Source organism: Dermacentor albipictus, chromosome 1 (assembly GCF_038994185.2).
Source record: "Dermacentor albipictus isolate Rhodes 1998 colony chromosome 1, USDA_Dalb.pri_finalv2, whole genome shotgun sequence".
Taxonomy (NCBI): Eukaryota; Metazoa; Arthropoda; class Arachnida; order Ixodida; family Ixodidae; genus Dermacentor; species Dermacentor albipictus.
In genome coordinates, this window is record NC_091821.1 from 8,114,953 (window position 1) to 8,224,917 (window position 109,965).

Below are 109,965 nucleotides of genomic sequence, written 5' to 3' on the forward strand. Positions count from 1 at the left end.
CTCCAATACTATTCACAGCGTGTTTACAGGGGGTATTCAGAGACCTGGATTGGGAAGAATTGGGGATCAGAGTTAATGGAAAATACCTTAGTAACTTGCGATTCGGTGATAATATAGCCTTGCTTAGTAATTCAGGGGACCAATTGCAATGAATGCTCACTGACCTTGAGAGGCAAAGCAGAAGGGTGGGTCTAAAAATTAATCTGCAGAAAACTAATGTTTAACAATCATGGAAAAGAACAGCAGTTTACTATAGGCAGCGAGGCACTGGAAGTGGTACGGGAATACACCTACTTAGGACAGGTAGTGATCGCGGATCCGGATCATGAGACTGAAATAATCAGAAGAATAAGAATGGGCTGGGGTGCGTTTGGCAGGCATTCTCAGATCATGAACAGCAGGTTGCCATTACCCTCAAGAGAAAGGTGCATAACAGCTCTGTCTTACCAGTGCTCACGTACGGGGCAGAAACCTGGAGGCTTACGAAAAAGGTTCTACTTAAATTGATGGACGACGCAACGAGCTATGGAAAGAAGAATGATAGGTGTAAAGTTAAGGGATAAGAAAAGAGCAGAGTGGGTGAGGGAACAAACGCGAGTTAATGACATCTTAGTTGAAATCAAGAAAAAGAAATGGGCATGGGCAGGACATGTAAGGAGGAGAGACGATAACCGATGGTCATTAAAGGTTGCAAACTGGATTCCAAGGGAAGGGAAGCGTAGCAGGGGGCGGTAGAAGGTTAGGTGGGTGGATGAGATTAAGAAGTTTGCAGGGACAACACGGCCAGAATTAATTCATGACCGGGGTAGTTGGAGAAGTATGAGGGAGGCCTTTGCCCTGCAGTGGGTGTAACCAGGCTGATGATGATGACGACGACGGCGACGACGACTTTGATAACGGGCGTCATGTCTCTCGACATAGGCAATCATCTCCCTATCTTCTGTTTTTTTTTCATGCCCTCATAAATTCAAGCGTAATGCGCCTGAATGACCTTATCACCTGATTGACGCATCTGCGCTAACACAATTTCGCTGTCCCGTCACTGAAATTAATTGGGAAACTGAACTCCTAGAAAGGGATTCATGTTTTGATAAGCTGGCTGCTTGCTCCAATAAGGCATTCCCACAGCGAAACGTCACTTTACGATATAAGAAAATAAGAAAGCCATGGATAAACTCGGCGCTCTTAAAGAAAATCAAAAACAAAAATAAAACGTACCGTACCTTTCTTAGAACGCGAAATGTTGACAAATGGGCTAATTTTAAGAAATATCGCCACCAAGTAAATTCATAACGTGAAAAAGCGAAAGAACAACACTATGAAAAGTTATTCACGCGTATTTATACCAATACAAGGAAAATTTTGCAGGAAGTTAGAAATCTGGCTGGAAAGAAAGGGAACTCTGAAAGTCTCTGTATCGCGAAATTAAAAAAGAAATATAAACTAATCAAATTTAGGTTCGGACACACGAACACTCAGTACAAAGTAAAAAGAAGCAAAATGTTCTAAAAAATGCCATAAACGATAAAAATTGAAACGCATATACTCGTTCAGTACTTTGAGGCAGGGTTACAAGAAACGAAAAATTTCAGTCGAGCACATAATGACTATTTTACAATAACTGGAGGAAATGGCGACACCAGTTCCTACGTAAGCTACCGATATGACTGTTGCGTCAGCGTTGGAATAAAGGTCCGTACAAAATATTTGTCTAAACTTGATCCTTCTGATTTGAAACACGCTACTCCTCGATACCTTTATTCGCCTTCTAGGAAGTAATTTCTTGCTGGTAATTTCCTCTATGTCTGTGATAAACTTATGTTGATCTCTCAGCGCTATACCCTGCAAATCTTTAGTCGAACTTTCTACAGAAAGGATGAAAATGCGAACAAAATGTAAGCATATGTTGAACAAAGTGCGTTTCGGTTTCTAAATAATTTCAAATTTGTTTCTGGTTAACATGCCCAACACCATCACGATTCCCATATTACAGTGAAATTTCCGCAATAAAAGCGATCAATATTGAACATTGTAACTTAACCTCCGCAATTGAGTGTGGATATGAAGAGGATGCAGATCATTTTATAGAGCCAATAAAGCTGCTTTCGCTACGAAGCATGTGGCTACACTGAAGAAAATGATGTAAGATGCGTCACTCTCGCACTGGTTCATCTTTAAGAGTGCATTTATCACCTTCTATGGAACCTTAGTAATGTTGAGGGACAGACAAGCACGATCACCCTTCTAACCACAGCAGCAACGCATGGCTGACACTGTTCTGGGTGATCATATTTAAGTTTCCCAGAATTTTTAAAAGTCACCTGTTACCGGTAGGATATTTCTTGCCGTTCAACTGGGTTATTCGCAGAGGAGGACATTATACTAGCGCGATAAATGGAGACACGTATTCAACTAATATACAAAAATCCCTAATTATTTCCTAAGTAATTACTTTATGGCACAAATAGCAATTTACGAATTGTAGTCGGTGAGATTGCAATGCATATATATTTGAAATGAACCTCCAGGATGACGCCAGTTTTGAGATATCATTTCCCAAAGTGTGGGACGAAATGCATCGGCGTTCCAGTTAATGTTGAGCTTCAATGAATACGAGAACATTTTGTTCAAAAAGTAAGTTTAACAACAGTGCATTTTAGGGCGACTTTGATGCCACACATCTCCAAACTTGTGTCATACTGCTTATTCATACCAAGTGGATACGCCTTGCAAACTCGCCTGCTACAATCCGTAAATTCCCATACGTGCCATAAAGTAATTAATTAAGATGTGACTTAGTAAGTTTCTGATTAGTTGAATACATCATTCGATTTCTCGTGCAAGTGATGTCGCCCTCCCTGCATAATCCAGCTCAGTGAGTAGAATGATGTTATCTGCACCAGGCAATTTTCTAAAAATTCTGGAAAACTTGAAAATGACCACTCCTATAGCATATACGCATATGTGTAGCGGATAGAAGGAGCGGTTCTTCGCAACCGAAATTCTTTCCATCTGCAATGTCCGTCACTTCTAACATTTTCCAGTGGTGTCGCTTAGGTGCGCGTGCATTATTGGTCTGTTTCCTGGCTGAAGGAGCACGCGAACGTAGAAATTACGTGCTTCACTGTTAGGTAAGGCGAAAGTGTTTTTGGAAGGACGTTCCTTAAACGTGCGCGTCAGCATTAGTGGGCGATTAGTATCGCTACCTCGGTTCCTGGCGAGTGACGCCACCGGTGACTGAGTGCCCCCGCGTCCTTCCCGTACACCGTAAGTTACAGGTTTGGCTGGACGTGGTTCACAATACCACTCCAAAGAGGTGGAACGTCGTTAGGTGCGATGCAGTGGAGGTAAACAACGGAAGCACGCCACTCGCCAGGAAATGGGTTCTCGAAGCAGTTTTCGAATAATTGATTATGTGCGTAATAGAGCTTATTCCGTCAATGGTGGCTGCCGTGAAGGGGACGGGCACTTCTGGCTTTGCAATTATGAAGTACTTTACAAGCTAGAGATACTCTCAAAAAGTACTAGCTAATTTAGATGCCGAACATATACCGTCGGAGTATACATGATCAGCCAACGACACACCACAGTTACGGGAAAAAACATAATGAATTGAGCCGATTTCAAAAAAGTATATTGTTCGTAAGTAAGAGCTGTTTGTCAGCCCCTCGACAAACAATAGTGCTTCGAGCGGATAGTCACGCGGCAAATTTGGCGTGTATTCGCAGGCTTATTTCAAGCTCAGAGAAACACTCTTATGTAGCACGTGTTGAGCAACAAAAAGCTGTATCAAGAGTTTGTCATGTTGCTTTACAATGTTCTCACGAACACTTTTCGTGTAACCTAGTATCTGAAAATTTGAGTAAATAATTAACGCTAATTATGTAATTAGCCGGGATGAAGAATAATCATCTGAGTATCTCCAAGCGACGACAAACAACGTTACCTTGGTTCTGTCCAGCTACGTGGCATTTGCGTATTTTTAAAATTTGGATAAATTTACGTTGGACACCCTGTATATTTCACATGCGAAAGGTGCGCACTTTGATTAAGCAGTTACAGAGCTCGTGCAACGGGCCATGCCTTGTATGTGAGTGGCGTGGTCAGCCATTTTTTTTTTTTTGCTCCGCGTCATAATAATTCTTGTATTACCGGTGTTCAGCCCTCCAATGTGACCCTCCACGGTGGCTCACTGTCTGTGATTTATATTTCTTAGTGCGACGTCGCAATTCGATTCTCACTCGCAGAGTCCACAATCCGCGCTTATTGAACCCCACGTAACAAGTGCTATAACCTTGTGTGAATAATTTTGAAGTGTAGTGGCGGTGGTCATGCCAGAGATTAGGCATATGTTGCTCTAACATCGGAAGATTTTATAACCGCTAGTCTTTTGTGGTGGATGATTGCGCTCGCTGAATAACAGTGAAAAGCTCCAACAAAGTGGCACGTTGGTGATGAGCTTCTTGTGAAAAAGGTGCATGACGTAGAAAGTGTCCAGAGCGGGGTTTTAGATGACCGTATTCATGGTTTAGCTTGTTTTTTTTGTAATTCTAATCAACGGTATGGTAAGTTCATTGCTGCAATGCGGACTGTGGATTTGCTAATTGCAACAAATTTTATTAGAGATGCACGTGAGGTCAGGTGTGGTGCATGGTTGGGCAACATGCGTGGTCGGACAGTTCGGTGTGTTGATAGTTTCGGGATAGTTCGTGTTTTCCAAAAGCGGCGAGCCGAAATAGGATTTTCTAAACGTCATGTGAAGTGAGTAGTATTCAAGGCACTGCTGGATATAAGTCTGATCGTCAGGGTGTCTTGTTCTAGCACTCGTTCACTTATTCGGTTATGCAACCACGGGGATCCACCCGTCTCCGTGCCTCATCAAAATAAGCTTTTCTCTCTCCCCCCGCCCCCCTCTCTCTATTCCACGAAAGTCTTAGGTTTTTATATTTAGGAGCCGGTTACTAGCATACTTTCTATCTTGATAAGTGATCGTAATAGTCACAATCTCGTGACGGACTGTAACCTTTTTTTTTTACGCACTTGTGATAGCTGAAAAATAAATGTCATTGCTTCCTGAAAAAAAAAATCGCTGTCGTTTTGAAAGAGCAAAGCAATGGGCTAATCAATCAATTAGCCTAAAATCTTCATCCCGTAGTTTAAACACTACGGAAGTTTCGCAGGAATATGCAATAGGCGGAGTGTATTACTCCAGATGCATTTGCGGCATTCGCGTGTTCATGTAACGACGGTAAGAGCCACTCAGGCACATCGCATTGAGCGCAGATATTGGCAGAATTCCCCATTCAGCCTTAGGTTATGTTACACTGCTGCGTAGTGACGGATTTTTTGTGGAGTGGTGACTGCCGCATCTGCCACAGAACGTGTGCCGTGGCCGAGTTTTTGCTTCAGTGCTACGAAAGTTTGTTCTTGATTTTTGCTTTATCTGTCGCAAGCGACAAGTATTCGAACACCGTTTTCAGTTTCGGTTAGAGGGCATGTTTGAGCTAGGATATAGGAACATAGGCAAGTTGCGCTTCCATATTCTTATTTCTTCCTTGGCGGAAGTTCGCTTTCAGTTTTATATTTAGTGCCCTCTTGCTTTCTTTGTTTAGTTCTTCTGTAGGGAAGCAATTTTAGAGCGGCGCCTAATTTGCACCGCCTGACGTGACTTCCTCGCATCACTGTCGCGGAAATCGCCTGAGCTAAAATATATACGGAAATGAAAGCACATACCAACAGAACCCATATATTACGACGACTGTCCATGTTCAATTCAATTCAATTCAGTCTTTATTTTTCTCTTGGACAGAGAAGGAGACAGGACTAAAATCTCGTAAGCTTGACAGAGGTACTGCACCCTTTATCAACTTGGCAATACAGTACACAGGCAGAGATTTTCTATTTTCCAAATAAACACTGAAACAAAATAACAAAACACTTTGTAAAAAGCAGCGCAATGCATTGCAGCACAAACATAGGTATTAGAAAAACAAATAACTGGTTATTGGGAAACGAAAAATAATAATAACAGGTATAGGTTTAAACTGAGTGCAGCATTACGTAATCTTGCTAAGAAAAAATCGCTTAATAACATCACTTGAATGCTGAAAGGGGTCAAACAATTCTTTGTTTAATTTATTTAATAATACTGGAACAGTATAAGAAAGAGACTGCTCGGTATAATATGCCCTAGGCGTCGGCACTAACCAAATTTCTTTATGTCTAGTCTGCAGGATATGCGTGTTTTTCTCAAGTTTTGCCAGATAACTAATATAATGTTCACCACTGTGTGAAGAGCGTTTATAGATCATTAAAAGTCTATAATTGTATAAACTATAGATTGGCAGGATTTCATATTTTAAAAACAAGTCACGTGTGGGGGAACAATAAGGAACACCAGCAATGCATCTTACAGCTCTTTTTTTTGAAGAAGGTGAAGCTTGGATAAATTTGTGACACCCGTAGTGCCCCAAACGGTACAACAATATTGCAAAAGAGAAAGAACTAATGAGGTGTATAGCAATAGCCTAACTTTCACAGGAAGAATACCGCGCAGCCGCAAAATGCCACCGACAGCTGAAGGCACTTTTGATCTGATATAGTCAACATGATCATTCCAAGTCAAATGCTTTGAAAATATAACGCCAAGGATTTTAACACAATCTACAATTTCAACAATATCAGAGCTTAAGAACACGTTCAACGGCCAAGAAATTATCTTTCCTTTTGGAAAGTACAATATTATTTTTGTCTTTTTAGAATTAATCTTCAAACAATTTGATTTTGCCCACGTATTTAATGCACTCAGTGTTTTGATTGCTTTCTCTTCAAAGTCATTTTCTGATCTCCCGGTTATGAACACCGAAGTGTCATCAGCGTAGGATACAATCTTTCCATCAGTTACACATTCCACAATATCATTTATATAGATTAAAAATGAGAGCGGTCCCAATATGCTTCCTAGGGGGACTCCTGCATAAATATGTTGTATTGAAGAGAACAAATTTTTAAGGTCAACATATTGTGTTCTGTTCGACAAATACGATTTCATAAGATCGTGAGCTTTTCCTCGGACACCATAGCTTGCCAGTTAATGTAGTAAAATTCTGTGGTTTATCAAGTCAAAAGCCTTAGTAAAATCTATATATATGCCTGCACCTATTGCCTTATTTTGAAACATATCTATAATGATTTCTTTTTGAGTCAGTAATGCTGTTTCAGTGGATCGATTCTTTCGAAACCCGTGCTGAAAGTCAAGGAGCAAGTTATGTTTTTCAAAGAAAGACAGTGCCCTACCATGCATTAATTTTTTATTCCCTTCGAGAACACTGGCAGTATAGAAATTGGACGATAGTTACGAATCAAATTGTTGTCGCCGCTTTTAAAAACCGGTATTACTCGAGCTATTTGCAGTGCCTTTGGAAATACAGTGGTAGATAATATGAGATTGTAAATGTGAGTAACAGCGGGGCATAATAAGTGAAGAACATGTTTAATGGGCGCTGTTTGGAGACCAGTTGCATCTACTGACTTGCTATTTTTAATATTACTTATGCACGAGAAAACTTCTGTGCAGTTCGTGGGCGCAACGAAGAGGGATGATGGACAGCTGCTTCCCTTCATGAATTCAATGTAATTTTGGCTGCACTCTACCTGACTCTGAGATTCCTGTAAAATAAAGAAATTGTTGAAAGCGTCAGCTAAACAGGTCCCATAAATTCGTTTTCCTTCATGCTGAAAGTTTTCGGAAGTATGACGGGTATTTTGTTGCAATAAACAATTCAGTTTTCGCCAGATTATATCCGATCGCTGTTTTTCAGGGCTCCAAAATACATTTGTGAAATAGGCGTCTCGAGCCATTCTTAGATTTGATGTTACATTATTTCTGTACTTTTTGAATTGCCGAAGCAACTCTTCATCTTTTGATTGTACAAACTGTGCGTACAACAGGTTCTTATGCTTGATCATTTGGAGCAAGTCGGACGTCATCCAGGGTTTCCGTGCTTTTGATGACGTGGCTGTCTTTCTTAGTGGAAAATGTGCATCATATATAGCCTTGAATGTAGTGATGAAGTTAAGGTAAGTGGTATCACTACTATCTTCCTCGAAAACGTCGTTCCAGGTCTGTTGGCTAATCGAAGCAAGAAAGGATTCAAGATTTTTTTTCGTTATAGATTGTGTATAAATTATTTGCCTTTTGTAATTAACATGTTCAGCCTTATCAGCTATCATGACGATTCCAAGATGATCACTAATGTCGGTATAAACTGCGTCTGCAGTTACTAAATTACTGTCAACATTTGTAATGAATACATCTAATAAAGATTCACTTTCTAAATTCACTCGTGTCGGCTTTGTTATTACGCTAAAAAACCATTAGCAGCAATTAAATACTGGAGTTCTTTTGGGGATTGACTCAATGAAAGCATATTTATGTTAATATCGCCACCTAGAACCATATCTATGGACTGATCAGATGCGTAGCTAAAATCTTTTCAAGAAATTCAAAGAAGTGAATAATGGCACCAGATGGTGGCCTGTAAATGACACAAAAAAGTTTGTAAGGACTTCGTAGAGTGAGCACTTCGTAATCAGCAGCTATCGTCGTGTATTCTACAACTATTTCGCACGATAATGTTTCTCTAAGCAGAAGCGCGACGCCGCCTCCCCTTTTATCTTCGCGGTTTTGATAGAAGCACTGATAGCCAGGGCGGTGAAATACAATAGATGCTGATGTGTACCAGGTTTCAGTTAACATGATCGCTGTAAGTTACACTCCGATACTATTGAGTAGAACAGCTAATTCATCTTCTTCTCTAATGCGATTAGTAATAAAGCAATGTAGTGACACACCGTATTGCTAAGGGCACCGGTATTTGCAATATGTGGTAGTCATTCTGAGATATTCATTGCTTCTGGTTAGTTATACCTGATCCATATACGAGGAGCTTGTTTGACACCTATGGACGCCAGGAAGAAAGTTTCACTAAACGCGACCTCCCGACCGCAGCCAGTTTTGTCCCACTGGCACTATAGAACTGTTGACAGCATATCTGACTTCGAAATAACTACGCGCGACTGGAGAGGCTTCCTTTTTTTTTTTCAGGCGTACACTTTTGTTTTCCTTGTCAGCTAGTAGGGCACGCGTCTCACTTTTTCTCACTTTTGTTAGTAAGCTGTTGCCATACGACGTGACTCACGTGCTAAACGCCTCAAAGTGTTGTTCTGCGCGATTGACGCTGGTAAGGGTGTAATGTGGGATTTCGAGGCGTGCGTCTATGGTGTAATGGCTGCATCATGCTCCTGTATAGAAGGAACCGGGTTCGAAATGAAACGTCGAAAGTGTTTTTTTAAAGAGAGTCGTGTGAAAGCGGTTAGATAGCAGCTAGTGAACCAAACTGGGGTTAGTAGGCTTATAATGCTATAGTAGCATTAAAAAAGATGTCCTTACCTCCTCGCTCGGGCTGCTTACATAGAGTACTACCTAGATTGTTCCTCACGGGAAAATAATTTCGACAAAGCAACACCTACAGGAAGACAGAACATAAAGCCGATAACAGTTTGGAACAATACTAATATTTATTTGTTCATTTTAACTACAGTTCCTGACGTTCAGTTCGTGAGTATCAATCCACAAGTACTCCGAACTGCATACATGAAGGATGATTTCGTGGCCACTTGCTCTCGTAAAAGGTTTTCCGGCTGTTGATTGCACAGGCGTAAAAGGACTGCACGAAATGATGCTGGTAATGTGTTTGAAATGTTCACTTACGTCGCTTTTGTGTACGTTTTGGAACGCAATGAACGAGCTCAGATGGGAGATTCGAAAAAGTAATGGTTCTCTCGTAGTCGCTATGCTAATGTGTTGGCTCGCGGGATAAACTTACCTCGCGGAGCATCCTCGAGGTATCATCTGCCCGGGAATGCCAATGCAGACCGACGATCCGCGCTGCCTCACGTCTACAGTATGCTGTATGCCTTCGTGCGTGGTGTAGGCGCACCCTACCCTCAGCGCGCTGGTGCTACAGACGGGCCAACCTCGTCTACCTTCCAGTGCACCGAAAACGACGCAAGCGCCGTTGACTACTGCGCCGCACCACCCCTGAACGGAAATTCATCGCATTTATCGTCTTCATACAACCTTGCCCCAGCCGACGCATCGACACAGACATCGACCTTCACGCATAAAACACGTCACCCACTCGCTCTCATCAGTGGGCTTGACAGCACTCCGACAATGTGGTTCACTGACGCCCGACGCCTTTTCGCATTACAGGGGCGCTATAACGTAAAACTATTCCAAACTTTTCTATTCCAATTCTGCTATCAGCCCTCCGTGATTGGTCAAAAACTTTTTTGGACCATTCCCCATTTCACCTGTCTGTCACGCGACGTTACAAAAACCGCAATACCTCCCCATCTGATATGATGTGTGCACACTCATTATGCATGATTTGACAGAAAAAAGAAAAACAGTTATTTCTGATTCGACCCCTTTTCGCCATTAGCCCTCGGCTATTGGTAAAAAGTTTTCGGGCTGCACCCACTTCACCTGCCTGTCACGCGACGTCACAAAACCGCACGAACTCACCGCGTCAAAGTGACGTGTACGCGATAAAGATGCATTAATATGCCGAACAAAACTGATTTTTTTTCGGAATAGCCGCAGGCTGCCCCGTTCCGAAAGGAATAAAAGATAGCTGCCGCCGATCGCTGAGACGCTGGCTACTCGCACCTGCCAGAAAGCATGGGTGTATTTGCGTATAAAAAAACTTCTTGCGTGACCGTGTAACGTTTTTAAGCACTTTCGACACGTTTACTACCTCATTCTGCCAACTCTTCTTTGCTGAGGGTCAATTTTAGCGTCATTCTTAAGCTTCCGTTGCATGCCGCCGCGATTTTCGACCAGCCACCACAAGCTAACTGAGGGAAAGCCGACCAATCGCAGAAGCCGGCACCACCCTCTTCATCGGGTTATCGGTTTTCAGTGCAGTGGCTCTGCCCTAGTGAATCCCTCTCCACTTGAGCGTTCTCCTCGCCTCTTGTCAGCCAATTAGATACAACAAGCCGCTCAGTGTAGGCAATGTTATTCGTTTTTCACGCAAACAAAAGGGACCTCCTATGAACGAGGAGAGCGTTTGATTGGTCTGTTCAGACAACCCTATGGGTGACCGCCCGGTGCTTGCGTCGGTGGTTACGGAAATTTGACGTCAGGAAATTGGAATAGAAACATATTGGAATAGTTTTACGTTATAGGGCCCCAGGTGACAACCAATTACGCTATTTATGCGCGTCGTTCCCGCTATGCCCCTTTGCTAGTGCTGCCAAGCCCAGGCTGCTGCATTACCATTGTTCGCGACTGCACGTCTGTCATCTTACAACTTCTTGCTCTCTCTGGCGACATAGAATCAAATCCCGGCCCTAACACCCGTTCCAGGGGCGCTATAACTTAAAGCTATTCCAAATTTTTCTATTCCAATTCTGCTATCAACCATCCACGATTGGTCAAAAACTTTTTTCGACCGCCCCCACTTCACCTGTCTGTCACGCGACGTCACGAAAACCGCGTTGCCTCCCCATCTGATATGATCTGTACACACTGATTATGCATGATTTGACCGAACGAAGAAATGCACTTATTTCTGATTCAACCCCTTTTCGCCATTAGCCCTCGGCTATTGGTAAAAAGTTTTCGGGCTGCACCCACTTCACCTGCCTGTCACGCGACGTCACAAAACCGCACAATCTCACCGCGTCAAAGTGACGTGAACGCGATAAAGATGCATTAAATGCCGAATCAAACTGAATTTTTTTCGGAATAGCCGCAGGCTGCCCCGTTCCGAAAGGAATAAAAGATGGCTGCCGCCGATCGCTGAGACGCTGGCTACTCGCACCTGCCGGAGAGCATGGGTGTATTTGCGTACAATAAAACTTCTTGCGTGGCCGTGTAACGTTTTCGAGCACTTTCGACACGTTTACCCCCTCATTCTGTCAACTCTTCTTTGCTGAGGTCCGTTTTAGCGTCATTCTTGAGCTTCCATTGCATGCCGCCGCGATTTTCGACCAGCCACCGCAAGCTAAGTAAGGGAAAGCCGACCAGTGGTAGACGCCGGTACCACCCTCTTCATCCGGTTATCGACTTTCAGTGCAGTGGTTCGGCCCCACGACCGGCTCGGCCCCATCGAATTCCTCTTCACTTGAGCGTTCTCCTCGCCTCTTGTCAGCCAATTAGATACGACAAGCCGCTCACTGTGGGCAATGTTATTCGTTTTTCAAGCAAACAAATGTGACCTCCTATTAACGAGAAGAGCGTTTGATTGGTCTGTTCAGACAACCCTGCGGGTGACCGCCCGGTGCTTGCGTTGGTGGTTACGCAAATTTGACCTCAGGAGATTGGAATAGAAACATATTGGAATAGTTTTACGTTATAGGGCCCCAGTTATACGCAGGCATCCTGTGGCATAATGACAGCATTAAAGGAAATAAACTCAGGTAAGGCATCTCTTCTAAGCGAAATGAAATCAATTCGAAATAAACTACAGCAGAACGATAACATTTTTGATGACATTAAAATGCGACTAACAAAAATTGAAGATGATGTTTCCTCCATAACTGCACTAAAAACCGAAGTTAATTGCATCAGGACAATGGTCCATACGAACACTAAAGCCATTTGCGACATTTCATCAAGACTAAATGATTCAGAAGATAGGGCTCGTCGTTCTAACCTTTTGTTTTTCGGGGTATCTGATACTGAGCGTGAAACGTTGCAAGAATCGGAGAAGACGATTGTGGAACTTTGTGCTTCTAACATTAACATCACGTTGGACCTCTTAGATATCGAACGCGCTCATAGAATTGGCAGATAGAAACAGACCCATAATTATCACATTAGCTTATTTTAAAGTAAAACAACATATGTTTCAAATGCTAAACAACTTAGAGGGTCCAACTACAGCATATCGGAAGACTACTCAGCTAACTCTCGGCATGGACGTAAACAACTAATTGAGTTCGCCAAGTCGCAACAGCAACCTTTCAAACTCCGGTACGATAAACTAATCGGGGATAACATAACTTACAAGTATGATAACACTACAAATGGAGTTATATCAGCTTCATAGCTACCATCACGCGCTATCGCAAAACCAGATAGCATCCCTGTATCATTCGTTTACACTAACGTTAGAAGCTTGTTGCCCAAACGGGAAGCACTCTGTAGCCTTATCGATTGTTCTTATTGTAAGCTTCTTGTAGTAACAGAAACGTGGCTGAATTCCTATGTCGATAACACAGAGCTTAATTCTTTCCTTCATGAATTTGACATTTTTAGGCGGGATCGTGTAGGCAAACGCGGATGAAGTGTTTTGATAGCTGCCCATCGCAGCCTTTGTTGTCCCATTGTCAATATCACTTCACCTCTAGAAATTTTATTTGTATTGTGCAGTTCTTCATACCTACAAACTATTATCGGTGTGTGCTATCCACCCCCCGACGCAGATGCTTCCTTCACTATTCACTTCCACGAGGCACTGCAAAACTGTAACGAAGTCATTTAATCATGCGCAACTACTCCTCTTAGGTGACTTTAACTTTCCGGATATAACATGGTCCGAACCAGCCACAACACTGTCTAAAAATAACCTTGAATGTACTTTTTTTAACACATGCCACCCCTTTGGTTTGACGCAGCTAGTATCTACCCCAACGCGAAAAAACGAACAGTGCTCTAACATACTCGACCTTATCTTAACATCCCATCCCGACAGTGTTTCTTCTGTAACACATCTACCAAAACTAAGTGATCACTCGGTACTGCATGCAGAATTTTCCTGGCAGCTACCTCAGTGCAAAAAATCAAAAAAAGAAAATAACACTCTACGATAAAGGTGAGTACATCAGCATCAACAAAGCACTAACCGAGTTTTACAACTGGTACATTATAGATTTCCCGAAGTGCACCGTAGACACCAACTGGACGCTTTTTAAAAATAAAATGATCGAACTCACTATGACTTACATACCAATTATCATTTTAACAGAGTGATCTTCATCCCCATTCTTCAACAACACATTAAAATGACTAAACAGTAAAAAGAAAAGATTGTTTCGTAAAGCCAAGCGTTTCAATACCGCTCCGGCCTGGGAAAAATATTACATCACTGAAAAGGAGTTTGATTCTTTGGCCGCAACAGCTAAACGAAACTTCTACTCAACTACACTCCCTAACATGCTGCAAAACAATCCCAAACAATTATGGAAACACATTAACCCAAATAACCGTAAACCATTATTATTATATGATAACGACAATAACCGTGTTCCAGACCATAAAGTATCTGAACTACTAAACTCTGTCTTCTCTTCCGTGTTCACTTCTGAACTTAACACTGACCTCCCAGACTGTCCTTACCTCAACAACCCAACGATGCCAAACATAACAATCGAAGCACATGGTATCACCAAGCTAATTGAATCCCTCAAATTGACATCCTCAGCCGGCATCGATGGAATCAATTCCAAAATGCTTAAGAACACTGCGCACATCTCTAGTGCATTTTTATGCCACATTTTCAGCAATCATTATTATCTGGAGTGGTGCCGTAAGACTGGAAAATAGGTAAGATAATTCCAGTGCCAAAAAAAGGATCATCGTCATCGTGTCACAATTACCATCCAATTTCCCTCATCAGGGTTTGTTCTAAACTAATGGAGCATATAATTTATTCTAATATTGTAAACTTCCTAACAACCGCTAATTTCTTCAATCCTAATCAACACGGTTTTCAGAAAGGCATGTCCTGCGAGACTCAACTAGCTCTATTCGTTAATGACATCAGCTCGCATCTTCATCAAAACATACCCATAGACACCCTCTTCCTAGATTTCCAAAAGGCTTTCGACAAGGTTTCTCATGAACGGCTCTTTCTAAAACTATCATGTCTTAATCTTAACCCTTGTGTTCTCCAATGGATACGCAACTTTCTGACTAACCGTCAACAGTTCGTTTACGCTAACTAATGCTCGTCTACCTTATCGCCCGTTATCTCCTGCATGCCACAAGGCACAGTCCTGGGGCCAGTGCTCTTCTTAATATACATTAACGACTTACCGATAGGTTGTTCTTCTAAAATTCGTTTATTTGCTGATGACTGTGTAATCCATCGTGCTATTACTAACGACGCTGAATCTCGCGCTCTCCAGTCCGACCTTAACGTCATCGAAATTTGGTGTAATAAGTGGCTAATTTCCCTCAACGTCAAAAAAACGTCGCTACTTACTTTCCATCGTCGTCAATCATTTATTTCAGCTAATCACATTATCGGCCGTTCGGAAGTATGTGCTGTGACTTCATATAAGTACCTAGGCATTAACTTGTCCAATAAGCTCAGTTATTCCTCGCACAGTTGCAACATTAGCAATGATGCCAATCGTGTACTATTCTACCTGCGCCGTAATCTACGTCTTGTTCCACCCTCAGTAAAACTACTCGCATATTTAACAATTATTCGACCCTAACTGGAATACGCATGCTCAGTGTGGGACCCACACCAATCTAACCTGGCAACAGCACTAGAATCCCTACAGAATCGTGCAGCAAGGTTCATTCATTCTGACTACTCTTACCACACTAGCGTTACTAAACTTAAATCATCTCTGAACCTTCCAACCCCCGAGCAGCGCCGCAAAACAGCAAGACTGTGCCTCTTTTACAAATTTTATCACTCACTACTTCATCAGACCGACATCACGCCTGCGCATCGCACTTCATCCCGTCATAGCCATTCAAAGGCTGTGTATCCCCCTCCAGCTCGCACCTCCGCTAATCTTAACTCTTTCTTCGTTCAAACAGCGAAAGACTGGAATCATCTACCTGCTGAAGCGGTGCACCACTCCAGTCATTGATCGCTCAAGGCATTCATCGAAAATATGGTCTAAATATGCCCACCCCTCATGTAAAACCCCAAATGGGGTATTTGAGGTACCAATAAATAAATAAATAAATAAATAAATAAATAAATAAATAAATAAATAAATAAATAACAGAAGATAGTATCTTTTCTTTGTCTCCTATCGTTCTTTCCGCTCAGCTTTTTCGTCATATAATGCCGTTCAGAAAATGCAAGCAACTAGCTCAATTTAAGGTTCTTCCAGAGCGCTTAAGAGCCGCGCTTCGAAACAAAGACAGCGATTTTCTTCTATTGCTGCTCGGTCTGAAACAATGAATGAGAGCAGCGGCTGTCTTCGAGTGGCTATAGATGCAAGAGCTACATGGCATGCTGCCCAGTCTCTTGACTCTCGCAGATGCTCTGGTGTTACAACTGATTTGTTCCTCAGTGTATGCATAGCGCCAGGGCATTCTAGATGAAAGTGCGGACATGTGTACATCCAAGTTAATTTATCATAGGCGAGATGCTGCCGCCTGACTTCTGTTATAGGCTTCAGGTTTCAGCCAGCGGTGACAGTCATCGCTGCAAAATCGGTCTTTTCAAGAGTGTTCTGATGTGGACCGCATCCCGCGTCTTTGTGGCACTGAACACACTTCGGGTACTTGTCCTACAATTAAAAAAAAATTAACTAGAACGTTAGCAGTCAACATGGCCGTACGAGAGTGTGAAATGTCAACTAACAATTCCGCATTTCTGGAAAATGTGCCTTATCGCCACAGAATGTGTCACCGCCATCTGAAATTATACGCCGGCGGCTCTTTTGACAAAGAAATGGAGCTGGTGCAACGGCTTACGTGATCCCGCTTCTCAGTGTATCAAGGGCTTCCAGACTTAACCGCATCGTGTCTTCTGCGGCATGTAAAAAGGTCGTCGTTGAATCAGCCATGCGTTAACAGAATTCCTATCAGCCTCAACCTGCTGCTCATTTTTCAGACAATAATGCTACGCTGCAACTACTAGTGCGCGGATTTCCCCTTAACGCCCGCATCCGGTGAACATTAGATGCTGTTTAAGAATTACAGAAGGTCACATTTAGCATCGATTTCCAGTGGGTACCTTCACATATCGGCGCGGCAGGCTTCGAGGTCACTGACAGTCTTGCGCTCAAGCGTTGCAGGCCAACGAAGAATGCTCCTCAGGACGCAAAGGGAGATCAAGCCATAATCCTCTAATCATCATCCTAATCCACTTCGGTGCGTTGTGGTCTTCACCACACCAACCTTGGGCGTTATAACGTAAAACTATTCCAAACTTTTCCATTCCATTTCTGCAATCAGCCCTCCGCGATCGGTCAAAAACTTTTTTGGACCACCCCCACTCCACCTGTTTGTCACGCGAAGTCAAGAAAACCGTGATAGCTCACCATCTAATATGCCGTGTGCACACTGATTACGCATGATTTAACCAAACAAAAGAAAACTAGTCATTTCTGATTCGACGCCTTTTAGCCATTAGCCCTGGTATATTGGTCAAACATTTTCGGGCTGCACCTACTTCACCTGCCTGTCACGCGACGTCACAAAACCGCAAAAACTCACCGCGTCAAAGTAACGTGTATGCGTTAAAGGTGCAGTATTGTGCCGAATAAAACTGAATTTTCTTCTGAATAGCCGCACGGTGCCCCGTTCCAAATGAAACAAAAGATGGCTGCCGCTGATCGCTCAGGCACTGGTTACTATTACCTGCCGGATAGCATGGGTTTATTTGCGTATAATAAAACTTTTTGCGTGACCGTATAACGTTTTCGAGCACTGTCGGCACGTTTACGACCTCATTCTGCCAACTCTTCTTTACTGAGAATCCGTTTTAGCGTCATTCTTAAGCTTCCGTTGCATGCCGCTGCGATTTTCGACCAGCTATCGCAAGCTAAGTAAGGGAAAGCGGACCAACCGCAGAAGCCGGCACCGTGCACGCTCTTCATCCAGTTATCGATATTCGGTGCAGTGGCTCGGCCCTATCGAATCCCTCTCCCATTCAGCGGGCTCCTCACCCCTTGGGAGCCAATTAGATAAGACAAGCCGCTCAGTATAGGCAATGTTATTCGTTTTTCAAGCAAACAAAAGTAGCCTGCTATGAACGAGGAGAGCGTTTGATTGGTCTGTTTAGCAACCCTGCGGGTGACCGCCCGATGCTTGCTTCTGCGGTAACGCAAATTTGACGTCAGGAGATTGGAATAAAAACTTTTTGGAATAGTTTTACGTTGTAGGGCCCCTTGTGTAATTAATGGACTTGAGTGCCCGACTATAGACATCATACACCAAAGTTTTCTCTCTCTTTCGCTCCCAATTCCCCTCCCCACGTGTAGGGTAGCAAACTAGAAGCAGTCTGGTTAACCTTCCTGCCTTTACTTCTTCGCTTCTATCTCTCTCTCTCTAACGGACAACAAAACTGAAGCCACGCTCCTTTATCGCATCCGCACAGGGCCAGCGCAAACCCCAGCGTGGCGGTTCACGACAGAACTTAGCACAACATCGTCATGTGTGCATTGTTAAGCTCCCAATGCCATGGATCCTTACTTGCTAGAGTGTCGTCAGTTTCACGCATATCTTAAAGTATTGACAGATCGACTGAAGCGCAAGTTTGCGTTACACTCCAGTGCAAGGGACATTTTATTCGCCCGAGGACATATGACATCTATGAGAGAGGTACTTAGGCTCCTAATAAAATTCCTCCTTCATACGGGGTAGGAGTGTGAATTGTGATCCGTGTGAGTCGACGTGGCATGAATAAGACGCATCGTGTTATGCTCCCTCTCATGTTTTGTGAATGTGGGTGTTGTTACCAGGCGGACTTCAGACTAGCGCATTTGATAGGTTGCGTTCGGGCGGAGCAGTTTCCCGCAACCTTTGCAAGGCGAGATCTGCCTGCAACAACCAACACTCCTCCTCCTCCTCCTCCTCCTCCTAAAGTTGTGCATCTACATATTTTCCTAGCCGCACTTTCGGTTCAAAGGCTCAGATGTGGCCTTGTCGCTCTTCGACTCCGCAATGCCTTTTTCGACGGGGAAACGCTTTCAAGAGGCGTGCAACAACAAAAGTGACACGCTTAGCTGCCTCCGTTCCTTGTCTACTTCACACACACAAAAAAAAAACACACACAGACATACACACACAAGTACAAACGCACGCACATCACGTAATAGCTTGAGAGGAAATTATCAGCAGCTCAAGCGTTAAGTCACGAAATGTTGCATTTCCCTTAACGCCGCTCCGTCGACCGGTAGGACAAACGGCACGGCACTTCGGAAACGTTCGTCACAAGTTTTGGGGCTGTGAGAACGGGTACTAGGGGCCGTGAAAAAGTAGGTGCAGCGTTATAGTCGCCAATATCTATTCCTATCCCGGTGTAGCTCAAGGTGCCTAGGATGATTCATATCAGCAAAGGTAGTTACATTCTTCTTTATTCAACCTGAGTGGTGTCCTGAAAAATATTAACCGAAGCTCCCTACAAAGTTTGTGCTTCCGATGATTACGCGAGCTTGAAGACGTATGCAAGCCTAAAGCGTCTGAACAGAAAGCGGTCACTACTTCTTGCGGCCGTATTCTTCCCTTACGGTTTCATACCGCCAATTTGTGGAGGTGCCCTTCAATTACCGTTTATGAATGCGCGCGTAGTAGTATTAAGGAGAACGGTAACGGTAGGAAGCTAGTAAACTGCAATGCACTTAGTGATTATCTCGTCGCCAATCGCAGCAAACTTCTAGGCGTTTGGTAATGGATATAAGAAAAGGTTCCCGTGTTTCAGTTTCACCAGTGGTTGTTCTGGTCATGGCAACGTTCTTATCCTGTGGAGTGCGACTGTCGTGTGGCCTCGCTACAAATGAAGATGGCGTCACCACGGGCACAGCAACCCCTAATCCGCAAAAAAATTTTATGGACCAACTGCGTGAGATGGTTGCCGACGCCTTTGACCGTTCATGGTCGGCTACTTCGCGGAGACTAGTGCAAGCTGAAGTGTCACCCACTTGCAGCGCTGGTCTCTTGAATATGGCGCGTGGCTTGAGGAACTTGGAGCCTTGGGCATTTCGTTGTGAGTATACCAAGCACTTTGTTTTGTTTGTTTCTTTTCATTTTATTTGTTTTCCGTCTTATTTTCTCTATCTTGTTTGAACCCCGCTTTACAAGAAAGCAACAAAATTGCAAAGCTACTGAACAATTTGTCCTCGCTCTGCTCCGCTTGCATTTGGGCCAATGTAGGAAATTATCAAAGCCCTAATGCACATTTCTTAGCAAACCTCACTTTTCAAACATTAAAAGTAGCGGACTCAGAGGGAGAAATGTCATTGGAGACCTTTTTCTCAGTACGCCGGTTGCTAAGAAAAGGCCTACACGTAATTAGCCCATGCTGCTCCGAATGGCTAATGCAACTGAATATATCAGAATCTAAAGTTATGTCTTTCGATAAGCCTGGTTGCTCAAGACAAACTCTTTATACCATAATTAACAGCTCAACTGAGCATGTTCCGCTTCTGCTAGCAAGTGTCTTAGTGTTTACTTAAACTGGAACTATCTGGATCTAAACTGGATTTACATTAACACCCACATTGCACAGGCCGTAGTTCCCGCTAAAAGCTCACTCGGCCTGCTCAAAACCACAATGAAACGTGCTCCTTCTTAGCTGTGCAAGCTGGATTATCTAACAGGAATTCTGCCAAAGTTCTAATACGCTGTAATTCATACCAGAGGAACTGAGGTCACTAAGCGCAAATCAACAAAATTAAGGACAGAAAGGGACAAGCTAAGCGCTCACCTTTTCCCTTGCTCCCCTTATATTTTGTCGATTTGCGCTAAGTGGCCATAGTTCCTATTGTCCGTAGTACAGTATGAACCGACTAGCCCAGCATCAAGTATTACTGAGTTCCAATATGCTTCCGGGATTTGCGACCCCGATCGAGTACATTTACCCAAGAACATTCAAGCCCTGCTAAACCGAGCTGCTCGATTTACCACTCCTGACAAGCCACGATACCCACGCTTACCAGCGCTAAAACGACGTGAACTAGAGGACATGTCGTACAGCAGCTGCCCCCACCAGCAGCTTGTCCCTTTTTCATAAGCTTTACTATAATTCTTCGGTTCATAAAGAAATCATTGAAAACTGATATACAGGGTGCTTCAGCGAACACTTTCAAAAATTTGTAAAGGTTGCCTGTGACAGATAGCACAATTCTAGATCATGAAGTGGTCTACTCGAAGCGGCTCACACTACTTACACGAAAAATTTAAATGGTAATCGGCTAGCTAACAAAAATACACTAATTAACTTTTTAAGTAATTGTCTTGTGGCCCACATTGAAATTTACAAATTCTATCCGTGGGGTTCGCAAGGTGGATTCACTTGCAACATATTAGGATGACACCAGTTTCGAGATATTAATTCCCAAAGTTTGCAGAGAAATGCATTGGCTTTCCAGTTACTTTTGTGCTTGAACGCATGAAGCGATGTTGTGATGAGAACGTAACTGAAACGCCGATGCATTTCTCCGCAAAGTTCGTGAATAATTACCTCGAAACTGGCGTCATCCTGAGAAATCGTTCCAAATGGATCCCCCTTGCGCACTCCAAGGCTAGAATTTGTAAATTGCAATATGGGCCGTAATACAATTACTGAGAAAGTTAATTACTGAATGTTTGTTAACTAGTCAATTACGCATTTCAATTTTTCGTGCAAGTAGCATCTGCCGCTTCTAGTAGACCGCCTCGTGAACTAGAATTGTGCTATCTGCCACAGGCAAGGTACCTTTAAGCTTTTTGAAAGTGTTTGCTGAAACACCCGGCCTATCCGCAATATTTTCTCGACGCGATTACACGCGCAAAGTAAAACTATTCATGCGTCGATCATGCCATTTCGCTAGCCTTTTATTCCAGGAAAGGAAGGATAGTCCATCCAATTGAAATAATGTGCCATAAGAAATATAGTCGTTGAAGCTGATACTGATCAATTCGATGCTGCTATGCATAGCGCTTGCAAACGGCTACTATTTGTTTTTTCTACATGGTTATCCCCAGGATAGTTGTCATTTCTATTGCTCGCCAACGCTTCAGCTGATTTTGATTCATAAGATTTATTGTTTATCGTTTTGACCTGGAAATAACCACTGGCCCTTTTCGAAATGTTACCGAGTACTTAAAGGGACTGACAACCAATTTTCATGGTACACACTTTTTTTATTGCAATGGAAAGTTTATACCAGCCAGAGCGCCTAATCATGAACTAGTAACGCCGAAAGCGCCATGGAACATTTTTTATCAGAAGTTTTCGATCTGCAGTGAGGGTGATGTCGTTCACTGGAAGCATGTTGAAAAATTTGATAGGTGAGCGCGATAGCGATTATAGGCTGGCATTAGAAGGAAACAGACAAGTACGGCCGTATAGGAGTGAGAAAGTGTTATTTTATTTATCGAGTCAATGTTCCTGCGATTCAACTTTTCCAATGTGTTAAAGTATTTCTGCGATATAGCTACGTGTTTTGCGGTTTTCGGTCCGACTGCTTTGGTATTTGACTGAAAATGAAACCAAGCCCATCGAAAACGAAACGACGCTTTTACACGTGATCCGCGGTTCCTGTTGCTGTATCCAAGCGTGCGCGTCTGATTTCCGATGTCTCCTCTCGAAGAGGTGAGCAAGACAAAGGATTTTAGCTCGCGCGCGTGCTCAGAATTTAGATCCTTATGAAGTAGCACCCGAACGTCATGCTTCGATGGACGAAAGTGGCAGCGGAAGCGACGAATCCGACTTGCACGATAGACCACCGTCCCCGCCACAAGCAGCGCGCCTGGAGAATGCCGATTGGTAAATGCTTACTCCCACTAGGCCGACCCGATACCAATTTCGGTCTGCCGACTGTCGGCGACAGCGTTTTTTCCTTCGTGTCGGCGCTCCTGTCACACTGTACGACGCCGACAATCTGCCGACGGTCGGCGGAGAGCATGGCATCGGTACAGTGTGACAGAGGCGCCGAAGCGAAAATCAAAAACGCGCCCACTTACGGCACAACTCGTCGGTGGCACCTTGTATTACAGGGAGATCGTAAAACTCTGGGTACTTGCAAACTCGTGCTACGCTCGCGCGCGAACAACAGCATGTGCACCGCAATGCATGTGGGAGGACGCGAGCCCCGCTCGTTAGCGTGGACTTTCTTTACTTCGTAATGCGCATAGAATACAGCGCAAGTGTATATTAATATACGAACTGCAATTTTGAGCAATAATTATACTGTACTTGATGACAGTCGACTTACGTGCAGTCATCTCTTGACTTCATTTCGAAGTATCAAGATCTCACAGGCAGGCCTCGCCACTTGCTGGTTTTTCTGACTTTTTTTGCCAATTCAAAATTATATTTCCTATTTAAATCCCGAACAGCGTGCTGGATTCTATCACTCTAAATCGTGGTCATATCATTTCCATCAACGTCTCACAACACATTCTGGCCAGTTGTCAGTGCCTTTAAGGAAGGTTTTATTTGTTTGTTTTCACTCATTTTATATAACTGCCCTTGATTAGCGCGTGTTCGTTTGCCTACATGTAGTTTAAATGTGCTTCATTTACGCCTCCACCCTTCCCCCCCCCCTCCAACACAATGACAACCTATGTAATAGTAGAGTGCACTTGATTGGGAGAGTGGGTCCAACGAATGCTTCGCGCTGAGGCATTTTGATTGAAAATCCAGATGGCGCTACCGTTGCCTTCTCCTCAACGCCACGGCCGCACCCGCTGGAGGCGCCGGCGGGCAGCGTCGGAGCCTGCCGAGCAGAAAAGCACGGCCGTTCTCAAACGCAGCGTTGCAGTAGTGTTCGAGCGTGACCGCAATCGGGTAGAGCACGTCTGTAGTTTGCTTCCATTTTTAAACCTTATGTGCGTGTTTTCACTGTGTCGTCAGAGCAGCAAATTCGGAGCTGATCTAGCGAATAAATGGCGTTCATGTACAAGACGAGGTACAGGAATAAATGAACTGTGTCGCTTAATTAGGTGTTAGCTCAAATGGGGAAATTGTCGTTTTCTGCCTTTCTCAATGCGATATATTGAATGCTAACAAAATTTCCCCGATGCCCTAATAACGGCAGCAATTTGACATTTAGGGAGAATGTGGGTCACGTACATTATTCGTTACGTGCAGCACATTTTCTTTTTGTAGGTTAATTGTGTGCTTTGAAAATATTTACAGAATAGACGCTTTTCCCTCTATATTTATGCGTCGTACGCCTGAGACGTAGTTGGTTTTCCAGGTCTCCTGGGTGAATAAAGCAAAACACATTGTTTATAGTTGCTTGAATTTGAAAGCATGTTGTCGATTGTCTATGTCTTCGGGCTCACGCAGGTTTCCATTGTCACATGCCTCCAATGTGAATGACGGTTCAACTGATAGCGGGGGCGTTCTCTTTAATGACCCGCCTTCATAGGTTGCGTATGAGGCCATTCTCTTTCGCGTGGGCTGCACCGATGTGGGCTGCTCGTAGAGATACTGCGGAAGATACGGCAAGAATGTAGGTAGCGCAGCAGACCGAAGCGCAGGCTTTCCACGCTGTGTAGATACTTCCTGTCCTTCAATGATATGCACATGATGCCTCAGTGTGTACTTTGCATCAAAGTGCGCCTCACAAATGAAGTCGCTGGCTTCCAAAGGACCGATAGGTGCGGTGAAGATTACGCTGGGACTGCGAAGAGCGAGAGTTTGGTCTGACCTTTCAATCTACTGTATACGGTTTTGCAGTCCACTACACAACAGTAGTTCTTTCGCCGAGGTGTGCTCATCCTCTCATTCTTCGAACACTCTAAATTAAATAAAGTAAATTATGAGCTTCTACGTGCGAAAGCCATTTTCGACTATGAGGCACGCCGTAGTGGAGGACTCCGGGAATTTTTACCACTTGGGGTTTTTAACGCACACCTAAATCTAAGTACCATGGTTGTTTTCGCATTTCATCCCTATCGAAATCCGGCCGCCGTGGCCGGGACTGGATCCTGCACTTCGAACACTCTGCCAAGTCGCCGAGTTACCAGACAAACTATATAGACATATGCGCGGGCCGTGTGCGCACGTATACAACCTGTAGACGGTATCCTTTGACGTAAGTGAAGAACTTCCGTCAAGGTAATTTTGTTGTATTCTTTATTTTTTCCCGCATATACTACGTACAAAAATGCAAGCACGACGGCGTGTCGAGCAGAATACGGCGCGTGGAGCAGACGACAGCTCGGCGCCGCCGTAACCGCCGCCGTTACGCGCGGTTTCGCCGGGCCACCGAGGCACCGGACTGCAGGCCGGAACTTCAGAAGGCAATGACAGGGCCGCCGCAAATTTCAGCGTTTCTTGCTTCCCTCTCGCCGCTTGCCGTGGCCTCCGTTGGACTCACTCCCCCATTCTAGTATACTCTAGTAATAACCTCGAATGGCGACCTTCGGCCGGTACCTTGAAATGAATGAATGAACGAATAAATTAAGGAAGCCTATCGCGGGCGACTAGGCACCCACACGCATGTCCCTTATGGTTCTTGTAGTCGTCTTTTCCATCTATGACGTTATGCTAGCACTTCACGGTGAAACCCAAAGAAAGGCGTCACGCTTCGCTGAGGTCATATGCGGTGGCTATATATGTATTAAGGTTGTCTATGAAAGAAGCCGGCACCTGGGTTGTGGTTAGGAGTGGAGAGTTAGAGATGGACAACAAAGATGCGAACAAGATATACGAAATCTTATAGTTGATAAAACTAAGTTGATTAAATCTTTGTTTTTATTTTTCCTCTATGTAATTGTTTTGTTTAAAATTATGCCACCTGTAAAAGAAAAACTAATGTCACTCATTTTTAATCATTCCATGGCATGGTGCACCTTTCAGCCTTAATTTGCGAGTATAAGCCCGTATTAACAGAAAATTTAGCTTGACCGATCTTTACCACTAGTTCCCAGTTTTTTTCTCTTGCCTCTCGTATTTATTTTTCAAGCAAAGAAATGCGCTATTCAGTGGAGCGTTGCTGAAAGGGGCAATGAATAAATGAACGAAGTTTAATTCAATAACAATATTTGGGGTTTTACGTGCCAAAACCACTTTCTGATTATGAGGCACGCCGTAGTGGAGGACTCCGGAAATTTTGACCACCTGGGGTTCTTTAACGTGCACCTAAATCTAAGCACACGGGTGTTTTCGCATTTCGCCCCCATCGAAATGCGGCCGCCGTGGCCGGGATTCGATCCCGCGACCTCGTGCTCAGCAGCTCAACACCATAGCCACTGAGCAACCACGGCGGGTTAGAAGTTTAATTCAGTTTCTGCTCATCTCTTGCGCTCTCCTGCACATAATCAGATGTTTCGATAGGGGCCAGTTCATATGGCGTGACTTGATGGCGTAAGTAGTGCTCCTCAGGTGAGACACACAGGGACACTGACACACGAACGCGAGCTCTGTACACGTTTCGTGCATACTGTCAGCGCCCCTCTTAGTGTCACTTGAGCCGTGCAACTAGCACCGTTGACTGCTCCAGAACAGGCAACGGGAACAGGTTGTCGAGGCATTGATTCATTCGTTTGCGCGCAGTGTTCGACGCGTCCGGCAAGTACCCCAATGGCATCTTACAAGCCACAAACTCTGATCCGGGAGCGTTCGACGAGTGCATCGAGACTGTGCTGCATGACCCGCTGTCGGGCCGCGAGACCCTACGTGCACAGTATTGCAACCTCCGGCTGCGGCTCGCAAGAGATCCCGAACTTTGGCGCGAGCTCGTTGCTTCCTTTCGAATCGGCCATCCAAGGGTAAGTCGCGCAGGCATCATGTATTTACGTCTCGTCGTCGCAGCACTGTCCTGCTTGGGCAGCGTGAGCTTATGCCGTCTGAATGGGACAATCTAGAGAGCAACAGTTATCCCGTACGCTTTTTTTTTCTGCTGCGCCCTTCGGTTATACTTTACTTGATCACGTTCCTTTAGCGGATCGTGCCATAATATTATTTTGGCATTCCCAAAATTCATTTTCCTCACTTACTGCTCTTGTAGACACATACTCAGAAAACGTTTCTCAAGTTCCTACTTGGCAGAATTCGGGCACCTCCTAATCTTAATAGCAATTGGTGCGATGATGACGCATACCGAGCGGCACTAACGAAAATAACTTTTGTGGATACGGGCGCTGGTATTGTGTGATGTGTCATCTGTAAATAAGCCGTGCGTTTACAGGGACAAATAAGCCGTGCGTTTAAAGGGACAACACGAAGCGGTTCGTGTAGTCCCTTTCTTGAAGTCTCGTGTTTTACTTGTGGTAACATTCCCCCCCCCCCCCCCAAAAAAAAATAATGTTGATTCTCCCGACGGGGTCCCAAATGATAGCGCTGGCATATACCAGCTCCAGCCGCATTAGTACAGAGAAGTATATAGGTTTATTTAGGATGCGGGTCAAACGAAGGTTAGGACGTGGATACTTGAGCTTGTAAATTACGGGCTTACCACACTGCCATTTGTGTTTTGGGTTCGTTTTATTTTAGCAGTGCATTCTGGGCTAGCAGCTTCTTTACTCGAAGGAAAAATCAATCGAATGTCTGATTTCATGGAAAGGTATCTGGATAGGGCCGCAAAACAAGGACAGAAGAAGAAACGAAAGCGAAGACAAGCGTCTGTCTTCGTTTCTTCTTGTGTCCCAGTTTTTGTGCGCTATCGAGATACCTTTCCATGATCACCGACCAACGAGCCCATATCGTCACTCTCGTCTAATTCCAAACTTGAGCTCGTATCCTCCATGCACTTCATTTTCATTTCTTTTCGTCGTTTCTCATTTTCTCGCATAAATCCGTGCCACCGTTATCGCTGAAACAGATCACTCGGTGAGGTGCAAGGCAAACAAAGGATAATGGAAAATGTGCTGCTGGGACGTTGAAAAAATTACGAGCCCAGCTTGAATGAGTTCCCCCTCAACCTACCCTCTACCAAATAAACCACGTACGAGGCTTCTGCATACGCCCGCGCCGGACCACGGTTGTACCGCTCGTATGTGGGCTGTAAGCCACCTATCGATGGATGGATGGATGTTATGAGCGTCCCCTTTGGAACGGGGCGGTGAGTTGCGCCACCAAGCTCTTGCTACTATACTGCCTAATATTCTACCTAGGTTAAACAATGAAAAAAGAAAAAAAACACTATGAACTACCACGCCCAAATTTTCTGATTTCTGAGAAAAAACCGATACGCACAGGATCCAAATCCTCAAAATGCCGCAAAGCAACTCTAACCACTGTTTCAAAAACAATCAATGCCGCGGAGACCAAAGGTATGACGCTCTCAACCACACGGTCACGCTCTCACTTTTCTACCAAACACGCACAGTAAAACCACTAATAGCTATTTCTCTTGCCACTTCCAAGCTACTACTTAAAGACTACAAACACTCAACGTCCCACTAGGCTGCACATGTTGGAACACGTGGCACGAAAGGACGGTCTAATCATCCTGCAAAACAAACGTACACGAAGCACACCTGCGAACCCGAAATACGAGAGACAAATAAAAAAAGGAAACAAACGGAAAAACCCTCAATTACTATTTAAATGCAAAAACACAGCAAATAAAAACAGAAGCAAGCTCAAAGCATGCAAAAAAACTTATGATTTCGTCGTCGCCACGGAGCCCCGAAAACACCCCGAAAAGCACGTCCATTCGCCACAAAATCCAAGCCAACTCTCAATCCAATCCAAACCAACCAAATCCAAATCGCGAACGTGAACTAGGCGCCATCGAGTGCGGTGCACCTGCGGCTACAGCTGACCTAGTTGGTATTCTATTCGATCGGTGGCGCTACTTTATCATTCGCTGGAGTGTCCTCTCTATACGTGCGCCCGGCAGAGTGTGCCCTGTATATTGGCCTCGAGCTCCACCACTGGAAAAGCTGGCGCCACCGTCGGCGTGACGTGCTAGGAGGGATCACGTGGACATAGCGGCCGCGTCGGCTGCTTCGGGCGCGCCGAAGCGAGCTGAAAACGAGTTTAAATTCCCTCGTACGCTGCGGTTTTCATTTAGTGGCGAAATTTTCCCGCTTCGAGTGTCTCCTTTACAACGCTTGAAAGCACTACAATAGGTAGTGGCTGCCTTTGAAGGCGCGCAACGTGGTAGGCTACTGCTCGGTGCCGCAAGGCCGGACGCACGTAACAGAGGCCGGTGTCAGCCTTATTCACACGTAGCCGCAGGACAAGAAGCTGCGTGAAGCTTGGCTCGCGAAACATAAAACCGGCAAACAGTCATCGGCTACAACTCGGGTATGCAGCAAGCACAGACGCGAGGAAGATTTCTGCTACGGCGCCCGGTCTGCGATGTTCTGAAAACGCGCACTGAGACGCTCGCCCCAGTCCGCTGCCCGACTAATGTCATGACGGTTTGGTCTATGAACTTGTCGATACTATAGATACTGGCAAGTTCAGTGGAGGGGAAAGGCAGCGGCAAGAAGCACATTTAAAGAAAGCATGGCATATGGTCATGTTTGTGTTATGAATTAATGCACTGGATTACAAAAAAGGAGCAGCGGGAAATTGCACGTTGAGAACGCCGATAAACATACAGTGCAACGCAACTCGAGAAATAGTATTGAAAGGTCAAAGAATTTAGAAGAAAAAAAAGATTGCATCGTCGCGACGGCACATCACAGTCCCCGTAGGCGTCGAAGTCTCTACAATGAAATTATTTTTGAACAGCTCTGATAGCGCCCACGCAACAATGGTGGCCTGTATACTGTCAAATGCTCATATTCTGCGGCCTGAAACTCATGGCACGGTGCGGAAACGCGCGCGCGGAGAAAGCGACACAGTGCGCGGACAAGCATGACGCGCAGTCGGTCGCTGCGAATCTGCGCGATCGCTGCATTGAGGCTTCATTCTATTACGCTCCATTTAGTTATACAAACACTATAAGAACATATTTCACATAGTTTGCTCTCAGCGTTTACCTACCTTTCACGCAAGAAGCCGGTTCGGGAGACTCCATCGCGCCGACCGCGCGCAGTGGCGTTCACTGTACGTATTCCGTAAAGAGATAGCGGCTGTAAACGATTGTGTGGTTTCAGTTTGCCCAAGATTATTATTTAGACAGTAAGAAACTTCTCTCGTTTCGAAAGTACTTACAGAAATGTCTGGGAGAGCTCCCGCGTGGTGTTTTCAGTAAGCGCTGACAGCAAAACCTATGAGGAGCGCGCCACGTGATCCCTCATACTACGCCAGCGAGGCGCTTCCGATAGAGGGCGACTCCGTAACTCCTCGCCGCCAATACCTGTATACATAGTACACGCTCCCTTCGGGAGCATATACCGTGTTTCCCTGCTAACGTTAACCAAGCTCCTTCAAGAAAAAAAAATTACCGACGATTACGTTACTTCCTAATGCGAAATTTGAGCGCAGCAAATAAGCTGTTTCACCTTTTCGATAGATTGAGGCAAAGAAATCGAGCAACACATGCATGCGCTATCACATATTTTTTTTTAATTTTTCACACGTAATCCTTTAACAAAGACTCCACTAACAGTTCTTGACAGTCATGAAGGAAGCTTTGTGGTCGGAGAAATCCGCTTCGGCGGTGCGAACGGCAGGGTCTTCTCGGCGGCGGCGATGAGCTTCTGCTTCAGCCTCGCTTACTGCTGGTTGCTCTCGACGGCGGCGATGAGCCTCCGCTTCGGCGGCGCGAACTGCAGAGTCTTCTCGGCGGCGGCGATGAGCTTCTGCTTCAGCCTCGCTTACTGCTGGTTGCTCTCGACGGCGGCGATGAGCCTCCGCTTCGGCGGCGCGAACGGCAGGGTCTTCTCGGCGGCGGCGCTTAGCCTCTGCTTCGGCGACGCGTACTCCTGGATCATCTCGACGGCGGCGACGGTAAGCTTCTGCTTCGGCGGCACGCACCTCTGGATTCTGACGGCGACGGCGCTGGGCCTCTGCTCTGGCAGCTCGTTTAGCAGCAGCAGCAGCAGCAGCAGCAGCAGACGGAGGACTTCCATCTGTCGTCTCGCTCATGGCTCAGAAAGAACTGGCAGATAATTTCGCAGTGGCGAACGGCAGCGGCAATTTCGGCTCGGGCGGTGCACATATACAGATCCGCCGCCACCGATCTGGCTCTCTGATTGCCACCGCACAGGGCGAACGGCAGCGGCAATTTCGGCTCGGGCGGTGCACATATACAGATCCGCCGCCACCGATCTGGCTCTCTGATTGCCACCGCACAGGGGTTGCATTGGAGGAGGATCGAAGAAAGGAATTAAGTTCGAGCCGGCGCTTTGACAACCGGAGACTCGCAGGAAGAGGGGGGAGGGGGGCGGCGTGTACACCCAGCGGCAAACGATGGGGGCAGAAGCGCGCGCAGCAAGCGGACAACACGATAAAGGGAAAAGGGAAGAGATAGCAGCGACTGACTGATGCCGCTGACGCCGATAGTGAGTCAACCCCAGCTGCGGAGTTGGTTTCAGGGACAACGCCGCCGATGCCGACACAAACAATATGATTCCCTCGCTTCCGCAGCGCTAAGAACCAGGTCTAGCCGTGGGAAGGTGGTCACGTATTCGTCGACGTGCCGGGGCCTACGTGAAATAACCGGCGCGTCGGCAACTGAAGAGCACCCTATCCGCCACACAAGAACAGGGGGGGGGGACCCTTTCCTCCTCTTTCTGCATGGCGGCGACGGTGTTCTATGCAGTCACGTTATCTTGACTCTCTAGCGGCGTCAGCGGCATCCAGCGGTATCAGTCGGTCGCTGCTAGCACTGGGGGGATGAAAGGGGGGCGGAGCTGGTTACGAGGCCGACGACAACGCCGACGACGACGCGAAACCCAGGAACGGACGCCAAAGAGCTGCGCTCTAAAAACGTGGTGATAGACAAAAGCACGGAGGAAGGAAACTCAGGAGAGGCCCTGATATGGCGGTTAGAGAGGGAGGTGTCAGCATCGGCTGGGCTGCGCCGCGTATGGCGGTGCGGCATTTTTTCATAACAACGACAGGTGGCGCGCTCGTCGTCTCCGAGACGCCTAGCGCGAGGTTGTGTTTGAGCAATCTCTCCGGCTCTAAGCGCGCGTCGTGAAGTTAGCTTCGCCTGCCCCGCTTTTGTTTGCTTGTCACAAGGTGTTCTGAGTAGCCTTCTTGACCTACGCTACTGCAAATGTTTGGTCGATATGCAGAGTAAGCTGGATGATCTCCTGGATGTGGGCCACCTAAATGAAGTTAACAAGATGGTAATGGTATGCGACGCCACGTCATAGTGAAATTGTGGGATCAAATAGCGACTCGCGCGTAACCTACTACGTTAGTGGGTATGTAGCCAGGAAAATGCTAATGAGAACAAAGTGCGAAGAGTGTTCTCTAGCTGTTGCTTCAAGCAAAAGACTCGCGCTTGCTTCCGGAAGAGTCGTGCCTTACCAACCACATGGATAGAGGTGGTACTTTACCCATCTCAGGCACTAAAAGTCTTGGTTGCTGCAATGGAAGATGCCTTCACGCATTGTTTCAGCTTTAACAAGTTGAAGGCTGACAGTATCATGTACCTTATTACTTGCCTGTCAATAAATAGGCTGGTTATGATTGGCTGTGCGCAACATAGCATAGAAATCACCAACCAAGTGATACGGTTTTTTTGTCATCACGAAGTTGCACTTCCTTGTTGCAGGAGAGAACGCATCGAAGCAAGGGAAGCGAGATAAAATGAAGTACCCCAAGCTGAGGCGCACAACATATAAAATGCATAACTGCAACCTTTATATCAGCAAGACCAACACAAAGCGCCTGTATATGTATATAGAAAAGGAACTGTTCACATCACATTGTATGCCCAGAAATATCTGCATATCTGAATAGAACTTCCCACTCGACAAATTATTATTGCTTGCACTGCACCTTGTTCACCGTTTCTGGGTATATACCTCCATTATATATTGGATTTGCGCTCCATTTCGTGTCATATTGTTTGTTTGAGAGCTAACAACTATGCATATACAGTCGTTTGCATTATTTTATTAACCATAAATATTCATTTTTTCTAGGGCATTCTTGGCATTATCTGAGCGGTACTACATACACGCACTTAGTTCTTTGCAGGTTTCTAATATTGGAAACCAAATTTCCCTTTGCGCTCTCATAATGCTCAGTTTTGACCATTGGTGCCTACAGTTCTACCTTTCATTGCAAAATTAAATAAACTTGCTATAATCCTGATTCACTCGAACAGCTCATTTCAAGTGCAGAGACGCGCTCCATCCAGGGGACTATTAGGACAAGCGCCTGTAACGCAAGGCACTAATAAAGTCACGCCAGACAGAACTGCATACGGCAACCCATAATAGTCCCTTATAATGTAAAAGCGGCACTGGCAAACCGCAAACGACCGCCTACTGCGGAAGCTTTCTCTGTTCGGTGCAATTATCAGTTTCGTAAGTGTTGCACTGAGCGTGAAGCTAAAGCACGGCGATAAAATGACAAAAATTTAGTAGTACGTTGGGCCAGCTGCAGGGATAAAGTCGCTTAGCCTTTAAAATGGTTTTCTGATACGCGTATTGCGCCCCAAGAAGCCAAGGAGCGAGAAAGCACTCCACAGCGGAACCAAATAACCGCAGCGGACCTTAGCCAGCGTACGGGAGGCATCTCGGAGCCGAAAGCAGCGCCGCCGCATCGTCCTGAATAAATGCTGCTTCTCGGGCGCTCCGATGCCTACACCTCCCCCTCTAGCCACCATAGCCCTGACGTCACTCTTTGTGAAGCGAAAGTGAAGTCGGCGTTGCTCATGGCCTTGCTCCGCCTATCGGGCCAGCTCTCCTGTCTTGTTTACATTTCTCGCGAAACCACGCCGCGCTGCGCGCAACCGTGCTGCTCGGACCCGCGCGCTCCGAAGCAATACTAAACAATCGTTAGCACGTTAGCATGATTCCGCCAAAGAGGGCGAAGTTTCCAGCGGATATTCCTTTGTCCGTTGCATTGTCCGCTGTACATTGCGTACAGCGTTGCATGCGCGTTCATTTCACGAACTTTAGTTCCTCCTGTCCCACCTGGCCACAGCAACATCCGGTAGAGCACGGTCCAGATAACGCAGCGCAATAAAACACGGAGACCAACGCAAACCTGCCCGCACGGCGCCTTTGCCACGGTACGAAACCTACGGAGCAACACGTGTGAGCGCATAGAACAATAACAAAGCCGCCATTGTGGCCCGAAAGGCGGGGCCACTACACTACAGCAAGGAAATAAAGAAACAGCAAAACAAAAGAGAACCTACTACGTCATTTCCTCCACACTTTTCTCTTAGCGCGCGGAGGGGGTAGGGCCTCTGCTCAGTTTCCTTCCTCAATGGACACAAGTAAAAATCCTAGTGTTCCCACGTCACTGGCCTGACGACGGAATACTGTAGGTTTTATAGCCGTATTTTGCACGGCACCTTTATTTCTCAATTGTTTTGTTATAACAGCTTGGATAATGTTATCTGCGCACCCTACATACACGGACAAAACTTCGCTGTAATGCCCTTGAATCTCTAACTAGCCACAGTGTCTCTGTGATGCTCTACAGGGGCACTCATTCACTGTAAACCGATCTCATTGGCGTTTTTATTAATGTTATTTCTTTACGGCTTTGTTCTCGTGAATATTGGTACGCGAGCGGTAGAGATGAGTAGGTGGCTAGGGTTGGACAATGTTCGGATTTTTCCAATAACAAATTGCTCATAGGGATGACAGATTCGTTGTTTGAGTGTAACGGTTATGCAGAAACCAATTTTGAGGCATTTTTCTACAATTCTCCAAAGAACCAACGAACATCTTTGCTACTGCATACCATGCAGAGCAACAACAACTACGTATTTTCCGCGAAAAACCCCGCCGAAATATAAGAAGACAGATTTCTTCACCATTTCAAAATGAACGACTGCAATAAAAGAAAAAAAAGCAAGTGGTTTTCATAAATTATTCGTGTTCCGTTATTACTATGGTGTCATTATTGCAGGTTGCGGATATATGGCTTATGAGATTTTATAAATACGTCGCGCAGATATATCTACACCAAATAAAGTGTAGCGGTGAGTCTTATACATGGACAACTGTCATGGAGAATATCCTATATTTAGTAATCAAGCTCGTGTGGCTTCAGCATATCTTCTACTTTGGCGACATACAGTGGACGATATGGCGTTCAGCACTGATATTTGTGACTGAAACGTTAGCCTCCCGGATTTTACGCCAAATTGCAGTAACAACGTGCAGCCTCAACACCGATAACCAGTTTCCCTCTATTGTGGACGACCTCGCACATTGATCAAAAGGCAGTTGCAGTATTTTGGCATTTTATCGTATTTCAAGCATTAACTAACGGGAACAATTGCGCTGCGTCTGCTGTTTGGCATACATTTATTTATGAAAAGACGTTATAAGCAAATAAAATTTAATTAACACGCTCCTTCCTCCTACGGCAAAAAGGGAGTACTTTTTATTAAATAAAGTTCACCGGTGACCGAACGTCACTGCGCAGTTATATGTTGCGTATGTGTCCAAGTTTCATGCAGAAACGGCATGAAACTTGCAAATACAAGCAAAATTCTGAAAGAAATTGTAGAAGCCTACGTGCTTTACGGAAAAGCGACCGAATTTGCCAGCGAAACGAAAGAATTTGCAAACTCGCATAACCACTTTATGTGCTTTGAATTATGTTTGGCTGCTCTGCAACAAAATCTACCTCGTTTTCCTTGCAGCTAGCCCAGTTCAAAGATTACTTCACGGACGAGAAACTGTCCAGTGTTCGTATTGGTATATGTGTGCTCAACACTTGCAACGAGACAGAACTTCAAGCGCTCGTCGACACAGGTAAATACGAAAAAACCGCGCTGCAACATGCGGAAACCATTTGCTTCTAGTAAAACATAGCAGCTTCCCTCTCTATATTCCCAAAGAAAAGTGATTCCGCAGAACCATTGTGTCAGTGGCCAAATCAAACGTGCCAAGATCGAGCTGCGCTGGTAGCGTTGCTCAAGCGATGTGGGATGCCACCTATAGCAGAATTGTCGGCACAGAAAACAACAGCATGAATGGAAGGCTGGTGGCGACTCCACCATGAAAAACCTAGAGATCTCGGTGACAGATCAGCTAATGGCAGTGACTAAACGAGGCTAGTTGATAACATTGAATATTTGAGAAAAAAATTACAATTTATCAGAAAGTAAATCATGCCTTGGATAGCGTTCTCTCATGCGCCACCTGCGTATCAAAGCATCTTGCATGCAGTATACATTGCCTTCGTCCTCGCTGAAGAGATGTCTCGCACTACGCGTCAGCTTGACTTGATGCTTGCACTTAGGCGCAGCTTGCGAGTGGTGTCGTTCATACACGTTAAAAAAATTCCATGACATTAAAGGTGTGACTTTTGTAGTGGACAAACATGAACATTGCATGAGGTTACGCGTTGCGTGGGAGGAAAGTAAACATAATTGTTCGCATCACCATTCATTGTTAATAACTTATTTACTCGCTTCACTGAAGCTTCATTTCACGTGCATTGGAACGTACGCATGGGATCTGCATAACTATTCATCGATGCCCCGCGAAGAAAGGACATCAGTCCGTGAAAAGAACGCACATTCTGACATGCCATGCAGTCAACACATTGCGGCTGTGGTTAGGCGCTTCATCGTTTTTACAGTAAAAGTGTCTTGTTCTGTCGAAACGTTGAAGAAGCTATGAAAGAGGAATCTTCTTCACGCCCTTAAGGTTCTTATGGGCTTTTTTGAGTATGAAGGGCCAACATTCTTTTTATAGCCTTTTTGTTCATCCTCTTCTTTTTTTTTACATTCTCTTTCTTCTAGCACTTCGCTGACTACGTTAAAACGTGCTGTTACAGTGCATCATCTTACGTTTACAACACTTATAAATTCTGAAGCAACTTCTTTATCAACCTATAAAGGAGAGCCGCAGTAGCGCGTCTCCGTTCTCCTTCTTTGCGCCGGATAAGAGCAAAAGGGAAGGCAGGGGAAATGAAAGGACTGTAAAACGTGACTATGCTTCAACCAAGGCTGCGATATAGAGCCTGTATACCATTGTGCTTCAAGCTTTAAAAAAAGATGTGCAATGTAATGCGGAGCAACCTAAGTACATATCATTCGCAGATAAGTGGAACAGGTGCCATTATTTTTTTTGTTCATCACATTCAATTATTTATTTCTATAAGTTATCTATACTCGCTAATTACTCTTCTAAGTGCCAAGTTGTCACATAAGAAGTAATAGAAAATAATAACAAACGTTGAATCCGGATCATTTCAGAGGCACAATTTGCGTCCTTATTTTTTTCTGACTGGAAAACTCCCAAAACAGGAAAGACACAACGCGACTACGCACCCATTCGCTTTATAATTCACCGCATGAAAACACATTGGACCAAACGTACCGCCGCACAAAACGCAAACGCATTTTGCAAAGTCACAGGTGCGCACGAATGGCCCCTCCATATACTTATACATGCAGAAAAACTCCCGTGTTATGTTACACACAAGGTAGATGCCGTCCTACAGAAAAGCTTCGACACTATTGTACGTTCTCGCGACGCCAGTACATGGTGCCCAAAACTATATGCTTCGAAATTTGATTGGAGTGCAGGCTGTGGTAAAAACTAAATATTGACGTTCTCGTCTGTTGAATATGGCAAAGAGAAATGTATTTAGTTTTCATCATCATTATCATCATCATTTATTAACCCTTATAGGCCCCTTTCGGGGTAATAAATAACGGGGCAGAAGAAACAGAAATGCAATCGAGATACATTCAATACAAGTCGATATAAATAATGTATGTTTGAAAGCCGGAATCAAGATTTAGGTGAATGTCTGTGGATTCAATCTAATCTCGTGAACGTATCGTCATGCGTACGCAGCGCTTTTTCGTAACCAATACGAAGAATATGCTAAATATACTAAATTACTACAGGGAACTAAAATAATGTAGATATACTAAACTAATATACTAAACTATAATATTGTTGCCGTACAACACTATACTATATGCTATACAAAGTGGAGTGGGGGAAGCTGGACAGTCAAGGGGAAATATCACAGAGCGATACAACCTACTCGGGAGGCACCTTCATTTCATTTTTAATTTTGTTTCATTATTTCCTTATGCAATCAAGATGAACTTGAGACTAAAGGCTAAAAGCCTCACATAGGTCAAACACCCTTGTAAACAGTTCATACAGCACTCAGATATACACAAAAATATTGCCAGTAATAGAAACGGTACGAAACAGTTTAACGGTTTCCATAGCACCTTATCTCGCGTGCAAACAAAAATGTGTATATACAATGTGGCATAGACAACCTGGCGCAACTGAAAATTGTTAATCTCGCGCAACAGAAAACGGGAGTCACTCAGCAAATGAAAAATATAATAAGACAGAACGAAAAATATATATATAGAGAGACTACTGAATACAATACACAAGAATCACCTAGCTTAAATACGCGTTTTAGCTTAATTACCCGTTCGTTTCGGCTGAGAAAATTCGGTTGTGGCGGCAGACAATACGCCACGCAATGCACTGATACATTGATTTGATAAAAAAAATATTGACTTAGTAACTAACTCAGGCGACGCGGTTGCAAGTACGCTCAAGACAACCGGCGAAGAGCGCCGTATGGTTGAGGTACTCTTCTGATAATGCATCACATTTCTATACTTGCAATCTTTGCGTACTCCTGTAACGGTTTTTTCCCTGTTTTCTCCGTTTTACACTCCTTTGCTTCGTTAATGTTTCGTTATATTGTTATAGACTTGTTCTGACAGTTTTCTCTTTCTTTTCGTAGCCCAGGTTTTGGGATAGACGGTCATGTATCTGTGACCAAACATTTCACCGCAGCAAGGTAATAAAGAATTAGTTTTAAAAGGTTGGGCTGACAGTCGATGCTCTTGAAGTTGATGTTGCATTTTTGTACTTGGGTTCCTTTACGCCGTTTTCGACCGTTAAAACTGTTGGAAACAGATAGAAAATTCAAATTCAAACTCAAATTCAAATTCAAATTCCTTATTTCTGCCTTGTACAAATACAGACAGTGGAGGCGCAGAAAAATCTGTCAGAAACAGCTTGACAAAGCCGCAGCCCCCTTTCGCTTGGCAGTGGCTTCACAGCAAGGCTTTTAAAACAAAGGTATTTGCAGCCTAAAAACACTTATACATAATGAACAAATACAAAAGAAAACATACCAAGGCGAGAAAAATACTTAGTCACGCGTGTGCGCTCTTGATGAGGGAATTAGGTTCCGGAAAAACCGCAAAAATACGCAAGATGCAGAGGTTCAGTCACGCGATTCGCAAATGATCGCTGCGGCTATTTGGTATCCGTGCGAGAAGGACATTCGTGACTGGCCATTTAAGAGGCATGTTGGCTGGTCTGTCACGCTCAAGCGTTAGCCACATTTTCCCACAATGTTCTGTTGGCATCGATGTGCTGATCAAATCGGCTTTGCGCGTGGCACGCAGTTTCACGTTCGGGCTCGTAAAACAAATCTGACTTGCTTACCAGTCGCCCTCTTTTGTATGAACGGCCCAGCGAACTCAAAAAGCAGCAGGGCGGAAACTTATCTACAATATTGGCATTGTAGACATAATTGGCTAAGTATCTCTTCTTTTTATTCTGGAAGTGTACAGTGCTCAGCGGTTGAAACGCGATACTCGGACCACATGGTGGTCGGTACGTTTTGCGGTATCGGTGAGCGCTGGATGATAGCTGGCACGCTGGGGTGCCAAATTCAGTCACAATGCGTCACAGAGGCCCCCCGCTTCTACTGTATATGTAGGGTGTTTTTTTTTTGTTGTTGTTAGCTGCACAAAATTTCTAAACAGTCTAAAAATTGCCTTTGGCAGTAAGCACAATTATAACACCGCACGGGCTGCTGAAAAGGTGGTATCGGCTCTTGGCGTGGTCTGGCCGCGACCGCAGTATAAGTGAGCGTAGCGGCCACAAGTGGCTGCTCGGGAGCAACCTGCAGTGAGTTGGGGACTTCCCCTTGAATGACGTTGCGCAGAGTGGATGGCAAAGGAATGGCAGGCACCTGCGTGAAAGGATTCCAGGGACAGCTGTCACGCTACTTCTTCGCGGACGAAGGCCTTGATCTGCGTGATCAGTGACGCTTTGTCGGAACGACGATCCATTTCGTCAGACAATTTGAAAATTAAAATCTCGAAACTGGTGCAGTCCTGAGAATTCGTTCCATGTGGATACGCCTTGCGAACTCGCCGTCTATAATTCGTAGAGGGAAATATGCGCCGTAAAGTAAATAATCTAAAAGGTAAATTCTGATTTCTCGTAGCACTAATGGCCGCCTCACTGAGTGATTTAAATAAAGGGTTAGAATTGCGCTATCTGCTACAGACAATCTTTTTAAAGATTTGGTGCAGCTAAAAAAACGTATATAATGCATTAGATCGGTGTGACAATCGCCGACCACGTGCACGAAAAGCGCCGGCTGCTATGCTCTCCAAATTCCGTGCTGAGATCGATGAACAGTGTACATGTGTGCACCTGAGATTTAACAGTGTACACAATACATAAAATAATCTCTTTTGTAGAACGTGCACATTTACTTTATGCAGAAAAGCACGAAACATTTATGAGGTCACTGACAGGCCCCAGTTTACAACAGTATAAAGTATGAGCTAAGAGAAAAGGAAGCCGAACGCATGTGCGATTCTTCTCTCAAGAGACTAATGAGGCTAAAACAACCATTAATTTCTTTGCGGACCGTGAGCTTCAGCTGACACAGTAGCACCTCACTAGACAATATTCCTGACATTTGAACTTTACCCAGACCCGAAGATACACCGCACAATATTATCTGTTCATCACCGGCAGACATAATCTACTCATGCACAGAGGTGAATCGTTCATCTTCCTAAATTATTCCCTGCAAGGCTAAATATTGCTTTGCAAGCTTGACCTTTAGTCACACTGCAGCAGGCTTTATCACCGGCTATGGCGCAGTTGCCACTTTGCTTTCAAAATTGAATATTGCCTAGAACGACAGAAAGCTGAGGTAGTTGGTAAGGATTCATTATGCAAAAAAGAAGTGAGGCGTGCAGACAGGACACAAGAGTAGAGAAGTGGACAACACGGCGTTCGTGTTGTCCACTTCTCTACTCTTGTGTCCTGTCTGCACGCCTCACTTCTTTTTTTTTTCATAATGAATATCGCTATCGTAAAATAGCGTTATTGCTTACGAAGACACTGCACCAATGTGTATTAAGTGATTGCAATGACAGCAGGAAAAAATATTCTCTAAGTATATGTGCGGCGACACGACAGACATATGATAAAATATGCGCGGCTTAGCATACAAAATTAATAAAAAAATTCACAATCAAAAGCATCGTAGAGCATGATATATCATTAAGTTGCAGGCGAGCCTTCAAAGCACTCGAAGGGACAGGCAAACAATTTTCATGGTACCACTTTATTTATTTATTTATTTCCAATACTGTGAGCCCTGCCGGGCTGTTACAGGGTGGGAATACAGAGCACAAAGTTCACGCAAAGAACGCAGTCAAGTTTTCTTCAAAAGAGTCAACCATATGATTGCTCGAAAACACACAAGGGGCCCTATAACGTAAAACTATTCCAATATGTTTCTATTCCAATTTCCTGACGTCAAATTTGCGTATCCACCGACGCAAGCACCGGGCGGTCACCCACAGGGTTGTCTGAACAGACCAACCAAACGCTCTCCTCGTTCATAGGAGGTCACTTTTGTTTGCTTGAAAAACGAATGAAACTGCCTACACTGAGCGGCTTGTCGTATCTAATTGGCTGACAAGAGGCGAGGAGAACGCTCAAATGGAGGGGGATTCACTGGGGCAGAGCCAGAGCACTGAAAATCGATAACCGGATGAAGAGGGTGGTGCCGGCGTCTGCGATTGGTCGGCTTTCCCTTACTTAGCTTGTGGTGGCTGCTCGAAAATCGCGGCGGCATGCAACGGAAGCTTAAGAATGACGCTAAAACTGAACCTCAGCAAAGAGGAGTTGGCAGAATGAGGTAGTAAACGTGCCGAAAGTGCTCGAAAACGTTACACGGCCACGCAAGAAGTTTTATTATACGCAAATACACCCATGCTCTCCGGCAGGTGCGAGTAGCCAGCGTCTCAGCGATCGGCGGCAGCCATCTTTTATTCCTTTCGGAACGGGGCAGCCTGCGGCTATTCCGAAAAAAATTCAGTTTGATTCGGCATTTAATGCATCTTTATCGCGTTCACGTCACTTTGACGCGGTGAAATTGTGCGGTTTTGTGACGTCGCGTGACAGGCAGGTGAAGTGGGTGCAGCGCGAAAACTTTTTACCAATAGCCGAGGGCTAATGGCGAAAAGGCATCGAATCAGAAATAACTGTTTTTGCTTTTTCCGTCAAATCACGCATAATCAGTGTGTACACATCATATCAGATGGGGAGGTATCACGGTTTTCGTGACGTTGCGTGACAGACAGGTGAAGGGGGGGTCGAAAAAAGTTTTTGACCAATCGTGGAGGGTTGATAGCAGAATTGGAATAGAAAAGTTTAGAATAGTTTTACGTTATAGCACCCAAGAATTCAAGCTATTCCACTCAACAATTGTCTTGACAATGAAAGAGTGCTTAAAGACACCAACTCTTGGCACATAAGCCATTATAGCGTACTTGTGGTTAGTTCGTGGTGAAACCCTTCCAGGAGGCTTCAAATACAAACTGGAATTTAGGTTCAGCTTATTGCTATAGAGTTGATATAAAAACTTAAGGCGTGTGATTTTCCTGAGCACAGCCAACGTAGTGAGACCAACCCTGACGAGCATGGAGGTTACCGAGTGAGTTTTGACGTAATCAGAAAAAATAAACCTAACCGCCATTCGCTGAATGCGCTCTAATTTGTTCTAACAATGGTAGTGTATGCCTTAAGTTTAATATCTGGTGCAGCATCTCTCAATTTACGCCGTCACAAACCAAGCTTGCGCTGGGCTGATCCACATATGTTTTCGACGTGTTCATTCCAGTTGAAGTTACTAGTGATTGTTACACCAAGATATTTCAGCTTTGTGGAATGCTTATATACATTATTATTTACAGCGTACGAAAACATCAATAAAGTTTTCTTATTCGTAACTGTCATGCAAACAGACTTATCAAAATTGATTTGCATCTGCCATTTTTCACACCAGTTATAATTTCGACATAAAGCATTATTTAGTCGTTCTTGATCAGAAACACTCTTAACGCGGCAAAACAAGAGGCAGTCATCGGCGAACAACCGCACTTCAATCATAGGATGTTAATCAGTTGCGATATCATTAGTACACAGTAGGAATAAAATTGGAGCTAAGACCGACCCCTGAGGTACACCTGATGACACAGGAAGGAAAGAGGAGCACTCGCCGTCTATTTCAACAAACTGTTGTCTGTTGTGTAAGTCAGCCTGAATCCACTTATTAATTTTTGAATTTACATTATACCCATAAAGCTTTTCAATTAGCTTGCTATGGCTAACCCTATGAAGTGCCTTTGATATATCCAGAGCGATAACATTAACTTGTTCGCGGCACTTAAGGGCTTCTGCAAAACTGTCTATTGTTTCAACTAATTGCATGACAGTTGACAGACACCTTCGAGAATCATGATGTTTGTTGTAAAAAATGTTATTGTTTTAACATATTCTACTAACTGTTTACTAATAATATGCTCCAAGATTTCGCAAGCCGTACAAGTTATGGATATCGGATGCTAGTTCCCAATGTCTAGCCTGTCTACAGCCTTATAAACAGGCACAATCCTCGCTAATAGCCATTGACTTAGGAATGCACCATTTATTGATGACAGAGAAAAGATTTTAACCAAGAAGCATGCAATCCATTCCCAGTATCGCTTTAAATACTCATTCGGTATTTTGTCAGGACCAGGACACTTTTTTACGTCCAATTTTAGCAACATATCGACTATACCTTCTTTAGAGATAGTCCTCGCATTCTAAATCTATTGCAGCACTCTCATTTATTCGGCTGAATACGGAACCAAAAAAAGTCTTGAATTCTTGGGCAATAATTTGGTGACTGTTGCACGCGGTATCATTTACAACTATTCCATCGATTGTAGGCTTTGATTGGGCAACGTATCGCCAAAATTTTTGAGGTGATGTTTTACGGTAATTAGTGTTGCAGCGAAAAAACACGTTTTAGACGCTCTTAATTTCTTGCAAACTTGAGTGCTAAGGGCCGATATTTTCTCGGGATTTTTCGGTTTTTGTTGCCGCGCACGACGTAGCTGACGCTTTAAATGTATTAACTCACGAGAAACCTATGGATTGCTTTTATGTAAACACTTAGCTCTTTTTGGCACAAACACAGATAATGACCTGTTCACCACCTATACCTCCATAATTCGTCTACATCATTTTCTTTCGGCATACCGTCTAAAGCCAATTCTAAATTATCTAAGACGGCTGTATCATCGGCTCGGTTAAAATTATAGACATGTGCTATCCGGTTTTTATTTAAACATTTTATATTTTTTTTAGAGTGGCTATGACCATTTTATGGTCCAAGATTCCTTCCCCCACTTCAATATTATATTCAAAGGTACTCTCTGATAAGAATAAGAGGTCTAACATGACGCTGGGATTTCCTTGAATTCGTGTAGGTTTCTCGACCACTTGAACTAAGCTATGTTTCACCATGATTTCCAGCATAAGTTCCGCATGTGGCCTCTCAAGTGTCCCAAGGATTCTTGCATCCCAATGTACTCCCGGCAAATTGAAATCACCCAACAAAATAATTTTACTTCGATCTGTAGTTATTGTTGTTAAATGCTGATCAATGTTCTCAAAGAACTCGATAAGGCTTCCCGGGGGTCTATAAATTACACCGATCACCAACGCAAAATGGTGCAAAAACAGCTTACACCACAGGCTTTCATGTGCATAAATTGACAGCAGAACTTCATATCCAAGTGATTTTTTAACTAACAGTGCAACGCCTCCGCCTCTCGACGCCCTATCTGTCCGCAGCACGTTATATGCACCGTGAAAAACTTCATCGTCCGCGATACCCTCATGCAGCTACGTTTCAGTTATTGCTAATATATGTGGATCATGTAATAGCGACACGCATTCAAGTTCGTCAACCTTTTTCACAATGTTGCAAGCATTTCCGTTTATCAGCCTGAGCTCATGCTCCTTTCCTTGTCATTCTTGGCCACGGGGGCATTACTGCGCATCCTCACCCTACAGTTAGACTGGGCGTCCAATGTATAGGAAATGTCGTTAATGAAAAGCTTGTCATGAACAAGCCTTACCTTAGATACTTCATTTTTGTCAGGTTTAGCCGATTGCCAGATCAACTTTCTTTCTTGAAGCGTTTCATACGAGTAGTCGTCAGCTATACTTATCTTCGTGCCTTTCAGTTTCTTGCAGTTTTTGAAGAAAGCTATTTTTTTTCATTGTAGTCGTACAAGCGTAAAATAACGGGTCCATCATGGTCATCTCCTCTTTTACCAAGTCTGTGAATTCTTTCGACAGACGTCGGTTGGACACCAAGCAGTGTGAAAAATATGTTCCTGATGACCCTATCTTCCAAGTCTTCTCGCGTCTCGTTAACACTTTCCTTTGCACCAAACACAATCAGATTGTTACGCCGCTTTTTTTTTTTCTGCAACGTAAAGCTTACCGGTCAGTGTGTTAGATACTATACTGGTAACGCGGTAAACATCGTGGAACCTTTCTAATCAAACCAAAATAGATCCGCACTTGCGATTGTGTCTCTAGAGTGGGCTCTGGAGCGACATAGGGCAGAAATTCGGGAACCATCGCTGCGCAACCTGCGCATGCATTATGCAGGCTTCTCCACACAGCGACCTCGTCCGTCTCAAATAGACTACAATGCGCAGTATATAGCCCAGACTCTATGCTAGCTACGTGCAGCTCATGTCTGACCTCAGGCGTACTGTGGCTTTTGTCGTTGGTTTAAAGCAGGAGAAGCGCAGGCATGCGCTATTCAGGGTGTCCCTTCAATGCACTGGTGCAACCATGCTAGAACAGGCAACGCTGAGTAGAGGCAATATATTCGCGATGCAACCATGGCGGTCCAGCAAAAGTACCGCAAGAAAAACGGAATGTAAGCCTACCCCTCCCCCCTCCCCCCCCCCAAACTTTAATTCTAAATCAACGAAAAAAAGAACTCTATGAACTGGTAATACATTACCGGTATATAAGACGGGGTACGAGTATTTGCCCCGGTTTTCTGAAGAAAAAAAACTTCGACATATACTTCGGTTCTTACAATATAGTGTGATTGACATTGGCTGCGAAACAAAAGTCGCCTGTGCGTTCTGTCGTCGAACGAAATTGTGATCAACCTGAGCAAGTGGACGTTAAATTTCTCGTCCATGAGAACATTGAAACGACGCGCATCTACTGTTGCAGCGCATACCGCCTGTTATTGCAGATCGCCGTTGGTGCTGTCAAACATATACTTCTTTTTTTACTCTCAATTCACAGTGCAGAGCAATGTAATCTCCCCTCTCTTACTTTCCGAAACAAACATTCGTCATGTACATCTGTTTCTTTTTCTTGCATGTATGTCATCACGCGGATTTCTCAGTGAAGCCTGCGGGTATGAAGGTCGAGGTCAACAACTGCGTCACCAGTATACCGGTACCGTTGAGCAACGGACAAAAAGGAATTATGTAAGTTTCAAGGCACCAAATTCTTTCCGTTCTTTTTTGGTGGTAAGGGCAGGCATGGATTGCTTGAAGAGGATTGCTTGTCAAGGAAGGGGCTTTCTGTGGATAGCGCACTATAGTCCCTATACACTAAATATTTTCAGAAGAGGGTATCACTTGCTCAACAGCGTATATACATTTTATTAATTACCTTAGCGCGAATGCTACAACGCGCTTATTTCCGTGGTGATGCAGAATTATAGTCCATCACCGCTAAGACGATGCCTATTTTTAGAATAGGGCAACATACCTGCCTTAACTGCGGTAGACTGAATTGGTGTTCATTGTGTTCCACGTCATTCTGTGCTGTGATAGCTCGCAGTGATCGTAACCGGCTGTGATTGTATGTCTCTCTCTCTCTCATCATTCAATTTCGCTTTCGACCTCCCCTTTCCTTACTCTTCAGTCTAGAGTAGCAATTAAACCGAACTTTATATTCTGCTTAGCATCCATGGCCTTATCCTTCCTTTGGTATATATATATATATATATATATATATATATATATATATATATATATATATATATATATATATATATATATATATATATATATATATATATATATATATATATATATATATATATATATATATATATATATATAAGTCCTTCAGTCTCTAGCAAAAGCATCAAATTCCGGCTGAAGACGAGTACCTTGCCGTTACAAATATAATTTCCCCACAAACGGTCCATGCCCACGCTGGGTCAGGACCCTTTCCAAAATTGTTATGGAAGGTCTATAGACAGTCTATAGACATTTGCTTGCGAAGTCTATAGACTGTCTATAGACTTTCTTTAAACTAGCTATAGACTTATGACCATACACTCTTTAGCTTAGTCTATAAAAAGTCTGGGTATATAGACTTTCTATAGATTAATGAAAACACGTTTGCACACAAATGTCTGCAGAATGTATATAGAGAAAAGTGTATAGGCTTATATAGTTCTACTTTTGTAGACTGAAGTCTATAGAATGTCTATAGATAATTGTCTATAGACTGTCTATAGACATTTCTTTAGACTGCTGTATAGACAGTCTATAGACTTATGGCCATACACTTTTTATAGACGTCTATAAAATGTCTGAGTCTATGGACACGCTATAGACTGTCTATAGATTAATGAAAATTTACGTTTGTCGACAAATGTCTGCAGAAGGTCTGTAGACAAAAGTGTGCAGGGTTATACAGTTCTACTTTTGATGACTGAAATCTATGGAATGTCTACAGACAAATATCTACATATAGTCGAAAGACATTTGCTTATAGACATTTTATAGACGTCAGTCTACAAAAATAGAAATCTATACAGCAGTTCTACTTTTGTAGACTGAAATCTATAAAACTTTTATACGCTATCTAAAGAAATTTGTCTAAAGACATTCCATAGACTTCAGTATACAAAAATAGAACTGTATAGAGCAGTTCTACTTTTGTAGATTGAAATCTGTAAAATGTCTATAAGCAAATGTCTATAGACTATCTATAGACATTTTTATATAGACATTCTATAGGCTTCAGTCTACAAAAGTAGAACTGTATATTCCCATACACTTTTTTCTAGACATTCTGCAGACATTTGTATACAAACATGAATTTTCATTAATGTATAGAGAGTTTATAGAGTGTCTATAGACTCACACATTATTTAGACTAGTCTACAAAAAGCGTAAGGTCATAAATCCATAAACTTTCTGTAGACAATTCCTGCAGATCAGTCTATACTTAATCCATACACTTTAGCCTTACACTATTTGACGATTATTTCAATGCAGGGTGTCCGAGATAACATAAAATCAGTAAAGCTGTTCAACAAAGGATAATGTAAAAAAGAGGGTGCAGTAGGATCCGAATTTAAGACTTATGGTGTTCAGCCATCAGAGATCTGACCTGTAGGTCTTTTTATAACAGTATATCTTGCACCGAGTTCTTTTTAAATCTTGTATTTTCATTGCCCAGGTTGGCTAAAATAGCCGGGATCAACACTCTATATACTAGCTATATAAACCATACATTTTGCCGAATACGCTTCGATTATCTATAAGCACTCGCTGCTGGAGTTGTTAATGAGCAGTCTATTGGAAATAGCTATAAATATGTACTGCATCCAGCATGCATATGGGATCATACCCAGGGAACTGCACATAGAAAATCATGCATGTGAATGGAAGCAGTCGAAAAATCTAAAATGAATGTAGCTGTGAATCTTTATGCATGACTGCATTAGTATTTGTGCACGAGCACATTTAAGAAATATTACACTTGTAAGAATGGGCTGGGGTGCGTTTGGTAGGCATTCTCAGATCATGAACAGCAGGTTGCCATTATCCCTCAAGAGAAAAGTGTATAATAGCTGTGTCTTACCAGTGCTCACCTACGGGGCAGAAACCTGGAGGCTTAGGAAAAGGGTTCTACTCAAATTGAGGACGACGCAACGAGCTATGGAAAGAAGAATGATAGGTGTAACGTTAAGGGATAAGAAAAGAGCAGATTGGGTGAGGGAACAAACGCGAGTTAATGACATCTTAGTTGAAATCAAGAAGAAGAAATGGGCATGGGCAGGACATGTAATGAGGAGGGAAGATAACCGATGGTCATTAAGGGTTACGGACTGGATTCCGAAGGAAGGGAAGCGCAGCAGGGGGCGGCAGAAAGTTAGGTGGGCGGATGAGATTAAGAAGTTTGCAGGGACGGCATGGCCACAATTAGTACATGACCGGGGTTGTTGGAGAAATATGGGAGAGGCCTTTGCCCTGCAGTGGGCGTAACCAGGCTGATGATGATGATGACACTTGTATGCAATGCATCCGCATGAACGCAATCTGCTAGCTATCTGCTATCTACAAGTTCGTTTACATTTCTGTCTACATATGGCGGCAAAAAATGTTTGAAGGTATATTATGTATGTTCAGGTGTTGCTTCTCATCTGCACCTATGCATTAATGTCGATAGCTTAATAATGCTCCTGAACCAGCTGCACTCTTATATTTTCCATAAACAGAAAAAAATTGAAGAATTCCACCAGTGCTGAAACATGCAATGCAAAAAAAAGAAAACAAATGCACCAGCATTGATATAACTCTTTTTATTGCGTGATATAATAATTTTCTTAAAATGCAGGTCTTACGCTGTGATCGAATGAGACTATTTACAGACTACTTCCCCTTGGCAAGCAAGACCACCAGGCCGGCCTTGACCTTCGTGTTGTATGTTCCAAAGATGCTGCAAATAAGTAGACGCAACCATTTGAGACGAAAATAACAATTGTGTATTCTGTGTATGTTCATTAAGCAGCTTCATATATTTACTCAAACCATTTAAGCAATACTCAATGCGGTTTAAGTATGAGTAATGGCTGCTTGTGAATGCAAATCAGTACTTTTATGCAATGTTTTATTTTATGTCATGATGAACAATTAAGCAGTCCCAACTGCTGCGGATGCTACAGCAACAGTATGCCGCTTTTAAGACAAGTTCATGCATGACACATCATTGTCATTATTCTAAATGATCTCTATATCAATTGCTGAACCAAGGTTACCGAGTTGGACTGTCTGTGCATTTTTCGGCTGGTAATTAAATATGCCCGCGCAGAGGGATATGTTCAGAGGAGAGACTAGAGTATTCACAGTACAATGCCAAATTTTGTAATTTATTTTACTTATTACACATTTAAATGTCTTTCTCATACTTTTAAATGAATGGGTCATTGGCCATAACTAACTGGATTCATTGTATTGATATGGTCACTTAGTTTGTTACAGATAATGAGGCCTGCGCATGCTACCAGGTTTGCAAGTTAGGTATACCACATGAGCACCCGAAATACCACGCGAGCACTTTGCGTCATGCCACGACAGATATGCCCCTCCTAGGAAACAAAACTGAAACTATAGTTCGAATGAATGCTATCACATTAAATTATTTAAAGTGCTCTCAAAGATGAAAAATTGAAGTAGTGTTTTGAGGTTCAGGACTTTTAGTTCACGCGAAAAAACAAAACAAATTAAGTAAGAAATGCCATGTCAGTATGCTTGACTTTCATTTTTTTTCTCAAAATGGGAAGTTTGCCTCAACTTTTTATGCGGTGAAACGTTTTAAAAATAAATTTAACAGAAAGATTCTCTGGAAACATTGTATGACATAACAAGACAGCATACCTATGTTGTCATATTAAAATTCCCGATCTTTTTCCAATCCTTCCCTGGCTTTTCTCACGAAAAAAATTCTCTGGCAATCTATGACGCCCGCAGCTTAAGTGCAATAAAAAATATTGTGGTTTAACGTTTTCCAAGTACTGCCAGTCCATAATATTTATATAAAACGAATAACACGTCAGTCACTTGACATGCAGTATTAAATTGAACTGAATTGAATCCCTTGTTTAAAAACGCTGACAAGGGCTTGGGCAAGCTTGTAATTGATGGCCACAGGAGCACAACACGGAAGACAAGGACACAGAGACACACACGTAAAGCAAATGCAACAATGTGAGGAAAAACTATTCAATGAGTTATTTTTACGATTCAATAGTCGTTTTCTATATAATTTGCTCTCATCACTTATGTCTGTAGTTAACTTGGTTTACCTCTGATTAAAGACTGCATGTCAATATGAATCAGTACCATTATGATGTTTCGTTATGTTATAGTATGATGAGTGGTTAGACAACCGTAATGGTCGCCGGTGCCAGCAACGGTACGTTTCGTTTCACGACAGGTTCATGTGACACACAGTGTACTTATAAAAATAAAGGAAATGCGAGAATCCCAAACGATTCCAAGAATAATAGTAGCTGAAACAAAGATACCCGGCTGGACTGTGCAGATTTTTCGGCTGTTAATGCAGTATGCCCGTGACGAACGAACATGCTCAGCATAGTGACTGCAGTTTTGAACCGTCACGTTAAGAATTGCAATTGATTTCCGCTCCGAACAGCCTCCAATGTCTCTTTTCTTATACAATGAGATAAATACATATGCCACACTTTCAGTATAATGTACATGAATGGGGGCGTATTGATAAGGTTACTTATCAGCTAAAACATTTTACGATCTCTTAGGTGTCTTGATAAGGGTAGAACAAGTGCAGTGTGCACTAAATTATTTGAATAATATGTGCGTTATCTACTAAGAAAAGACCACCAAATGGATAATCCGGCTCTTTCTTTTTTTGTACAACGCATGTAGTATACAGTCTGTCCAAGACGGCGTCACTAAATGCAACAGTAATGAAAACCGGAACACTTATTACGCACGACAAAGGGCTCCATACCATGCACGATTGGCACAATGTGAATCGGCTCCAGCAGCTGCCTAGTGATTACCAGCACGTAAACTGTATAACGTCGAAGCATCGAAAGGCACTTAACACTATTCAAATAGCCCTAAAGATAACATCTGCTGCTAAACTGTTCATAAAAGAGACAAAAAAAGTCTTCCAACTGTCGCCAAAGGCAACTTCAGTTTAAAACTTGTAAAGGTGCTTCCCCAAGCGACTCATTGTTCTCTATTTTTTTGGCTAAGTCGCGAAGCTGCGAGTGAGTGAGCTTATCGCAGGTTTCGTGCTTCAAAAGCTTTTGTAGTTGCATATATTTAGATTGAATGAATCTAGATATTTCTTCAAGTCTGAGGTTTTGCTTGCGGTAACTTCCCAAAACTATTTAGATTGGTTGCCAGGAACCTTAAAAATGCTGCTACCTTTAAACTATATGAACACGGCAGCGCACACACTGCTGATGCATGCCCTGGGAACACGGCCTTTCATCCGAGTACGCTAGCATTTGTTCAAGTATACGTCTCTGTGTGAAGATTCTTCGTGCTAACACAATTTCGAGATATATACGTAAAGCGTGTCACAGCAATTTCATCACACATGCGGTGCAGCATTCATCGCGGCCAGATCGAGCGCCATGAAATGTGATTTACAACACTGGCTGCTCAACACACACAATCCGTTTAGTGGCAGCTCAATATCAAGTTAAATCATGGTGTACTTTCTTTTTCACGCACATCAACTATGACGGTAAAATCAAGAAGCGTGAGTGATCGCTTACCGTAAAACATTCTGTATAGTAGAAGCGAGAACAAGAGCACCTTATCAAACCATCAAAACGACAAACTGATACTATAGCCGGTTCGCGCTACGAAATGCGCTTACCTAATCATGAGCTATTGACGGAAAACATCTTTGCTAAAAAAACCGTTCAGTGTAGTTGACGTGTGATGCCACGAAGAAGATACCCATACACAGACACCAACGTGCAGGCAGGCACCGCACACCGCTACAAGCGTTTACGTGCCTGGCGCACTCGTTGAGAATTCAAATTGACGCGGACAGATGGCGCTACGTTATTGCGCAGGCGCAGGAGCTCCGGGCGCCGCGGGCGTGCACGCTCCGAGGAGTCTGAGCGCCTTTTCCTTTTTCTCTTTCTCTCTCTCTCTCTCTCTGCGCGCCATGCGCGCGGACCGGGTCGCGTTTCTTTTCCATTTTTTCATTTTCATTTTCATGGATGAAGGAAATGCGCTGGCAAGTTGTATTAGAAACGGTGTGGGCTATCGTATGAAACTGGACCGCACACATGGATGAATGCCCTGTTTGTAAAAGCCGTTACAGGGCCCTTCAGGCGCTTGCATTATCGCCAGTGACGATGAGTCAGACAGTGCATTTGTAGCACATCTTCCAGCGTACCGCCAATTGTGATACCCGCACGTATGTTAGTGCAAATTTTCCGTTTTGATGATAGGTCAAAGCGATCAGTAAAGCAATGACGTACTCATATGCTTGGCCGCGCAGGCATACCGCCTGCGAAATACTGGGTGGGGTCAGAGAATTTGACATATTTTAAGTCAATGAGAAACTTTGATAAATTTATAGTGCAGAATATCAGTCAACGAAAAACCGCCTGATGTTAGTGAAGCAGCCGACATATGAAGACAATGTGAAAAATATCTGAGAATCCGACGGCACACAACACGCACACCACATGCGCGACATCGGTTCATCGCATACTCACAATATCTGCCTGTCAGCTACAAACATTACGAGTCTCTGTGCTGTTAGCTTGATACCTGTATGGAATTCACTTGTAGATAAAGTTGGCGTTCATACTATCTATTATCGCGATTGGATCGGGGTTTTGATTTCTTTATTCTAATGCCGCAAAAAGTCATGCTATGACAACTGTGAAGACTGTCTTGGGATTGCCGAGAGCGACTACGTAGATCATATCATGCGGTCAGCAATTGTGGAGGTATACACTATGTGTATACTAAAGTCTACAAATAGGCTCTACAGCAATCTCAGCAGTATACCACTTCAGTGGCTTATATCAAACGCAGCTCCGTATTATCCACCGGTACCTGCGCTTGGTTACAGCGTGCAGCCCAGATGAGCGAGTTTTGTCTATTGTAAATCTATAGACGGCATGTAAACCTGAAGCCATAAGAATTTTACAGTATCGGCTGTTTTCTACTTCATCTCACGCCTTACCACAATTGGTATACGGGCTGTTCGCACAAGTTAACATGATCTTTGATGACGCCCAGCCTAAGGGCTTCACCGACGATGATATAGGAAACCGTGGAAAATAATTCGAATTGCGAAGTATACGGGGTGTTTCACTTAATTTGAGCAAAACTTTAAAAGATGCAAATGCTACATAGCTGGGGAGAACCAAGGTAATGTTGTTTGCCGTCGCTTGGAGATACTCAGATTATTTTTTGCTTTCCCACTAACTATATAATTAGTGTTAATTAATTTCTCAATTATTATAATTAGGTGAAAATTCTTAGTGATAAAATTGTAGAGCAACATGAGAAACTCCCGATACAGCTTGCTGTTGCTCAACACGTGCTCCATAGAAGTGTTTTCCCGAGCGTGGAGAAGTCCACGATTACACGCAATGTGCATCGAGCGGCCGGTCGCGCAGCAACATATATATATATATATATATATATATATATATATATATATATATATATATATATATATATATATATATATATATATATATATATATATATATATATATATATATATATATATATATATACATATATATATATATATATATAATGTCTTTGTGTGTGTACGCGAATGTGTGCGTGTTTGTGAAGAACTACGTGGGCTAGGAATAGACTAGGAATATGCACCTTATCGACTATCGTCTATAGACAGTTTAAATATCAAGAATCCACAACAATAAATAGAGTACATCGACTTTTCTCTGTAGGTAGTCTATTGAGGGGAAGTAGACAAAAAAGAAACAAACACCTTATTGACTTTTTTCTATAGAACCTCTATAGACTGCGAGTGCACAAAAAGAAATAGAAACCTGATCGACTTTCGTCTATAGAGAGTCTATAGACAAATAATAGGCAAAAATAAATAGAGACTATCGACTTTCGTCTATATGTGTCTATAGAGGGGAAGTAGACAAAAAAGAAACAAACACCATATCGACTTTTTTCTATAGACCGTCTATAGATTGGGAATAGAGAAAAAGCAATAGAAACTTTATCGACTTTCGACTATAGAGGGTCTATAGGCTTTGTATCAACAAAAGTGCAAGTATACAGAAAGGAAAGGTGGGAGGAGGAGAAAAGAGATAAGGAGAAGGCAGGGAGGTTAACCAGAATAACGTCCGGTTTGCTACCCTACACCGGGGGAATGGGAAAGGGGATAACAAAGATAACAGGGAAAGAGAGGAGGGAAGGAACGAAGGAAATTGCGGTGAGTTCGCTGACGTGTGTGGGCTTACAGAAATTTCATTAATAGTCACAGATGGTCGCACAAGCCCGTCGTCCTTAAGTAGCACAAAAGTGCCTTCACCGCTTTATGGGCCGACGGGCGATGGGGGCGCTGTTCCAACAGCACCTGCACAGAAAGCGGCCGATTGTCCAGTTTTTGAAAGGCTTTGGCAAGTTCTTGTCTCTCAGGGGTGTATCGTGGACAGTGGCACAGCAGGTGGTCGATGTTTTCTTCGGTGCCACAGACCTCGCATGCTGCGCTGTCACTCATTCCAATTAATGCAGAGTATGCCTTTGTGAAGGCAACTCCTAGCCAAAGGCGACAGAGAAGCGTAGCTTCACGTCGAGGAAGTCTGAGTGGAGGTCGGAGCTGCAGGGAGGGGTTTAGTCGATGCAGTCGTGTAAGTCGCAAGTTTGGCGAATTCCACTCGGTCAGTGTGAGACTGCGTGCCAGGTGTCGAAGCTGCATTGCGGCGTCTGTCCTCGAAAGCGGAATTGGAACGCTGTGCTCGTCATGATGTGCTGTGCGAGCAGCGTTATCGGCGCAATCATTGCCACTGATTCCACAATGGCCAGGTACCCATTGAAAAACGACCTCGTGACCTTTTTGTTGGACATGATGGTAAAGTTTCGCGATGTCATATGTCAATTGGTCATGGCATCCGTGTCGGAGAACTGACTGCGTGCACTGTAATGCCGGTTTTGAATCACAGAACACAGCCCATTTTCTAGCTCTTTCACATTCGATGAATTCCAGTGCTCGACGCAGGGCCGTTAGTTCTGCCGCCGTTGAGGTCGTGACATGCGATGTCTTGAAGCGTAGTGTCATTCCTCGCGTTGGTATAACCACGGCACCACCAGAACTGCACGACGTAGTCGATCCATCGGTATAGATGTGCACATGGTTCCTGTACTTTTCATGCAAAAGAAGTAAGCTCAGCTGTTTTAGAGCAGGGGCCGGTAGATCTGTCTTCTTCTGTACTCCTGGAATCATTAGATGTACTTGTGGACGGCTCAAACACCACGCAGGAAACGCTGGCTTGGCCGCAGGTGCGTACCCTGAGGTAAACGACGCACGATGTGCACTGACAATGCCGCTAAATGTCGAGCAGGGCCTTGCAGCAGTGAGGCTTGCCAAGTGGTGGGAAGGGGTCCTAGCACAATGCCTGAGATACATACGCAGTGTCTCAACGGTAATGTGCGTCGTGATTGGGTAATCCTGCGCAAGGGCAATGGTTTCAGCCGTTGATGCACTGCGTGGTAAGCCAAGACATATCTTAAGGGCCTGGGCTTGAATACTCTGAATCATACGCAGGTTAGTCTTGCAGGTGTTGGATATTGCAGGCAGGCTGTATCGCAGGAATCCAACGAACAACGCCATGTACAGCTGTAACATAGCGTGTACAGATACTCCCCAACTTTTTCCTGCAAGGAACCTGAACAGGTGACAGATAGCAGTCAGCCGCTTTTTCACGTAATTCACGTGCGGAGTCCAAGATAGGTCTCTGTCAATTACGACTCCCAAGAACCTGTGACTTCTGCTGTATGGTATAATTTGCCCGTCAATAGATAAGCCGTAAGCAGACATTCGCTTCCTCGTGAATGCCACCATTGCGCACTTCCCACATGAAATTTCAAGTCCTTGTTCACGAAGGTAGCAAGATGTCATTGTGGCAGCCTTCTGAAGTCGAGCGCGAAGCTGAAGTCGTGTCACACCTGATGCCCAAATGCAGATGTCGTCCGCATAGATGGAAAGTCGTACGGTGCTTGGTAGGTTGTCAACTAATCCACAGAGGGTAAGGTTGAAAAGAGTCGGGCTAAGCACTCCGCCTTGAGGGACTCCTCGGCTACCGTAATGCTCGGATGTCGGGCCATTTTCTGTGTCGACATAGAATTGTCTTCTCTGTAAGTAGCTGCACACCCACATATACATCTTACCACCAAGTCCGACGGCTTCTAACGTGCTAAGGATGGCTTCATGGGTGACATTATCATATGCCCCTTTAACATCTAGAAACAAAGCAGCAGATAGTCGCTTACAGGCCTTTTGGTGTTGCACAAACGTTATCAAGTCAACAACGTTGTCTGTTGACGAACGGCCACGTCTGAATCCAGCCATTGCATCTGGGTAGATTTCATAGTACTCTAAGTACCATTCCAGACGTGTTAAAATCATTCTTTCCATTGTTTTTCCGACACAGCTGGCAAGTGCTATCGGACGGTATGAGGAAATGTCCAAAGGCGACTTGCCAGCTTTCAGAAGTGGAATGAGGCGAGTTGACTTCCATTCCTGCGGAACCGTACCCGTCTGCCAGGAGTCGTTGTACAGGAGCAAGAGTGCCTTCCGAGCTTGGTCTCCTAGCTTACACAGGGCACGGTATGTAATGCCGTCAGGTCCTGGCGCTGAAGAACGCCTGCACAAAGCCAGCGCAGCTTCTAGCTCTTCCATAGAAAAAGGGCATTCCATGCGGGGATCGCGTGAGAACGGTGGGTGGTCGAGCGTTCCCGTACCCGTTCCATCGGAATTTGCTTCGCCAGCAATCTTTCTGCAGAAAGATTCAGCGACGTCAATATCTCTACATTGTAGATGGAGTGCTAGAGATTTAAACGGGTGGCGCTGACCAAAGGTTGTGCGAAGGCCACGAACAGTCCTCCATATAAGCGACAAAGGTTTTCGCGGATCCAGGGACTCGCAAAAGGATACCCATTGCCGTGAAGCCAGCTTGTTCATGCGACGCTGTATTTTCTTTTGTGTTCGTCTAGCCAATCTCAAATCATAATTGGACTTCGTGCGTCTATATCTTCGCTCCGCGCGACGGCGAATTGCTCGAAGTTTCGCTAGTTCGATGTCGAAATCGGTGCGGGAAGAACTCTTCGAAAGCAAATGCGTGGTTGTTTGTATGGCATCCTTTATCGCGCCCTGTAGGTTATACGAGGTGCCGTCACGACAACAGTCTTCCATTATTATTTTGTATGTAGGCCAATCGGTGCACTGGATGGTTCCGGAGGACTTGGAGCTAGTGAAACCTTCAATCTTCAAATAGGTTGGGATGTGGTCACTACCCCGCGTTTCTAAATCCGAAAACCAGTGCACTTTTCTCGTAAGCGAACGTGAAACGAAGGTAAGGTCCAAACAGCTACTATACGCTGATCCACGCAGATAAGTAGGGCTTCCATCGTTTGATAGGCAAAGTTCGAGGTCATTGGCAAAGGACACCAACGTTCTGCCTCTAGAGTTCACTTTGGAGCTTCCCCATAGGTAATGGTGGGCGTTAAAGTCACCAGTGAGCACCCACGGCTGTGGAGTCGATGTCAAAATTCCCCGTAAGCGCTCACAATCTAGACGGCTTGTTGGAGATAAATAAGCTCCAAGAATTGTGAACGTGAGCTTTTTCTTCTTCACTGTTAAGCAAACGTATTGATTTGCTTCGTCAGGAGGCACTAGGTGATGTACATAAGTCAAGTCACGGCGTATAAACACAACGACCTTGCTGCACTCTCCGTGGGTAGAGGACATAAAGCACTCATACCCGGACAGTCTGATGGGAGCTGACAGGTGGGGCTCGCAAATCACGATAATGGGGAATTGGTGCGTAAATACAAACTGTCTGAAGTCGGACATGCGTGACCTAAGCCCTCTGGCGTTCCACTGAAATACAGATGCATTCTTGACCTCCTCTTGAAACGACGGTGATTCTCGGGCCGTGGTTTTACCCTAGAGCCGCAAGCACGGGACTCAAGGTGTCCAGCACCTGCAGTGCGTTCTGTGCCGACGGGGTTTTCATGTTGCGTAGTAGAATGCGCATGGCGTCCATAAGTGACTTTAGCATCACTACGACTTGGCGATCCTCAGGCGTCGTCGCATCCTCGGTTCGTGAGGTCATTGAGGGCGGCGCACTTTGATGTGACTCCGATGCAGGTTGTGCTCGTGGAAGTGTAGGCCACTCTTCAGGAGGTGAGAGTGTTGCCCCAGTCTTCGTTTTAGCACTGTCGGTCTTTGTGGAAGTTGGCGTTGATACGATAGCCGCTGTGCCGGAAGAGTGCGTATATCTCTCAGTAGACGTACCTCTTCGTGCTGCTCCACGGTGCCGATGTCGTCGTCGCCTGAGAGTAGCGGCAGCCTCTCTGTGTGTTGAATGGTCCCGTACCATACGTTTGAGTACTGCTCGCTCGTTCCTCACCCGCGGGCAATCATTGGATGAGGCCTCATGGGTACCATGGCAGTTAGGGCACTTCAACACAGTTGCGCGGCAGGCATCTGCTGAATGAGATTCGGCGCACCGTGGGCACACGAGGTTATTCCTACAGACACCTTTTACGTGTCCCATCTTGCAGCATTTGTAGCATTGCAGGGGCTTCGGTACGTATGGGCGGACTGGATGGCGGACGTGGCCGACTTTGACGTGTGAGGGAAGGCTGTCTCCCTCAAACCACAGCTTCAGGCAACGTGTGTTGCCAAGTCGTGTGATGTGCGTGATAAGAGTGCCTTCTGTACTTGGCTTTATTAATATATGTAAGTCGTCGGTTGGTATAGAAATATCGACATCATAAATGACGCCGACAGTGCCATTGCAGCCTGTAGGTACCATGGATCGCACTTGTACTTTGTCGATCTCCGTTACGTGCCGTAGGCTTTGCAGCGCACTACGGTGTAGCACATCGACTGCTAGGATATTCTTCCGTGCATTTATTCTCACGTCCTTTATCTAGTTTGGCGCGATTCCCTCAAGAAACGCAGAAAGGACTTGCCTGTTTAGAAGTCGAAGATTGGACACTGGGTCCACAGGCATGAAGAGCATGGCGTGCGGCCAGCGCTGAGGTGTTGTCTTCACGGTGGAGACACTTGGTGACGATGACCTCCGTAGCAGTCTTCTTTTTGTAGTTCGGCTCATGACAAGTGTGAAATCATCGTCCGACGAGTCGACGCTGTCCGAGTACAACTCGGTTGCCTCGCTGTCCGTGTCACTTGACGCATTTCCACGTTTCCTGGACGCGACACCACGTGATGGCTTGACTCCAGGAAGGTCTTCGAGGGCTTCTTCATCCATTGCCGCAACAAGGGAGCGGCAGCTCCCAGAGTTTCGAAAGAAACAAAGCGAGACAAAGGTACAAGCGTTCTATGATAGAAACACTTCGTCGTCGTCGTCAAAGGAAAGGTAGTTTATAAAAAGTGTATGGACTATCTATAGACAGCCTAAACTCATTTTTGTAAGGGTACTACATCGACCGTAAATGTGGTACACCGGGACAGTTCGGTGACGAATGCCTCCGAATACAGCTGCTCGGCAAAAAAAGAAAGATTGTCTGGGCTACTGACAGGTGCGAAATACCGATATTCAAGCCTAATGTAAATACTTCAAAAGCTAGTAGAACGCTGCTATTTGTCCAACTATATGCAAAATTCTTTACTATGCAAGTAACTTCGTCTCACCATGCCGCTGGACAAGCTACCGAATTTCACAAAAAGCAATGAAGCCTTTGTGCAGTCAAGCGATATTGTTTAATCTAAGGGTCCGTCCTCACTCAATTCCGTACTGACGCAATGGTTCCTCGGACACCCACAGTGGTTGCTCAATGGCCATGAAGTTCGGTATGGATATAAGCGCTGAATGCTTAAGCTCTGTCGTGCCGTGATTATTGAGCACGAAAAAAAAACCTCGGGGGTCAACAACAAATCAGGAGTCCCAAGTTGGGGGCCTCATGTGCTTTGGCTCGTCAAAGCCCATAATTTAATTTTCGTGGCTAATAACGGGTGCAGAGCGATAGCGAACATAAAATTAGAAATGGTAGCTTGGTCATGATCTCAAGGGCTGAATTAACGAATAAGTTCGTTCAAAGGGCGATTGAGAAAAATGCTCTTACGAACCTGTGAGCCACTTTAGGAAGATGGGTACGCGTATTTAATTGAAAAGGAAAACACAAATACTCAGCATAGTAAGCAGACAGATGTCAAACGGAAGGGCCCTAATCAAAGAAATTCGAGTTCACAATTGTTGTCACATTGTTTGCATTGCCTGTGCCTGTTGTTTGATTCCTTTCTGCCATTCTCCTTTGAATGGTTATTCTATATCGCTGGAACGTATATGCGGATGCGCGAAATTCTGAATGACCAAAAACAGTTCATGAAGACGTTGCTCTCCGTTTCCTTTCTTTTGTCGAATGGATCAGCTTCTCATTCTCAGTCAGTTTGAACAAAAAAGCAACCGTTCATGCTATATTTTTACGAAGGCTAATCTTTCTCTTCCTTTTTTTCCCACTAGCGCGATATTTTCACGTTATCCCTTTCTATGTTAAAGTAATGCTTTTGCAATCTGAGATGACGATAAAAGGGCACAGCGCATGGGACATGTACGCTCCATTTTCTGATTTCAAGCCCTGTTTAAGGAAGGCAACACCTGAACCTAATTATTTGGCAACAAGATGATGCTTGAAGCTCGGCTTTCTAAGTGCTCAAAGAACTGACGTACGTAGAAAGTGTCGTACACTACCAAAGTTCAAGGTGATATTACTTACGAGAACCCTAGAATGAAAGAACATGAAAGGAACGAATGAATGCATGCATATGTAAAGTGGGAAACGGAGATAAAGCAGTAACTGCCAAGCAAAATAAGGTTGGTGGCAAGTGAGTGCATAAACCTATTAAAAAATCGGAAAAGTCATTCTTTGCTACTAAACAAATAACTCCTTTTCGGCTGCTGTCAAGGTATGCACATGTAGCTTTGTCACCAACCCATACCCATCGCGAGTTCTCCATGACCTTTATTGGCTGGGACATTTGCTTCAGCGTGTTCCTGACAATACTGGGCTCCATTGTTGTGATGGGCACCACTGCTGACCTATACATCGCGCGCAAGGCACGAAGAAACGACAAAGTTGGTAAGTTTATCACTTTACAAGTTTTGAGAGAATTCCTAAATAGTGAGTATTTTGTGTCAAACTAAGCCAGAAAAGAATATTTGAAACATGGGGGCATCGAATAACTCGTCGAAAGCAGAAAAAAGAAAAGGGAACACTCATAGCACAAGCGCTACGGAACAGTTACCACCTTTAAAGAGCACGCAACGCTTGTTGGAACTAGGTTCTGCATTCGAGCTAGTTGGTGCGTTGACCATAATTGGTGACATAAACGAAGAGAACGCTCGATTGGGCTGTTGAAACATCACTCCCCTCTCCCCTTACCACCGTGCAGGGTAGCCAACCGGAACTACCTCTGCTTAACCTACCAGCCTTTATGTGAACTCTTTCTCTCTCTCTCTCTCTCTCTCTCTTTGTGGGCAACGGCCCTTGCTTGCGTCTGCGCTTGCGTAAATTGGATGTTAGAAGATTGGAATAAAGTCAAATGGAACAGCTTTGTATTATAGGGGCGCCCTTTGTTTTGTCGGAAAGGTGGCGTTCTTAGCTAATGCTGATCGAGAAATCAATGGAAAGTTTGACGACTAAGTAAATGTTTATAAAAGCGCAAGTACCGGCTGCGCTAAACGATAATAAATGCTTTACTCGAGGGGGGAAGACAAAATGTTCTCATCAGTACAGTAAAACCTTGTTTTAACAGTTATTGGGACAACAAGTGGACTTCGGGATAAGCAGCATTTCTGCAGAAGTGGTAGACCTCTTAACAGAGCCATAGTAACGCAAAACGAGAATCGCAGCAGCGCAGGAGCTCGTAGGACATATATTAAAATAAAGCAGCGTTCCATAGTGGCAACATGGCAGTGGTGACATTGTGCTGGAAGTAAATGTGAGCAACTACCTCGTCTGCCGCTTATCAATAGGTGATAGAGTAAGTTCTAATATGCTGCCGCCACGTAGCGGAGTGGCCTTCGCGGCGCTCTTATCCTCTCCAAGTTGGTACAAAGAAAAACAAAAAGGGTAATGGCGTATGCTGCATTTATCGGTCCCGCGTGGATGTTACACCTCGCATGTACGTTCAAATCGGAGCCCAACGGCACCGTACTTCGCGAAATTCTGCCTGAAATGCATGCACTACATTCTGGACCGCGAAAACTTTGGAATAAAACCATATTTCGATTAAAGCAGTTACATTGAAGCGAGGGTTTATCTTATGTATCTTAATTTTGGTACTGACATAGCCACAGCGCAAGTATATGCGATCGCATAAAGAGTCTTCTCTTCGCCATAGGCATTTTTACTACATGCCTCATCGCATTTTCTGCTGCGGCAAACACCGGCTTCATAATAAGGACCACAAAGAAGAACTCGGATGTCTATGGCCTCCGCTTTCTCCATGGCATGAGGTTACTCAGCTTGGTCTGGATCATGCTGGGGCACTCGTACGGCACCATTTCGGACACACTGTGTGAGTTATCGTAGCCTACTTATTATTTTGGCCTTGAAGCTTTCATGGGTACCCATAATGCGCTTAGTAGGAAGTTGGTGTTGTGGCGGTAAGTTGGACTAACCACTGAAACACGTTTTACAGTGCACAACAATATAATAAAACTATTTTTTTAGGTTTTTTGAGAGCTTCCGGGATTGTAAAACACTAAAAATTTGAATTTCAAGCTAATTTTCGAAAGCCAAAGCCCTGAACGAAACATTCTAACCGAGTTGTTACAGAGTGCTAGTTGAAAGGACTCTGCACTCACTTCGCACTGGGCTTTATCATCTGCATGTCTTGAGTAAATGAATTAGACGTAAAAGGCCAAGAATAGCTAGCCGACATGGCCTCGCTCTGTGTCTTTCCTTCTTGCCTTTCAACCATAGAGTTGTTCCTTATTTCCGTCAAGAGGGTCACGTGTTTAGCAAAACACTGCTCCTTTCTTGTCCTCCTGTTTTGACCGCAGCCGGCTTGGCCAACAACATAGGGTATTTCGAGAGATGGGAAAACATGATCGTGACCGGGGGCTACCTCAGCGTTGACACGTTCTTCTTTCTGAGGTGGGTGCGAAAAATTCGACAGAGACACTTATGATTACTTACGTGTGGGAATGCAACATCATTATAATCTCTTAATACGTTTTTTTTCTCGTGGGTTCCTTGTCCGCGCAATCTGTCGCTTGCATTCTAACTGCGCCTCGGCAAAGCCAAATCAAAAGGGGCCAAGCGTTACAGCGCGCTCACTTGCCCGCGATGAGTTCATAAATCGAACGACCGCTCAGTGGCATTCAATGGGACATTAATGCTTTTTTTTCTTTTTATACACTCATTTTATCACTCACATCACGGCGCCACTTCCTCCTCATTGGCTGGACTGTCACGTGCCCAATGACTCACGCACGTGGCACACCAAGGTAAATGCACCTGGTAGCGAAGCTTCCACAGGAGCCCATACGTTATAAACATGGCGGTTCATCCATGGTTCATGGGGCTTAGTGTCTCCTGTATGTGCAGGGAACACTTCCGGTGGAAGAAAAAATTATGTGACGTCATATCCGTTAAAAAGAGAAGTGACGCCATTTTGTTTTGGAAGGCGCGAAATTTGTTTTGTTGGCCTGCCTTAAGAGCTGTATTTTCAAATGCCCCGCCATTCGACTTGATGGGCGTTTCGAGCTTTCAGCGCGGAAAGCGATGTAGGAAAAGGCCAGCCGTACAGTTGCCGAAAGTGTACCCCTGCACAAAACATACTTTCTTTAAAGGCCGACGAAAGCTTTAGGTGTGGAGTGCTGATCCTATCGTCGGATGCCAAGCGCGTCGGCCACAGCACTCGCACGAAAACAACTAAACAATTATCTGACGGTCATAACTCACTACTGTTGACTGAACAGGCTAAGAAGAGATGAAGCTACCCGCGTCACCAAATTCAGACAAACTTCGACAAGCAAAAAAGAACAACTTGTGAGGGGGCACATTTGAACAGGTAAACTTTACGAGCGCGCCTTTCTGCACATTTCAAGAGCTGCATTGCATTGCGACTGATAGCGGAGTCAACACCTCCTGTAACGATAGGCGCTGAAAAGAAATGTATTTATTATTAATAATAAAATTAAATAACATTGTGTTTTCTTAACTCGTCACAAATATATAAAATTCACCAGGAAGTTCATTTTCGTGGAGTGAATATAACTGTGTCTCGCTTGAATTGAAAAAAAAAAAACACTTCTTTTTCTTTCCCAATGTTTGTTCCCTCCAAACATAGCCGAGCTTCAATCGCTGCTCCCATAACCACCCTTGCTTATGTCGGTGACATTTGTACTGAACCGCTTTTCGCCCGAAGCTTCGCGACCAATTTGGATCGGCCTTGGGCACACCTTTAGTCAACCAAAATCACGGAGCTGCCGTGGCGTTGGGGGCATGTGCGCGCGTCGAGACCCGGGCTCGATTCCTTCCAAGGCCGAAATGTACGAAATTTCTTTTAAAAGGCATTTTTCCCGTTTTTTAAAGGAATCTCGCATAGAAATTTAGCGTCAATCCGAGCAATTTTTGGCGTGTTTTAACTCTTCGCGTCGTCGGCCATTTTTGGTACCATCATTTGGTACCATCATCCGCCAACTACGACGGATTTTCGTGTAATGGGGCATATAATGCTCTCGCATAAAAATAGATTTGTTGGCCGAGCTTTTGTACCGCGTGCGGAAACCGCGTTACTCTCGTTGAATAAACGGCCAGCAGCGGAAGCAATGGACGGCAGTCTGGCACGATTGTCTCGGATGCTGTTGAAGGTTTTAAAGAGACGCTAAAGAGAATCCCTAGGCCGGTTTACACTGATGAAATATTATTTCAGTTTTCTCTAACGTCGCGTTGATGAGTTGATTATGAGAGAACAGTAAGACCAACGTAGAACAATGTTTTCTTTCATCTCGCTCTGAAACCAAACAATGTCACAGAGTTCAAAGTAGATTTTTTCTATTTGGATTGTTGTGGCTTATAAAAATCCTCCAAGTTCAGTCTGTGGATTATTTAGAACACAATGTAATCCATTTTTACCGATAAAAAATTTACTAGGTTCGTGCAGACGCCGTCAAAATACGTGACGTCAAGGCAAAGTGGTGCGGGAACCTAAAGGCGACGTTGTCACTTACAGTTTCTTCTCGCGTTGTTTCTGGCTTGCCAAGCCTATTCGCACAATGCGAGTAATGTTTTTGGTATTGTAGAAAAGGGTAGCTTACTAATACATATAAATAAATTGTCTGTTTCGCGTACCTCTAAGCATAAATTTTTGAGCATCGCACGCTTGACCCAATACCTTTCTCAGTATTCGGGGACTGTCTGACCTGCACCATAGACTAAGGTTATGCGCCACGTTGATTTGTAAACATAAGGACACGGCAGCGTCTCCTTTACGACGGTTGCCGTCTCCAACAGGTATTTTTAAGAGATGAACTGCAATTTATGACTTGCAATATGTTTCAGTGGTTTTCTGATGTGCTACACAATCGCCAAGCAAAAAGCAAGTGGATGGATAATATTTCTTCTGGCTACGATCCGCAGATTCATCAGGTAAACTGCGCAATATTTATTTTTCTATGTCACCCCAACGTGCTCAAAATACTGTTGCAACTAATCTACGGCAGCAGTTTGCGCGAGTAAGATGCTTTGTTAATGCCCCTGTCGAGCATCAATGTAGCGGAATCACCCGCCATTTCAGCCCGGTCCCTTAAAAAATTCTTAAAAATAGGTGCTGGGGTTTTACGTGCCGAAACCAGGATTAGATTATCAGGCTTGCTGTTGTGGTACACTGCTAAATAATTTTGACCTCCTTGGGTCCTTAATTATGCACCTAAATCTAAGTGCTCGAGCATTTTTCTCTCCCTTTTTTTTTGCATTTTCCCCCTCATCGATATGAGTATAGAGCAATATGGTCACTATACACTGACCTACTCTGTAAGAAGTTTACTGAACCCACCGCGGTAGCTCAGTGGCCATGGCGCATGCGCTAGCCGCGCTCAAGATTCTGTCCCGGCCGTGGTCGCCGGGATCAAACCGGGATTTTCTTACTCACTGCCATGCATTTACTGCCAAAAATGAAATCAAAACTATTGCTCCCTACGTAGCGTTGTTGTGCTAAACACCACCAAAGAAGCCGTTACTTCACTTAACTGGAAAAAACAAACCGCTGCTGTTGCGGCCGTTATAGAAAAAGACGTTTCTTAGAAACATATGTTGCCTTTTACGAGCAAAAAACAAAAAAGACAGCGCGTCTTCGACATTTTTTTTTTCTGGTTGGTGCACGCTTTGTGCTGATGAATTTCTTGTATCAGGATGGATAACTGGGCAAGCGAGTATATGGCAACGTATTTTGTTGGAGCCACGAAAGGCTTAGACGTGTACAAGTGCCCGTCTTCTTGCGCTGCAATGCAGTGCGCGGTCGAACGCGACAGGAGCGTCGACGTGTTACGCGGAGCTGCCAAAGTGCTTATGCCTACAAACCCAAATGAATTTCAGGTCAACGACACCGGTCTTCTTTATGATTATGTGCATGTACCTGCTGCCCACAATAACGTCTGGACCGGACGCAAAAACTTTCTTTGACAAGTTTTACTACGAAGTCAACAACCACTGGTGGGACTTGCTGCTTCAAATACGGAATTTCCGTGGGGAAATCACTTTCGTGAGTGCACTTGGTCCTTGCCCCACATTCCTTCATCTGCATAAACCACACTCCGTTGCGTTTCGTGCATGCTCAGACCGTAAAGACATAATTGGAATTTTGCCTTTCAAGACCGGTATCGCTCAAGTAAATGCGTAGGACAAAGACAATGCATTATGGAACAACTGAGGCTGACCTCAGCTCGCTTGTTATTTGGGCAAATTTAAGGTCATTTGTCATTGGAGAAGGGTAAATTGCAGAAGGGTAGAGTGGAGATATCAGATTCGGCATTGGACGACGCATGACAGACTGGGTAAGATGGAAGGCGAACAAAATATTAGCATCGCATTCGGCATTGACTGCCAGTGGGCAGATGATGGGTTGGGAAAGATAGATACGAGGTATTATAACGCTGCGGCGTTTCTTTCTTGAGGAGTTGTTGACATTTTTTTTATAACTGCAGAAGGAGCATTAGCACAATATAATGTAGGGAAATTTTTTTGACGTCCCCTGTGTGACGTTGCATGTTAATCAAAGTGGCCTAAAAGTTCCAATTTTTGCAACGTTCATATAAGCGGCAAACGAAGCTAAATTAGTTGGCACCTCTGCCGCTTATACAATATGAACTTAGCAGCCTCCAAATTACTAGCAAGTAAATTTGGTGCTCGTATGCTTATCGGTTTACCTAATAAAATGTACAGAGTAAAGTCATTAACGACTCTACTTCACGTATATTTGTGATGCACAAACTTCAAAAGGGTTCATATGAAGTTCATACAAAACCTCTCCAACAAATAAGGCCATTTGTTCATAGACTGCTTATTCTCATTATGTACACATGACAGAAACACGTATATGGGCGTTCCAGTAACTGTCCAAAAAATTTGCCGCGAGAGGCAGCTGGCTCTGCGAAATGGCTGACATGAATGGCGGGAGGATTCATGCGTCGTTGTTGCTGTCGTCAGCATATTTACAGTTTGTTGTGGCGGATATCACGGTTGTCTTGATCAAAGAGCATCTTGACTTTTGTACACAGGGTGTCTCAGCTATCAAACACCAAGATTTAAAAATATTCAAAATGTGACGTCGCTGGACAGAGCCAAGGTAATGTTGTTTGCCGTCCGCTTGGAGATACTCAGATTATTTCTTGCATTACGCCTATTTGGATAATTAGTCCTAAATTAGTAATAAACTTTTCAAACATTATAATTCGATGAACAGAATCAATGAGAAAATTGTAGAGCAACATGAAAAACTCCCGATACAGCTTTCTATTGTTCGATACGCACTACATAAGAGTGTTTGTCCGAGCGTGAAAGAAGCCCGCGAATACACGCAAAATTGCCGCGGGACTGGCCGCTGGAGGCACGTTGCGTGCGTTCGCGGGCTTCCATCCCGCTCGGAAAAACATTTTTACGTAGCACGTATTGAGCAACAGAAAGCTGAATTGGGAGTTTTTCATGTTGCTCTAGGATATTCTCATAGACACTTTTGATCTAATTATAATATTTGAGAATGTGATTAATTATTTAAAACTGTGTAAGTATGCAGAATGCAAAAACATTATCTGAGTATCTCCGAGCGACGGCAAACAACATTACCTTGGTTCTGTCCAGCTACATGGCATTAGCTTACTTTTAAACCTTGGTGCATGATAGTTGCGACACCCCGCAGGCCATTTCGGAAGCATGAACTAAATTTACATTAGTACAAAAAATTGGTACAACCCGCCGTGGTTGCTCAGTGGCTATGGTGTTAGGCTGCTGAGCACGAGGTCGCTGGATCGAATCCCGGCCATGGCGGCCGCATATCGATGGGGGCGAAATGCGAAAACACCCGTGTACTTAGATTTAGGTGCACGTTAAAGAACCCCAGGTGGTCAAAATTTCCGGAGTCCCCCACTACGGCGTGCCTCATAATCAGAAAGTGGTTGTGGCACGTAAAACCCCATATAATAAAAAAAATTAAAAAAAATTGGTGCGTTTGCTTTTTTAATGTTATAAAAAAGACACATTTTCTTAGAAATTACCTGCGAACCAAAAGTAGCTCAGTGGAAACATTTCAGCGATGGTTTCTACACAATGGCTCAGGAACGAAGGCTTTTTGGGGGTTCCATAGACAATTTATTACGCTATAAATTTTTTATGACACCCTGTACCAAGTAAACGAACTATAAAGGAACTCACGAGACTAATGTTCGATAGCTTTCTTTTTCATTCTTGCCATAAATACTGATTTTGGAAAAACACGTGCGGCACACGTGGCGGATAAGAACTTCCGTACAAGACGTGAAACAAACCTCAAGATAACAAAGCAATTAAAAATATCGCTCAGTGCATCAATATTCATTTGCGCACTTTTTCAATTTTTCAAACGGAAATCTAACCCCTGAAATCATAAAGAAAGCGTAACGACACCAATTTTATTCTTATAAAGGATTCGTTTACGGAACTCATCATATTTTGCTCGATACTTTGCAGTCTGTGATGCCACATATCTGGTACCTGTCTGCCGATTACCAACTTTTTCTTGTTTCCCTGGTGATCGTCCTGCTGTTAAAAAAGTGAGTACCGTTCGCTCTGAAAAAAAAAAAGAATTCGCAGAAAACATAATGCACACTACTATCTCGTGTTCTGAGTAGCATTTTCACTCTATCATTTGAAAGATCTGCACTCACTACGTTATAAATCTTAAGAGGTGACCGGGGCATTGGACCTCTCAGTGAGCGGAGCTAACTTAAGCAGCATGGGACGAAGGTGTCCGTTAGAAACGAGAATGCATTTCTAACGAATGTTTATTGGAAGTATTTGACGAAAAAAAAACTAATTGTTGAAAAAAGGCACAGGATACAGTAACTTACACATTTGATTCCTCGATTATACAAATACAATGCTATACAACTTCGTAGTACACAGTACCATGAAGGAAGGAAAAAGTGGAGAAGAAAAAGGCAGGGAGGTTAACCAGTTTAGCTTAACCGGTTCGCTATCCTACACATGGGAGCGGGATGGCGGGGATGAAAGGTTGGGAAAGGAGATAGAGAGAGAGAGTACATAGCACAGCCCACATATCGTCCGTTAGAGTCCATCACTTTTGCGTGGTACGTGATATCACTGTCACAGCCGCTTGTCCAATCGCGGCTCTTTCAAAAACCGAAGTAGTCCCTTTGTCGCCTTCAGCTGCGATGTCTTCTGTCGGCGGCATGTGAAAATCGTTTCGAGGGACAACGGTCTAGTCTCAAGGTGTGCTAGAACGGATGCCAGGGACTGTCACTGAACATTATATTCAGGACAGTCGCACAGAATGTGTTCCAGCGTCTCCTCGCAAAGACACGCATCGCAGAGAGCGTTGTCGGCCATTCCAATGCGAAATGAGTAAGATTTAATGAAAGCCACCCCTAGCCATAAGCGATAAAGCAGAGTCGCCTCTTTTCGGCGGTGTCCAGTTGGTACACAGTACCATGGTGTTGCTACTGCTTACCTGTTCACCATGAAGGGAATTTTTTTAAATAAAGTATTATTATTACAGCAGTTAAAATTGCGCCTGATATACTTCCTCTGAACGTCATTAGTAAACCCGTCGACATTATTTTTTGCAAGGCTGAAAATTTCGGGACGCCTGTAGAGGATAGTCTTCTGTTAACAAAGCTTGCCCTTTGTAAAAATATCACGAATTCCTATATAAGGCTCTCTGAAAGTGACATGAAGTCAATGAGGTGCTTACCCATGGACATCCAATTTGCTGCCTATTTTCTTGAGATAATTATCTGTCATTGATTGTGGACAGAGTGTTCAGAACCACACATACACACTAGAACTCGAAGTGTCAGCCCTTGACAGCAGAAAAGAAAGCACCTTTGAGCAAAGGCTAGACGATGGTAACAAAGGCAATAAGGGTGGAAAAAATGGGGCTGAGAGTGACCTTGAACAAATAGCGACAGTGAAGGGTGATGATGTATGGGTTTTCTTTTTGGCGCAAGGGCCAGGGATGTCACTGAAAGGTCACGACTCGGATCAAACGAGTGTTATCAAGGCGTCAAGGCATCTTACATATGTAACGTTTTAGTAGGAAGGAAGGAGAGAAAAAACCACAATAGCTCTGGAACGTTTTATTCGTTTTGCAAGTGTGTAACCATACACTATAGTACTTGCGTTAGTCACTGCTTCACGTAAACACGAGCCAGGTATCCTGAACGGACGCTATCTTTCTGGACCGATAGTTTCTGGAGCGAATCGAAAAAAAAAAGGACGCCAGTATGTATCGCAAAATCTCGGTGCCTGACCCTGTCAGTGTAATCTCTTGATCAAAACTTTCTCAACCCGGCATTGGGAAACGCCGCCACGCAAGCCGCTCCGTCGGCCGGCCTCCACATTTCCATTTCGCGCCAACGTCGCTTAAGCGATAATTGTTGCGGTCATTTGTTTCGTAGCCGCTGCGACTGTCTAAATGACCACCAAGCAGAATTCGAAGAAATTAAAGCTACGGGTGAGCACATATCATTTCTAAGAATGCGAAATAATCGTCGACTGTTGGGGCAGCTTTTTTCGCGCATCGGGTTTTTCGAAGACTTACGGAGCTCTAGTTGCATCGAGAGAAACTGAATACGCGTTAGTTGGAACATATTTGATGTATTTTTGAGTGCCACCAGGATGGAAGACATTTTTTTTAATGTTCAGGTTTTACGTCTCAAAACCGTTATCTGATTATAAGGCACGCCGTAGTAGGGGATTCCGGGAATATTGACAACCTGCGGTTCTTTAAGGTGCACGTAAAGCTAAGTACACAGTTGTTTTCGCATTTTGCCCCCATCAAAATGCGGCCGCCATGGCTGGGATTCGATCCTGCAACCTCGTGCTTAGCAGCCCAACCTATAGCCACTAAGCAATCACGGGGGGTTAGATGAAGCTTTTTCTACAATGAAGTAAAAGTACAGACGAAACCGCTTGTAACAACTGATTCATGCATGTCTAGTTTCGTTGGGGTTATGTTCACCCATGGTATTGTATTTTTCTAACCTCATACACTTATATTTGACGTGACATAATCACTTAAACTCAGTTGTTAGAAGCGCTATTATCTGTCCGTCTTCTTTCTTTGTCGAAGAACGTTTCATCTTGGCAGTGCTTGGAAACACATCAATCTAGTCGCACGCTTCTCTGCACAAAGATTGGCTATTGAAAACCCCTGAAATTGTGAGGGTGCTCCTTGGCTATAGATACATATAACAAATAAATTGATAGCCTGCATAGGGAAACATTGCGCCCTTTGAAAGCAAAGATAACGTTACAGCCGTTGCAAGGAAGTATAAAATGCTTTGGCTTTGCTTCTCCTGAATATAGTAGAACCTAAAGGTAGACTGCGACCTCCCAGACAAAACGGTGTTGCACGGGAGTTTTCAATGAATCCTTTTCGCCGACCATGAAGAATGGCAACTTCGGGCGTGCTCTGGGCAACATGGATGTAGGTACACAAAACTTAGAAGGAAGGTTTCGTTCAGGACTAAGTTCTCTTTTGAAATATAGGCTATGTAGAAAAAAAATATAAATAATTTAGCCAAGCGCTGAACCGAACTGAATAAAATTTATCTCGCCTGACGCACACTCGACGCGAGCCGTGCCACCGAAATGTCAATGCCATCCCCTGCTTTTTACTAACTCATAACCTTTTCCCCGCCACAAGGTACGCCACAAGTCGTTCTTTCTGAAATAAATCATTTTTGGTCATTCCACATGCACATGTTGCAGAGTTGATGCTCATTAGCACAGGTAAAGCATTGTGAACATTGCGCTGAGCGGTAAAAATGAAAAAAAAAGAAAGTTCATGAAAGGGAGAGGCAAGGCGCCTGTCCCATACCCAGGAATTTCAGACATTGTCCCAGTGGCCATCTGTCGAACTTCACCGCAATGGACCAGCGTCACTCTATGGGCAGCATTTAAAAAAGTGACATTTCAAGAATCCCACGCGAATATCCACAACTTTCAGATAGCACTGTCGAGAGGATACGCCCTTCTCGTATCAGGCGTATTTACGGCACTTATTCGTAACTTTTCTGCTGCGTATTGGAGCGTTTTAATTTTGACCAATGTCCTGCTGTCCTACCACCACGACTAATTGACGTAAATACACATATTAATCGGCTCGACCGCGCTAACTGAAAGTTACTGAAAATCGGGTTGACTTTCGAAATAAATTATTTTAAAAGATGCTCACTGAGTTACGCTGGTGCGATGGGGGAAGTTTGACAGATAGCTGAAGGGGCAATGTCCAAAATTCCTGGGAGTCACCGTGCCTCCTTTCTTTTCCTGTAAAAAAAAAACTGTCTTGCCACTCAGCGCAGGGTTCACAATTGATATTGATTGTTAAATGTATCTATAAATGTATCTGGCGTTTACTAACTACCAGTAATAGTATTTTACTATGCACTACTAATAATGTCAATGCTTTTAGCAGCTGTGGTAGTATTCGTGGAGTTAAATTTGTTAGCTGCTGTAGTAGTGGTATACTTTAGCAGTAGAAGCGGCTGGTAATGTTGCGATAATAAAATTGCGCCTATACGATGTGTGGCTCGTGAGCGTGTAGTACGTGAGAGAACACTGCACAATCCTCATGTAGACAGGATTAGTGTTTCAAACAAGCCCCTCCGTTCTCTTCTCTCGAATTGTGCCGTAATGACAGTCGCTCTCATTGCTGCCTCCCTACAGCCGCCGCAGATGTGCCATCGGAGCCTTCGTCCTCCTCTCACTTCTGGGCTGTTCACTGGCTACGTGGCAAGTGGCCGGCACACACATGAATCCGTTCATGGTGGCAATGACCGAGACCGTACCGTAAGGCTTCGCTCTCCGACTCGATCCTACCATTCAGATTATCTCACACAGACTGCTTACTCATTATAGCAGTGAAAGATTGGGCGAGTTGCTATAGCACACTTACATAGCACACACAAACACACACACACACACACACACACACACACACACACACACACACACACACACACGCACGCACGCACGCACGCGCGCGCGCACACGCGCACAACACACACACACACACCACACACACACACACACGCATACACAGACACACACGCACACGCACAGTGGCGTAGCCAGAAATGTCAACTAGTCGATGGTGGACTTCTCTGATCTCTGCGACGAGCTGCTCATGTGATCCACGGCGCAGTGCTGAGAGTACACTCTGCAGGGCTGCCTTGGAATCACAGAAGACTGACCATGCGTGGGATGGTTCCTCCTTAATGAAATGAAGAGCCGCACGCAGGGCTAGCAGTTCAGCAGCTGTCATTGATGATACATGTGACGCCTTTAGCTGTATCTTGACGGATCTTCTTGGTATCACCACAGCGGCAGCTGCGCTTGCACATGTGACTGAACCATCGATGTAAACGTGTACGCGGCCACTGTGCACCTCATGTAAAAGTTCTAATGTAGCCTGCTTAAGGGCGACGGCATGTCTTAAACGACGGCATGTTGGCTTTCTTCATGATTCCTGGGATGGTGAGGCGTATGTCAGGTCTGTGCAGGCACCATAAAGATGAGGATGGTCTTGCTGCAGGCATGTAGTTTGATGGCGATGAGGTACGATTGGCATCAATTATATGACTGAAAGTTGTGAGTGGCCTTTCTGCGGGTAGAGCGGCAAGATGGTGAGAAGGTAATCTGGCAACGTGCTGAATATGCACCCTGAGAGCGTCGGTTGCCAAGTACGTTGATATTGGATGATCTAGAGCTATGACAATCGTTGCCGCTGTAGGCGCGCACCTCGGAAGACCGAGACACGTCCTTAGGGCTTGAGCTTGTAGTCCCTGGAGTACATGCAGGTTTGTTTTGCAGCTGTTCCCAAGCACAGGGAGGCTGTATCTTGCGAAACCGAGGAACAAGGCGTTATAAAGCTGCAGCATTGACCGCACGGAAGTACCCCATGACTTTCCGCCGAGAAATTTGAGGAGACATATTATTGTCAATAGTCTCTTCTTCAGGTATGAAACATGCGGGCTCCATGATAGGTCGCGATCAATAATTACCCGTGCATTTGCTACTGCTTGCCGATTGACCTTTACAGTGTAACGCTTCATTTCCTTCCGGGTGAATGTAACAAGGCAGTATTTCTCTGAAGACAGCTCTAAGTTCTGTTTTCGCAAGTACAGTAATGTTAGTGTAGCTGCCTTTTGTAGCCGTGCTCGTACCTGCAGTCGTGTTACAGCAGACGCCCAAATGCAGATATCGTCGGCATATATTGATACCTGAACTGTGTTGGGCAAGCATCGGACTAGGCCAACGAGCACTAGGTTGAATAGCGTCGGGCTCAACACTCCGCCTTGCGGTACTCCACGGCACGTTTGGTGTTGAGTCGTGGTGCCATCCTCGGTCATCACGAATAAACGCCTGTCGGTCAAATAACTGCACAGCCACTGAAAAGTGCGGCCACCGATTCCGGCTTCAATCAGAGCATCTATATTGGCATATTGCGCTATATTATCATAGGCACCTTTTATGTCGAGGAATAATGCAGCAGTGAGTGGTTTCCGACGTTTTTGATGCTGAACAAACGTAACCTAATCGATGACATTATCTATGGATTATGCCGGAATGCCGGATAATGGCCACGCCGGAAGCCAGACATAGCATCTGGGTACACGTTGTAATTTTCCAGGTACCATTCCAGGTGCGTCAAACTAATTCTTTCCATTATTTTCCCTATGCAGCTGGCCAGAGCGATGGGGTGGTACGATGACAAGTTTAACGGGGATTTCCCAGGTTTGAGAAGTGGAACCAAGCGGCTGCATTTCCATTCACATGGAACCAAACTGTTGCGCCAAGACTCGTTGTAATGGTTTAGCAGCATGAGTCGTGCTTTCTGCCCAAGATTGGCAAGCGCCGCATAGGTAACTCCGTCCGGGCCAGGTGACGAGAGCGTCTGCAAGTCACCAGTGTCGCTTCAAGCTCCTCCAGCGAAAAAATTACATCCATGCGGGGATCCCGTGGCACAGGAGTGGCACATGGTGTAATTGCGCGTTGGAACTGCAAGCTGGAAAGTCTTGAGCAAAATTCTTCAGCAATGTCAATTTCGCTGCGACCTTGGTGCAAAGCGAGGGATTTGAAAGGAACACGCTGTTGTGGGGATACGTGAAGCGCACTCACGGTTCTCCATATCTGAGATAATCGCTGACGTGGATCCAACGTCTCACAGAAACGTTTCCATCTTTGAGATTGTAGTGCATCGATGCGACGTTGAATCTTCTTTTGCATCCGCCTTGCCTCTCGGAGATCGTGGATGGATTTAGCTCTCCTGTATCTTCTTTCAGCCCGCCAGCGAATCGCTCGTAGTCGCTGCAGTTCTCCTTCAAATTCTTCATATTTCGGGAAAGGCTGCAAACTACGCGTAGCCTCTGCATGGCTTTTTGAATTTCGTGTTCCAGACTTGAATGGTTCCCTTGCTGACATACTCCCTCCATGTGCGACCAAAACGCCGACCAGTCAATTCGCCGGAGGGTCATGGAGGAATTTCGATAGTCCCTTGATCTTCAGGTACGTCGGAATATGGTCACTTCCATGTGATTTGATGTCTGTAAACCATTGCACGTTTCTTTCAAGACGCCGAGAAACCAGGGTCAAGTCTAGGCAGCTGCTGTACGTAGGCCCGGGTAAATATGTCGAACTACCATCGTTGAGGCAGTGAAGGTCGTGCTGCATGGCAAAGGATGCTAGTCGCCTTCCCCTGGAGTCCATCTTCAAGCTCCCCCAAAGCGGATGGTGAGCTTAAAAATCTCCTGGCAGAATCGTAGGGCCGGGTGTCGCTGATAGCACGTCGTGCAGTCGTTTAGAGTCGAAGCCACTTCAAGGAGCAATGTACACAGCGACGAGTGTGAATGTAAGCTTATTCGTTTTCACGATTAAACAAACGTACTGGTTGTCGTCGTGAGGTGGGACTGGGTGCAAGACGTAAGTCAGATCACATCTAATAGATACAGTTACCTTGCTCACATCACCACAGGTAGAGGACATGAATGGATCATAGCCAGAAATGCGTATAACATTCTGCATGTTCGGTTTACAATTTACTAGTATGGGAAAACGGTTTTCGAATACAAAATGTCTAAAATCTGAAATTCTTGATTTGAGACCACGAGCATTCCACTGCAGTAAAGATGCTTTCTTGACTTCCTTGTGGAAGGGCAGCGAGGGGCGGGCCATGGTGCTATGCGATGCTTTCATGTACTGGAGTCAGCGTGTCCAATACTTGCAGTGCGCTACGAGCAGCCGGAGTGTCCATGTTCGTCAGTAGTAGACGTATGACATTCGTGAACGGTTTGAGCATGGCAATCACTTGTGAGTCCTTGTCTTGCATTTGGTAAACTGTAGTGACATTTGACTTTAAGTGGCGAGTCATTTGCTGTGGCTCTGGCGCGTTGCATGTCCTCGGCAGTGCCGGCCACGCCTCACTTGATGAAGCATTGCCACTTCTTTCATTGACATTCGTGCTGTTACTGGAGACAGATGGAACAGGAGGCGGCGTTGCCGGACGAGACGTTTTCCTGGAACCGGAAGAGGATTTCATAGACTTTCGTTTCCGGGAGCGATGTCGCCTTATCGCTTCAGAAGCATCTCTGTGTGACGATCCGTCTCTGGCCATTTTTCTCAAAATTTTCTGCTCTTTCTTTAGGCGTGGACAGTCTTTTGAGGATGCAGCATGCGATCCTTGACAATTTATGCACTTGAGCTCTGTTGCACGGCATGTGTCAGTGTCGTATTGTTCGGAACATCGTGGGCATATCGTTGTATTTCGCCAGATAGCACTCACATCTCCAATTCTTTGACACCTTCTGCACTGAAGTGGTTTGGGTACGAAAGGTCGTACCACATGCCGAAAGTGACCGAGCTTTACATGTGATGGTAGCCAGTCACCTTTAAACACGAGTCTTACACAGGTCGACTGGCCAAGGCGCCAAGCTTGTAGTAAGGCAACACCATCTGTCGCAGGTTTGATTAAAATTGGCAGGTCACTGTCGTTAATGGATGTGTCAACGTCAAAAACACCAGCCATGGTTTCGTTGTCTTGCGGAATGAAGTAGTGGACATTGATGTTGCCCAGGAGCTATACTGCCATCAAAGCATTGATTGCGCTTCGGTTGTGGACGTAAATAGCCAGGACGTTCTTTCGAGTATTAATTCTGATATCTTTGATTTCTCCTGGGACAAGAGCCTCCGGAGAAACGGAAATCGCTTGTCGATTAAGGCTATTGAGGGTGTCGGCAGGTGTGTCCGGCACAAAAAGAATTCTGTGCGCCGATGGCCTTCTCTGTGGAACGAAGGTAGACTTACTTGACGAAGACCATCCGCTGATATTTCTTCTCTTGGCCTTCCGGTGTACCACTCTTTCGAAGCCCTCGTCATCTGAGGCGATATCGCTTGAGCAGGAGTACAACACAGTGTCCTCGCTGTCAGCTTGACTCGGTGGGCGATTACTTTCCCTGGGCCGGTACCTGCCGAAGCAGTCGCGTCACGTGGGTAATCTGCCGACTCCACTTCCATTGCCGTGGCAATGGGAGTGGCGTCTCCCAATAAAACACAGGAAAAAGCTGAAAATACTGCAGTGCGAAGGAATACAGGTCTCTACGAGAACCACTTCGTCTTCTTCCCTTCGCATCAAAAGTTTATGAGAACTTTATACCCATAAATATTCGGAATCGAGATGCATGCGCTCCGTAGATTCTGCGGCCTCTGCGAGGTGCCGCGACTAGCCCGCTCGCCATCAAACCGCCCTCGAAACTTGGTGCTTGGTTGGGGCTCGTTGCGTTATGTGACGCCAGGTGCATCGGCGTTTCCACTAAATCCAGCCCGAGTTCGCAATGTTCGCGGTAAAATTTCTTTTTGAGCGTGAATGACATAAAATCCAGAATGATTTCCGGCGCCGGGAGTTGTTTTAGTCGGCGGTGCATGACAGCACGAAATAAATTTGGGGGGGAGGCACGGAAGCCCCATAAGCCCCCCCCCCCTCTGGCTACACCCCTGCACACACACACAAACACACACACACACACACACACGCACACACACACACACACACACACGCACACGCAGACAGACAGACAGACAGACAGACAGACAGACAGACAGACAGACAGACAGACAGACAGACAGACAGACAGACAGACAGACAGAGCGCTCTGTGTGCGTATGTCCCTCTTATTACAAGTATAATTACTAATATCGTACGTGCGGGATGCTGTGCTGAACTAGACTGAGCACGAATACTGCTCGGAGGTATTTGGCTGGCGGTAACATAAAGCCGATTGCCACTTCGCAGTAAATTGTTTGCGTTGAAGCTCCCAAACACACTTATGGGTTAACTATAGTAGATGCCAGGTCTTCCGTGGTATGGACCAGGTACCGCACTAAAGAAACTTAGGCCTTCTGTAATCTGGTTTTAGCCCGCTTTATAGATCATGACAGAACAAGTTATAACCAGTTACCCTTTACAATTTTTAGTTTCCAAGCATCTGCTATGACGCTTTGCTGCTTTACCTGATTTCAAGATGGAGATATGGCTCGGAGACGTACTTCAAAATGTTTTTTCTAATTTTTTCCATGCATGGATCCCTGAGGCCGGACAAGACAGACAATAAAATATACGTTTGTGATATTTTTCCGCGAAGCCAGCTCAGCTGTTACCGCACCATAGAGCTCCGCCGCATATCAGTACAGTCGCTCGTATAGAAGGCGTGGTAAATGCAATTCATGCAGCCGCCATTACTAAATTACTAAAGCAAATGGTGGCAGGCCTGATGGTTTCTGAACAGCAACGGCATTTAGACTGAGGTGGTCGGCAAGCAAGCCCGTATTCTTTAGGCGCTGAAGCCTTGCCTCCATACTCATAAATGCGCCTTAGCTTGAAATCGACGTTTGGCTTCTTGAAGATAACGCCTGCCAAGCACGGGTCCAAGATGCTCACTGCCTTTGTTTGGGAGCATTCACGTCATGCGTTATCTTGACTAAGCCATGCGCTAGCTTCAATTCCGGGTGTATATATCTGAATACGGGGCTTAAATTCTTATATTACGCCGAAGTCTTAAACAGTCAATATGATTAAACAAATGATGACTTGTACCTAAAATTCAGAGCACAAACACCTCATCTACAATATAGCTGGTCTCTGAAGCCGATAGAACCGTGAAGCCGTGAATTGAGCTTGAACTGCCAAAACGTTAATTATAACGGAGCTTTCTTCAACAGCGTCGCTATTAGCCTATAACCCCGAGCTCGCGGCCACGATTAAGATTATTAATATTTGATGTGAATATACATATATATATACTTAACAGGAAAGGGAAAGCGAAGGACAGGCTATCAACTGCCACCGGAAGGGACACAATGCTTGCCTACTCTTCAGACAGGAGGAGACAGAAATATCTAAATGTAAGTTGGGAAGGAAGGGAGCAAAGAAAGGGCAAGATGGAATATCTGAAATACACACAGTACTGGTCACACGTAGTAGAGCCGGCCACTGCAGGTCAAGGTACTAAACAATATTAAAATGGAAGAAATAGTGTCTGATGTCTTGTCAGCTGGAAACCCCGACACAAAGTATAGAAAAGCAAAGTGCATTTTGACAAACGTAATTTAGCTAAGTACGAAGATGTACGAGCACGCAGTTAACTGCCGGCACCATTTTTTGCGAACTGTCAAGTTGATAAACTCGCAGCTAACACAGGGGAAACGATTGTACCTGTACCCTCGGTGTCATTATTTTTTATCCGTTAACGGACTGCGCGAGCAGGCCCCAAGTAGCTCGCACGCAGGCAGGCGGGGCAAGAAGCATTGACCTTTACGTTGCTGACAAACGGGAGCACGACTTGGCTACGTGCTCGGGTCCATGCGCGGCCCGTTTCCATCCACGTGAGCAGCACAGCTGGGTGCGCGAAGCGTACGTCATGGTGCCGTCACACTTATCACGTCGATCCTTTTTCGCAGTGCGTGCGAAATGCCGGCGGATTACATCGTCGTCGGCCCAGTTGCTGCCCAACCGCGATCCACGCTTGGCTTCGCGAGCAGACACGAGCAAACACAGATACCATCGGCCGCATTCACGACCAGCGACTTGTTTTTGCTGCAACGGCTCAGATGCGGGACGACGAGCGGAAACTGGGAGGAAGTCTTGCAGTGTAGCGGTGGAAGTCACTGTATCGGCCACGGTCGCTTAACCCATTCTGAAAGGGTGGTTATCCAGCGCCCTTTTTGTTATGTCACCGCGTTATAGTTAACCTTCGAATGCTTCTTTTTTAATCCTTTGGGGCCACATAGGTTTAGTATTATTCTTTTCGTCCATCGCGAGCACTCTTATGTGTCGTAGAGATGATGGGTGATAAAATTTCACTTAAGAAACGTCCAGTTTTTTCTAAAAGGAACCCTGAGGTGCGGAAATGTGACAGCAGCATAAAACGTTCGAGCCATATAAAGCAGCTTGAAGTGTATAGTGCGCAATCGCTAAGCGTAAATGTTGTTTTTATATGTTCATCGGAAATTGTTTTGTTTTTCAGACATGATTTTCTGCTATTCATGTAGAGACGGGGGAAGGGGTCATGAGTTGAGCTATTCAGTAAGACTGCAAATTAAAACGTAACACTATGCTTTTCAATACCGGTAAGATAGAGGAGCTAGAGGATTGCAAATTTTTATGCGCCATTGTTTCTATCTTAAATACACATGTAAAAAATAAAGTGCAAGACTAATTGCACCTGTTGATAGCCATTGAAAACCCAGTTACATAACATAGTACCTTCTTGTTTAAATAACATGTTGTACAGTACGCTACCGTCTTCCAGGTAATCACTACATGCACCCTTGTATAAATAAGGTACCACAAGTTCTTCAATGAGCGCTTAAGAGAGCACAGAAATAAGTGTCCCATTGTATCAGGCAACGGTTTTCTTGCTTTCCATTCTAAAACGTGTCCATGTCGGCCATGTCGCCCACTTCTAGAAGATACCGCTATTACAGATAGGGGTAATCGCGAATGTATAAGACCAATAATGGATATGGAGCAGATCCTCTCAGCCACTGACCAATGCATCCGCAAACCGTCACTGTCATTGTCCGCGAGAAAGTTGGATTATTTGCGCATGGCATAAAAGCTGAACTGCATTTTCCATATGTCATTTAGATTTTCTTCTGTTTTCCTGTTGTATTGGTTCTAGTTTGTTTTCATAGCGTGATGAACGTAAGTGCATCCTAATGGTTGATATCATAGTGTGCACGTGGTTGCTAGGAGGTATAAGTATGACCGATCCCAGAACTAAAATTTTTGTTGTTGATAGTTAGCGCTTGTCTTCGTCTTCGTTTCTTCTTGTGTCTTTGTTTTGTTGCTCTATACAGATACCTTTCAATGATGACCCACCAACAAGCCTATATCGCTACCCTCATCGAAAACATTTTGGCCAATTTACCTGAGTGTTTCGTTTCATTTATGGCTTTCTTGCGCCTATTTATTCTGCCGTAGCCTTTCGTGTATTATGGGCGAGTGTAGGTAGCATTCTAGTCAACAGCACCCAATTATTTTTAATATGCACGGATGGTCTGTATATAATGTAGTTAGTGTTTATATACAGTACCTTCATTTTAGTATTCGAAGTTCGTCAATCCGTAATATTGCAATCATGGGCACATTGTCTGAATTAAAAGTCGTGTTTCAGGCTTGCCTGTAGCACTTTATGGACATTCTGTCGCACTCACTGCAACACTAAAGGGAAAAATACCTTGAGCTGAATAAGTACATTACCCTTCTGCAATACCAAAATGAAAGCGTTCTTACTTGGAGAGGATGCTTGGTAAGAAGAGAGAAAAAGAAATAAAAGGGCGGATAGCGACGTAGCCCTGAAATTCCCGCACCAGTGATGTCACGGACTTTTAGTCTACTATTGTTTTTGTTGTTGGCATAGATCGAATAAATCTTATTCTAAAGCAGCCAAAGACGGAGTTTCAACAACTTTTATTCAGCCACAACGGCCACAGAGTTTCAACAACTTTTACTAAGCCACAACGGCCAAAATACGCAAGTATAAATACTTTGAAATCCGTAATGTTCCACTAACGTATCGCCGCTGGTGTTTCGGCGCGCAATTAATTAAAGAAATGAAACGTTCACTTTTTTATTCACTTCAATATAACTAACCTATTACGGCTAAATGAAACGAAATAAAGGTTTGAAAGAATACCTTATCGGTCTACACTTATTGAGCATTTGTCCTTAGTGTCCTTTTAAGCTGTGGAAAAAAAGACCCTCTTTAAATTAGTAAAAAACATGCCAGGGCAAAAAATTATAGCGTTACGTCATAAGCGAAGGTGACCAAATAATAAAAAACCAGGAGATAAGCGGTCACTGATGTATTAGTACGTCTAGTATTATCTTATAGTTGCGTAAAAAAACGACACCTTCAACCAAGGTAAGCATCCTTCACAGGATATGAATTTTACCTTTTGTCCTCCAGTAGGAACTCATCATACCTTATTTAAGCGGCGAGATCTTTGTGGGGCTGCATTTATTACTTATAACTTCAAGTCTTGTAATGAAAAGAGTGAAGTTAAAGCCCCGTAGAAGATTTTTGATTGGAGGCTTGAGTGCGTGTCTCTTCGGGCGTTGAACTTGTCTTATCCTGGATATCTTTAATGTGAGTGTGGGCGACACTTTATAGCGCGCTAACGAACGCAGTGAAAGGCAGGGCTAGAGAAAGGCCTTTCTAATTAGCCTACCTTCCATGCGGCATTGCGCAAGGTAAGATCACGCTCGAGAAGTCGACCTCGGCCGAGAAAAAGAGAACGAAAGTAATTACTTGATAATATTGCCTATTAACGACGCCTTACATAGGCAGTTGCATTTGCTGTCGCTCCCGCCTGCAGCACAGAAACTGCAACGCGCTAACCTTGGTATCAAAGAGTTGGACAGGCTGCAGGATAAGGTGCAATGCAAGCCGTACGAGTAATACACGCTGCCTCGTGCAGCATTCTTACGCATATATGACCGTTGCCTGGAGCTGCTGTTTTGTAACCTGCAGGGCATATCGACATTGTACTATCGACTATACGTGTTGTTGTGCACTTTGTTTCTTGTTCCAGTTTTCAGCTATTTACACGAGATGATTGCGAGCGCTGTTTTGTCGTCGGATTAATGGGACGTACAGGTGTGCGTTTTTCATTAACTGCCTTGATATTTACTTTGCGTTGCAGAATGCTAGTGGATACCATGAACAACTATTATGTCCTGCCTTTCTACCACGCCGTCGCCTATTTTTCCGGATGCATCACATATTTTCTCATGAACGAGTACAAGGAGCGACCTATTTCGAAGGTAAGTTTATTGCTAACAAGGCATCCAGCACAATGGATTGACACGGTGTAAACAGATAGCCGTAGCTACTACTGAAATGCATTTTAGTACGCTCTGAACGTCACAAAAATCACGGGGTAGGTGACTACTGCAGTTTTCTGTATTACATATACACGATGTTTTTTGTTATTATATCTTAATACCATTTTTGAAGTTATCGCCTGTGACCAACAGCCCAATTCAATCGTTGAACCGTGTTAACGCAGAAGCGTATATTACCTGCAGGATCAATTGGAATCCACACTTGACCAACTAGACAATGTTTTACTGGTTGCCTTCCTGGGAGCAATTACTTTAGAGTAAAGATGGCAGTGTACGAATTTGAGCTATTTTCTTCTCAGGCACGTCCACTTCAAAACAATTTTGAAACTATAGCGCTAGCCTTTACGTAAGCGCCATCAGCCTTGCGGCAAAATGCACCATTCCGAATCCCAATTCCAAAAGCATAATGGCCTAAATTTTGTCAATCAATCAAGTGGGCATTTTAAATTATCGTGAAAGTATGTCCGCCTCAGAGAGTATGATACATCTCAAGGAATACAAGGGGGCTAATTGCTGCGGTCGATTACTAAGAATTTCTAATGAGGCAAATAAAGAAGTGCTAGTGCTGGTATAAAATAGCCAACGCCTTCTTTCTGTCCAATAAATGTAACATAAGTCCCTGTTCCCTTCACCTCATATATCTGTTAACTCTTACAGCCACTGAGAGGGTGTCTGCTATCATGCTTACCTTATTAGTGCGTTAAAATCTGATGTACTTCCGACGAGTGCCACTGAAAAAAAAATTGCGGATGGCTTGAATAAAAGGCTGCGCAGTAAGACAACTACATGAACCTTCATCGTTCGTTTGTCTTCCACAGACGCTATTGTAGAGTTGATTTTAATTACAGTAATGGTGTACAGCACGTCCTCATTAGAATCGAGTCAATGAGTCTCCGAAGGGCTCGAATGTGAGCGCTTTATTCTTAAGTGTCCTGACGCCATGCAATGACAAGCTTGCGGTAAATTCAAAACTTCTGCGCCTGGTCGCATCGCTCGCGTTCCAATGTATTCGATAAAATTTGGTCGTCTCAGAGTGCCCTTGGCACGCATTAAACAAATTGGCAAACTTCGGGTGTATAAAATTATGGGGTTTTACGTGCCAAAACCACTTTCTGATTATGAGGCACGCCGTAGTGGAGGACTCCGGAAATTTCGACCACCTGGGGTTGTTTAACGTGCACCCAAATCTAAGCACACGGGTGTTTTCGCATTTCGCCCCCATCGAAATGCGGCCGCCATGGCCGGGATTCGATCCCGCGACCTCGTGCTCAGCAGCCCAACACCATAGCCACTGAGCAACCACGGCGGGTCAACTTCGGGTGTGTTTCGTTGTCGAGAGATTCTTCTTTATTCTTTCAAGACCTTGCAGCCCGGCCTCCGTACTTTCCTGCAAATGTTCACATCTACGTGTGACGAACACACCACGTAATGGAACGGCAACTTGATGCATATGAAATAAAGAAAGCGTGGAAAGCAGAACATGTGCTAACTCTCAACCAATAATTTTCGGGAAAATGTTAGTGGATATGTGCGGACAAGAAAAAGAAAACGCCACGAAAGAGCCACAACACTACAGGAACCCGACTGCGCATCATTGCAATTGTGCTCGTGGTCTTCTACATGTGCTTGGAAGATACGTAAATTATCCATAGATAAGTGCGATGGAAACTTGACTGACGCACTTGTTTCCTTGTCTTCTAGCATGAACAACCTACTTGACCTCAGGGATTAGCTGCTGAGTTTGACTAGACAATATGACCCTGTCAGAAAAGACAGGAGTACAGTCCATGCATTTGGCAATGCGCAACGATATGGGAAAGGTTAGAGACAGCAGTGCAAACGCCTTTGCTAACTAAACCTGATCTTTACACGTTTATGGCTTTTACAACGCTCCCGCTTCGGAATCTGCATTGTCCGTCCTGCAGTGAAGCGGTCTCGAAGAATAAATAGAAGTCCCGTTTGGTGACAAGGCCAAACAACGGCAGTGCCTTGTTTTTTTTTTTTCAGATCGGGCATTTTAATTGCAGTACATACAATTGATCACAGAGGTTCTATAACGTGTCGGCGTATATAGATTTATTGAGTGCTGGAATCAGAGAGACGCACGCTTTGCAATGAGTATGAGTCGTGCATCACCTTGACTCCAAGGAATTGAGCCGTTGGAGCATGGACGATGGGGCCATGGTTGGCGTGGAAATACACACACATTCGCGCACACTCACGCTCGCTCGCTCACTCACTCACTCACTCACTCACTCACTCACTCACTCACTCACTCACTCACTCACTCACTCACTCACTCACTCACTCACTCACTCACTCACTCACTCACTCACTCACTCACTCACTCACTCACTCACTCACTCACTCACTCACTCACTCACTCACTCACTCACTCACACACACACACACTCACACACTCACACAAACACAGCATACCCACACACACACCACGCGCACCATCCGAAAGGCCGGCAGGGATTATATCTGCTAAGAGATGTGCACTGTTATGTGTAACAGCGCAACGTGGACATTAGGACGGCTTTCTGCGCACGTTAGAGGTTTCCGGCTGACGTGCTAAATAAGAATTTACTTCTTTATGCTTTGTGACTTCGGGCTACCTTGATGTGGATTGTTTTGGTGTGCTAAATCGTTGCATTTATGCGACGATAAGTAATTTAATTCCCAATGAAGAGGCTGCGAGACTATCCCTCGTGCATTCAAAATCTGAAATCACTAGAACGCGCAAATGTGAAGCGTACCACCATGACTCAGGCTAAAATATTTAACAAGAAAACACATAGGCGTGTTTTATCAACTGTACTTTGTCTGTGCAGTGTACTGTACTAATGTAAACTTCGCCGGTAAAGAAGAGTGCTGAGTTCGTGAACTATCAACAGCGCACAAAAAGTGTAGCATACGTTTGACGGCAGCTCATGGCAGTCTGTTCCCTGTGTTTGCGGGAAAGTTGGTTAGCGTTTGCTTAGTTCTGTGTTCTCGACGTGTTCTTTCGTATATTTTTTCTGGATTTCATAATTTGCCATAAGCCTTGGTATTGTGAAGGAGCCGCAGCCCGCCAGCAATTTTACAGCAATTAATTGTTGATACAATGGAAAGAGAACTGTAGTATATCGTATTTCGTATACAGGAGCACTTGTAATTGGGTATCTGTAATTGTAACTTGCAGCCATGTGGGGGACGGGTGCTATTCATTGTGGCCAAGCCTTTCGTATTCCCAGATACTTGTACTGCGATGTGGCAGGCGTAGCTTTCTTCATCCTCAGGTGTATTTTTAGCCGTGACTGAACGCTCGGGAAATACCAAACAGAAGTGTGGACTTTGGTCTTTGATTCGCGTTGCCGTTCCGAGAAGCCTGGAAGCCCAAATGTGAGCAACAACGCCCTCAAGAGTGACGCCCTTGGATCGATGAGCTTCCTTGTATGATTTCCCTCTCAAATTAAACACTTTCTGTTCAGTATTTTTTTTCTTCTTTTTAAGGAGGCTAGGCTATGTGCGTTGCGCAACTCGGCTGTGAAGCAAGCATTGATAGAGGGGTGCAAGAAATATTGAAGCAATAGCACATGACAGATGGTGTAAGAGGAATTAACATTTAACGAAGATTTCTATAAGCTGCAATGGTAGACTTTTCAAGATTATTTTCTAGGTGCTATTTGTAAATGAACGGTGGATAATACTCGCCTGATTCGGGACTCATAATAAATGCAGCATTTTCAAGACATTTGCATGACACACACACTTTTTAACTAAGCTAAATTATGGAATTTTACATGCTATAACCACGATTTGATTATGAGGCACGCCATAGTGGGGGGCACCGCAATCTTAACCAGCTGGGGTTTTCTAAGGTGCACACAATGCACGGTACGCGAGCTTTTTGCATTCCATGCCCATGGGAATCTTATACTTACCCAATGGGTCCTTCAACACATCCTAATGCTTGAGCTTATGGTGTGAACACTAAGCACTGCTTAGTGGAATCAAATTGTTATGAACACGCACCAGATGTGACTGGTTAATCGTCCATTATACTTTTAACATTTGTCTTCAGTTGCCTTAGATACTTTTACGCAGCTTTTGCGCACTCAAAAATAAAATGCTTCAAGGATACTCTACCAGAAACTGTGCAAGGGGTGAGTTCACCTTTGCTTGAAGCTCAGCTTCGCCTTTGCTGCGTTTTAAGCCTCCCATGAATGTTGCAGGAAACGTGTGCTGCTGAATGTCCTCGATGACAGAGCTAACTGCGTGCGATTGTGGCCGCGCCGCACCACTTTTCCATCAAACTTTGCTCAGCGCTGGGCTTTGAGGCATGAGAACAGCTTGCAGAGAAAGTTGGTGTTCAGAAACTATCGAAAAGCGATCGGCACGTGGTGAACGTGAGGATTTCATACGACGTCTTCTTAATACAGATTTGATACCAGGACATAATACGTTATAGCCTTCTTATGTACATAACAAAAGTGACTTAATACGTCCACGTCCTAATACGAACCTAACAGCAGGGCTTAATACGTTGGCATCTTAATACCTGCTTAAGAAAAGCAGTTAATACGTCGTCTTCGTGTGCATTCAGTTAGGGTTTGATGTTGACGTTGATATTTTCTGCCAAGGGGGGCCCTATATTCTCAACAGAGCGTTTGCTGCGTAGAGCGGCGACGCCAAAAAAGCGCAAAAAAACGATTCCCTCGACGACACTGAATGTGTAGGTTGGGAGGAGATCATCCTGAGTTTCATTGTTATTCAGTGATATAGACTGATGAGTCGTGCTGCTGTGCTGGCGAGATGAGGCAGTGTAGAGGGAGTGAGTGAGCGCAACCTTTAGATGCGTCATTTTTTCCCCGCCAAACAACTTCTGAGAGGATAGCTTATGTTGTTCTCGTCTACTTCTTTTTTTTTCACATATGCAGCCATGAGCGAAAGCATACGAACCAGAGACACGCCGAGAAAACAGGATTTATTTGTACTTGAGACACAGGTAATGAAATTTACGAGTGCACAGAGAATTTTTGCAATGCCAAATCGGTCTTCCATCCTCAGTTTCAAGTGCCCCCTCCCCTCATTCATAGGCGAAGAAGAAAATAACCTTTTCTCTGAATCCCATGTTTGTACATACTTTCGGTCAAGGGAGTACGGGCGTGCGCCATCAAACAATGATTAAAACTATTCTGAAGGATAATCAGCGACCTCTCAAAAAATGCTCAAGAGTCCGTTTAATAAGCACGTGGTTTATATTGTGTTACGCTGATTTTGTAAATGTAAAATATATTTAATCAATATTCTTCTTCATCCAGAACACGATAAGCAGAACTTTATTGCAAAGGACTTCATTTCATTCGAGATCGTATGTACCTCAAGCCGTGTACAGTGCAGGGGGCTGGGAAGACAAGCTGTTGATGTAGGTTCATTTGCCTGTCGCCTCACCGAAGCGAAGAGGCCATGCTGACTAGTAGTAAAGAAAATGTGCATTGAAACCGAGCTCGCGCATTGGAGTTCATTCAAATGACTGCTATGAACAAGTTAGAAACAGAATAGACCCTGGCTCACTGAATCTGAGGTGAGTGTGAATCAGTAGATTTACCTCCGGCTCGGAGCTCCATCACAGCGACAAGCCACGCTCTCACGGGGTACATTGCCACCTTCCTCTTCCTGATGCATACACAACGTCGTCCTCGTCGGCTACGCTGTTCTCTGTTGCGGCTTCAGAAATGCATGGACAGACGCCGCCCTTCTCGGAGTCCTTGTGGAGCGCAGCACCCCGTACAATTTCCCAGGTTCATAACTGCACGATAGCGCAGAGGTTACAGTGTCCAGCATGCGTATTGACGCAGGTGCGCTAGTTCGAATATAGTAGTGTTGCGATAAGTTTTGTTTTCCATAACTACGAAAAATGAGGAGGCGACCCGAGTAAGAGGACGCAAGGAAACAGCCAAGTCAGTTTTGAACTCTACAATGCGGTCGCAGTAAATATCTCCCAACGACCCAGCCGGATGCGAGTGTTGAACCCTTAGATGTTGAGGCCCTGAAAGAAGCAATTTTGACCTCTTGGTGGAAGCTAAAGTTTACGTGGTTTGCAATGGCAAATTTCTGTTTCTTCTCTCGACAACTAAGTGCGCTCTTCGGACAACTTGCTTGAACAGATGTGGAATGTTATTGCGCAATAATGCGCCGCATATTTGTTCACTAGGTGGTTATTCAAGTAAGACGCGGCAATTGCTTCATCTTTCGTTTTGTTGTATAGACGGCGTTATATTGATAACGGCGATATTGCAGTGCCATTCGCGAGAAAAATTATGCCCATGAAGGTTTTTCTTTGTAACGGCGCAATGATTTCACAATAAACATAAAGCGCATCCGCTCCTTGGCAAGGGACCGCAAAACAGGACCGTTAGTGAAAGACGTGAGTAAAAATGAAGGTCGCGCACAATAATGGTTGCGACGCCGCATAGCGACCGCGAGGTTTTACTCGACGGTAATTTAACGCTAAGTTGCGGTCAAGGCGCTTACGATCGCTTTAAGATGGTCTCCACGGTGCCAAGGTCCATTAAACGCAAGCTCCATTTAACGACCAAAGCAAGGTATTACACGAAATAAGTCAGACAGGTTAGTTAGAATAAAAGTAATAGGTACTCCTACGTGAAAGTGTTTGGCGCGAATTATAGCTTACCGCAACTCGACCGCTGAAATGCCATTTAGTGATTGCAGCAAAATAGGCGTGCGCTAAAACAGCGGATGCAATGGCCGTGCGTCATTTCCACAACCTTGACTTCGATCACCAAATTACACCAAATAAGTCAGCCAGGTTAGTTAGAAAAAAGGTAATAGGGACTCCGACGTAAAAGTATTTGGCGCGACATACAGCTTACCGCAACTCGACCGCTGAAATGCCATTTAGTGATTGCAGCAAAATAGGCGTGCGCTAAAACAGCGGATGCAGTGGCCATGCGTCATTTCCACAACCTTGACTTCGATCACCAAATTACACCAAATAAGTCAGCCAGGTTAGTTAGAAAAAAGGTAATAGGGACTCCGACGTAAAAGTATTTGGCGCGACATACAGCTTAGCGCAACTCGATCGCTGAAATGCCATTTAGTGATTGCAGCGAATAGGCGTGCGCTAAAACAGCGGATGCAGGGGCGGTGTGTCATTTCCACAACCTTCACTTCGTTCTCGCACTGGTGTATAGCTGGCAATGCCTGTATTCAAGTCAATAGTACGTCCAGAAATGTTTCCTTATACGAGCGCGCAAGCAGTTGCGCATGCCACTTGCCTGTTCATCACGTGTGCGCCAGTAGCACCTCGAAAGAGACGACGTCGGTGGCGTGGTTCTAGCTAAACGACTCGAACGATCTTGATTTTTTCTCTGATGTGCGCCACTAAAGGTATGATGTAAGACAAGAGATCGTTTGCGAGACTGAAAAACCCCAATATTTGGCTTGCATACTCTGCCCTAGCGGGCCGCTTTTTTTATGCCCTTTGTCTCGATTTTCTGCGCCGTGATCACGGCAGGCATTGCAGGTCATCGCCTGGTGCGTGTCGCTGGCAGCCGGCTTGTGCTGCCTGTTCATGAAGATCGGTTGGTACCAGCAGCGGAATCCAACTTCAGAGTCCGGGAAGCTGTTCGCAGCCTTCTTCGACCGCATTCTCTGGTCGCTGTGCGTGTCGTGGATCACGTTTGCCTGCTCGACGGCCCGAGGAGGCAAGCATAGCAGGAGCTGCTTGGGTTGGGACTGGTCACTCGACATTGAAACGAGAGGATTCTTGGGTACAGAAAATGCAAAACGCTTTGCTAAGCAAAGAAAACACCCCAGACTAATGTGTCCTTGCAGAACAGCAGCCCGATTTCGAGCAAAGCTGGGGCCGAATTAACGGAGGCGTTCATTCGCAAGGGCTCTTCGCTGTAGGCCGCCGCCTACGGCAATAATGTGTCCAGCATTAGCATTTGCTGGTATTTGCTATTATAAGCTATCCTTGCCTAAGAGCACCCGCCGTGGTTGCTCAGTGGCTATAGTGTTGGGCTGCTGAGCACGAGGTCGCGGGATCGAATCCCAGCCACGGCGGCCGCATTTCGACGGGGGCGAAATGCGAAAACACCCGTGTACTTAGATTTAGGTGCACGTTAAAGAACCCCAGGTAGTCTAAATTTCCGGAGTCCTCCACTACGACGTGCCTCATAATCAGAAAGTGGTTTTGGCACGTAAAACCCCGTAATTTTTTTTTTTTGCCTATGAGCATTTTGTGAATACGGCACGGGCCCTGTTTCTTATGAGCAGAGGCTTGAATATTTCATAATGCCTGTAGTTAAACCGCCCCCTTTAAATTTGTGTCCGCGCATGATGCCCATGACATGGCTGACACCAGTTTATTTTATCTCGGTTCCGGATTAACTTCTCTGTGGGCGCCATATACATATATATATATATATATATATATATATATATATATATATATATATATATATATATATATATATACATATATATATATATATATATATATATATATAGCTTTCGCGCGGTACAATGGGTCATTTACGACAAAGGAAGTAATACACCTACGCACTTTAAATTTGGTCACTGTATTAGACATAGCGTGCTGCACTTTTTTCAAAATGTGAAGTCGTTGCGAGCTTCAGTTCTCTCAAGACACTGCTAATCATTGCCTATAGCAGCTGTATAACGCATCCGAGCACTTGTTTAAGTAATGAACGGTGAAGGCCGTAGGACAATAAGCTTTGTACGCATATCAGCCATAATGTGTCCTCGATTGCAAGCAACCTTAAACTCCTTGACAGTTAAATTATGGGGTTTTACGTGCATAAACCACTTTCTGATTATGAGGGACGCCGTAGTGGAGGGCTCCGGAAATTTAGACCACCTGGGGTTCTTTAACGTGCACCCAAATCTAAGTACGCAGGTGTTGGCGCATTTGGCCCCCATCGAAATGCGGCCGTCGGGGCCGGGATTCGATACCGCGACCTCGTGCTCTGCAGCCCAACACCTTAGCCACTGAGGAACCACGGCGGGTTATAAGCTACGTTTTTAATACGTCTGCTACTTTTGAAGTGCTATGTAAATATGGACACAGCAGGGGGCGCATGCTTGCTTCTTATTCTATTCAGTTCCCTACAGAAATTTAAAAAAAAACGCGCAAGTTGATGCTACGCACGCTCGTTATAGTCGAGGCCACAATAATAGAGCTGCAACAGGAAGCTCACTGCGCTGTAGACCCAAACTATGACGACCTTTTAACGCGTTCCTCTACTCGCGCTAAACGCGAACTTTATAATTTCTTGTAAAAAGCAAAACAAAAACTAAAGGAGATTATCTTCATTAATAACCATACGTGCAGGCTGGCTGAACGAGTTCCTGTCCTGGAGTGCCTTCGCGCCCCTGAGCCGGCTGTCGTTCGGAGTCTACCTCGTGCACTCGCCGTTTTTCCTGCTCACTTTCCACATCTCCAGGGAGCGCATCTACTTCTCTCACTTCTTCATCGTAAGACAACAAGCGTCGTCACCCGTGCTCACGTTTCACTGAACGGATACCCTATTCGCGCATAATTTTCATTGCCTCTTTCTGTCCGGCGTGGCTGTCGTAAACTGCTTTCAGCGTACATGCAGCTCGACCTCACGCCGCAACCATGGTGCAGTGGGGAGTGCATTCTAATTTTACCATTATTAGCCTACTTGCATTAATGAGCTTCTCTAGAAGACATGAGCGGGAAGCTTATTAAACTAAGCAAGAAATACACTAAACACACCTTGAGCTGACGGGAAGTTTAAGGAAAATTTTATATCCGGCTCACAAATGCGACAATGAATAGGACACCGTGAACGCCCCCCTCCGCGTACGGGAGTGGACTGCGCCACGTGCTAACAAAGAGAGACCGTAGGCCACCCCATGCTGCTGCTGGCCCACGTTTTAGACACCCCTGAAGAAGGGTCTGAGCTGGTCCCGAAACGTTGGGCTTTCAAATAAATTATTGGTTAGAGTTAATGAAAAGTAATTTTTCATAATTTTATATTCTAAGTTACAAAATTATTATTATTATTATTATTATTATTATTATTATTATTATTATTATTTTAAGGACAAATAAACTATGTGGTATTCCGAGAGCTCGCATCTGCTAAAATAGCTAGATAGCAATAGTTCGTTGTAGGAATAAATCATGCCACCGCCATAGCCCTGAAACTCTGCTATACGCAATTTTTTTAAATTACGGCCGCCCACACAGGCACGTCAACTCGTCCCAGACGACTGTCATTTTCCTGCTACACCCTCCTGCTCTTGAGCGTTGATTCGAAATCGCGCTTCTCCTGCGCAGGTGACGCTCTTTTTCTCGGCCCTGGTGTGGTGCTTTTCTCTCAGCTACCTGCTGTTCATCGCATGCGAGGCTCCCGTCGGGCGGATCGACAAGCTGGTGTTCGGTGCGCTCTCGCACAAATCCCATGCTACCGAAATCGGGAGCGTGAATTCGTCGGGCGGCGCCGAACGCGGCCGCGTCGGCCAGCAGAAAGGCGCCGACGTCGTCTGCTGCGATTCCGGCACGCCGCAAGGGGAAGCGTCGGAGAAGAGCAAGGTCCTCATCATCATCAACGGAGACACCGTCTGTTACCACTTGTGAACGGCGAGGAGGGAAGCCCGCACCTCGAACACCAAGTCGAGCTCAGAAATGCCGAGAGCGTCGGAAACATTTGTACTCGAAAGTATAGGGCACTATAGAGAAACCGCAGGACGTCAGATACGGAACTTGTCAAAAAAAAAAGGGGGGGGGGGGGGAGGGTGAGTAAGTAGGCGTGTCTCATTCCGGAGACATACTGGGGCTGCTGTACGACTTTCCTTGCTCTACAAGGTCCCGGAAACTGAGGCTCACAGGGAAGTCCCTCTACTAAGTAATAAAGCGCCAGGCATACTATATAGGTACCACGTGCCCTTCTATAAGACGCGACGACAGCTCACACTCGCTTAATGCCCTTGAAAAGTTTTTTTTTCGCAAGCGCTGGTGGAGGCTTGAAGAAATCCCTTTGTTATTTCAAATTTCTTTAAACTTGCTCCACACTTAAAATTGAAAATAAGACTCTACTGGAGCTTGTTTGAGAGCCGTACGACATCGCCGCGCAAGAAAACTGGCCTAAATACGTCCTCGTGCATGCCACCTTATTTATCTACATTGTTCCTTCTTGTTCCTGGATTTCAGAGTTGGCCGCCTTATCGGCCTTCTCGTATATCTGCATTTCTAGGAAATAGATTTCCTAATTTGGCTATTTCGACAAAGACTTATAAGTTGCCGTGTTTTTTAGAAATGCAATTAAAATAAACACACTTTTTTCAGAATCGTAACTTATTATTAGACGTATTTAATAAACAGAAGAAAGTTCCATAGTCAAAGGCTGTAATGGGAACTTCTGTACTGGAACAGTTACGATTGTTAACATCTCAGAGCAACAGTAGAATGCAATAAGGTAGTAGACAAGCAACAAGAAAAGAACTTTAACAGAACAAAATACACACTTGCAAATACTACCAAGGTTTACCATATCTCTTGGTAGCCAGGAAAGTTGTATGGGAAAAAAATACCACCAATTTATTTACATAGAACACACACACACACACACACACACACACACACACACACACACACACACACACACACACACAAAACGAACAAAAACCGATAGAGTAAACTTTCTCGTTAGTTTGCAAATAATAAATGCACTTTTAGTTCTCTATTAAATTTGGTGTAAACATATTGCGCTTTTCATTGTGAGAGGAAGAGTGTTCCATGTTAATATGAAAGCGAATTATACAGTCTGTTTACCATTGTTAGTGCGGATTCACTTGGTAAAAGAAAATCGTTATTCTACGCTGATCTGGTGGTACTATAAACCATCAAGGTTAGATGGTGAAAATGTGATCGAGGGTAGCTCATTGTTCACAAATCTGTAGAAAAAAATACCTAGGTTTTATTTAGTGAGTCCTGAAATGATAAGGATGTTATCCTCGTGTGGAAGGACTTGACATTAGAAAAGCGGGAACTGCAAGAAATTATTCTTATGGGTTGGTTCTGAACCATCTAGATAGACGCAATGTGAGTACTATTATAGGGGTTTCCCCAACATATTGTACCATAAGTAGTGTGAGAGTGGACAAAAGAGTGATAAAGTGAGAGTAATGTACTACATGTGAAGTAAGGGCGTGTTTTAATTAAGATGCGTATACCGTAAGCTATATTATTTTTATGTAAGCAATATGATTGTGATATTTATAGTTACAATCAAATAGATTGCCGAGGAAAGATGGACATGAACTTGGAGTGAGGCAGTGGGGAACAAAAGTGGTAGCTGGAATGGATGTGTATAGAACACAACTAATTTAGTCTTAGTTGCAATAATAGATAACATGCTCACATTACACCACCTTAGAATGTTTTCAAAGTGAGCATTTAGTTTATTAGCGAGTGATGAGATATCATTATGAAAGCTCAGTATAGGGGTGTCATCAGCGTACATAATGCATTTTGTGGAAGAAAGGCTATTAGGTAAATCATTGATATAAGCCAAAAGCAGATGTGACCGCAGGATTGAACCCCGGGGCACACCAATGTTAGCAGTTCGCTATCGAGAGTGAGTATGGAAACAACTTGGAAACAAAATGGAAACAACTTGAACTCTGCTATATAAGCAGCTTTTTAGTAGTGAAAGGGCAGGACCGCCACTGCCATTTGCTTCGAACTTAGCGAATAGGATATTATGATTTATATTGTTGCGCCCACAAAAGGCGTTACTTTGAAGCCGGGTAGAGTTAGAAGCGATGGCCTTGATCAGCTCAGCGCCTGTCAAGATTCAGCCAGCCAGCCACACGTCGTCCTCTTCGTTCACCCCTCTTCGGTGCCCCCGCACACTGTTTGTTGAGGCGTGAACCCACTATGCACCTAAGAGCGTCACATTCATGAACCCACTATGCACCTAGGAGCGTAACATTTCCCTCCGCGCAGACGAAGCCCGCCGCGCAAGTCTAACAGGCTATCGAGAAATAAAGGGCTTTAAACGGGCGACATGCGAAAGTTCAGTCTTGGCTGACCGTCGGCCATTTGATGTGAGACGTGCTATGCGGTAGGTTAATTCGCTGATGCGCTCCATAATAACATAGGGTCCAACATAGTGGGCCAGCAGTTTTTCACATAGTCCACGTTTCCTGGTTGGTTTCCAGAGCAACACTAAATCACCAGGGTCATATATCACGTGTCGGCGTCGGCGGTCGCAGCGTGCCTTCGAGCGGTCTTGTAAAACAAGAGTGCGTAAAGAAGCAAGTCGTCGGGCTTCTTCAGCAAGACAGACTGTCTCTGATATACAAAGATTATCGTAGCTGGAAAACGGGTAGATAGTGTCTAGTGTATAACGAGGCGGACGAGCGTAAAGAAGAAAGAAGGGACTGTAGCCCGTAACTTCATGCTTTGAGGTGTTAAATGCGTACGTAATGAAAGGTAGAACGCTGTCCCAGTTCTTATGATCTGACTCGACATACATGGACAGCATGTTAGTAAGAGTTCTGTTCGTGCGTTCCGTAAGGCCATTTGTTTGGGGATGATACGGGGTGGAATGTCGAAACCTTGAAGCACATAGACGAAGCATCTCTTCGACCACGTCTGCAGTGAACTGCCGCCCACGATCGCTGATGATGACTCTGGGAGGTCCATGCCGGAGAATGACAAAACGCAGCAGAAAAATACACACTTCGGTTGCAGTAGCCGATGGTATTGCAGCTGTCTCACAGTAGCGTGTCAAGTGATCGGCACACACGATAATCCAGCGATTCCCATCGGATGAACGCGGAAAAGGACCGAGGAGGTCGATGCCAACTTGCTCAAAGGGAGTTCTGGGGGGTGGCACTGGATGGAGTTGACCAGGAGGAGCACTCGTCGGACGCTTATAACGTTGACACTCGCTGCAGCTGGACACATACTGGGCGGTCGTCTGGCGCATTTTAGGCCAGTAGAACCTTTCTTGAAGGCGGTAGAGTTCGCGCAGAACCCAAATGTCCAGATGTTGGATCGTCATGCATAGCGCGCAAGACGGAGACACGGAGACTCTCCGGGACCACTAGAAGATATCGTGGGCCTGTAGTAGAATAGTTCTTTTTGTAAAGAACCCCATCACGAACACAGAAACGAGAGGATGGTGCTGATTGCCTTGCAGTAATGAGCAGTGGTTCTAAAGTTCTGTCTTTTTGTTGCTCGACCTTGAAGGTATTTATATCAGGAAATCCCGGCTCAAGTGATGCGATATAGCAGTCGAAGTTGTCCGCGTCGCAGTCCGTCGTTGGAAGCGGCATGCGCGAGAGTCAGTCAGCGTCGGCGTGTCGGCGGCCGCTTTTATAAGAAACGGTAAAGTTATACTCCTGTAAACGGAGTGTCCAACGCGCAAGTCGGCCCGACGGATCACGGAGATTAACCAGCCAGCAGAGAGAATGATGGTCTGTCACCACAGTGAAGGGGCGCCCGTACAGGTACGACCGGAAGCGCTGTACTGCGAAAATAACTGCAAGACATTCTTGCTCTGTAACGGTGTAGTTACGCTCGGGCTTACTTAAAGAACGACTCGCATAGGCGATGACGTGTTCTTTGGTGTGGACGCGTTGAATAAGGACAGCGCCGATGCCAATACCACTAGCGTCCGTATGAACTGCTGTGGGAGCCGCATGGTCGAAGTGTCGGAGAATGGGGTGAGACGTCAGACGAGACTTCAGCTCACGAAAACTAGCTGCACATTCAGGAGTCCATTCAAAGGGAACGCCCTTCTGGAGGAGGCATGTCAGCGGATATGCGATGTTGGCAAATCCACGAATAAACTGGCGGAAGTACGAGCAAAGCCCTAGGAAACTGCGTAGCTCTTTTACATGGCGAGGTTGCTTGAAGGCTTCCACCGCAGCAGTCTTCGCTGGATCAGGTCGTATACCGTCCTTATCCACTAGGTGTCCCAGAACGAGTGTGAACCAAACCCGCTTTGTCCAAGCAGTCTAGCACAAGATCGAGACGTGCGTTGTGCTCACTGAACGTGCGCCCGAAAATCACTACATCATCTAGATAGCACATGCATACTTCCCACTTCAAACCACGCAGGATGTTGTCCATGAAGCGCTCGAAAGTTGCAGGCGCATTATAGAGCCCGAACGGTATCACATTAAATTAAAAAGTCCATCTGGTGTTACAAATGCCGTTTTCTCCTTGTCTGCCTCGTGCATAGGAATCTGCCAGTACCCCGACCTCAAGTCAACAGACGAAAAGTAAGACGCTGATGAGAGGCAGTCGATAGCATCATCAATACGCGGAAGAGGATATACGTCCTTTTTAGTGATGGTGTTGAGGCGGCGGTAGTCAACACAAAATCGCCATGAACCATCTTTCTTTCTAACCAGGATCACTGGCGCTGCCCACGGACTACAGGATTCTTGGATTACATTCTTATTTAGCATTTCGTGGACTTGGTCATTGATCACCTTGCGTTCCGATGGTGAGACTCTGTATGGTTTCTGTCGCAGCGGTTGGGCAGATCCCGTATCTATGCAATGGTGTATACGAGAAGGAGGAAACAATGGTGGTCCCTCTTGCTGGAAGAAGTCAAACAGTCGGGCATGTTTTCGCAGAATATTCGCCACTTCGTGACGCTGCTTAGTGCTGAGCGACTTGTTTACCATAGTCAGAAATGAGGAGTGCGCCGCAGGGCAGACATTAGCGAAATGACGCTCATCCGCAGAATCAAGGGCCTCTGTAAGAATGGCGAGCGATAGCACGTGACCTTCATGGTAGGCGGCAAGTTTCAGACCCTGTGGTAGTATTGCAGGTTCACTGGAACAGTTTACGGCCCAAAAGTTGGTGCGTCCCTGAACGACTGACAGCGTGCAATACGGTATCAGTACATTCCTCTTGATGCAACTCAGGTGAACGGGCTCCACGGTAGCGTCAAACGTTCCGTCGGTGGTGGGGGAACAGGCGACTGAAACACACGTTGCGGATAACGGAGGCACAACGGTATCCCGGGATACACAAAGCACACTTTCACGATACGATGGGCCTTCCATAAACGCAGCAGAAAAGCTCGTACCTACACTGATTTCACCCGTTTTGCAGTCGACGGTGGCACCACACAGTTTCAAAAAATCAAGGCCCAGGATTACGTCATGCGTAGAATGAGGTAGAACAGTGAACTCCGCGTTAAAAATTTGACCACCCAAGGTTACGTCTACATTACACACGCCCACAGGATACAACAACTCCCCACTCACTCCGCGAAACGTATCAGCATGGTTCCAGCGAAACATCACCTTTCGTCCTAGGAGGCTTTTAAACGCAAGACTCATCACTGAAACGGTTGCTCCCGTGTCCACTAAGGCCATGGATGAAACCCCGTCCATTAATACAAACACCTTATTCTTAAACATACAAATGGTTGGAGGTATCTCTGTCGATATCGAAGATTGTCCAGCGACCTCACCTCCAACGGCCGCGCTGGCTAGTTTTCCGGAGGTGGCGACGGGTATCGACGCCGCGGAGAGGGCGACCGGCTTACACGAGGAGCGGGTGGTGGTGTCAAGCTGCGATCGGATGCTGGAGAACGGTTCCGTAGCGGCTCCGGGTGCTGTTGAGGCAAGCTTCCCAAATATGTGTGCGAGGGCGAATATGTTTCGCCCAGAGGACCACGGTACCGCCTAGACATCGTCGATCGGTCGAACCTCGGTGGTTGGCGGCGATTGCAGTACCTGGCAATGTGACCCAAGTCGCCACAGCTATAGCACACAGGTAAACGACGATCGATGAACTGCCCTTCGAAGCGCTCAGCCGTGGGGGGTCGTGTAGCAGAGCGGAGCGGCTGAGCCTGCTGCACAGGAGGAACGGTCGGTCTGCGTGCAAACCTGCTGGGGTGAGGGTGTTCTGCTGGTCGGTGTTCGGGCGTAAATGTGTCCTCACGTGACCATGGAGCACCTCTGTGGTTGACGTCTGTGACACATACCGCCGGTTGCCAGGAAGCGCAGGGTGCGGCAGGCGCCATGTGTTGCGGGTAATAAGCATCAGGTTGTCGTATGACGTCGCGCGCAAGTTCCTGGTGCCGCAGCAGTTCTTCACGCACGATCTGCCGTATAGTGGACGAAAGATCGGCAGACGGGCTCTCATCGACGCTGGCAATGGTTGTCACATTCGCCAGGCGTCCAAACTTTGGCACAATGCGACGTGTTTTCAACGTCTCAAACGTACGGCAATGACGCACGACATCTGAGACGGAATCAACGTGTTCCCGACTTATGAGGAAATTGTATACATCCTCTGCAATTCCTTTGAGGAGATGTCCGACTCGGTCTTCCTCGGACATCTGCGGATTCACGATTTTGCACAGCTTGAGGATTTCCTCTATGTATATTGTGCATGTTTCTCCAGGAGCTTGAGCTCTTTGAGCAAGTGTTCTCTCGGCGCGTTTCTGTTTGGCGTGGGTGTCGCCAAAACACTTCTTAATTTCCTCGACAAAGTGCTCCCACGTTGTTAGGGAGTCTTCGTGGTTTTCATACCACATCAGCGCTGTCTCACTCAGAAAGAGCGCGACATAGTCAAGCTGAGTCACAGAATCCCAACGGTTGTAGCGGCTCACCCTTGTGTAGTGCATCAGCCACTCGTCGACGTCTTCGCCCACTTTTCCCGCGAACGAGCGTGGTTCCATGTAGTGCCGCAAAGGTCCAACTGGCGCTGACCTTTGAGAAGGTGAAACTAGAGCTGGCATTTGCCCACCTCCGTCCTGAGCCATAGGGAAGGTCGTTGGCAAAAGACCGGCAAGACGACGGCTCCGGCGAAGTTCTGGATGTTGCGACTCCGTGGTACGTCCTGTCGTACCCCGCACCTCCACCACTCTGTTGCGCCCACAAAAGGCGTTACTTTGAAGCCGGGTAGAGTTAGAAGCGATGGCCTTGATCAGCTGAGCGCCTGTCGAGATTCAACCAGCCAGCCACACGTCGTCCTCTTCGTTCACCCCTCTTCGGTGCCCCCGCACACTGTTTGTTGAGGCGTGAACCCACTATGCACCTAAGAGCGTCACATTCATGAACCCACTATGCACCTAGGAGCGTAACAATATTATAACATGCTTGCGTTAGATCGATAAAAACTGAGGCTGCGAGAAATCCTTCGTAGATTATTTGTTTCGGTATGTCAGTTAGATGAATGAGAGCCAGATCTGTGGAATATCCATGGCGAAAACCAAACTAGTATGAACAGAGGATATTAAATTTAGGAAGGTATTTCATTAACCGTATTTTAATCAGTTTGTCAACAACTTTCCCGAAGAACCGTAGAATGCAAATCGGTCTGTTATATAACAATGAGCTATCGGCTTTTTAGAACTGGGATGAGTTTTTCATGCTTAAGTTCACAAGAAAATGAACCAGTCTTGAATAAGAAATTAAGAACAAATGAAAGCATACATGGAAATGAGTGCGCAATTAATTTTGTTGACCTCATCAATTTCAGGGCTTGTCCCTTTTAGGTTAATTATAACAGCGGCTATTTCCTTCGGAGTTGTAGGGAATAAAGAGAATGAGCGAGATAGACGGTTCATGTTGACGATGTGTGTAGGCGAAGGTAAACTGTTATGAACCAAAAAGAAATACTAGTAAAAGCCTCGGCTTCATCTCCTTCATTTAAAATTCTGGATACCATGTTTAGTCGTGTGTTCCTGTTTAAATAGGAGTTGGCAATCTCTCATTTTATGCGAAGCATATTACGAGAGCTCAACCCAGCTCCTCAGGCACGGCGGTGTCGCCTTGAATACCACGTGACACTGTGACGTCACGACAGAAAAGAAACGGGGCTCCAACTAGCGCCGTCGCTCGCGGCGTCGCCCCCCGCATCGGACGCGGTGAGCGTCGAGCAACGCAGCGTTCGGCGCGACAACGAAATGTGCGCCTGAGCAAGCGCCGCACGCCTCAGCCGACGCCGATGACACCGGCTTTTCTGCGACACGAGCTCTTTAACGCTGTCGCGTTAAAATAAAGGCTAGTATGCTTCGCATCCTGGGCTTAACCTTAGCTAAACCACAGCCATTTTTTTTAGTGGTTTTACCCGCTTATAAAATTATTTGCTCGAAATACAATCGTTTAGCTGATTTTAGTATACAGTTAAGACTGTTGCAGAAGCTTTTATAGTGGGCACATAAGTTCATGTTAAACGACTGCCTTTTAGTTTCCCTGTATAAATAATCCCGTTTGCGCAATGCTACATATAAGTGCTGTGAGATCCATGGATTATGAGAAAATGCCACAGTTTTGTTACATTTCGTTTTGAAGGTGAACTTTCGAAGTATGATATAATCCGTGAAAAAAGGTGGAAACGACAATTTGTGGGTCATTTAGTTAAATAAATTGAGACCCATTTGTAATAACAACAGCAGTTATGAAGCCTTCTTTGTCCAGAACGTGTTTAGGATGTGAAGGTGGCCAAGGTCGGACATTAAAATTCAAGCATAAGAGCAGGAGGCAATGATCACTGATGTGCAAAACTTTGGCCTCTGGCGAATGAAGTAGGTTAGAAAGAGCATGATCAATAAGTGTGTGCCTGTGGCATTAAATAATTTGCGTGTGGGAGCGTCGTTTAAGCAATCATATCCGTAGCTATGGAAAAAACTAGTATACTTGACAGAGATGGATGATGTTTAATCGACTAAATTATTGTTTATATCACCCATTATAATGACATCTTTATTTTCTAGTGATAGACTGGTACAGAATTCATTGACTGACAATGAAATAGACAGGTAAATGCAGCCAACTATAAAATTTTCGTTGTTTGGAGCAAGAAAGCAGTTAGCCAATTCAGTCCAAACAGACTCACAATTTGTAATGGTTAAGCATAGGGCATCTATTGTTCGATAAAAAAAATTTAGAATAAACATGTACGACGGCACCAGCATGACTGTTCGATAATCTATTGCAGTATTCCGATCTACAGTTAGGGAAACAATACAAATTTTTGTCGTCGTCAGACGACAAAAACTTGAACTTGAACCAACTTTCAGTAAGGGCAATTAATGAAAACGAACTAGTTAGTGGTGCGAGCAAATTGTCATTCACGTCGAAGTGTTTGCGAGTACTCCTCACGTTAAAGTGAATGATGGAATGAAATCCGCTTAACAAATCAGCGACGATTGCTGGAAATTATAAACTTTTCTGTTCCCTCTGTATTTGTCAAGGCTTCTTGAAATAAAGAAGTACGTTTCAGAATGCCATCGTCATGATACTGGTGATTAAGTATTTACAATGGCGGCTTTGCGACCCTCCAAAGAGTTTCGGAATAATATTACCAGCTGTAAATGCATAGTCACAGTGAAATTAAAGGAGCACTTCGATGAACAGTTTACCGGACTGAAAAAACCTCGCCCCCCCCCCTCCCTGGATTTGGATGTCCTTGTGGCTTCTTTATTAGCATCTTGAAAAGTAAGTTGTCATTGCTATTTTCTGTTCTATTGCAATCATTAGTGTCATTTATCGTATAATGGCAACGACTCGACAACAGTTAAACCACTAAAGATAAAATAGTGTTTGAACTATAAATAATAATCCTGCTACAATGCTGAAATATTTCATTACCATTAAATGAACTGACTGTGATCGTAAAAGAAACATCACTGTATACGTACCAAATAACAACAAGAAATTTTAAAGAGTAAAATAACCGCGACTTCAGACCGGGTCTGAAGTCGCGGTTCTTTTCCTCTTTAAACATGTCGGACCAACTGGCCCAAAGTCCCCCCCCCCCCTCTTGAACAACAACAAAAGAAAAAAAGTCTTCACGCGGATTATTCACGAAGCCGTGTCAAATCCTAGGATAGAGTATGCGGTATCCATGATTCGCACGATCGTTGAGTGATATCAACTGGATATTTTCACATTTAATAGAAGTACAAAAGGTTATGGCGCCAACCACTCCTTCGCTTCCTCACAGAAATGTGCTAAATAAAACGAAGCAATAGCAGCAGCTTTAATAAATACGATGAAGATTAATAACTGATTTCTTATCGCATACCAAACTTACGATATGAAACCTTTCTATTTCCTGGGTGTAAGCATGATGCTGTAAGAAAAGGTAAATGAAATTAGGGTCCCAATTCACGAAGCTTTTCAATCGTAAGGGCATTTTACCACTGGCTGGCCACCTCCGCTATTATGTACAGCATAAGGATTCGCTGGAATTTTTTCTTCGAAATGGTTATAGCGTTAGAGCTTTTTGTTAATACTGGCCAAGATGCTTAGCCTTAATATTTTTATGTGTTGCATTTTATTTCTACCTTACCTGTGTGCAGTGGATGCAATCTCTTTTTGTTCTTATTTCACTTCGGACATCTTTTGTTTTACCGATAGATGTGCACAAACCACGTCACAGCAGATTAATTACCTGCCAAGGCGGACATAACTTCCGATAGAATAGGAAGCAATTCATTCCCAAGTTAGGCCCATCATACATCAATAAATTTTTAATTACGAACAACCTTTAATTACGAACAAGCAATTACCCATGCTCCTATCGGATAGAGGGAATCTTCATAAAACTCGTGCTATGCATGCAGTTTATGCATTTCAAAATGGCCATATACATAAAACTGCCGTCAAGTTATTCGCTACACCACAACGCCCGACGCACCGGGGGTCCAACCTCCACGTGCGTAGAAGGGTGACGTAAAGGAAGCCGCCTTATTGCTTCCTTCCTTCCACGAGGTAATGCCGATTGCCACTTCGCTCGTCTTCCGATTGCCAATGATCGTATTCCTTGCAGTAGCAGCGTAGATGCGAGCCGCTACTTGATCGCGTGGTATGGCGGATCATGCACCGCGAATATCGGCGTCACGTCGTGAAAAGAGGAAAGTGCGAAGACACCCTCATTTTAATATGAATTCCTACGGCACAAGGGATGGGTCTGCGAGCCGCGCTTCCTTGGTCCCGGTTGAATAGCGAGTTGAACTGAACAACTGACGACAGCTCTCTACATGGCCAGTTCAAAATACTGAAACACAGAATTAGGCTTCTACAACAATTTCCTTCAACTTTCCATTACTGACATGACTTTATGTCCACTATTAGCATGACATCATTAACAGCCGTAAAGTTTGTAATTAAATAGTCGATCAATGTCATTAGTTTTACTGAATGAATGAATTATTTTTGCTTTTCTTGAAAGTAATGCCTGTCTGGGCAAGTAATTATTCTGCAATGAAATAATTTGGCTACATTTTATTGGCTTTTTTTTAAAAGAAGTGTTGGAAGTATACAAATCGCTATATAAAGCTACACCATGTTAAGAAAAGTGAAGGCAAACGTTCGTGCTCCTATAAGTCGAATGACGCGAAAGTTGCTGAGTTATCTTTGCCTGGTAAATAGTAATATGGGGCGCCATAACGTAAAACTATTCCACACTTTTCTATTCCAATTCTGCTATCAGCCCTCCACGATTGGTCAAAAACTTTTTTCGACCACCCCCACTTCACCTGTCTGTCGCGCGACGTCACGAAAACCGCGGTACTTCCCCATCTGATATGATGTGTACACACTGATTATGCATGATTTCACAGAAAAAAAGAGAAACAGTTATTTCTGATTTGACCCCTTTTCGCCATTAGCCCTCGGCTATTGGTAAAAAGTTTTCGGGCTGCACCCACTTCACCTGCCTGTCACGCGACGTCACAAAACCGCAAGAACTCACCGCGTCAAAGTGACGTCTACGAGATAAAGATGCATTAATATGCTGAACAAAACTGAATTTTCTTTGGAATAGCCGCAGGCTGCCCCATTCCGAAAGGAATAGAAGATGGCTGCCGCCGATCGCGCACATGCTGGCTACTCGCACCTGCCGGAGAGCATGGGTGTATTTGCGTATAATAAAACTTCTTCCGTGGCCGTGCAACGTTTTCGAGAACTTTCGGCACGTTTACCCCCTCATTCTGCCGACTCTACTTTGCTGAGGGTCCGTTTTAGCGTCATTCTTGAGCTTCCGTTGCATGCCGCCGCGATTTTCGACCAGCCACCGCAAGCTAAGTAAGGGGAAGCCGACCAATCGTAGACGCCGGCACCACCCTCGTTATCCGGTTATCGACTTTCAGTGCAGTGGCTCGGCCCCATCGAATCCCTCTCCACTTGAGCGTTCTTCTCGCCTCTTGTCAGCCAATTAGATACGACAAGCCGCTCAGTGTAGGCAATGTCATTCATTTTTCAAGCAAACAAAAGGTACCTCCTATGAACGAGGAGAGCGTTCGATTGGTCTGTTTAGACAACCCTGCGGGCGATCACCCGGTGCTTGCGTTGGTGGTTACGCAAATTTGACGTCAGGAGATTGGAATAGAAAAATATTGTAATAGTTTTACGTTATAAGGCCCATGGTTGCCTAGGATACATAGGTGCAAACGTACGAAATCTGCCACGGGTGTTTGCAAACGTTTTATTGGGAGATGTTCGCAAGTGGCTCGGCATCCAGCAATAGTTTACAAACAGTTTTGCTTTTGTTTTCACCACATTCAGTAACGCTGCCACAAATAAACGATCCTACGACTCTTCAAATAGAGTTTCTGCAGATTTAATGGTGAAGCATTTCTGGCAACGCTTGCGGATTTGAAGCAGGGGATTTTAGAGCAGCTTTAAATTTGTGTACAAACTAAGTGTGATGGCGACTAGTCTCTTGGTTATCGTAAATGTTTGGGAAAAATGGCATTCATTTCTTTGCGAAATATTCTTTCGTCACCACTGCCGTGCGCAAGTGTGCACGTTCTATAATGGAGCATTTATTGCTGCACAGCCCGATGAGAATTTTTCGCTACTCGTTTTAGCTTTCAGCACTGTTGCTTTGTACTTCCTGTTGCTTTTCCTTGATTCTAGAAGAAACCCGTGACAAAATATACCTCTTGAAGCACTTAAAAGGACATGTCCTTTCTCGATAGACATTTTCAGTGAAGATGCGGCCTTTGTCAACACGTTCTCGTCATCTTACATTGCAGTTTGCCCGAACGATAAAGCCTAAGCTTCTTTATCATTTAATGTGTTATCGTAATTCATTAATTGCTGAGTTTTGCAGAGAAGCTAACAGTAATATGGTGTGACTCCAGCTTCTTTTATATATTAGATAATCGCCGAAAAGCGTATTTGAATCGTGCTTACAGAGGTGAGCACTCTATGTGCGCAAATGAAATTCAGTTTGGTCGAGTAGTGTCTGGTGCATAGTAGATGCATAATGACACTAGAGCAGTGTGCGACGCGAAGATAGGTTAAATTTCGGGTTAGCGCATTATCTTAGAGTTCGCGAAACCTTCGACCAGGCCTTTTATGCTTTTAAACGAACCATAGGCTCTATAACATAAAGCTATTCCAAACTTTTCTATTCAAATTCTGTAATCAGCAGAAACTTTTTTGAAACACCCCCACTTCGCCTGTCTGTCGCGCGACGTCACGAAAAGCGCAATGGCTCCCCATCTGATTTGACGCTTACACACTGATTATGCATCACGGGACCGGGCAAAGGTAAATAGTTATTTCTGGTTCGACGCCTTTTTGCCCTTAGCCCTAGGCTATTGGTCGAAAGTTTTTGGGCTGCACCCACTTCACCTGCCTGTCACGCGACG

General features: G+C 44.7%; 2 protein-coding genes across 2 annotated transcripts; one reads left to right on the forward strand and one right to left on the reverse strand.

Moving 5' to 3' along the window:
- The first annotated feature begins 19,240 nt into the window (after positions 1-19,240).
- Positions 19,241-96,049, forward strand: LOC135897353 (nose resistant to fluoxetine protein 6-like). Its single transcript, XM_070531975.1, has 16 exons — positions 19,241-19,333; positions 19,695-19,979; positions 26,484-26,698; positions 35,620-35,731; positions 46,518-46,602; positions 62,174-62,265; positions 63,530-63,706; positions 64,194-64,287; positions 66,700-66,786; positions 67,732-67,897; positions 70,357-70,439; positions 74,578-74,700; positions 85,111-85,231; positions 92,838-93,027; positions 94,680-94,822; positions 95,655-96,049. The coding sequence occupies exons 1-16, from the start codon at positions 19,315-19,317 to the stop codon at positions 95,952-95,954; spliced, it is 2,292 nt and encodes a 763-aa protein (XP_070388076.1). The 5' UTR covers positions 19,241-19,314; the 3' UTR covers positions 95,955-96,049.
- On the reverse strand, positions 49,730-60,525 carry LOC139054637 (uncharacterized). Its single transcript, XM_070531967.1, has 2 exons — positions 60,139-60,525; positions 49,730-49,861 (listed from the first exon to the last, which is right to left on the reverse strand). The coding sequence occupies exons 1-2, from the start codon at positions 60,435-60,437 to the stop codon at positions 49,795-49,797; spliced, it is 366 nt and encodes a 121-aa protein (XP_070388068.1). The 5' UTR covers positions 60,438-60,525; the 3' UTR covers positions 49,730-49,794.
- Positions 96,050-109,965: the final 13,916 nt, after the last annotated feature.

Bases quoted from the DNA above. Each gene is read 5' to 3' on its own strand.
- LOC135897353 (XM_070531975.1), top strand. The intron at 46,603-62,173 runs GTAAGTTTCAAG...CATTTGCTTCAG, and splicing joins AACGGACAAAAAGGAATTAT to CGTGTTCCTGACAATACTGG. The intron at 94,823-95,654 runs GTAAGACAACAA...TCTCCTGCGCAG, and splicing joins ACTTCTCTCACTTCTTCATC to GTGACGCTCTTTTTCTCGGC.
- LOC139054637 (XM_070531967.1), bottom strand. From the start codon at position 60,437: ATGGATGAAGAAGCCCTCGAAGACCTTCCTGGAGTCAAGCCATCACGT. The intron at 49,862-60,138 runs GCAAGTCCTTTC...ACTTATTTGCAG, and splicing joins AATCTTCGACTTCTAAACAG to CATCTTTGGAACATACAACA.